At 42.2% G+C, this 144,179-nt stretch overlaps 1 protein-coding gene and 1 pseudogene across 1 annotated transcript; both read right to left on the bottom strand.

The window, feature by feature from the left end:
- Positions 1 to 32,217: 32,217 nt before the first annotated feature.
- On the bottom strand, positions 32,218 to 117,218 carry EVA1A (eva-1 homolog A, regulator of programmed cell death). Its single transcript, NM_001435268.1, has 3 exons — positions 116,963 to 117,218; positions 54,544 to 54,715; positions 32,218 to 33,486 (listed from the first exon to the last, which is right to left on the bottom strand). Exons 2-3 carry the CDS (start codon positions 54,593 to 54,595, stop codon positions 33,116 to 33,118), a joined length of 423 nt encoding a protein of 140 aa, NP_001422197.1. The 5' UTR covers positions 54,596 to 54,715; positions 116,963 to 117,218; the 3' UTR covers positions 32,218 to 33,115.
- Positions 117,219 to 124,880: 7,662 nt separating this feature from the next.
- LOC615002 (glyceraldehyde-3-phosphate dehydrogenase-like) lies at positions 124,881 to 125,931 on the bottom strand (annotated as a pseudogene).
- Between the last annotated feature and the right edge of the window lie 18,248 nt (positions 125,932 to 144,179).

Here is a 144,179-nt window from a genome sequence, read left to right as displayed (position 1 = left end):
CTCATTGTGGTTTTAATTTGCATTTCTCTGATAATAAGTGATGTTGAGCCTCTTTTCATGTATTTGTTAGCCATCTGTATGTCTTCTTTGGAGAAATGTCTATTTAGTCCTTTGGCCCATTTTTTGATTGGGTCATTAATTTTTCTGGAATTGAGCTGCAGGAGTTTCTTGTATATTTTTGAGATTAATTCTTTGTCAGTTGCTTTTTTTGCTATTATTTTTTCCCATTCTGAAGGCTGTCTTTTCACCTTGCTTACAGTTTCCTTCATTGTGCAAAAGCTTTTAAGTTTAATTAGGTCCCATTTGTTTATTTTTTATTTTATTTCCATTACTCTGGGAAGTTGGTCATTGAGGATCCTGCTGCAGTTTATGTCGGAGAGTGTTTTGCCTATGTTTTCCTCTAGGAGTTTTATAGTTTCTGGTCTTACATTTACATCTTTAATCCATTGTGAGTTGATTATACAGTGGAAGTGAGAAATAGATTTAAGGGACTAGATCTGATAGATAGAGTGCCTGATGAACTATGGAATGAGGTTCATGACATTGTACAGGAGACAGGGATCAAGACCATCCCCATGGAAAAGAAATGCAAAAAAGAAAAACAGCTGTCTGGGGAGGCCTTACAAATAGTTGTGAAAAGAAGAGAAGTGAAAAGCAAAGGAGAAAAGGAAAAATATAAGCATCTGAATGCAGAGTTCCAAAGAATAGCAAGGAGAGATAAGAAAGCCTTCCTCAGTGATCAATGCAAAGAAATAGAGGAAAACAACAGAATGGGAAAGACTAGAGATCTCTTCAAGAAAATTAGAGATACCAAGGGAATATTTCATGCAAAGATGGGCTTGATAAAGGACAGAAATGGTATGGACCTAACAGAAGCAGAAGATATTAAGAAGAGGTGGCAAGAATACACGGAAGAACGGCACAAAAAAGATCTTCACGACCCAGATAATCATGATGGTGTGATCACTGACCTAGAGCCAGACATCCTGGAATGTGAAGTCAAGTGAGCCTTAGAAAGCATCACTATGAACAAAGCTAGTGGAGGTGATGGAATTCCAGTTGAGCCATTTCAAATCCTGAAAGATGATGCTGTGAAAGTGCTGCACTCAATATGCCAGCACATTTGGAAAACTCAGCAGTGGCCACAGGACTGGAAAAGGTCAGTTTTCATTCCAATCCCAAAGAAAGGCAATGCCAAAGAATGCTCAAACTACTGCACAATTGCACTCATCTCACACGCTAGTAAAGTAATGCTCAAAATTCTCCAAGCCAGGCTTTAGCAATATGTGAACCGTGAACTTCCAGATGTTCAAGCTGGATTTAGAAAAGGCAGAGGAACCAGAGATCAAATTGCCAACATCCGCTGGATCATGGAAAAAGCAAGAGAGTTCCAGAAAAACATCTATTTCTGCTTTATTGACTATGCCAAAGCCTTTGACTGTGTGCATCACAATAAACTGTGGAAAATTCTGAAAGAGATGGGAATACCAGACCACCTGACCGGCCTCTTGAGAAACCTATATGCAGGTCAGGAAGCAACAGTTAGAACTGGATGTGGAACAACAGATTGGTTCCAAATAGGGAAAGGAGTATGTCAAGGCTGTATATTGTCACCCTGCTTATTTAACTTATATGCAGAGTACATCATGAGAAACTCTGGGCTGGAAGAAGCATAAGCTGGAATTAAGATTGCCGGGAGAAATATCAATAACCTCAGATATGCAGATGACACCACCCTTATGGTAGAAAGTGAAGAGGAACTCAAAAGCCTCTTGATGAAAGTGAAAGTGGAGAGTGAAAAAGTTGGCTTAAAGCTCAACATTCAGAAAACAAAGATCATCATGGCATCTGGTCCCATCACTTCATGGGAAATAGATAGGGAAACAGTGGAAAAATTATTTTGGGGGGGCTCCAAGATGCTTACTCCTTGGAAGGAAAGTTATGACCAACCTAGATAGCATATTAAAAAGCAGAGACATTACTTTGCCAACAAAGGTCAGTCTAGTCAAGGCTATGGTTTTTCTAATGGTCATGTATGGATGTGAGAGTTGGACTGTGAAGAAGGCTGAGCACTGAAGAATTGATGCTTTTGAACTGTGGTGTTGGAGAAGAGTCTTGAGAGTCCCTTGGACTGCAAGGAGATCCAACCAGTCCATTCTGAAGGAGATCAGCCCTGGGATTTCTTTGGAAGGAATGATGCTAAAGCTGAAACTCCAGTACTTTGGCCACCTCATGCGAAGAGTTGACTCATTGGAAAAGACTCTGATGCTAGGAGGGATTGGGGGCAAGAAGAGAAGGGGACGACAGAGGATGAGATGGCTGGATGGCATCACTGACTCGATGGACGTGAGTCTCAGTGAACTCTGGGAGTTGGTGATGGACAGGGAAGCCTGGTGTGCTGCGATTCATGGGGTCGCAAAGAATCGGACACGACTGAGCAACTGAACTGTACTGAACTGATCAGGTATCTGAGAGGAGCCCAGGAATATAAAGGTGCATTTTACACAGTTTTCAAAGCTCATGGTTTGACAATGAGCCTGAAGGTTCTCAGATAGTTGAAAATAACCATCTGACCCCAGGGCAAGAAGCAAGCCACAGCCCTTCCTCCAACCCTCAGCTGTGAGCACATGGACCCAGTGTGAATTTGGCTCCAGGACAGAATAATGTCGTAGGTCAAGTCTAGGTAGACAGTGGCAGTTCTCTTTGAAGCTGGGTGACCTGGGGAAGGTTTTCAGCACCTCTGTGTCTTATCTATACAGTGAGGGCTCTAGTAATAGTGATTCTCTCTCTCTGTAGAACTCAATGTATTAATACACAGGGAGCATGTAGAAATACCCAGTGACCACTCATCATCATCATTACTAACTGGCCACCTAGACTCGGCCACACCCCTTTCAGTCAGGCCCCGCCCCCTACTCATGCTCACATTTTAGCCACGTGACTCTCACCTCTTGCCCAAACCTTCCTTGTTCTAATCTGTGTGTTTCCATTTAAAATGGTTACTTTTATTCTTTTCTTTTTTTTAATATTTATTTTTACTTATTTGACTGTGCCAGGTTAGTTAGGGCATGCGGGATCTGGTTCCCTGACCAGGGATTGAACCCCTGTGTGCTGCAATGGGAGCATGGAATCTTAGCCACTGGACCACCATGAAAAAGAGTGATAATACCTAGCTTTGGTAAAAATGTGAAGAAAGTGGGACTTTCAAACCTTGCTGTTGGGAGCATACCCTGTATGTTGTCTGTCAGAGCTGAGCACCGTACCCTGGGGACCCAGCATCCCACCGGTAAAGGCACAGGTTCTGCAAGGAAGGTACTCTACCCTCTTAGGTTCTGTGACTGGGCCCGAGAATTAAACTGACATGGTCATATTAACAGGACGAAAACCTACAGCTTTATTTAATTTTTTTATGTGTTCATGGAAGCCTTCATAAGAAAAGTGAGAGGGATTTCCTTGATGGTTCAAAAGTTAAGAATTTGCCTGCCAGTGCAGCTGACCCAGGTTTGATCTCTGGTCCGGGAAGATCCCACATGCCTTGGAGCAACTAAGCCCATGCGCCACAGCTACTAAAACCTATGAGCCAAGAGCCCGTGCTCCGCAGCAAGAGAAGCCACCACAATGAGAACCCAAAATGAGAACAATGAAGACCAAGCGAAGCCCAAAAATAAATACAATTTAAAAAAAAAGGAAAAAGGAAAAGTAAGAGCCATAAAAGCAGGTAGGACTGAGCCATCTTTTATCCCTCTATACTCTCTTAAATGAAATTACAAGATGCTTACTCCTTGGAAAAAAAAGCTATGACAAACCTAGACAGCATATTAAAAAGCAGAGATATTACTTTGCCAACAAAGGTCTATCTAGTCAAAGCTATGGTTTTTCCAGTAGTCATGTAAGGATGTGAAAGTTGGACCATAAAGAAAGCTGAGTGTTGAAGAATTACTGCTTTTGAACTGTGGTGTTGGAGACTCTTGAGAATCCCTTGGACTGTAAGGAGATCAAACCAGTCAATTCTAAAGGAAATCAGTCCTGAGTATTCATTGGAAAGATTGATGCTGAGACTGAAGCTCCATTACTTTGGCCACTTATATGAAGAACTGACTCATTAGAAAAGACCCTGATGCTGGGAAAGATTGAAGGTGGGAGAATAAGGGGACGACAGAGGATGAGATTGTTGGATAGCATCACCAGTTTGATGGACATGAATTTGAGGAAGCTCTGGAAGTTGGTGATGGACAGGGAATCATGGCATGCTGCATTCTATGGGGTCGCAAAGAGTCAGACACAACTGAGCAACTGAACTGAACCAAACTGATACTCTCTTAACAAAACAGTAAGTTTGTGAAGCAAAAAGACAGAGGAAAAGATTTAAGCTTCTAGGAGTGGTGGGTTGTGAGACAGGGATCAGGAAATACCTGGGAACCCACTAGGGTAAAGGGTGATTTAGGAATCTCTTTTGTATAGCCTGTTTCAGTGTGGACTCCCGGTTGCTGGTGATAAGGATATTTCTTCCTGGTATAGGGAGGTTGTCCTTCTCATGGGAAATTTTTTGACTTGTTTTCATCTCAAAAGGGGTCAGAGAGACTTTCCCACACTTGTTATTTCTCAAGTGCCTTCAGTTCCAAAGAGTCATTATGTCAAAGTGGTGTTAGTGGGGCATCAGGTCTTCACCCTGCAGTACATTCACCAGAAGACAGGTACAAGATGGCACAGTGATAACGAATTAGGAACAACCTGGGTGCCCCTTGACAGTGGAGTGGAGGACTTCTCTGGTGGTCCAGTGGTTAAGACTTCGCCTTCCAATGTGGCAGGTAGGGAGGGGTGGGTGGGTGGGTTCAATCCCTGGTTGAGGAGCTAAAATCCCACTTGCCTCCAGGCTACAAAATCAAAAAGCATAAAACAGAAGCAATGTTGTAACAAATTCAATAAAGACTTTAAAAGTGGTCCCCACCAGAAAAAAATCTTTAAGAGAGGGGGAGGAAGTCAAGGACTGTGACGATTTTGAAAGATGAAATGCTGCAACTCTGGGGTTCATAGAGGCTGACCTGGAGAGTCACAGCCAGGGCAGCTGAGTGGCCGCAGGGATCCCAATGTGCTCAGTCATGGCCTTGGGGAGGCTTGCACAGCTGTGGTCTGCTTCACTAGGGAGGCATCATCATTCGCTTTGCCATCAGAGGTTCACGAGCTCTTACTCTTCCACACTCTTTCCATCCACTTCAGCCCAGTGTTTCCCAGACCTACCTGTCCTGTGTCTCAGGATCTCTGAGATGCTTGCCAAAAACACGCCCCCAAGGCTGTCTCCTGGAGATGCTGACTGGTTGGTCTGGGAAGTCCAGTATTCTAGGCTTATCTTTTAATCAGACAAGTTTTGCAAACATTTCTGGTACAAAGAACATTCTTTGGAAAAGAATAAACACATTACTGTGTATAGTGAGATGATGTTTTGAAAATACTCCAAAGTACTGTAATAACTTTACAGTTTCCTGTAGGGGAGAAGGGGGATTCTGACAATGTGTCCAGCAGTCAGGTTGCTGCATAAAGTACAGGCTGCCCAGTTAAAGCTGGGTTTCAGATAAGCAGTGAGCAGTATTTTAGTATGGTATGCCTGAGATGCTCTTAGACTGTCTGCTCTGTACTGTTACTTGGCAGATCTGACTGCCCTCCAGAGGGGGTTGAGGACCCCAAGGGGGTTTCCTGGGGTCGATGGCAGAGGGAACAGGTGGGTCGGTGGGGTCGGCGGCTCATGTGATGACAGGAAATTGATGGACTGTTACGACGGTCACAGTGCTGCAAGCGCTTCATGTAATGTAGTGGATTGCCCCTTCCCCTGACCTCGGATGTCCGGTTTATCCCCCTTCACAGATGGGAAACTGGCAGATAGATGTAACTTGTCCCCAGTCTCAACAGTGAGGACCCAGAAAAACAGGGTTGCTCCCAGGCAGTGTGGTCCCTGCCCTTGGACCAGCTGCCCGCCTGGCCACAACCACTCACCACGGAGAGGCCGGCATTCTGGGAAAGGGGCTCTTCACCGTGGTGGGCCCTGCCCTCAGCCCTTTCTTGTACTGCACTAGCACCGTGTGTGCCTGCTGTGTGCTGGCCCAGGACTTGTGGGGTGGGTGGCCCAGGGACTGCTTTGTGGCGCTTATAGTGCTGGGGAGAGGAGGCTGTTTCTAGAAGCTCATCAGAGGTTGGAGTAAGCCCTAAATTCCCCTCAGCCTGGATCTTTCTCAGACCTTTGGCGGCTTTCCTGGGGCCGGCTGCCTTCCCCAGGGCTCCCACTGCATTGTGTCGATTTCTGTCTCACCGTTTGTGCTCAGAGCAGTACTTGGTCCAGGAAGAATGAATCATCGGCCAGCCCCATCACCACCTGCCCTCCTCCCCTGGCAGTCTGAGGACTGAGGAGGGTCCCTGGAACCCACTGAAGACCTCACAGTGGGCATCAGTTCAGGACAGAGACTGGAGGGGGAACTGGGTGTCTCTGGGCGGACCTGGTGCCCAGCAGGAGACTGCCCACCCTGGGTAGATTTCCCACCTTTTCTGGCAACGCAAACATCGTCCTGGTGGTGGTCTTCCCAGCTCCATCTATAGGACACCGGAGTGTCAGACCACAGTGGGCAGCCTGCAGTGGGCCTCTCTGCCTTTATAGGAACTTCTTTACCCGGCCCCCACCCAGGCAGCAAATGGAGGGTGCTGTGCTTATTATCTACACAACACTTAAACATTACTCTTATCGGGATCGTGATGGAGGAAACACAAATCATAGCTGTGAAATGGTTTTTCATGTGTCAGCTCAACAGGCACCTCAGAGGATGCTGAGCTGCTGTTGGTGGAGGTGTGGGAGACAGGGTTTCTCATATGCCTTTGGGAGAGTAACGTGGGACACATTTCTGGAGGGCATTTTGGTAAGATTTATGAAAATTAAACTATACACATCCAGGCTGTGGAGAGAAGGGAACCCTCCTGTGCTCTTGGTGGGAATGTAAATTGGTAAAGCTACTGTGGAGAACTGTGGAGTCCCTTGGACATCAAGGAGATCCAACCAGTCCATTCTAGAGGAAATCAGTCCTGAATATGCATTGGAAGGACTGATGCTGAATCTGAAGCTCCAAAACTTTGGCCACCTGATGCGAAGAACTGACTCACTGGAAAAGACTCTAATGCTGGGAAAGATTGAAGGCGGGAGGAAAAGGGGACAACAGAGGTTGAGATGGTTGGATGGCATCATCGACTCAATGGACATGAGTTTGAGTAAGCTCTGGGAGTTGGTGGTGGACAGGGAGGCCTGGTGTGCACAGTCCATGGGGTTGTAGAGTCGGACACAACTGACTGAAGTGAGTCAGTGACTGTGGAGAACAGGATGGAGCTTCCTTAAAAAGCTAAAAACAGAGCTACCATACGAGCCAACAATCCCACTCCTGGGCATGTGTCTGGAGAAAAATATGGTTTGAAAGGACCTGTGCACCCCAGGGTTCACTGCAGCCAGGACATGGAAGCAACCTAAACAGCTATCACAAAGGAATGAATAAAGAAGGTGTGGTATATATATATTGTGTACACACACACAGACAATGCAATATGATTCAGTCATGAAAAGGACCCAAGAATGTGTGACAAATCCAGAAAGTTGACTCCCAGAAGGGAGGTGAGGAGGCCGCACCCTGTAAATATGTCCATGTGAGGATGTGCTGCCAGGAGCCAGGGACAGGCTGACGAGGTGAGCACGGAGCGGGTGATGCCACACATCAGGGTGTTATAGCAGCCGTGGAACCGCCTCACCTTTGACTTGTTAGAGGACAGAGGACATTTCTTTCTGTTTAAACTGGGATTTCCTGTTTCTCGCAGCCCCGAGCGTCCTAACCTGACACAGCTAATTACTACCAGGCAGTGGTTCTCAGTTACAGCAGCTGAAAGTTACACCCACTTGGTAGCTGTGAAGAAAACAGAAGAAAACAAAATCCCACGGTTTCTGAGTCCCACATCCAGAGATCCTGATTTCATTGGTCTGGAGGGAATTTGAATGCGGGGATGGGGTTAAGAGACTGTGCTAATGTCAGGAAACTGATATGAATGGGGATCCAGAGCCGCCTCACAGCCTTTCAAGCCAAAAGCTGAGCAAAGATGGGGAAAACAGAAGGTGGACTGTGTCTCTTGTCCTGGGCTACTGTCAGGGCTGAGCAGAGCCAGTTTATGTCCCTGTGGGGGCCGTCCACAGAGTGCTGCCATGGAGCGGCCTGGGGCAGCTGTGGACCAAGGATCTGGATAAGATGATCTCATCAGAGGAGCTGGTATATGTGCTCTGCGTGTGCATGTGTGAGATACACATGTGCATGTGTGTGTGTATTGTGCATGTGTGCATGGGGGGATGGGGAGATGGTGTTTGCACTTTATTGGGAACTGGAGAAACACAGACTTTCAGGAAGAAAAACCAGAGGGGACTGAAGGCCTGACCACGGTGTGAGCTTCACCAAGCCTGACCCCGTGTGGCCGGTGTGGGTTGTTTGTACGTGGGGGGAACACTGGGCTCTCCCGTCTTGGGAAAGGGGTGAGCTTGGCTCCTAGACCTGAGAGCCCCTGAAGGCTGAAATTGGGATGTGATGCCTGCAGACACAGCGGGGAGGGTGACACACAAAGGAACCCCAGGGACAGGAAAAGTCAGCATCTCAGAAACACAGCTCTGGGCAGGGGACCCGCGCCTGTGTGACGTGAGGGGGACTGTCACCGTCAGGTGGAGGATGGTTGTTACCATCCTGGGATGTTGACCTGCAGGTCAGGGGCTGGTCCCCGTCGGAAGAGCCTGGGCCAGCTCGTTTCCTCGGCTGACTCTCCTCTAAGGGTGGTGACAAGGACAGACCAGCCTCTCCTCTATTTCCTTAGTTCAGTAAGAAGGAAACAGCTCTTTCTCTTTAAATATCCCTGTCAGTGTGGCCCAGGGAATGGGCTTGCGGAGGACCAAGCCTGACAGGGGACCAGGAAGGAGGCGATTAAGTCATTCAGTTGTTGGGAAGGTCCTAAGTGGGAGTCTGGAAGATGCTGGACAGGATGCTGCCGTGGAGTAATGTAGTCCCCACCCTCCATAGAAAGAGGACTTACTTGGGGAGATTGCAGGAGTGGTTAGAGGTCAAGCTGTGTGACCCTCAGAACAAAGCCCTAGGCTGGGGGAGCTGGGCAGGAGGGCACCTTGCTGAGGAGGCAGGCGAGGGGTGGGTGACAGGTGTGGGCCTGGGCAGGGGAGGGGTGGAGGGAAGACAGGGGCAGACACAGCCTGCAGGGCCACAGGCAGCACTGTGGGTGGGGGCGGCCCAGAGCCAGGGCCACAGGGAGGGTCAGGCTGTGATTCACGAGCCGGCGCCCAGGCAGCCCCTCCCTCGGCTGTGTCATGACTGGGAGTGGCCCAGCCTGACCTGGCAGAGTCGACATCGCTCCTGGAACGTGGGCCTGCTCACCTCTGTGTCCTTGAGCCCTCCAGTCAGTGACCATACTCCAAAAATGCTGGCAGATTAAACAATAAACGCATGGCTTCTGGGGCAGAACTAGGGGCTGGGGTCCCCCTGAGGTGGCCAGGCCACCCCCAGGGCCCTCTGGCTCCTGTCCACTTCTTGACCCCTGGAGGACCAGCTGGGGGCCACACTGGCCGTTTCCCTCTGAGAGGAGACCGCCTCATGTTCTCCTCTGTGACTCCTAGGGAACAAGTACAAGGCCCACGGGGGTTAAATTCAGTAACTCTTTCACGTCCCCCAAGTTTATAGAGACAAAACTATACATACTTTTATTTTATTTTTTGGGAATAAGTAACTATACATACGAATAAAATTGTAAAGTTAAAATCCTGTGAAGAAAGAGAAAAGCGAGTTTTCCTCTGTCTTTGGCCTTTCTTTCTATCTAATTACCTCAGGCAAGCACTGCCAGGCTTCATGGGAATCCTGTGAGAAACAGTCTATGTTTACGGGCTTCTGTGAAAGTGCGTTTTCACACAGGTGGCTCTGCGCTGCGCTCACAGCTACTGTCACCTGCCAGACGTCCGGCAACCTTTTCTGTACCAGTGTACTAGCCCTACCGCTTTCTTGTTAACATCTGAGTATTATTCCACATGCAGAGAGCATGTGATTTATTCTACCAGGTAACCACTGATATGCTCAGCGGTGAAGAATCTGCAGTGCAGGAGACGCAGTAGATGTGGGTTTGATCTCTGGGTCTGGAAGATCCCCTGGAGGAGGAAATTGCAACCCACTCCAGTATTCTTGCCTGGGAAACCCCATAGACAGAGGAGCCTGGTGGGCTGCAGTCCATGGGGTCGCGGAGTTGGACACGACTGAGCGATAGAGGATGAACGATCGCCCAAATCAATGATAAGCCTGTAAGGGCACATGATGTTACAATGAATAGGTTTTTAAAGCAAAGTGTTGTACTTGCAGCAGTAAAACTCTAAGATAACCACCGATGAGAACTCCTGGGTCTTAGGATGTGTGTATTTCAAACTTTGGCAATTACTGCTGAATTGCCTTTGTCGAGGTCACACCAACTTACATGCAGTATGTCTCCCACACCCTCAGGAACCAAGCATGATTTTTAATCTCACCAAGCCCTCATTGTGTGCATAGTGCTCTGCTCAGGCTGTGAGTGGGGGCAGCTGAAAGCCCATGGGCAGCTGTGACGGGCTGGCCAGTGGCAGCAGGACAGCCCCCAAGAAGGAGATTGGCCGCCAACGTGACGGGTCCCAGAGGCTTGTTAGGCTGGGGCCTGGGTGCTAGGTTCTGGGGTGTTTGGAACGGCCATCTGTTCGTGGGAAGGGTCACATCAGGGTCACAAAACAGGGGGAAGGGCTTCCAGGGCCAGGAAGGGCCGGTGCTGGAGGAAGGAGGGAGAGGAGGGGAGGAGCATGGCGACGCTGGAGAGCAGGTCAAGTTTGGAGGAAAAGCCTAAACTATAAGGGACGATTTTGTGTTTTAAAATTTCTGAAAAAATATCACAGAAGAGTAATTTTTTAGAGAGGTTCATGGTTAATTTTGAGAGTTTTGGCACTTCTGTATCTCCCAGCCTCTGGCCTTCACATCTCAGTACTTTGTGTAGATGTTTTACCAGCTATGCTCAGTCCCGTGGTAACCTGGTGTCTGTGTCGGGGCCTGTGCAGTGTTAGGGGGGCAGCCTGTGAGAAGGGTTTGGGGGCCTGAGCTTTCGCTAGAGCAAGTGCAGACCCTTCCCCTCTGACCCTGGATGATAGCGGGGAGGAGGCTGACAGCTCTGCTTCATTGCTAATCCTGAGCCTGTTGGTGTGAACAGGAAAGGGCTTGTATGTGAAATCCACCCTGTAAGTCACATTGCTCATAGGCGTCCAGTGTTTGACAGCAGACAGCTTTTAACCATGGCCTCTGCTCCTCCAGGGACACGCAGCCTGGGTGCAGCTCGGCCCAGACTCTGAAGAGGCTCAGTGCATGCAATGAAGTCACCTGTTTGCAGTGGTGTGGACTCTAGAATGCTGATTTTATTGGGGTTTCAATCCAGAATTGTCATTGTTTATTTTGCTGTGCACACTGCCCCGGCAGGGATTCCTTCAGGTCGATGAGTCCAGCTGACTTCTGAGTGCTTCTTACCTTTTGGCCCCAGAAGCTGTTTAGGGTCTTCTGGTCACTCCTTCCCCTCGATCCTGGAATCTGTCCCTTCTCCAAGGAGCTCTGGTTCCATTTCTTGGAGAATGGTGCCTGTGTCACTAATATTTCTTTTCAGACTCTTTTAGGTGTTGACTAAAACACATAGTCACAGCCTGGAAGTAGAGAATTATTTTATTTGATGGGAATGTTTAGGACTCTGAGCCAGGAGACAGTATCTCAGGAACTCTGAGAAAACTTCTCCAAGGAGGTGGGAGGGGGAGTCAGGTTATATACAAGTTTGCAACAAAGGGAGCAGGTAGTCTGAACATCAAAGTTGTTGTTCTGTTGCTCACTCGTGTCTGACTCCTTGCGACCCCATGGACTGCAGCACACCAGGTTTCCCTGTCCTTCACCAACTTCCAGAGCTTGCTCAAACTCAAGTCCATTGAGTCGGTGATGCCATCCAACCATCTCATCCTCTGTCGTCCCCTTCTCCTCCTGCCTTCAATCTTTCCCAGCATCAGGAAAAGATTTTCCAATAAATTTTCCAATGAATAAGCTCTTCATATCAGGTGGCCAAAGTATGGGAACTTTAGCTTCAGCATCATTCCTTCTAATGAATATTCAGGATTGATTTCCTTTAGGATTGAGTGGTTTGATTTCCTTGCGGTCCAAGGGACTTTTAAGAATCTTCTCCAACTCTCAAAAGCATCTCTCAAAAGCATCAATTCTTCGGCACTCAGCCTCCTTTATGGTCCAACTCTCACCTCCATACAGGACTACTGGGAAAACCATAGCTTTGACTGAATGGACCTTTGTTGTCAAAGTAATGTCTCTGCTTTTAAACATGCTCTCTAGGTTGGTCACAGCTTTTCTCCCAAGGAGCAAGCGTCTTTTAATTTCATGGCTGCACTCACCGTCTGCAGTGATTTTGGAGCCCAAGAAAATAAAATATGTCACTGTTTCCCCATCTATTTGCCATGAAGTGATGGGACTGGATGTTATGGTCTTAGTTTTCTGAATGTTGAGTTTTAAGCCAGCTTTTTCACTCTCCTCTTTCACTTTCATAAAGAGACGCTTTAGTTCTTCTTCGCTTTCTGCCATAAGGGTGGTGTCATCTGCATATCTGAGGTTATTGATATTTCTTCCTGAAATCTTGATTCCAGCTTGTGCTTCATCCAGCCCAGCATTTCCCATGATGTACTCTGCATGTAAGTTAAACAAGCAGGGTGACAATATACAGCCTTGACATTCTCCTTTCCCAATTTGGAACCAGTCTGTTGTTCCATGTCTGGTTCTAACTGTTGCTTCTTGACCTGCATACAGATTCTCAAGAGGCAGGTAAGGTGGTCTGGTATTCCCATCTCTTTAAGAATTTTCCACAATGTGTTTTGATCCACACAGTCAAAGGCTTTAGTGTAGTCAATGAAGCGGAAGTTTTTCTGGAACTCTCTTGCTTTTTCTATGATCCAATGGATGTTGGCAATTTGATCTCTGGTTCCTCTGCCTTTTCTAAATCCAGCTTGAACATCTGGAAGTTCTCGGTTCACAAACTGTTGAAGCCTAGCTTGAGAATTTTGAGCATGACTTTGCTAGTGTGTGAAATGAGTACAATTGTGCAGTAGCTCTTTGGCATTGCCTTTCTTTGGGACTGGAATGAAAACTGACCTTTTCCAGTCCTGCGGCCATTGCTGAGTTTTCCAAATTTGCTGGCATATTGAGTGCAGCACTTTCACAGCATCATCATTTTGGATTTGAAATAGCTCAGCTGGAATTCCATCACCTCCACTAGCTTTGTTCGCAGTGATGCTTCCTAAGGCCCACTTGACTTCACACTCCAGAAGGCATCAAATTAAGGAATTCAGCATTCTACGTATGGCAAGCTGCAAGCCTCTGGGCCCCCTGAATCCGTTCTTTGCACATGCAGCTCAGCAATCTGCGGCTGATCCTGTATCCTTGTCCACCTTGCTACCTGTCCCCCCAGCTGTCCCCCCAGCTGTCCCCCCAGCTCCTCGGCCGTCACCATGGGGGTGGCAGCATCTGTATGATGACAGTTTTGGGAGCCCTCACTCACATTTGGAAGCCAGAAGTCACTGATAGCTATGATGTTTCTTGTTTATTAATACGGCAGTAGATATCTTTCTTTCACATAGGACAAAACAGCAGTAGAACTTGAACTGAAGCTGTTCATCTTGCAGTGCTAGCGCTGGGTCAACAGGCATGGGGGAGGGGCAAGCCGGCAGAAAATCACACGTGGAGAGAGTTTTAACTAGCTGCAGTGTGTTTCAGCACCCACTTCTCCATACAGGAACAGAATCCAGCCACTCTGGACTGCACACCATCGCCTCTTCCCTCTCCTGCATTGGGTTGGGTAAGCTCTAATATTCCTCCCTTCTGAAAGCCCTCTCCCCTCCCCCATCTCTGCTATGTTTGTAAAAGAACGTTCTTGGACTTACAGGGAAATTTGATCCATGTGGGCTGGACGGTCTACACTTCTCTCATAAAACTGCTCTTTTGTAAGAGTTCTTCTACAGCCAAGTATCTCTGGACAACAGAAAAATGTTTTTCCAGGAAAAAACTCCCAAAATTAGTATCGGCACCCTCTCTCCCTTACCTATCATTTCATTCATTGTAACCAGAATTTATAAAATTTCCTGGTCTGTGGCAGGTACATACTGGGGCACAGAGATAAAGGCCATCTGGTCCCCAGCCTCCAGTAGTTAATCCAACAAGGAATGTGCTTATGATGGAAGTCTTCTGGACCCAAGGAGTTTCTAGCACAGGTGACAGAACCTCAGAGTCAGTTGAGGCTAATGACAGCTCAGGGTCCGACAGTGAGTGGGAAATTGAGCCCCTCCAAGGCCCAGCCCCCTCCTGTCGGTCTGCTGCTCCCCATCAGTAGAGCACACGGTGACCACACCCTGGGACACCGCCTGGTTGGGGGGACTTTGCAAGCCCCACCTGGCTCTCCTCCTTTCACACACCTTCCTTCTTCCTGCACACGCAGTGACCTCAGGCTCTGAACAGTGCCTTCATGACAGTTCTTCCCCAGCCCAACCTCGGCTTCTTTTTCTGCCTAACTGCACTGCCTGGGTGGAGCGGGTTCCTCCCCAGGACAGGCCGTGTCTGGTTCTGCAGGTGTCACCATGTTCTGAGCAGTCGTACCTGTCCCTGCTGTGAGGCAGCTTCTTTACAAACAGTAACTGGCTGAGGCCTGCAGTCTGTCCCAGCAGAAATGCAGTGTTTACAGCAGCTCTGCCAGCAGCTCAGCAAATGTGCTGGAAGAAAAACAGACCTACTTACCAGCCACAGTTGATGACTGGGAGAAACTTCCCTTATATAATACCTAACGATGGAGGTTTCTGCCTAAACCTGGGGACCTGGGGAGAGCCACTCCAGGGTGTGTCCTGTGATCTACTGAGGGCAGAGAGCTCAGCTGAGGTGCTCCTTCGGGGGCCGGTTTCCAGGTCTGCTCAGAGCTAGGCCAAAGCAGGAGGGCTCTGTTGACCTCACACTTGGCAAGGGCCTCAGGCAGCGGCCAGTTCGGGTCTGGAGCAGGCCTTGTGCAGCACTCTGCAAACGCTTTGCTGCCAGCCCCAGAGGTGGGACTCGGAGCTTTTTCAACAATCTCTATCTTGGGTCCAGGCTCTGGCTCCTCCTGTCCCTCCCCCTGCCACTGAGGGGTTGGGGGAGGATGGAGGTGGGGACCACAGCAGCCAGCCGGAAAGCCTGTACATTGAAACAGAGCTTTTGTGAGGGCCTTGGGGAATGCAGCCTTGCTTCTGAAACTGAGTCCCCTAAAACCGAGTTTCCTCACTACATCTATGATTAACCTCTCTATCCATATCTTTATTCCCTTTCTTGTCCCCTCTGACCTCCATCCTGTGCTCACTGAACACTAATCAACCAGGGTCAGGTGACTAAGATTGCTGTTATTGATAAGATTGCACACAACAGTCATACTAATGAAAACCGCTACCAGTGTTAAGGTCACACACGCAGGTCATTTCTCCAGTGCAAGGTGAGCTCACAGACCCCTGAACCATGAGCTGCCAGAGACATCCTGACTCCTGAAGCTGTGGTGATGAAATGTCACAGGATTATGATTAATCCGTCTCTTTGTTCCTCTCCCTTAAAACACTCCCAACTCAAAGACCAAGCTGGAGGGGATCTGAGGCTCGTCTCCACTCCCGTGCTCCATGCCAGTAAGTAAATCCTCACTGCAGACTCCTCGCACCCCAGGAACTCTTGCCTACTTAGAAATCCATCGCAGCCTCAAGCATCCTGGAGAGTTCCTGATCAGTATTCAATTTCTGCCTCTCACCACCCAGGGAGAGTGGCCACAGAAAGAAGCCAGCACAATGGCAGAGGATTGCTGCCTCTCCACAAGCATTCAGAACAGCAAACTTATAGGGATGGGGAGAGAGTGTGGGTGCCTAGGGCTGGGGTTCCAGTGAAGGGGTGTGCAATGTCTTCCTGGGCAATAAAAATGTCCTAAAATTGATGATGGGGGGTGTGGATGCACAGCTCTGGGCTGTGAACTACACTCTTTAGAAGGGTGAGTGTAACGACTTGTGAAATACATCTCAACAGAAAAACAAACGTGACAGCAGAACTAAGAGATAAACATGAGAAGCCTAGAGCCTTGTGCTGTGCTTTTCATGGGGAATCCCTGAGTTTGGGGCTCATTTTTGGCTCAGCTGGAGGCTACTGGCCACAGGGGAGAAAAACCTACAACTGTGGAGGGGGTCCCCCGTCTATGCTGGCTCTTTGCCTCTTCTTCTTCCCTAAGTCAGAACTTGGTTTCCTCGGGAGCTGCAGGGGGGCTGCCTGAGGGGTTGTAGCACAGGGGTTCCGTCTGTAGTTCAGGAGACTTGTTGGCTTGGGGCCTCTGTGCGCCACACCCTGCTCTAGGCCTGGGGATGCACCCACTGTCGTCAAAGAGGACAGAAACACAGTGAACAATGATAAAGTAAATCATGTGATGTATTAAGTGTCAGTGCAAGAAAAGAAAAAAGCAGAGCAGGGTAGGCGGTTGGGAGCACAGAGTCGGAGTGCAACTTTAAATTACTGGGTGAGCAGGGAAGACCCCACTGAGAAGGTGTCATCTGAGCAAAGACCACAAGGAGGCAGGAGAGAGCCCTGCAGGGACCTGGGAAGGAGTGGTCCTGCCCAGGCGCGCGGTGGGGCCACAGCTTGCGGAGGCGCCAGGGTATGAAGCGTGTTTTCTTAGCATATCAGCTAATCCCCAGGGGCAGCAAATAGGCAAATCACCCAATCCATAGCTCACCCCAGCCCTTTCTCCAGAGGCTCTCACAGTCCAGGCCGCTGCTCCCCTGGTCTGCTCACCCCGGGGCCAGGAACCAGAAAGCCAGGGGCAGTTTATTTATTCAACCCCCGGTGCCTACACTGTGGAAACCACAGTAAAGGCTTTTGGCAACATTTCCCCACAGAGTGAACCTCCGGACTGGCCCTTGGGCTCCCCCACGTGGCCAAGCGCGCGTGCTTCCTGTCTCTAGGGATGTGTCAATATAGACTCTTCCTTCGTGACAGCCATTCCCGTGTCTCTGAGTCTTACCATGCCTGATTAAAACGAATCCTGGATCCCCCGAAAAGACGGGGTCTTTGGCCGCTCTCCTAAGAGTGATGCCCGCTCCCCGCCCCCCCTCCCCCGGGTGGTCCAGAGCAGAGGAGGATGTGACAGCCACTCTGGTTGCTCAGCTGAGAAGGGATCCAGGGCTGCGTGGTCCTGCTGAGTTCAGTGGTACTGGGGCCAGGGCGGGGCCGTAGAGGTGGTGAGAAATACTGTCAAGATACGGGTGGTTGCAGAGCCTGCCCAATCAGATGTAAGATGTGGAAGGAAAAGGAAGTCCAGGCAACTCCAAGTTTTGCCCTGAGCAAACGAAGGGCGGCGCTGGCCTTGCCTGAGATGAAGCCGGTTTCTGGTGGAGGGTTTGGTAGGAGTTCAGCTCTGGGGTGCCAGCTTAGGGGTGTCAGCTTTCCAAGCAGAGAGGTCAAGTAAGCTGCTAGATATACGAGTTTGGAGCTGGGAGGAAAAACTGAGCTGGACGCACTTGGGAGTGGCCAGCAGGTGGGTGGTATTTCAGGCCACAAGACCTGAGGAGACTGGCAGGGGTGGGCGCGACCCGGGAGACCACTGGAGGGAAGTGCATCAAGAAGCCAGGTGTGACCACCCGTGTCACATGTTTCTGAGAGGAGCTGACCACGAAATTTGGAAAAGGCAGGCTGTTGTTTCTGGTAGGTCGCTGGAAGAGAGGACTGGTAGGAAATGAGAGGACCAGGTGTGGGAGGACTCACCCTCAGATGCACTGAAAACCCAGAGCATGTGTGGCCTCCGAGAGACACATGACCTGGGGCGACAGCGAACCTCTCTGGGACTGGGTGATATCTGCAGAGTCTGAACCTCAGAGGTTGAAGTGGGGGACCAGGGAGGAGGGTGATGGTCTGGAGTGAAGAGCCAAGCAGAAAAACCCACTTGATGTTACAGCCACCGCAGCTGCGGGGAGTTGGGGCTGTGACTCAGCCGCTGGCTCTGGAAACAGGCAGAGGAGTGGTTCTGCCCCCAGGCTCACTTCTTCCAGAGAAAAATGAATGGCTGTAGCGGGTTGAGGCCACGGAGGGAAAATCTGACAATTTCATTGCAGACATTCCTTCCTGATGTGTGATTGTTCTGGATAGAAAGTAGGATAATCGATTAGTCACACTCAGTCAATTCCAGGAACACAGAAGCAGATAAAGAAACCAAGGACAGCCTCTGTCCTTGGGGTGCCTGGCCCATTGCTGGTGATCATGAGGCCCAGGAGCAGAGATAGAGAATTTCCCCCAGCCTGGCTGTGGCCTTGCTCTCCTGGTGGCCCTTCTGCAGGCTCAGCTCTTCCCAGGTATTTGAATCCAAAAGACAGCAAAGCATTTTGTGGAGAACAGGGAGGATCGTCCCATCCTGTGTGCAGTCCCTGTCGGGAGGAGCTTTGGCAGCCTGAGAGCCCCCCTCTTTCCCTCCCACATCAGTGTGGTCCTTCCTTCCACCCCACTCCCGTCCCCTTCTCCTGCTCTTGGCTCCTGTGTTTCCCTTCCTCCTTGACCCTCAGTCTAGCGTGCTCACCACCAAGAAACATGTACTTTCTGAATGAGTGTTCGGATCATAATTCAAAACTCCAAATTGTTATTTTCCTTCAAAAAGTTCACAGTGGTTTTCAGGTTGATATCAGGACTGTCTCCAAGAGGCAGAAAGGAACGCAGAGAAAGCCCCCATCCAACCTGAGACTTCAGTGAGGAATTATGATTGGAGAGGAACAATGGGGAAGGGATGACTGTAGGTGGAGGGAAGAGATCCAACATTTCATGAGCATCTCATGAGCTTCTGAGACCAAGTCTTGTGTGGACACATGGAAACAGCATGCTTACTCAAACTGCTTAGATTCCTTGAACCTCCTCATGAAGGAAGGACTGGGAAGGTGATTATGGTCACTTGACGAATGAAGAATTGTAATCCAAACCCAGGGGTCTTACCCTCAGACTCTGTGTTTGCCACAGAGACAGGCAGAGACAGGACGGCTCAGGAGACCTCCGCCCTCCAGATCCTTCCTCTCAGTCTAAATACTGCTCCCCCTCCCACCCCCAGATACAGACAGCCTCCCCCATCCTTCCTTCTGAAGGAGCAGCATGAAGATTCATTTATTATAGCAACAAATGGCTTTATGATCCTTGCATGAAGATGCTACTGAAAGAAAAGAAAAAGCAGAGTAAGAGAACTGCCCTGGTGGTTCAGTGGTTAAGAATCCACCTTCCAATGCAGGGGATTCAGATTCAATTCCTGGTCTGGGAACTAAGATTCCACATGCCAGGGGGCAACTGTGCCCATGAGTTGCAACTACTGAAGTCCGAGCGCTCAAGAGCCAATGGTCTGCAACAAGAGAAGCATGCACACAGACCCTAGAGAAAGCCCATGTGCTGCAGCAAAGACCTGGTTCAACCAAAATAATAATTTAAAAAGAAAAAGAGTGAGAAGTATTATTTAGTGTGTCCTTAGCAGGCACTTTGCTGCATACAGGTGCCCCTACAGTTCCTGCTAGTGCCTGTGGAAGCCTCTGAATTGAGTGACAATAAGAAAGTCATGGAACTCATTATTATTGAGTTCATAACACAAAATATTAACTGGTGAAGTTCTACAAATTAACTGGTGACGGTCTACAAAGTTCCTCATATCTTTCTCATTGATACATAATGGACATGTGCCATTGTGTTAGTTTCAGGTATGTAGCATAATGACTCACTATTTGTACATATTGCAAAATGGTCATCACAGTGAGCCCTGCCTGCATGGGGTCTGTTTTCTCTCTGTCACTCAGATCAGATAAATTCTTCTGAATGTCAACCTTGAAAGGTTCCTGTAAATTCTTCTGAAAGTCAGCTTCTGTGACTCTATCCTCTCATCTCCCTTGTGCTACTGAGTTCAGCCAGTGAATTTTAGAATTTCACCTATTACATTTTTTTTCAATTCTGTAATTTCCATTTGGTTCCTTTTTTTTTTTTTTTTTTTAATTTTACTTATTTGGCTGTGCCAGGTCCTGGTTGCAGCATGTGGGATCTTCGATCTTCATTGTGGCCTGCGGGATCTAGTTCCCTGACCAGGGATTGATCCAGGCCCCCTGCATTGGGAGCACAGAGTCTTAGCCACTGGACCACCAGGGAAGTTCCCTCCATTTGGTTCTTTTTAAAAAAAAAAAAAAATGTACTTCTATCTCTCTGCTGAGATTTTCTGGTTTTGTTTTGTTTTGTTTTGTTTTCATTTAGAGTGTGTGTGCTGACATGTCCGACTGCAACTGCATGGACTGTAGACATGTTCCTCTGTCCATGGGATTTCCCAGGCAAGAATATTGGAATGAGTTGCCATTTCCTACTCTAGGGGATCTTCCTAACCCAGGGATCAAATCTGCATCTCCTGCATTAACAGGTGGTACCATAGTACCACCTGGGAAGAAACCCCACGGGGCTTATGAATGTTAAGAGCCCATCAGCACCGGTTTTTAAATTGTTGTTATAAGCAGCAACCACAAGGTGGCAGGATTATTTCATGCCGGTCTAGTTCCCAGGGCAAGCAGTTCAGTTCAGTACAGTGGCTCAGTCATGACCGACTCTTTGCAACCCCATGGACTGCAGCACGCCACGCCTCCCTGTCCGTCACCAACTCCCGGAGCCTACCCTAACTCGTGTCCACTGAGTCAGTGATGCCATCCAGCCATCTCATCCTGTCATCTCCTTCTCCTCTCACCTTCAATCTTTCCCAGCATCAGGGTCTTTCCAAATGAGTCAGCTCTTCGCATCAGGTAGCCAAAGTATTGGAGTTTCAGCTTCAACTCAGGACTGATATCCTTTGGGATGGACTGGTTGTATCTCCTTGCAGTCCAAGGGACTCTTAAGAGTCTTCTCCAACATCACAGTTCAAAAGCATCAATTCTTTAGCACTCAGCTTTCTTTATAGTGCAACTCTCACATCCATACATGACTACTGGAAAAACCAAAGCCTTGACTAGACGGACCTTTGTTGGCAGAGTAACGTCTCTGCTTTTTAACATGCTGTCTAGGTTAGTCATAACTTTTCTTCCAAGGAGTAAGCATCTTTTTATTTCATGGCTGCAGTCACCATCTGCAGTGATTTTGGAGGGTCCCCCAAAATGTCTGCCACTGTTTCCACTGTTTCTCCAACTATTTGCCATGAAGTGATTGGAATGGATGCCATGATCATAGTTTTCTGAATGTTAAGCTTTAAGACAACTTTTTCACTCTCTTCTTTCACTTTCATCAAGAAGCTCTTTAGTTCTTCACTTTCTGCCATAAAGGTGGTATCATCTGCATATCTGAGGTTATTGATATTTCTCCCAGCAATCTTGATTCCAGCTTATGCTTCATCCAGCCCAGCGTTTCTCACGATGTACTCTGCATATAAGTTAAATAAGCAGGGTAACAATATACAGCCTTGATGTACTCCTTTTCCTATTTGGAACCAGTCTGTTGTTCCATGTCCAGTTCTAACTGTTGCTTCCTGACCTGCGTACAGATTTCTCAAGAGGCAGGTCAGGTGGTCTGGTATTCCCATCTCTTTCAGAATTTTCCACAGTTTGTTGTGATCCACACAGTCAAAGTCTTTGGCATAGTCAATAAAGCAGAAATAGATGTTCTTCTGGAACTCTCTTGCTTTTTCAATGATCCAGCAGATGTTGGCAATTTGATCTCTGGTTCCTCTGCCTTTTCTAAAACCAGCTTGAATTTCTGGAAGCTCATGGTTCACGTATTGTTGTAGCCTGGTTTGGAGAATTTTGAGCATTACTTTACTAGCATGTGAGATGAATCCAATTGTGTGGTAGTTTGAACATTCTTTGGCATTGCCTTTCTTTGGGATTGGAATGAAAACTGACCTTTTCCAGTCTTTTGGCCACTGATGATTTTTCCAAATTTGCTTATATTGAGTGCAGCACTTTCACAGCATCATCTTTCAGGATTTGAAATAGCTCAACTGGAATTCCATCACCTCCACTAGCTTTGTTCATAGTGATGCTTCCTAAGGCCCACTTGACTTCATATTCCAGGATGTCTGGCTCTAGGTGAGTGATCACACCATCATGATTACCTGGGTCGTGAAGATCTTTTTTGTACAGTTCTGTGTATTCTTGCCACCTCTTCTTAATATCTTCTGCTTCTGTTAGGTCCATACCATTTCTGGCCCTTATTGAGCCCGTCTTTGCATGAAATGTTCCCTTGGAATCTCTAATTTTCTTGAAGAGATCTCTAGTCTTTCCCATTCTATTGTTTTCCTCTATTTCTTTGCACTGATCACTGAGGAAGGCTTTCTTATCTCTCTTCGCTATTCTTTGGAACTCTGCATTCAAATGGATATATCTTTCCTTTTCTCCTTTGCTATTTGCTGCTCTTTTCACAGCTATTTGTAAGGCCTCCTCAGACAGCCATTTTGCTTTTTTGCATTTCTTTTCCTTAGGGATGGTCTTGCTCCCTGTCTCCTGTACAATGTCATGAACCTCCGTCCATAGTTCATCAAACACTTTGTTTATCAGATCTAGCCCCTTAAATCTATTTCTCACTTCCACTGTGTAATTGTTAGGGATTTGATTTAGGTCATACCTGAATGGTCTAGTGGTTTTCCCTATTTTCTTCAATTTAAGTTAGAATTTGGCAATAAGGAGTTCACGATCTGAGATACAGTCAGCTCCCGGTCTTGTTTTTGCTGACTGTATGCAGCTTCTCTGTTTTGGCTGCAAAGAATATAATCAATCTGATTTCGGTGTTGACCACCTGGTGATGTCCATGTGTAGAGTCTTCTCTTGTGTTGTTGGAAGAGGGTGTTTGCTATGACCAGTGCATTCTCTTGGCATAACTCTATTAGCTTTTGCCCTGCTTCATTCTGTTCCAAGGGCAAATTTGCCTGTTACTCCAGGTGTTTCTTGACTTCCTACTTTTGCATTCCAGTCCCCTATAATGAAAAGGACATCTTTTTGGGGTGTTAGTTCTAGAAGGTCTTGTAGGTCTTCATAGAACCGTTCAACTTCAGCTTCTTCAGCACTACTGGTTGGGACATAGACTTGGATTATCATGATATTGGATGGTTTGCCTTGGAAATGAATAGAGATCATTCTGTCATTTTTGAGATTACATCCAAGTACTGCATTTCAGTCTCTTTTGTTGACTGTGATGGCTACTCTATTTCTTCTAAGAGATTCTTGCCCACAGTAGTAGATATAATGGTCATCTGAGTTAAATTCACCCATTCCAGTCCGTTTTAGTTCACTGATGCCTAGAATGTTGATGTTCACTCTTTCCGTCTCCTGTTTGACCACTTCAAATTTGCGTTGATTCATGGACCTAACATTCCAGGTTCCTATGCAATATTGCTCTTTACAGCATCGGTCCCTGCTATTTACCTGGGCCCAAACTATGGTGGAGGTAATGAAGATAATGTTGACCTCCCTGAAAAGATCCCGTGCATGTACTGCTACAGTCTGTGCCCCAACCCTGCAGCAGGCCACCCCTGACCCATGCCTTCGCTGGAGATTCCCGGACACCCACAGGCAAGTCCAGGACAGTCTCCTGTAGGGTCACTGTTCCCTTTTCCTGGGTCCTGGTGCACAAGGTTCTGTTGTGCCCTCCAAGAGTATATTTCCTAGTTTGTGTAAGTTCTGGCAGCTCTATGGTGGGGTTATGGTGACCTCCTCCAAGAGGACTTATGCCGTACCCACACCCAGATTCCCTCTCCCTGCGGCAGACCACTGCCATCCTGTACCTTCACAGGAGATGCTCAAACACAGTTCTGTCTGTGATCACGTGAATTCACCCCTCCTAAAGTCTTGCTGGGGCTTCTCCTTTGCCCTTGGACGTGGGATATCTCCTCACAGCTGCTCCAGTGCCTACCCTCTTACTAGAGTTTCTCTGACCTTGAACGTGGGGTATCTCCACATGGCTGGTCCAGTGAAGAGCAGCCACCACTCCTGACCTTGGATATGGGGTATCTCCTCTCAGCTGCTCATGGCTCTAGCACCACACAGCCTGGAGCTCTTAAATTAAAGAGCTCATTCATTATTAGAGAAATGTAAATCAAAATTACAATGAGTTATCATCTTACACCAGTCAGAATGGCCATAATCAAAAAGTCCACAAACAATAAATGTTGGAGAGGGTTTGGAGAAAAGGGAACCCTCTTACACTGTTGGTGGGAATGCAAACTGGTACAGCCACTACGAAGAACAGTGTGGAGATTCCTTAAAAAACTGGGAATAGAACTGTGATATGGCCCAGCAATCCCATTGCTGGGCATACACCACCAGGAAACCAGAATTGAAAGAGATACATGTATCCCAATGTTCACTGCAGCACTGTTTACAATAGATAGGACCTGGAAGCAACTTAGATGTCCATTGGCAGATAAATGGATAAGAAGTTGTGGTAAATATACACAATGGAATATTACCCAGCTATAAAAAGGAACACATTTGAGTCAGTTCTATTGAGGTGGATGAACCTGAAGCCTATCATGCAGAGCAGAATGAAGGAAGTCAGAAAGAGAAAGACAAATAATGTATATTAACTCTTATATATGGAAATTAGAAAAATGATACTGATGATCCTACATGCAGAGCAGCAAAGGAGACACAGTTGTAAAAAAAAACAGACTTTTGGACTCCGTGGAGGAAGGTGAGGGTGGCATGATTTGAGAGAATAGCATTCAAACATGTACTTTACACATATGTAAAATAGATGACCAGTGCAAGTTCAATTAATGAAGCAGGGCACCCAAAACTGGTGCTCTAGGACAACCCAGAGGGATAGGGAGGGGAGGGAGGGGAGTTCAGAATGGGGCGGACACATGTATACCTGTGGCTGATTCATGTTGATATATGAAAATACCATCACAATATTGTAAAGTGATTATCCTCCAATTAAAATAAATTAGAAGAAGACCCTATGCTAGGAAAGATTGAAGGCAGGAGGAGAAGGGGAGGACAAAGGATGAGGTAGTTGGATGGCATCACTGATTCAATGGACATGAGTTTGAGCAAGCTCCAGGAGACGGTGAAGGACAGGGAAACTTGGCGTCCTGCAGTCCAAAGGGTCGCAGAGAGTCGGACATGACTGAGCAACTGAACAACACAGTAATTCATTAATTGAAAAAAAAAGGGAGATCAACAGTAACACAATAGTGGGGGACTTTAACGCTCCACATGTACTAATGGACAAATCATCTTGCCAGAAAATTAATAAGGATACGTGAGTCATAAATGGTACATAACAGATAGACTTATTTTATATTTATAGGACATTTCATCTGAAAGTAGCAGAATACACCTTCTCAAATGCACACAAAATATCCTGCAGGATAGATCACATTTTGGGTCACAGATCAAGCCTCAGTAGGTTTAAGAAAATTGAAATCATATCAAGCATCTTTTCTGACCACAATGCTATGAGATTAGAAATCAATTACAGAAAAAAAAACCCTGTAAAAACCACAAACATATGGAGGTTAAACAATGTCTTATTAAACAACCAATGGATCATTGAAGAAATCAAAGAGAAAATGAAGAAATACTTAGAGACAAATGACAATGAAAATATGACAATCCAAAATGTATGGGATGTAGCAAATGTAGTTCTAAGAGGGAATTTTATAGCAAAACAATCCTACCTCAAGAAACAAGAAAAATCTCAAATAAACACCCTATCCTTAAACCTAAAGCAACTAGAGAAAGGAGAACAACAACAGAACAACAACAAGTGAAAACCCAAAGTTAGTAGAAGGAAAGAAATCATAAAGATCAGAGCAGAAAAATGAAATGGAGATAAAACAGTCAATATCGATGAAACTAAAAGCTGGTTCTCAAACAGCTTCTATTTCCTTGTTATGACTTCTTAGATATGCTCATCATTTAAAAGTGAATGTTTAATTTCTAAACATATGGGGGTTTTTTTAGTATCTTTGATATTAATTTCTCATTTGAAAGCTTTCTTCTCTGCAATCACCCTCTGTGGTTTTTCAGTCTACTAACTTTATTGAGGCTTTCAATGGGTGAGTCAAAGGTCTCTCTTGGTAAATGTCACATTGTACTTGAAAATATGTAGGTTTATTTTCAAAAGATTTTGATATTGATCTCTAACATAATTCCACAGTGATATCATTTCATGCCAGTCAGAATGGCTGCGATCCAAAAGTCTACAAGCAATAAATGCTGGAGAGGGTGTGGAGAAAAGGGAACCCTCTTTCACTGTTGGTGGGAATGCAAACTAGTACAGGCACTATGGAGAACAGTGTGGAGATTCCTTAAAAAACTGGAAATAGAACTGCCATACGACCCAGCAATCCCACTGCTGGGCATACACAACGAGGAAACCAGAATTGAAAGAGACATGTGTACCCCAATGTTCATTGCAGCACTGTTTATAATAGCCAGGACATGGAAGCAACCTAGATGTCCATCAGCAGATGAATGGATAAGACATATACACAATGGAGTATTACGCAGCCATTAAAAAGAATACAGTTGAATCAGTTCTAATGAGGTGGATGAAACTGGAGCCTATTATACAGAGTGAAGTAAGCCAGAAAGAAAAACACCAATACAGTATACTAACATATATATATAGAATTTAGAAAGATGGCAGTGATAACCCCGTATGCGAGACAGCAAAAGAGACACAGATGTTTAGAACAGTCTTTTGGACTCTGCAGGAGAGGGAGAGGGTGGGATGATTTGGGAGAATGGCATTGAAACTTGTATAATATCATATATGAAACGAATCACCAGTCCAGGTTCGATGCAGGATACAGGATGTTTGGGGCTGGTGCACTGGGATGACCCAGAGGGATGGTATGGGGCGGGAGGTGGGAGGGGGGTTCAGGATGGGGAACACGTGTATACCTGTGGCAGATTCATGTGGATGTATGGCAAAACCAATACAATATTGTAAAGTAATTAAACTCCAATTAAAATAAATAAATTTATATTAAAAGAAAGAGAACAGACTCTATAATTTTAAGAGCTTTAGACTATGAAATTTTTGAACCTGGTCTTATGTCTCTGGATACGTTCTAGTGTCTCCTAGTTCATAGTCTATGGGAACTTGAATAGAATTTGTATCCTACTGCTGTGTGAAAATTGCATAAATCTTAATTATGGTGAATTTGCTCATAGTGCTTTTTAGGTCTACTATATCTTTCTATTTCTCTATTCATTCCATTCATTTTTGAGTGTTTGATATTGAAACTCCAACTAAAAATCTTAATTTATATATTTAAAAATTAATTGTAATATATAGTAGAAATATATGTAACCTTCCATGTTTTCCAAGTCTCCTATAAATGTGTTACCATGTTTTCATGATTTAAAAAGCAAAAAATAAAAAACAATATAAGCTGGTTCTTTTGGAATATATACAAAATTCTTATGTATTTAGCCAGACTCATCAAGAAAAAAGAAAGAAGACTCAAATCAATACAGTTAGGGGCTTGCCTGGAGGTCCAGTGGCTAGGACTCCATGGCCGCATTGCAGGGAGCCTAGGTTTGCTCCTTGGTCAGGGAACTAGATCTCGCATGACGCAACTAAAGATCCTACATGCTGCAATGAAGATCTAAGATCCTGTGTGCCAGAACTAAGACTTGGTGGAGCCAAATACATAAATATTTTTAAAAATATATCAATTAAATTAAACATTGTTTGTTAATTGGCTATAAACCCCAGTACAAATAAAAAGTTTTTAAAAATCAATATAACTAGAAATGAAAATGGAGAAGTTATGATGGCTACCACAGAAATACAAAGGATCATAAGAGATTACTACAAGCAACTATATGCCAATAAAATGGACAACCTAGAAGGAATGGAAAGATTTTTAGAAGAATATAGCCTACAGAAACTGAACTAGGAAGAAATAGAAAATATGAACAGACCAATAACAAGTAGTGAAATTGAAACTCGTATTAAAAAAATCTTCCAACAAACAAAAGCCAGGGGCCAAATGGCTTCATATGTGAAATTCTTTCCAACATTTAGAGAACACCTAATACCTGTCCTTCTCAAACGCTTCAAAAAATTGCAGAGAAAGGAATATTCCCAAGCTCATTCTACCAGGCCACCATCACCCTGAAACCCAAACCAGACAAAGATATCACAAAAGAAGAAAATTATAGACCAATATCACTGATGAACATAGACACAGAAATCCTCAACAAAATACTAGCCTACAGAATTCAACAACACATTAAAAGGATCATACACAATGACCAAATAGGCTTTATCCCAGAAATGCAAGGATTCTTCAATATATACAAATCAATGTGATATATCATATTAAAAAATTGAAGATTAAAAACCATAAGACCATCTTAATAGAGGGAGAGAAATCTTTTGACAAACAACACCCATATGTAAAAACTCTCCAGAAAGTAAGCTTAGAGGAAACCTACTTCAGTGTAATAAAGGCCATATATGACAAACCTGCAGCTAATATCATAGGTGAAAAGCTGAAAAACAATCCCGTTAAAATCAGAAACAGGACAAGGGATGTTCACTCTTGCCACTTTTATTCAACATAGCTTTAAAGTCCTAGAATGGCCATCAGATAAGAAAAAAATTAAGGAATTCAAATTGGAAACAAAGAACTAAAACTGCCACTATTTGCAGATGACACACTGTACATGTTGTTGTTTAGCTGCTAAGTCAAGTCCAGCTATTTTGTGACCTCTTGGACTGTCCAGGCTCCCCTGCCCATGGGAATTCCTAGGCAAGAATACAGGAGTAGTTTGCTGTTTCCTTTGCCAGGAGATCTCCCTGACCCAGGAGTCAAGTCTGTGACTTCTGCTTGGCAGTGAGTTTCTTTTTTTGCCTTTTAAGTTATATTTAATTTGATTTTTAAATTAATTTATTTTAATTGGAGAATAATTACTTTATAATATTTTGATGATTTTTGCCATAAATCAACATGAATCAGCCTTGGGTACACATGTGTCCGCCATCATGAACTCCCCTCCCACATCCCTTCCCACCCCATCCCTCTGGGTTGTCCCATATCACCAGCTTTGAATGCCCTGCTCATGCATCGAACATGCTCTGGTCATCTGTTTTACATATGGTAATATACATGTTTCAATGCTAATCTCTCAAATCATCCCACCCTCGCCTTCTCCCACAGAGTCCAAATTCTTTACCACTGATCCACCAGGGAAGCCCAGTACTATACATAGAAAACCCTAAAGATGCTATCAGAAAACCACTAGGGCTCCTCAATAAATTTGGTAACGTTGCAGGCTATAAAATTAACATACAGAAGTCTCTTGCATTCCTACACACTAACAATGAAAGATCAGAAAGAGAGATTAAGGAAACAATCTTATTTACCATTGCAACAAAAAGAATAAAAATCCTAAGAATAAACCTACCTCAGGAGGCAAAAGACCTGTGATCGGAAAACTATAGGATACTAATGAAAGAAATCAAAGAAGACACAAACAGATGGAGAGAGGTACCATATTCTTGAAGTGGAAGACTCAATATTGTCAAAATGACTATACTACCCAAAGTAATCTACAGGTTCAATGCAATTTTTATCAAATTACCAATGGCAATATTCACAGAATTAGAACAAAAATTTTTACAAATAGTATGGAAACACAAAGGATTCTGAATAGTCAAAGCAATCTTGAGAAAGATAAATGGAGTTTGAAGAATCAGGCTTCCTGAATTTAGCCTATGTGACAAAGCTACAGTCCATCAAGCAATATTGCTACAAGCAATATAATACTTGTACAAAAATAGAAATATAACTCAATGGAACAGGATTGGAAGGCCAGAAAGGAAGCCATGCACCTATGATCCATTAATCTATAACACAGGAGTCAAGACTATATAATAGAGGAAAGACAGTTTCATCAATAAATGATGCTGGTAAAACTGGGCAGATACATGTTAAAAAATGAAATTAGAACACTCTTTAACACCACTCACAAAAATAAACTCAAAACAAATTGAAGACCTAAATGTTAGACCAGATACTACAAAGCTCTTAGAGGAATATATGGACAGAACTCTCTCTGACATAAGTGATAATGGGATCTTTTCCGATCCACCACCTACTGTAATGAAAATAAAATAAAAAGAAAGATAAGTGAATGGGGCCTAATTAAACTTAAAAGCTTTTTCACAGCAAAGGAAATCACAAACAAGATAATAACCCTCAGAATGGGAGAAAATATTTGCAAATGACACAGCCATCTTCTAGGGATTAATCTCCAAAATATACAAACAGCTCATTCAGCTCAATATCAAAACAACAAACCACCCAACCAAAAAATGGTCACAGGACCTACATGGACAAGACCAAAATATTTCTCCAAAGGAAAAAAATACAGATGGTCAACAAACACATGAAAACAGACTCAACATCACTAAATTATTGGCTAATGCAAATCAAAACTGCAATGAGGTATCACCTCACACCAGCTAGAATGGCCATCATCAAAAATTCTACAAACAATAAATGCTGGAAAGGGTATGGAGGAAAGGGAACCATCCCACAGCTATTGATGAAAATGTAAATTGACACAGCCACTGTGGAGAACAGTATGGAGGTTTCTCAAAAAATAAAACATAGAGCTACCATATGACCTAGCAATCCCATTTCTAGGCATATATCCAAAGAAAACCATAATTCAAAAGGATGCATGCATCCTTATGTTCACTGCCGAATGATTTACAATAGCCAGGACATGGAAGCAACCTCAAAGTCCACTGAAAAAGGAATGGAGAAAGAAGATGTAGTACAAATATACAATGGAATATTACTCAGCCATAAAAACGAACAAAACAGTACCATTTGTGGAGATGTGGATGAACCTAGATGAACCTGATGAACTCTGTCATACAGAGTGAAATCAGAAAGAGACAAATGTTGTACAGTATCACTTACATGTGAAAATGGTAGAGATGAACTTATTTGCAAAGTAGAAATAGAGTCACAAATGTAGAGAACAAACTTATGGTTATCAAGAGGGGAAGGGATGGGGTGGGATAAATTGGGAGATTGGGACTGAAATATATACATTACTAATTAGAACTTACTGTATAGCACAGGGAACTCTTACTCAGTGTTCCTGTGGTAACCTAAATGGGAAGGAAATTGAAAAAGAGTAGACATATGTATGACTGATTCATGTTTCAGTACAGCCAGATACTAGCACAACATTGTAAAGCAACTATATTCCAATAAAAATTAATTTATAAAATAAATTTTAAAATGAAAAAAGAGGCAGAGACCAATATAGATGATATTAATATAATGCTCGGGGGAAATGATATGATTCCTGTACTTGTTGGCAAGGGACTGAAACCAGATTCAGAGATGCTTGGTTTAACAAGATTTTGGGCAGTTGCCAGTGAGGTCACTCAAAAAGGTATCCTCAAGCCAGCCACTGAGGGTTTCAAGCAAACTATTGCTCCCTTGGGAAACACGTATTTGTAACTTCTCAGTTCTTAAGGCGGACTTCCAAGCCCGTATCACAGAGTGGGTTGCCAAAGTATCATTAATAGAGAGTCCAGCAGAGAACGTCTCCCAACCAGTCTCTCAGGTATGATGACAAAGCCAATGAACAAGAGAAATCTAGTAGGAAGGCTCTGGAGTATCCAGACAGACTAAGGAGTCTACTGCATGGCAAGAAAAAGGATCTGACAGTCACACAGAACTAACATTATTCCTGTGATTCAGGTTGGAGGATGCTGCATCCTTCTCCGTAACCCATTTCTAAAGGTGGTTCAGCCTTGCCTCCCTTCCTTACCAACTTCCCCTCTCCATACGAGGCCACCCTATTATTTCTAGCCTTTGGTAAGTCTTCTAGTCCTATATCAACTTACCACTCAACTATACTGTAATCATAATAGAAACAGACATAAAATAACAAGCCCCTGGGTGTCATTTCTCCATTCTCTGGTTTCTCTGTTTCTCACAATTCTCCAGTTATTTGAAGGACCTGGCAAAAGACCATACCCACCTATAAAAGGGCTGCTGTTTAAAGTAAGTGTAAACACAGAAACAAAATATGAAACAAAAAAGATTTTATGTAACTTATATTTTTTATTCCAACCTAATTTTGGCTTTATTCTTCACCTCCCATTCCCATTCTCTTACTATAAATCCAAACATGGTTTTTATTTTTTTAACAAAATGTTTAAAGTCATGATTATCTAGAGTCATAACATTTTCTTTTCTCCAAAAGCGGGGAGAAACAGCTTTTGTTCTGGTGCTGCATTTTCAAATGCATACAGCATTAAATGCACGTTAATATATTCCTTAGAAGCTATTTAAAATAAAACCCTTCATCCTTTGAGGTTATTGACATTTTTATAGTTCACTGACATATCTATAATACATTATTCATTTTCATGAGTGAAGTGGTAACTGTAATAAAAAACAGGATTTAGTCCCTGAGGTGCCAGTTTAAATGGAAGAAGTTGCGATTACAATACAAGATTTGAAAATAGGCCTTAAATAATAAGCATGGATCATGCTATCTGGATCAAAATCACCTCCATGGCAGTCATTTAAGTTGCATTTACTAAGTTAAGGTAACCCTGCTCTTCCTAGCCCTCTTGCTATAATAATATTTCCTTTTCTATAGAAATAAAACATAGCAAGGAAGTCTGCAGAAACTTCTGAGATCCTCAGAAATCAAGAGAAACCACAAGTCCCATTCCGCTAATCTCCATCCACATTGCTGGAGAGGGTTTTCAGCACCATTCCAAGATCTAGAAAGGTTGATGAAACGACTTGGTTTTTCTACTTCTCCATGTAGCCAAAAGGGACAGATCTGTCATACGGTCTCGAAAATGACAGTGTCCTGCTTGTCTCTGCCACCGTAACATTAGCAGAACTGCATTCCACTCTTAGTGCCCACTGTCTCTGCGGGGCCCTTTCTGTCCCAGGCAGCTAAACAGTGGGGTGTGGGTTCCTGCTCCTGCCCCTAGTAGTAGCGGTTCAGGCTCCTGGTGCCGGGAACCTCAGGCTGGCCATTCATCCAAATCTCCCTGATGATACGTTCCCGCTCCTCCAGCCGCTGGGCTCGCTCCAGCTCCTCCACTGAGGTGAAGACATTCTTGTTCAAAGTCCTTTCAAAGCGCCGATGTCTCCTGACTGAGATGTCAGATGCTGCATCCAAGCTGCCATCCTCACTGTCGCTGCTGTTGCTGCTGCTTTCTTGGTCCTTCAGAAACTTCTGGGAATGCTGACAGCAGTCTGTGTGGCAAGAGATCCTCATCACCAAGGCAGCTAGGGTGAGGACCAGTCCAATACACACACCAGAGACAAAGTACAGAGCTGCTCCCTCGGGATTTTCTGTTGGAGAAGGAGGAAGAAGAGAACATTTGAAAGATGACAACTATATATTCAGAGAGCAAATATGACTTCAGCACAGGATGGACCCCTCTCACCAGGCCCCAAAGCTTTGATGCCTGCAAACAATGCCTTCTCATGTGACAAATTGCATAATGTATTCAAATACAGTTTTCAACAAATAGTGTGGATAAAGACTGTATGGGATTCTTTCACTATTCTTGCAACTTTAACTTTGAAATTATTTGAAAATGAAAAGTTAAAAAATGAAAAAATATTATTTAGCATCTACTATAAGCAAGTAATTGTGCTTAGATGCCATTTGCTTATATTACACAAATCTTTGCTTCTGAATTTTCTCCTGACACTCCTTGAATTATCTTTTAACCGTAGTTGTAGGCAACTTCAGACATGATCCTTACCTCTCAGTAATCATACTCTTACATAAGACCTTCCCCCCCAGGGCTGGACCTAGTGACTTACTTCTAACAGAAGTGATGGATGACTTGAGATTAGGTAACCTAAGACTGACTTCCAACTCACTCATGCTCTCTCTTTCTCACCCATTTGCTCTGAAGCAGTCAGTTCCCATGCTGTGAGCTGTACTACAGAGAGGCCCACATAGTTAGGAACTAAGGGTGGCCTCTGACTAACAACCTTCAAAGAACTGGACTGCACCAATAGCCACGTACATGAGCTTGGAGGTGTATGAATATGTGTATATGTCTTCTAAATTTTCTTTTGCTTAGCTGTATTTTTTAAGTATTCTATACTTATTAATGTCACACTTGTAATAAGTAATGTTATTTTACTGGAACATAAAATTTTAAAGTGAATCATGTCCTGGTGGATCCTTGAGGTGGCCACAGCCCTGGTCTTGCAGCAATCTTGTGGAACCCCTTCAACAGAGAACCCAGCTAAGCAAATTCCAGATTCCTGACTTATAGAAACTGAGAAAATAAACACTTGTTTTGAGATACAGAGTGTCCCTGAATTACATCATAGTAATTCAAGTTATGCCCCAACCACTGATGCTGAAGAAGCTGAAGTTGGATGGGTCTATGAAGACCTACAAGACTTTCTAGAACTAACACCAAAATAAGATGTGCTTTTCATCATAAGGGATTGGAATGCAAAAGTAGGAAGTCAAGAGATACCTGGAGTTGTTACTCCAAGACAAGTTTGGCCTTGGTATACAAAATGAAGCCAGGCAAAGTCTAACAGAATTTTGCCAAGAGAATGTACTGGTCATAGCAGACACCCTCTTCCAATAACACAAGAGATGACTCTGCACATCTGAACACTCTGAACATCACTAGATGGTCAATACCAAAATCACATTGATTATATTCCTTACAGCAGAAGATGGAGAAGCTTTATACAGCCAGCAAAAACAAGATCAGGAGCTGACTGTGGCTCAGATCATAAACTCCTTATTGCTAAACTCAGGCTTAAATTGAAGACAGCAGGGAAAACAAATAGGCCATCCAAGTATGACCTAAATCAAACTCCCTATGATTATACAGTGAAAGTGACAAATAGATTAAAGGAATTGGATCTGATAGAGGGCCTGAAGAACTATGGACAGAAGTTCATTACATTGTACAGGAGGCAGTGACCAAAATCATCCCAAAGAAAAAGAAATGCAAGAAGGCAAAATGTTTGTCTGAGAAAAGAAGAGAAGTGAAAAGCAAAGAAAGGGAAAGATATATCCATCTGAAAGAAGTTACAAATAATAGCAAGGAGAGATAAGAGCCTTCTTAAGTAAACAATGCACAAAAAATAGAGGAAAACAATAGAATGGGAAAGACTAGAGATCTCTTCAAGAAAATTAGAGACACCGAGGGAACATTTCATGCAAAGGTGGGCACAATAAGGGCAGAAACAGTAAAGACCTAGCAGAAGAAATTAAGAAGTGGCAAGAATATATAGAAGAACTGTACAAGAAAGATCTTAATAACATAGACAACCATGATGGTGTGGTCACTCACCTAGAGCCAGACATCTTGGACTGTGAAGTCAAGTGGACCTTAGGAAGCATTACTATGAACAAAGCTAGTGGAGGTGATGGAATTCCAGCTGAGCTTTTTCAAATCCAAAAAGATGATGCTGTGAAAGTGCTGCACTCAATAAGCCAGCAAATTTGGAAAACTCAGCAGTGACCACAGGACTGGAAAAGGTGAGTTTTCATCCCAATCCCAAAAAAGGGCACAACTGTGTTCATTTCACATGCTAGCAAGGTAATCCTCAAAATCCTTCCTGCTAGGCTTCAACAGTACTTGAACTGAGAGTTTCCAGATGTACAAGCTGGATTTAGAAAAGGCCGAGAAACCAGAGATCAAATTGCCAACATCTGTTGCATCATAGAAAAAGCAAGAGAATTCCAGAAAACACCTACTTTTGCTTCACTGACTATGCTAAAGCCTTTGGCTGTGTGAATCACAACACACTGTGGAAAATTCTGAAAGAGATGGGAATACCAGACCACCTTACCTGCCTCCTGAGAAATCTGTATGCAGATCAAGAAGCAACAGTTAGAACCGGACATGGAACAACGGACTGGTTCCAAATTGGGAAAGGAGTATGTCAAGGCTGTGTATCACCCTACTTATTTAACTTATGTGCAGACTACATCATGTGACATGCTGGGCTTGATAAATCACAGGCTGGAATTGAGATTGCCAGGAGTAATATCCATAACCTCAGATATGCAGATGACACCACACTAATGGCAGAAAGCAAAGAACTCAAGAGCCTTTTAATGAAGGTGAACAAAGAGAGTGAAAAAGCTGGCTTAAAATTCAACATTCAAAAAATGAAGATCATGGCATCTGGTCCCATCACTTCATGGCAAATAGATGGGGAAATAATGGAAATAGTAAGAGACTTTATTTTCTTGGGCTCCAAAATCACTGATGATGGTGATTGCATCCATGAAATTAAGACACTTGCTCCTTGGAAGAAAAGTTCTGACAGATCTAGACAGCGTGTTAAAAAATAGACATCACTTTGCCGACAAAGGTCCGAATAATCAAAGCTATGGTTTTCCAGTAGTCATGTACAGATGTGATAGGTACAGTAGTCATGTATGTCATAAAGATGACCGAGTCTGAAGAATTGGTGGTTTTAAATTGCAGTGCTGGAGAAGACTCTTGAGAGTCCCTTGGACAGCAAGGTGATCAAACCAGTCAATCCTAAAGGATATCAACCCCGAATATTCATTGGAAGGACTGATGGCGAAGCTGAAGCTGAAGCTCCCATACTTTGGCCATCTGATATGAAGAGCTGTCTCATTGGAAATGACCCTGATCCTGGGAAAGATTGAGGGTAGAAGGAGGCGACACAGGATGACATAGTTGAATGGCATCACTGACATTATGATTGCATCATAATGCACCCATTATGACTCAATGGACATAAGTCTGAGCAAGTTCCAGGAGATGGTGAAGGACAGGGAAGCCTAGCATCATGGTGAGGTCCGTGTGTTTGTAAACAGTCAGACAAGACTGAGCGACTGAACAACAGCCTTCTTTATGGTCCAATTCTCACATCCGTACATGACCACTGGAAAAATTATAGCTTTGACTGAAGTGAAGTGAAGTCGCTCAGTCGTGTCTGACTCTGCGACCCCATGGACTATAGCCCACCAGACTCCTCCATCCATGGGATTCTCTAGGCAAGAATACTGGAGTGGGTTGCCATTTCCTTCTCCAGGGGATCTTCCCAACCCAGGGATCAAACCCAGGTCTCCCACATTGCAGGCAGATGCTTTAACCTCTGAGCCACCTAAAGAGGTGGCTTTGACTACTGGCCATCGTAAAGTCTATAAACAATAATTGGTGGAAAGGGTGTGGAAAAAAGGGAAACCTCTCATGCTGTTGGTGGGACTGTAAATTGGACAGCTACTATAGAGAACAGTACAGAGGTTCTTTTAAAAACTAAAAACAGAGCTACCATATGCTATGCTATGCTATGCTAAGTCACTTCAGTCCTGTCCGACTCTGTGCGACCCCATAGATGGCAGCCACCAGGCTCCCCTGTCCCTGGGATTCTCCAGGCAAGAACACTGGAGTGGGTTGCCATTTCCTTCTCCAGTGCACGAAAGTGAAAAGTGAAAGCGAAGTTGCTCAGTCATGTCCGACTCTTAACGACCCCATGGACTGCAGCCTACCAGGCTCCTCCGTCCATGGGATTTTCCAGGCAAGAGTACTGGAGTGGGGTGCCATTGCCTTCTCCGAGAGCTACCATATGAACTAGCTATCCCACTCCTGAGCATATATCGAAGAAAATCATGGTTTGAAAGGATATATGCAACCCAATGTTCATTGCAGCACTGTTTACAATAGCCAAAACATAGAAGCAACTTAATCTCCATTGACAGACGAATGGGTATACATATAGATACACACACACACACAATGGAATATTATTCAGTCATTAAAAAGAATGAAATGTCATTTGCAACAACATGGATGCACCTGGAGATTATCATACTAAGTGAAGTAAGTCATACAGAGACAGGCAAGTATCATACAATATTGTTTATATACAGAACCTCCCAAAATGATACAAATGAGCCTATTTTTATTAGCAGATACAGGGACAATTGAAGAGGACCGTCCCTTGTGGGGCCTCAGTTCTTAAGAACACTAAGAAGAATCTGAGGTCTTATAAGAACACCTCAAGGGAGAGGTGGGCCAAGCCAAGAGAGGCACTGGTGCCAGAATGAGGAGGTACAGGGATTTTCAAGAGAGGGCTTTTACATACTCACTTAGGCATGCGTGGACTGACAAGTTTTTATTCAAGATTTCTCGTTTCTTGAGGTAAAATTGTATTGCTATAAACTTCCCATTTAGAACTGCTTTCTGCTGAATTCCATAAGTTTTGGACCATTGTGTTTTCATTTGTCTCTTAAGTATTTTTTATTTCTTCTTTGATTTCTTCAGTGATCCAATGGTTATTGAGTAGTAATTATTTAGCTGCCACGTGTTGGGGTTTTTTAGAGGTTTTTTTTTTAATATAAATTTATTTATTTTAATTGGAGGTTAATTACTTTACAATATTGTATTGGTTTTGCCATACATCAACATGAATCCGCCACAGGTGTACACGTGTTCCCCATCCTGAACCCTCCTCCCTCCTCCCTCCCCATACCATCCGTCTGGGTCATCCCACTGCACCAGTCATAATTTATTTCTAATCACATAGTGTTGGGATCAGAAAAGATGCTTGATATAACTTTGATTATCTTAAATTTACGATGGCTTGCCTCGCAGCACAGCACGTAGTCAATCATGGACAATGTTCTGTGTGCACCTGAGTAGTCTTCTGCTTTTGGGTAGAATGCTCTATAAACATCAATAAAGTCCAACCTCCTTAAAGTGTCATTTAAGGTCTGTGTTTCCTTATTAATTTTCTGTCCAGATGATCTGTCCATTGATGAAAATAGGGTACTCAAGTCCCACACTATTATTGTGTTACTGTCAATTTCTCCCTTTATGTTTATTAGTATTTGCCTTACATATTGAGGCACTTCTATGTTGGGTGCATATATAATTGTTATATCTTCTTGGATTAGACCCTTGATCATTACGTAGTGTCCTTCTTTGTCTCTTACAATAGTCTTTGTCTTAAAGTCTATTTTGTGTGATATGGTATTGCTACTTCAGCTTTCTTATGAATTCCATTTGCATGGAATACCTTCTCCCACCCCCTTATTTTCAGTCTGTAGATGTCCCTAGGTCTGAGGTGGGCTCTTCTGGATGACATATATATGGTTCTTGTTTCTGTATCCACCTCAGCAAGTCTATGTCTTTTGGTTGGTGCATTTAATCCATTTACTTTTAAGGTAATTATTAATATGTATTATCCTATTCCTATTTTCTTAATTGCTTTGGGTTTATTTTCTATAGGTAGATCTTTTCCTTCTCTGTGTTTCCTGCCTAGAGAAGTTCTTTTAACATTTGTAAAACTGGTTAAGTGGTTCTGAATTCTCTTATCTCTTGCTTGTCTGTAAAGCAACTGGGGTGGGGTTTAGATATCAGCTTGAATCTTTTTCAGCTGGGCCCCCCTCAGTTGCTCATGCCTAACTTCCTACCTAAAAATTTACCAAACAGAAACTGACTCACTGAATTGGAAAAAACTTATGGTTACCAAAGGGGAAAGGTAGAGGAGAGGGATAAACTCAGACCGTGGGACTGAGATACACAAAATACTATATTTTAAATAGATAACCAACAAGGACCAACTGTATAGCATAGGGAAATCTGGTCAATATTCTATAATAACCTAAATGGGAAAGGAATTTCAAAAAGAACAGATATATGTATATTTTCAGCTGAATCACTTTGCTGTACACCTGGAACTAACACAACATTGTAAATATAGTCCAATATAAAATAATTTTTTTAAGGTAAATGCATCTTGACTTATAATATTTTCAACTTGCAGTGGGTAAGTTAAGGAAGATCTGTAATTTACTATGCAACAATAGATAACTTATACAATCATAGATTGAAAGCCAGTGTGGGCATTTTTGAATGACTTCATCAGGTTAATTTGTGGGGAAGTAATTTAAGCTCTTCCTTGGTGAGAGAGAAAAATAAACATTCTGCTGATGAGCAATATAATTGGTGGGTCCAGTGATGATCCCTGTATGATGTGCTCAAAACCCTGTATTTGTGTGTTTTTAAAGAATATAAGTGGGATTATATATTATTTATATTTGCTTTTTAAACTTAAAAATATTTATTAGAAAGGTTTCAACATATGCCAATAGCATTCTTTTTGACTGTTGCATATTTTTCTGTAGTATAGACATCAAAGTTTATTTAACCTTTTGCTTGTTGATAGCATATAAACTGTTTTCAGTTTTTCATTGTTACAATCAATGCTAGAGTCATATCTTTGTGTCCTTGTACACATCTCTTTATGTACATGTAGAATTATTTCTACAGGTTAATTAGTTTAGAAACAGAACTTTGCATCAAAGGGCTTAGGCATTCTGAGGTTTTATACATTTCAAATTTTACCTAAAAATGGTTCTCTCAGTTTGAACACAGCATATTGAACCCATGTGTTTATGATCCCTCCTTCTCTCTGAAATCCCCACTGAAATGACAGTGACATATATAAAATAGATTCAAATTATAGGTATTTTTATGAAGAAAAGAATAGAGAAGAAAATAGAAGACATGAAGAGTCAACGTAAGTGTAGCCAACAAACAGTGTAATATAATGAAAAAGGAGTGACGTCAACATCATGGTAGTGTGAGTCTACTTTTTGTCCCTTCTTTTTAAACAAACACAAACAAGAGCACCTCTGTGGGCACAGAGTGATCTATCAACATAAACCAAAGGACCGGGGAGAAATCTCGCCTACCTGTTCATCTGGTAACAGATAAATCCTTGGTTTGGTTTGCAGAATCAGCAGAGTGAGCAAACCTGCCCCAACAACTCCCAGCCATATCTGGGGAAAACCTGGAGATTTCTGACTTAGGCAAATACTCGCAGATGAGGGAGAATTTGTAAAAGTCCAGCCCTATGGAGGTGATCAGAGCACACCACTGGAGGGAACACACACACACACACGACTCTGAATGTAGCAGAGAGGGAAAAAGGAACTTGATCAGCTCTGCCCCTCCCCCAAGCTGACACAATAAGAGACTGAACTATCTCATGATGACTTCTCCACAGGTGAAAAGGAGATGTAGTGAGTGCACGGCTACCCCAGCTGTACTAGATGCTGCACACAAGAAATCCACTTTTCTCCAGAAACAGTAAGAGTACTGGAAGCAGGGACCTCCATTACTGGGAGGCAGGGGAGAGATCAGGAAAGGCTAAATAAGAACATCAAAAGGTCATGGGTCCTACTGTCTGTGCTCAGAGCTTCAGCAGGAAGTCCACTTAAGAGCCCCTGGGAGGCTCAGCCAAGGATCTCCCCACTAGCGGGTGGTCACCCTCAATGTCCCAAGAACTAAAACCATACCTCCCCTCACTCTAGGGTGGCTTCTGTGGGCAGAGACTGGTAGCAGGAGCAAGTACAGTAAAAGGAGTGCTATGACAAAAACAGACCAGGATCTGTTGGCAAAAGAGAAAACCAAACTTGAGCTATAGCTCTACTTTCTGGAAAAACAAGAGAGGTTTCTAGCAGCTAGCCATGTGAGTTGTAAAAACCACAGAAGACATAAAAGCTTATGAATTCTGCCACATGAGGGAGCAAGAAGTGCAAAGCAGGTGTATAAATACGAGGTCACAGAGAACCCCAGAGAGAACAGGATTAACAAACAGTATATACCCTATCTGAAGGCAACTAGCGAAGATTTGAGGAAGTGTCTGATACAAGAAAGGAAGAATCAAGAAAACACATCACCAAAAGATAATCCATCGATAACTGAGCTCAAAAGCAGAAACAAAATTATAATTGATCCAATAAGGAATTAAACATAGCTGTTTTGAGGAAACTATAGACTACAAGAAACACAGAAGACAATTCAATGAAACCAAGGGGAAAATGCATGCACAAAATGAGAAATTCAGCAAAAAGTTAAAAACCATAAAAAAGAACCAAACAGAAATTCCAGAACTGGAGAATTTGATGATTAAAATAAAAATGCAATAGAGAGAATCTGCAGCAGGGTAGATCAAAGACTAGCAACCAGGAAGATAGTGATTTTGAAATAACCCAATCAGAGGCGAACAGAGAAAAAAGAATGAAAAAGTGGGAAGAAAAGTGTGTGTAATCTATGGGATTCAATCAAATGTACAAATATTTAGCATAATTGGAGTTCCAAAAGGAGAAATGAGGGGCATTAAGTTTACTTAAAGAAACACTAGCTAAGTACTTCACAAACCTAAGGAGAGACATAGATAATCCAAGTTTACGAAATTAATAAGTCATCCTACTATCTCAATGCAAAAGATTACCGAGAACTCATTATCATGAAATTGTCAAAAATCAAAGAAAAAGAGAGAATCCTTAAAAAGCTAGAGGAAAAAAGATAGTAAACTTGCAAACGAACCCTCATTAGGCTATCAGAAGATTCATTGGCAGAAATGCTATATAGGTCAGGAGAGCATAGAATGATATATTCAAATTTTTGAAAGAAAGAAAGCCAGCCAAGAATATTTTATCTGGCAAAGTTATCCTTCAGATATCAAGGAGAAAATATGCTAATTGGTGATGTGCTGTGCTATGCTTAGTCACTCAGTTGTGTCTGACTCTTAGTGACCCCGTGTACTATAGCCTGCCAGGCTCCTCTGTCCATGAGGATTCTCCAGGCAAGAATACTGGAGTGGGTTGCCATGCCCTCTTCCACGGGATCTTCCCAACCCAGGCATCAAACCCAGATCTCCCACATGGCAGGCGGATTCTTTACCATCTGAGCCACGAGGGAAGCCATTGGTGACATGAAAATATATTAAAGTATAAAACACACTGGTAAAGGTAAATGTACTGTAAATGCAGTTTCAGATTTTTGAAAACTAATTCTGTAATAGCATGGTGTGTTAACCACTTAACTACAGTTTAAAGATTAAAGAGTATTAATAACTGTAACACTATAATCTTTTAAAGAATCAGATCAGATCAGATCAGATCAGTCACTCAGTCGTGTCCGACTCCTTGCGACCCCATGAATCGCAGCACGCCAGGCCTCCCTGTCCATCACCAACTCCCGGAGTTCACTGAGACTCACGTCCATCGAGTCAGTGATGCCATCCAGCCATCTCATCCTCTGTCGTCCCCTTCTCCTCTTGCCCTCAATCCCTCCCAGCATCACAGTCCTTTCCAATGAGTCTGTTCAAGAATACACAATATTAAAAAGAGGTAAACCGTGACATCAAAATGTAAAGAGGGGAGTAAAATGGTGGACATTTAATATGTGAACAAAAAGCTTTCAGTCTTTCACCAATTAGTATGTTAGCTTTGGGCCTGTCATATATTGGCTTTATTATACTGAGATGCATGCATGTGTGCTAAGTCGCTTCAGTCATGTCCGACTTTTTGTGAACCTATGGACTGTACTCTGCCAGGTTCCTCTGTCCATGGGATTCTTCAGGCAAGAATACTGGAAAGGGTTGCCATGACCTCCTCCAGGTGATCTTCCTGACCCAGGGATCAAACCCTTGTCTCAGGCATCGCCTGCATTGGCAGGCAGGTTCTTTTAACACTAGAGCCACCCAGGAAGCCCATACTGAGATATGTTCCTTATATACTCAACTTGTTTAGGGTTTATCATTAAGGAAAATTGAATTTTGTAAAATGCTTTTTCTGTATCTATTGAGATAATCAAGGAAAGAAAAGGAGATGAAATCATCATCTTACAGAGATACCTGCAGTCCCATGTTTATGGCAGCATTATTTACAACAACCAAGATACGGAAACAACCTATCAACAGACGAATAGATTAAAAAAATGTGAAATGTATTACAATATTATTCAGCCATTAAAAACAGGAGATTCTGCCATTTATAACATGGATGGACTTCAAAGGCATTATGCTAAATTAAATAAATCAGACAGAGAAAGACAAATAATGTATGATATCAGTAACACGTGGAATCTTAAAAAGTTGAACTCATAAAAGCAGAGTAGAATGCTGGTTACCAGGGGCTGAGGGGTGGGAGAACTATGTATATGTTCAAATGTACCCATTAGCTACTAGTAGATAAATTAGTTCTGGAGACCTAATGTAAGGCATAGTCATTATACACAACAATATTTATTATAGACTTCAAAATTTCTAAGAGACACGATCTTAATTGTTCTCATCACAAAAAAGAAAGATAATAATTATATGACATGAAATAGGTGTTAGCTAATGCTACAAGAGTGATCATGCAGCAACACAGAAATGTATAACTTTATACACTTATAAACCTTAAATCTATACAATATTATATGTCAAATTATATCTCAATTAAAGAAATAAAGGAAGGAAGGAATGAAAGGAAGGTAGAAGGAAGGGAAGGATGGAAGGGAGGGAGGGAGGGAGAAAAGAAAGAAAGGAAAGAAGAGAGGAGGAGGCTGAAATATTAAAAGAGTACTGTTCAGTTGCTAAGTCTCTAACTCTTTGCAACCCCATGGACTGCAGTACACCAGGAACCTCTGTCCTCCACTATCTCCCGGAGTTTGCTCAAATCATGTCCATTGAGTCAGTGATAATCTATAACCATGTCATCCTCTGCCACCCACTTCTCCTTTTGCCCTCAATCTTTCCCAGCATCCGAGTCTTTTCCTATGAGACAGCTCTTCACATCAGGTGCCCAAAGAATTGGAGCTTCAGTTTCAGCATCAGTCTTTCCAATGAATATTCAGGGTTAATTTCCTTTAGGATTGAATGGTTTGATCTCCTCTCAAGAGTCTTCTCCACCACAGTTCAGCACTCAATCTTCTTTATGGTCTAACTCTCATATCCGTACATAACTAGTGGAAAAACCATAGCTTTGACTATACAGACTTTGTCAGCAAAATGATGTCTCTGTTTTTTAATACACTGTCTAGGTTTGTCATAGTTTTCTTCCAAGGAGCAAGTCTTTTAATTTCATGGCTGTGGCACCATCCACAGTGATTTCGGAGCCCAAGAAGATAAAATTGTCACTGCTTCCACTTTTCTCCTTCTATTTGCCATGAAGTGATGGCAACAGAAAAAAAATCCATCAAATCATCATAATCTCACAACCTGAATATAACTACACACTATGAAATACAGTGAAGTGAATTTTCTCCCTTCTTTCTCCTATATATATTTACTTGGTTATTGTCAGTTTATATACAACTTATATATTTTACTCTGGATATACTTTTTGGTTGCTTTTACAATGATTTTTTTTAGAGTAGTTTTACACTCAGAGGAAAATTAAGAGGAAGGTACAGAGATATCCCATATACCTCCCAACCTTACACATGCAATAGCTTCCCCCATTATCAACATGTCCCAGCAGAGTGGTACATTTGCTACATTTGGTACAATTACTATGTTTATTACATGACACTACATAGACACATAATAACCCAAAGGCCAGTGGTTATACCAGGGCTTGCTCTTGGTGGTGAACTATCAGTTTCAAAAAACATATAATGACATGTATCCATCCTACAGAGCATTTTTACTATCCTAAAAATCCTGTGCTCCACCTACTCACCCTTCTCTCCAAGGATATACAGTTTATATAATGTAAATGTCTCTGTATTGCTCCATAGTCTTCTAGTCAATCATACCTAATAATGGCTACATAGTATTCTACCCAGTGAATTCACCACACATTACAAAAACAGTTTCCTACCTTTGAATATTTAGGTTGTTGCCAATTTCTTTTTATGGTAAAAATGATGGAAGGAGAATTTTTGTGCTTAACACTACTCTTTTTTTTGCTTGTTTCACTTACAGCTTTTATAATGGATTCTCAGAATAGAAATCTTCATGTCAAAAGGGTATATAATTTTATACCTCTTAAAATACATTGCTAAGTGAATGTTCAAAAATGGTACATTAATTTGTTTTGCCAACAGCTATGTATGAAATTACCACTTTCACCAAACTCTCCAAGAAGATATATTCCAACTGTTGAAAAATTTTTTTAATTTTTTGTCAGTGAATGGTCACTTTATTTCACAAAAATTTATTGTGAGTCTACAATGCCTTTGACTTAGAGACATAAAGGTTGTTAGCCCTCACCAGATTTCCATATAAAGGGGAATACTAGAAAATAGAAATTACAATACTTTCTTAAATCCCCAAATTTGTGACTATCAATTGAGCAATGGTGGGCTACACTCCCTCATTGCTGAGATCATCTCCCTCAGGCCAATCTCATAGGCACAAGTGATTCAAATTCTGGTTAAATATTACATGGAGAAAAATAATTCCCCAAAACTTATTCATTGAAAAAATTACCATAAGCAAAGTTAAATGACAAATGCTAAACTGGGGACATTCTTTGAAATATGTAACAGAGATGAAGAGCTAATATATAAAGAGTACCTAGAAAAAGCATTAAGAAAAAGACAATCAATGAAGGAAATGAACAAAAAATATTAATAGCTCACAGAAAAGTAAATACAAATAGTTCTTTAAAACATGTGAAAAGATGCTCACTGAAAGCAGGGGTTGGCACACTATGGTTCACAAGCCAAATCTGGCTAGCTAGCTGTTTTGTTACTTGCTCATAGCTATGCCCATTCGTTGACGTTTTGTCTATGTCTGCTGGCATGCTACAACAGACTTGAGAGTTAGAATAGAGACTGCATATGGCCTACAAACCTAAAAATATTTACTACCTGGTTTTTTAAAGAAAAGTTTACTGACCTGTGACCTGGATAAAAAAAATTAAATGACATTTAGATACTATTTTTAATGTAGCAGACTGTCAAAAATCCAACAGCTTGAAAATACTATAACAGGGTCTTCTCACACATCTTATGAACAGTAAATTTGTGAAACTTTTTAAATGGCAATTTGGTAATACTTATCTTAAGCAGTAATTTATTTATACTTGGTCAAGCAATTCTACTTTTGAGAATTTATTCTACAAATCCACTTGATCATGTATGTATGCCATGGTTATTTATTGCAGGTTATTTATCCCATTCAAAAAGATTCAAATCATTCCCACTGGAGGACTGGTTAAACCGATTCATCTATATAATGAAAACAGTATGTAGTTATCTGAAAGAATGAGGACGCTCTCTATATACTGATATTAAATACTTTTATAATATATGTTCAGTGAAAAAAAGTTAAGTACAATACAGTACATAGGATATGCTAACTGTCTATAAAAGTGGGGAGGATGAGACTGTTGAGCTCAGAGTTTCTTACATCTGCACAATGAACACTGGAAAGGTGCAGAGAAGACTGGTAATACATCAAACTTTGGGACTGGAAGGAGGGGCAGCTCTGGAGTAAGACCTCTTACTATATGCCCTTTTATATTATTTGATCATTGAACAATATTCATTCACTAACTTGTTGAATACCTAATAGGTACCAGGCCCTATTCTTGTGCTAAGGATATGGCAGTCAATAAAAGAAACACAAATCTCTGTGCTCCTGGGAACTTACATTCTAGTAAGCTAGTAAGGAGATAGGTAATAAACAAGATAAATAAAATAGGTGGTATGTTCTAACCACCTATTTTGGTGATAAGGAGAAAACAGAAAAACATAAGAAAGAAGATATGATGTATTGAATGTATGCTGGAGGCAAGGAAGTTAACAGAGTGACCAGAATCTCACTAAGAAGTAGTGAGATTCTAAGATTTTTAAGGAAAAAAAAAATCTAAAAATGGAACAGTGAGGCTGGAGAATGTATTATCAATTAAAAACACTGAATTAAAAAAGAGCAACCACTCAGTTTAATTTTTTAAACAATGCTCTTAGAAGTTATTAGTATTAATTATTAATAAGATTATTATTGATGAGATTATATCTTTATTTTAATTTACTGTATTATGATCTCAAAGGGTTGCTTTCAAGTAGTTAAAACAAGAAGCTTTTACTGCTCCAATTCAAGTGCTGAGATAGAGGAAAGTAAATGTGTAGGGAGAACACATGGATGATCCTTAGGTGGATGGGCACCTAGGTCAGAATGGGGAGTGAGGGGAGAAGATGGCTGAGTGAGTTCTAAAGACTAGGAAGGAGTTAGCCAATCCAAGACTGAATGAAAGAATTCTTGGAAAAGGAAATGACTGTGCAAAAGCAAAGAGATGAGCAAAGGGCAGGCAGATGGTTCAGAATAACCCAAGCGAGGTCTTGGTCAGGGAGGACTATAACTAAATAAAAGTATGGAGATGTCAAGGTAAGCATTAAAAGCCCTGGTAAGCCATATAAAAAACTGCAGATTGGAGTACCTCAAACTATCCCTAAATCCCTTCTCCCTTTCTTGTCTCTCTCCTAGCATGTTTTCTAAATCCCAGCATGACTGACATCTTGAGATGGTTATTTCTTTGTCATTGGGGTTGTCTTATGCATTGCAGTATGTTTCTCTACCCACTAGATGCCAGTAACAGTCCCTCTTACCTGTTATTACAATCAAAAATATCTCCAGACATTGTCAGAAATCCCCTTATAGGGCAAAATCACCCCTGATTATGAACCACTGGTCTGGAAGTTGAAAAAGCTAGAATTCTCACTTTTCCAGCCTCCCTTGCAGCTAGAAATCACTACGCAACACAGGTCTAGCCAATGAAAGATGAGAGGTGGTCTACTGGAACTTCCTTCCTTTTTCATTCTTTCAATCCTTACTTCAAAGGTAAAAGCAACAGCAGCAATTATGCAGCCATGAGATGATAAGCATAAAAGAAAAACCATGAGAGTCAGAGAAGCTGGCCCCTACATTTGTGAGCTAATGCTAGCAATCACCTACCTCCAGACTTTTCCCATAGGAGTGGGTTTGATAACTCCTATGCATTTAGGCTACCAAATTGAAGGTTTCTATTTTTGTAGCTGAAAACAATCCTAACTGTTAAAGCATACAAAAGTGTTTGGATTATTTCCTAGATTCTAAAAATTAAAAAGACTTTCATCATCATATCTACATTTTACATTTCACTACAAAACACAGGCAATAGAGGTTGGTAGACCATGGAAAATACCATTATGGCAAATCAGGCAAAAACATGAATGAGCTTAAGTCAACTCAGTGATAGTGGGAATAAAGTAGAAAGGATGCATTTCAGGGACATTGAAAGGTGAAATGGATCTTATAAATGAAATTGTAAATAATTGGATATGGGCAGTGAAGAAGATACATCAAAGGCTAAAACTCATACTTCTGGTGTAGGTGATGTCCTAGATGGAACACAAAATATAAGGAGCATATTTAATTTGTAAATGATGTTACTGACAAGAGATTAATTTCCAAAATATACAAACAGCTCATAAAGCTTAATATTAAAAAAATAAAAAATGGGCAGAAGACCTAAATAAACATTTTTCCAAAGAAGACCTACAGATGGCCAACAAATACATGAAAAGTGCTCCACAGTACTAATTATTAGAGAAAGGCAAATCAAAACTCTAATCAAAACCAGTCAGAATGGCCATCATTAAAAAGCCTGCAAATAATTAATGCTGGAGAGGGTGTGGAGAAAAAGGAACTGTCTTAACACTGTTGATGAGAATGTTATCTGGTGCAGCCACTATGGGAACAGTATAGAGGTTCTTTAAAACACTAAAAATAGAGTTACCATATGATCCTGCAATCCCACTCTTGGGTATATACCTGGAGAAAACTCTAATTTGAAAAGACACATGCACCTCAATGTTCAAAGCAGCACTATTTACAATAGCCAAGACATGAAAGCAACCTAAATGTCCAACAGGTGAATGGATAAAAATATGGTGTGTATACACACACACACCACAATGGACTGTTACTTAGCCATAAAAAAAAAAAATGAAATGATGCCATTTACAGCAACATAGATGGATCTAGAGATTATCACACCAAGTGAGGCAAATTAGAGAAAGATAAGTATCATTATATCACTTATATGTGGAATCTAAAAAATGATAAATAATGAACTTAATTACAAAACATAAATAGACTCACAGACACAGAAAACAAACTTGGAGGGACCTCCCTGGTGTTCCAGTGGCTAAGACTCCACGTTCCCAATGCAGGGGGCCCAGGTTTGATCCCTGGTCGGGGGATTAGATTTCACATGCTACAACTACAGATCTCACACGGTACAATAAAAATTGAAGAGCCCACGCACCACAACTAAGGCCTGGCACAACCAAATAAGGAAATAAAAATAGATACTTTAAAAAACAAACACAGTTACCAAAGGGGAGAGGCAAGAGAAGGATAAAATAGAAGTTTGGAATTAACATATACATACTAATACTACTATATATAAAATAGGTAAACAACGAGGTCCCACTGTATAGCACAGGAAACTATTCTCAATATCTGGTGATAAGCCATAATGGAAAAGGATCTGAAGAAGACTTTATATATATTATATACATATAGTTAAAGAGGATAATATTCCATTCCAGGCCAAGTTGAATTTGAAATGCTTATGGCACATCTAAGTGGTAATGTTCATGACATTTAGATACTTAGATAGAGAAGTCAGAAAAAGAGTAAAGCAGTGGTGTATATATATATATATATATATATATATATATGTCAAATTTTTAAATTCCAATAAAATAACATTACTTACTGCAAAAGTAATATCAATGAAGTATAGAATACTTAATAATACAGCTAAGCAAAAGAGAATTAAAAATACACAGACATATTCATACAATCCCAGCATCCAGATACAGTTTGTAGTAAAAAAAATACATATGTATACAATTCATATACGTATGAATATATACACTTAACAGGATTATACTGCATATGCTGTGTGGTAACAGACTTTGTTCACTTAGTAGCACATCATAAACATCTTTCTATTTAAATTAATATTCGCCTACTTTTATGATTTTTTTTTACTGTTATAAATAGTTCTGAGACAAACTGTCTTCACAGTAAAATTTTGGCCCATAACCGTAATTATTTCACTAGGATAAATTCCTACTTGTGGAATTGCTGGATAAATATTGTTTTAAGGCTTTTGACAGGTGTTCCCAAATCATTTTCTGGAGAGGCTGTGGCAATTCGTAACCTCATTAGCTTATGTACAAACACTCATCTCCCTACACTTTCTCCAAAACTGAAATTATAAACATAATCACTCAAATATTTGACAATTTTATAAAATAAAAATGTCAACCTGTTGCTTTCATTTTGCATTTAATTTCTAAAACCTGAGCTGCTTATGTTTTTCAGCAATTTGTATTTTTTCTTTGGCAAACTGCTGATTCTTATCCTTTGCCCCTTTTCTTTTAAAACATTTATTGATTTGTAAGAGTTCTTTACATATTAACTTTAACCTCTCTTCATTAATGCAACATTTTATTCTTAGTTGCATTTGCCAACTAAGGGTACATTTTGATAAACAGATATTTTAAATTCCTGGAATGGTCAAGGTTTGAAATGGTGAAGAATGGGAAGAATGTGAATGGGAACAAGATGTATCCAAAAGCAAATAGAAAGAATGATGCAATATTAGGCTCAGCAAAGGCTGGATTCCATGAATTTCTAATTGTTTCAATCTTCAAAGTTTTAAGAGTGGTTTCTTGAGTGCAGAGAAAGAAAGGGGAGAAAGGATTCACTTAAGAGTTGGAATTTTCTCTGTTGGTTTAGTCAGAAACGAGACACAGGAATAAGGGAATTATGTGTATTAGCAAGGGTGTTGCTAAAATGATGGATCATATGAATGAGGCAATTGATAAGCTGGGAGAAACTAGGAGAGGTTAGGGGATGCTATATTCACCTTTGAGAAATGAAATATTTCCTGCCATAAAGCACTAAATTCTTTAACTTGGAGTATCTGGTTTTCTTTAATTAACAATCACCTTCTGATGTTAAGACTACCTGCCCCTTGTTGCAAAACTTCTATATAACTTGGCTCCTCCCTTGCTTCCTGGGAGCAGTTCTCTCAGGGTCACTTGAAATGCTGTCTTCCAGGCTTGCAACCCCCCAAATTTCCACTGAATAAAATATTACTCTCAATTTTTATTAATAGGTTGTGAATATTTTTTAAGTCAACACTTTAATATTTTAAATGTTTTAATTCATTTCCTTTATAGTCAGGCAGTCTTCTAGATCATGCTTGGAATTAATTTTTAGCCACCAAATCTACTTACTAGTTCTAATGCATTTTATTTTAGCTACTCTACTTTCCATTTCCTTGCATTCTCTTTTTATCCCAGCCCATACTTAAAAGAAAAATTATTTTCCTGTATCCTAAGCAATATTTAATTCCAGAATATGGAGTGGGAAAGAAAAAGTTTGAAGGAGGAAGAAAAACAGGGCCACGTACCCTTTCACCATAAGATCATAAGACACATGGTAAACCAGGGCATTCAATGAGTTACCACGTTCAATGATCACAATTCAGGGTTATGCTGGCCAAAATGGAAATCTGCCAGGTACTTCCTGTGCTGAGAACAGTTTCAAAGTCCAATAACCTGTTTATTCTCACCAGAGGTATTTTCTTACAACAGCTTATTTGCAAGTGTCATCTGAGACCTTGGAAACTGCAGACCCTCCCTGTCATACCCCACTTCATTTTGGGGTGTTTTGACTTGACTGTAGACTTGAGGAGACCATCATTCAATTGCTTGTGAAAACATGATACCATAGTTTCAAAGATCTCTTTTCCAGTTCCAGTGTCCTTTCTCCCCAGAATAGCCTAGAAGAAAGGGCAGAACTGGGATTCCTTTGATGTGTGGGTACCCAGGTAAGGAGGCTCCTGGAACTAGAACTTCCTTTTGATACTGAGCAGGGTCATGTGGGTCTCCTGGGCACAAAGCCTTTCTATGTCCCCCATTTCTTTGATTACAGAAAATAGCCTTCATTCAGCCTCCATGACCTTTACTGAGTTCCAACGGGTAGATTCTAGCAGTTGTTAATTAGGGAAGGGAGAGAATGCAAGACTGGGGAGAAACATTCAAGAGAAACAAGTTATTCAGCCTTGGGGCACAGTTCTGGTTCCCCATCAACAGATACACACAATATCTTTGAGCTGTTTTTCAGATACTGAAACCCCCTTCCAAGTGGGAGAAATTATCAGTTAATGATAGTATTGCTGACCACAAGTATGTAGACCCAGACTAGTTGGAACCTGAACGTTTATGATGCTGCATCCTACTTACCATCAACCTATAAGAAGAATGCCCATGAGCTGATCATGCCCTCTTTGAACAATTACTATGAACTTTCAATCTTCTCCAAGTGGGAACACATAGTTTTTTGAGGCAGGAATCCACTGTGTCCCTCTTTGCCTGGCAAAGTAATAAAGCTATCCATTTCTACTTCACCTAAAACTCTCTGAGATTCGATTTGGCACCAGTTTGTAGAGAAGCTGAGCTTTTGGCATCACTTTGGGAAGTGAGGAGCTGACTGATGACCTGAGCCTTTGCTGATCTGAGAAGGGAGAACCATGGACTCGATACATGTGAAGATGACATGTGGCATCTTGCCAACCACTAAGGAGCCAGCCAAGCTCCTGAGAAGTCTTCCATTCTAAAATCAGATTGCACGTCATCCAAGATGCTCTCTCAGCAAGAAGCCATGAACTTCCTTTATCCTCAATTCTGGCTCAGATTTGACATTGTAAATAGAAGAGTCAGGTTTTGTATCTGAACTCTGAGGTCATCACATGTCAACCCTGACTAGAGAACTAGAAATTAAAACCAGGCTCTCAAAGGACATCTATTCAGAACCTCAGTCCCTTCCTTTTTATACAATAGAGATATTAAAATAAAGAAAAGTCAACTACCAAAGCTTAAAAAACTCACTCCAGCAGCAGAAAATCAGTTTGGTCTTTGAAACCATTGAGCATTTTCATGCATTTTAAAAATTTTCCAGCTTTATTGAGGTATATTTTCATGTATTTTTAAATGACTCCTTTTATATGTACAGCACCTGTTCTCAGGAAATGATCTTGAGAAAGTCAGCCAGCTTCCTAAAAGAAAACAACCTGGAATCAAGGAAAAGGCAAATACTAGACTCTCTCAGACTCATATTTTTTGTTTCCATGTCTCCCAGAGAGTTATCAAACTTCTCCACATAGCCCCCGAAACACAGACCACACACACACACACACACACACACACATACACACACCCTACACAGGGTTGAGAACCACTGCTGAGAAAAAATCAGGCTGAGGATACTCCATTCTGGCCTTTCATATCAGAGTTAAATGCTTAATGACAGAAGCCAACAGCAGCCCCAGGCTACTTCATTCACTCACTTGAGCCCAAAAGGAAACCAAACATTATATAAAGCTCTTAGAACTCCCATTTGCCAAATTAGAGAAAACTTAACTTTCAAACCAGATTTTCCATTCAAAACTCAGTAACACAGAGCCCTTCTGATAAGTCTGCATACCATTTTTCTCCTGAGTAAAAGGCCAGAGATGGCCACTCAGGAAATGACTCTGCCCAGCCCAAGGCCTCAGACCTGGCCCAGCTGAGACTGGACAACTACCTGAGACAAAGGAATAGGCCGCTAGGATATTGCTGAGCAAAGCCATGTCCATGCACTCGGGGATCACCAGTTCCGTGTTGTGGCAGAAGGGCAGCCTCGATGTGACATCCAGAGAAGGCCTCCTGGAGATGCTTTAGCTGGATCAAGGTGGCCACCCTCCCTCTCTTCTCTTCTGTTTGGGAACACAAAGTGAGTGATGAGAACACATTCTGATTTCCTGAAGCTGTGTTCCAGGTAGCCTGGGCTCAAGAACAAAAGTCAGTTTAATTTCCCAGCCAGGGGGCTGCAAAGACCTGAGGTTTTATTCCCTTTGCTATAACAGCTTCTTGGCTTTCAAAGAAGCAGTAACTGCTTAGGTCGTTTCTTCCTGGCCTTTCTCCTTTCTTTTCCCTGCATGCATGTGTGCTAAATTGCTTCAGTCATGTCCGACTCCTTGCGACCCTATGGACTATAGCCTACCAGGCTCCTCTATTCATGGGATCCTCCAGGCAAGAGTACTGGAGTGGATTGCCATGCCCTCCTCCAGGGGATCTTCCTGACCCAGGGATCGAACCCATGTTTCCTGCATTGGCAGGTGGGTTCTCTTCTGCTAGCACTACCTGAGAAGCCCTTCTCTTCCCCATCTCTTTCCCATTTCCCATTTAAACATTTCTCCCTCATCTTTCTGTGATATGTTTCATTTCATTCTCACTGGTTTGTCTATGAGGTGCAGTCCATTGTCATTTTAGTCACTGCATTTTACCCCCAAGCCACAGCCTGCTCTTCACTTGGCTCTGCTTTTCCCTGTACTGTTGGCACTCAGGTACTTTGATCAGTTTGCCTCATCCCATATATCACCAGATGTGGATTCTTGGAAATGGATCAGAGCTGGCTCTTTTAGAACTGCTAAAGTGGTTCCAGTTCTAAAATGCCCCCAAGAAGTTGGGAGCTCAAGCATGTTCCCTGCCCCTAGCTCCATGACTCCACTGTGATAGTGGTGGGCTAACCAAACACACATGCAGTGCTATGAGCTACCCGTCAAAGGAACTGTATCACTGGGGTTCCAAAGAGGAACTTGGGATCTCAGTATTCAGTGGCTCAGCCTCTGGCTGGGGGGACACATTCTTTCCCCAGCTGCTATCGTTGCTCAGGCCCAGCATCTTCATTACCAGTTGATTCAGTGAAGCCCTGGCAGACAGCTGAGGCTTTCAAGTGGCAAAGATTTTAATGATTCCTATTCAGTGCCACTCTCCAGCTGAAAACAGGAAACTGAGTCACAGGGTATGGAAGGATGTCAGGTTGGGGTAAGTAGTGAAGTGAAGTGAAAGTCACTCAGTCGTGTCTGACTCTTTGCGACCCCATAGACTATACAGTCCATGGAATTCTCCAGGCCAGAATACTGGAGTGGGTAACCTTTCCCTTCTCCAGGGGATCTTCCCAACCCAGGGATTGAACCCAGGTCTCCTGCATTGCAGGCAGATTCTTTACCAGCTGAGCCACAAGGAAAGCCCTGAGGAAAGTAAGAGAAGCAGAAAGCTCCAGTCCTTGCAGAAGAAACAGGTTCTCAGATGGGTCACAGACATTGGTTACCATGGATCACATATAGAGGGCTTGGAGAACCACAGTTCCATAGGTGGGTGGAATGGGTAACAACAGGTAAGGCAACTCTCACTTTGATGAATTCCAATGGGCTTATGGAAGACTAAAGCAAGGAAAGACAGACCAACCCACAGGTAAGACAGAAACCAACATAAGGTCCTTGGAGCAGCCAGAGGCCTAGGGAGAAGCAGGATGAGGAGTGGGAGCTAGGGGGCTCTGAGAGGGGACTAGGTGCTGCTTAGGGGCCCCTGTATCTCTGAGCCCTCATGCCATTTGAGTTCCTAAATGGTGACAACTAGATGATATAGGTGAAGACTTGGAACCACCATACTGAGTTCAGAGACTGAACTCTGAACTGAAGGTCTAAGGACTTCAGGACCTAGGAAGAAAGTGAAGTCAATGAAAAATGGAGTATGTAGTGGGACAAAGCTATTTCAGGTCCATTCCCCCATTTCTATCCCCATCTAAAATTTACTATAGTGCAAATCTCATTTCATTTCTGTGAGTTTTCTAATAGTCTCCTAACTGATGCTTCTGCCAATAACTCTTCCTATTCAACCTAGCACCCACTCTCACCAACAAGATTATCTTTATATATAAAGTACAAATCTGATCATTTCACTCCATAGTCCAACCCTTCAACTAATCCTCATTAAACTTAACAACACATATCTACTTTCACAATATATGACCTCTATTTTAGCTCCTAATTCATCTCCTAATCAAGTCTACACTCTTACACATATACATAGAGATAGAAATATGCCTAATACTTCAAAAATACCCAATTACTTTCAGTTCCCCAAATATACTAAGGTCTTTTACCTTTTCATGCTTTTTGTTATACCCTTCCTTTTGCCTAAAAGCCCCTCCTCCTTTTATCTGTCTGGCTAATGTTTCCTTTAAGAAATAATTCAAAAGTTCTATGATAGTCTCAAAATCATGAAGACTTCCCTTTTTAAGAAATAGAAAAATCCATACTAAAATTCATATGGAATATCAAGCAATCCAAATAACCAAAGCAGTCTTAAATAAACAAAAAAAGCTGGAAGCCTCACCCTTCCTGATTTCAAAACATATTACAAAGCTACAGTAACCCAAACAATATAGTACTTGCATGAAGACAGACATATAGATAAATGGAATAAAATAGAGAGCCAAGAAATAAAACCTTATATATATGGTTCGATTATTTTCAACAAAGGAGCCAAGACCATACAACTTGGAAAGAATAGTCTTGTTGAGAAAACTGGATATCCACGTGTGAAAGAATGAAGTTGAACCCTTACCTTACACCATACTAAAAGAATTTAACTAAAAATGGATAAAAGACCTAAATGGAAGAGTTAAAATTATAAAGCTCCTAGAAGAAAACACAGAGGAAAAGTTCCATGACACAGGATTCAGCAATGATTTCTTGAACTTTATATCAAAAGCACAGGCAACAAAATAAAAGTAGATAAGCCAGACTACATCAAAACTTAAAACTTCTGTGCATCAAAGGATACATTCAACAGAGTGAAAGGGAATCCATGGAATGGGAGAAAATATTTGCAAATCATACATCTGATAAGGGGTTAATATCTAGATTATATACAGAACTCCTACAACTCAATAACAACAAACAATCTGATTTTTAAATGTGCTAAGAGCTTGAATACCCCTTTCTCTAAAGAAGATTTATGAATGACCAATAATCCATGAAAAGATGCTCAACATTACTAAGGAAATGCAAATCAAAACACAGGGAAATACCTCCCCACATTCATTAGGATGGCTACCATTAAAAAAGAACAGAAAGGATCAAGTATTTGAGGGGACTTGAGAGGAACACTTGTACTCTTGGTGGGAAGGTAAAATTGTGGAGGCACTATGGGAGATAGTATGGCAGTGTCTCAAAAAAAAAAATTAAAAATATGATTCAGCAATTCATCTCTGGGTCTACAACCAAAAGAATTGAAAACAGGGACTCAGATATTTGTTTATCATATGAAACACTATTACAGTAGCCTAAAGATAAACCAAAGTGTCTATCCTCAGACAAATGGATAAGTAAAATGTGGTATATGCATACAAAGGAGTATTACTCACAGTCTTCAAAAGGAATGAAATTCGGACACATGCAACAACATGGATGAATCTTGAGGACATTGTGTTAAATGAAATAATCCAGTCACAAAAGAACAAATAAGGTATGATTCCACTTATATGAAGTATTTAGAGTAGTTGAATTCATAGAGACAGAAGGAAGAATGGTGACTGTTAGGGGTGGGGAGAAGGCAGGAATGGGAAATTACTGTTCAATGGGTGCAGAGTACAAAGATTCAATCTTGCAAAATGAAAAGGGTTCTGGACATAGATAGTGATAATGGTTGTACAACAAAGCAAATGTACTTGATGCCATTGAGTTGTGCATTTAAAAATGACTAAAATAGGAAATTTTCACAATTTTTAAATTAATAATAATATAAGCTATTGATGAGGTACACAATAAATTTTAAAGGTTAAATTTTAAAGATTCTTTAGAGAATTCTGTAATCAAATATTGATTTTCAGTTAACAGGAATGGTAATAGAATTATAGTGATAGTAAAATTGAAGTCAAAATACTACATGATATAACTTATATGTGGAATCTAAAAAAATACAAGAAACTAGTGAGTACAACAAAAAAGAAGCAGGCTCACAGACACAGAGAACTAGTGTTTACCAGTGAGGAGAGGGAAGGGGGGAGGAGGAATAAGGAGTAGGGGATTCAGAAGTACAAAGTATTATGTGTAAAATAAGCTGCAAAGATACACTATACAATGCAGAGAATATAGCCAATATTTTATAATAACAAAAAATGCAGTATAATGTTTAAAAATTGTGAATCACTATATTGTACACTTGTAATTTATGGAATATTATACATAAGCAACACTTTGATGTAAAAAGTTGAAGTCAATACAATTCTAATCTGGCTTAACTTTATGTAAAAGCTTTTATTATCTCACTTATAAAAAATTTAATGTAAATAACTATACTCTATCACATTTATAGATTAAGAGGAAAAACATATGTCACTGAATGTAAAAATGTGTTTGTGTAAAAATTAATAAAAATTCATGATTCTTTTTAAAAAAGAACAGTTTAATGAAGCAAAGCTTCAAATGCTCCAGACTCTTTTCTTCTCTGTCAAAGTATCCAAATATTTTTCTAACATTGGACCTATGCTATTGTAATTGGAATTATCAGTTTACTGAAGAGGCATCTTACAAATCCTTATTATCCTGGTACCTAATGAAAGGAGGTTCTCAATAAATTCTAGCTGGTTGAAAAACAAAAAGAGCAATTAGGCATGAGCTTTGTATGCATAAGAGCTTCCCTAGTGGCTCAAACAGTAAATAATCTACCTGCAATGCAGAAGACTTGGGTTTGATATTGGGTCAGGAAGATTCCCTGGAGAAGGGAAGGGTTAGCCACTCCAGTATTCTTGCCTGGAAAATTCCATGGACAGAAGAGTATGGCGGGCTACAGTCCATGGGGTTGTGAAGAGCTGGAAATGACTGAGTGACTAACAACATTCTGCGTGCATGCGTAAGTCTCAGAGAGTATTTCTGAGTAGACTTTAGAGTGAGCCACTTTGAAGACTAAAAGGACAACAGGCTGACTGGTTCAGTCGGGTGGCAAGCAGGGCACTTCCTCAGGACTAGGAGAGGACGCATACAAGATGGAAGCTTGAGGCAAGAGTTCCAACAGGGACAGGAGAAAAGTCTCGCAGTCTTCCAAGGTAGTAGAGCCTATAAGGAGGTACATGAACACGGATACCTCCTCCCCCGAGGGACAGAGCCTTTTTTTTTTATGCATTTCATACCCCAGTCTGCCCCAGGAACAAAATTCAGAAAACAATTGCTGGTCCTCAGACACTGATGAATGATTTGTTCCAATGGGCTTATTTGGTTTTCAGTAATAGGGATATGGCCAGAAAGTCTTAACATACCCAGAGAAATATGTTAAATGTGGTACAACCTTCTCAGTCTTAACCCAAAGTATTGGAAACCTTAGCAACCATAAAGAGTATGTAATGGGGGTGTCAGGGAAAAGGAAGGGGCACACTTTCCTAGAAACCTCTTTTGTGCAAAATCAATGGCCAGCTGTTTTTACATGCCTTTCTGTTTGTGCCTGATTGTCCCATCCCTTTAATGGGAAGAGATTTAATAACCAAGTTAGGGGCTTCTCTGTTTCTTGAGGGCCAATGTAACCACCCTTATCACCAGGTGGTTCTAACAGAAAGTAGAAAGTAACAGATAAAAGCTGAAACTAAAAGAGAAGCCTTAGTAGACCCTATAATGTGGACTATCAAGGTTCTGGGATTGGCTGAAGATATCCAGCCAATGATTATTAAGTAAAAATGGTTTAAGAGTGTCTAAATGTAAGGTACAAATTCCTTAAGCCTAGGGAAGATCCTCAAAAGTGTTTGTAAATAGACTACCAAAATGGGAGGTCACTACACTAATCATGGACTTCCCTGGTGGCTCAGAAGGTAAACAGTCTGCCTGCAATGCAGGAGACACAGGTTCAATCCCTGACTGGGGAAGATCCCCTGGAGAAGGAAATGGCAACCCATTCCAGTATTCTTGCCTGGAGAATTCCATGAACAGAGGAGCCTGGTGGGCTACGGTCCATGGGGTCACAAAGAGTCAGACATGACTGAGTGACTAACACTTTCACTTTCACACTAACCATAGCTAACATTTGGAGGAATTTTAGGGGAAGGCCTTCTCCCTTAAGCTAAATGGTAAAACAAAAACATTGCAGCACAGGCAAATGAGTATGTCAGTCCTTCCATATCACTGGGGTAGCCACCCAAACTTGGAGAAAAACAAAAAAAGAGAGAGAGAGAGAGGGGGAGAAAGAAATAAAAACAAACCATCCTTGTTTTACAAATTTAGCCTTTACAGGACCAGAAGTGTGGCTCCAAAAGTAATCCGAAGCCCATCAATCCTTTTTTACCACTCCCAAAACCTTATTTTTCTCAAAAGGCTTGTAAGTATTAAACAGAGGGGAAACAAAGTCATCCTAGGAGAAATCTGCCTATACCTTCAAAATGTAAATGTTCATATCTGGTATTCAGGGGAACACTTTATCTCTGCCATCTTTTTAAAATGCAAATTTTAGAAATAAGGGTAAAGAAATTGAGAACTACAGTTGTTAAGGATAAGTTAAAATCCTAAGTGTCATTTCAGTAAATATTGGCCCTCTAGCCAAGTAAGCCTGATTTGCTCCATCTGCTAGAAGTTCCAAAGAACAGCAAGGAGAGAGAAGAAAGCCTTCCTCAGTGATCAGTGCAAAGAAATAGAGGGAAACGATAGAATGGGAAAGACTGGAGATCTCTTCAAGAGAACTAGAGATACTAAGGGAACATTTCATGCAAAGATGGGCAAAATAAAGGACAAAAATGGTATGGACATAACAGAAGCAGAAGATATTAAGAAGAGGTGACAAGAATACAAGAGCTATACAAAAAAGATCTTCACGACCCAGATAATCACAATGGTGTGATCACTCACCTAGAGCCAGACATCCTGGAACGCAAAGTCAAGTGGCCTTAGGAAGCACCACTGTGAACAAAGCTAGTGAAGGTGATGGAATTCCAGTTGAGCTACTTCAAATCCTGGAAGATGATGCTGTAAAAGTGCTGCACTCAATATACCAGCAAATTTGGAAAATTCAGCAGTGGCTACAGGACTGGAAAAGGTCAGTTTTCATTCCAATCCCAAAGAAAGGCAATGCCAAAGAATGTTCAAACTACCGCACAATTGCACTCATCTCACACGCTAGCAACATAATGCTCAAAATTCTCCAATCCAGGCTTCAACAGTACATGAATTATGAACTTCCAGAAATTCAAGCTGGATTTAGAAAACACAGAGGAACCAGAGATCAAGTTGCCAACATCCTCTGGATCACTGAAAAAGTGAGAGAGTTCCAGAAAAACATCTACTTCTGCTTTATAGACTATGCCAAAGACTTTGACCATATAGATAACCACAAACTGTGGGAAATTCTTAAAGAGATGGGAATACCAGACCACCTGGCCTGCCTGTTGAGAAATCTGTATGCAGGTCAGGAAGCAACAGTTAGAACCAGACATGGAACAACAGACTGGTTCCAAATTGGGAAAGGAGTATGTCAAGGCTGTATATTGTCACCCTGTTTATTTAACTTATATGCAGAGTACATCATGAGAAATGCTGGGCTGGAAGAAGCACAAGCTGGAATCAAGACTGCCAGGAGAAATATCAATAACCTCAGATATGCAGATAACACCACTCTTATGGCAGAAAGTGAAAAAGAACTAAAGAGCCTCTTGATGAAAGTGAAAGAGGAGAGTGAAAAAGTTGGCTTAAAACTCAACATTCAGAAAACTAAGATCATGGCATCTGGTCCCATCATTTCATGGCAAATAGATGCGGAAACAGTGGGAATGGTTACAGATTTTATTTTGGGGGGCTCCAAAATCACCTTAGATGGTGACTGCAGCCAGGAAATTAAAAGACGCTTGCTCCACAGTTCAAAAGCATCAATTCTTTGGTGCTCAGATTTCTTTATAGTCCAACTCTCACATCCATACATGACTACTGGAAAAACCATAGCCTTGACTAGACAGACCTTTGTTGGTAAAGTAATGTCTCTGCTTTTTAATATGCTGTCTAGGTTCTTCGTAACTTTCCTTCCAAGGAGTAAGCGTCTTTTAGTTTCATGGCTGCAATCACCATCTGCAGTGATTTTGGAGCCCCCAAAAAATAAAGTCAGCCACTGTTTCCCCATCTATTTGCCATGAAGTGATGGGACCAGATGCCATGATCTTAGTTTTCTGAATGTTGATCTTTTGAGCTACTTCAAATTCTAAAAGATAATGCATGACCAACCTAGACAGCATGTTAAAAAGCAGAGATATCACTTTACTAACAAAGGTATGTATAGTCAAAGCTATGGTTTTTTCAGTAGTCATGTATGGATGTGAGATTTGGACTATAAAGAAAGCTGAGCGCTGAAAAATTGATGCTTTTGAACTGTGGTATTGGAAAAGACTCTTGAGAATCCCTTGGACTGCAAGGAGATACAACCAGTCCAACCTAAAGGAAATCAGTCCTGAATATTCTTTGGAAGGACTGATGCTGAAGCTGAAACTCAAACTCTAATACTTTGGCCACTTGATGCGAAGAACTGACTCATTGGAAAAGACCCTGATGCTGGGAAAGATTGAAGGTGGTTGGAGAGGGGGATGACAGAGGATGAGATAGTTGGATGGCATCACCGACTCAATGGACATGAGTTTGAGTAAACTCCCGGAGTTGGTGATGGACAGGGAGGCCTGGCGTGCTGCAGTCCATGGGGTCGCGAAGAGTGGGACACGAATGAGTGATTGAACTGAACTGAGGTTTATCATAGCTGTTCTTCCAAAGAGCAAGTGTGTTTTAACTTCATGGCTACAATCACCATCTGCAGTGATTCTGGGGCCCAAGAGTCTCATTGTTTCCATTGTTTCCCCATCTATTTGCCATGAAGTAATAGGACCAGATATCACGATCTTAGTTTTTTGAATGTTGAGTTTTAAGCCAGCTTCTTCACTCTCCTATTTCACCTTCATCAAGAGACTCTTTAGTTCCTCTTCACTTTCTGCCGTAAGAGTGGAGCCATCTGCATATCTGATTATTAATATTTATCCAGCAATCTTGATTTCAGCTTGTGCTTCAAGCAGCCTGGCATTTTGCATGATATACTCTGCATATAAGTCAAATAAGCAGGGTGACAATATACAGTCTTGATGTACTCCTTTCCCTATTTGGAACCAGTCTGTTGTTGCATGTCTGGTTCTAACTATTGCTTCTTGACCTGCATACAGATTTCTCAGGAGGCAGGTAAGGTGGTCTGGTATTCCCATCTGTTTCAGAATTTTCCACAATTTGTTGTGATCCACATAATCAAAGGCTTTAGCATAGTCAATGAAGCAGAAGTACATGCTTTTCTGGAATTCTCTAGCTTTATCTATGATACAATGGATGTTGGCAATTTGATCTCTGGTTCCTCTGTCTTTTCTAAATCCAGCTTGAACATCTGGAAGTTCTCGGCTCACACACTGCTGAAGCCTGGCTTGGAGAATTTTCAGCATTACTTTGCTACTGTGTGAGACGAGTGAACTGTGCAGTAGTTTGAACATTCTTTGGCACTGCCCTATTTGGGACTGGAATGAAAACTGAACTTTTCCAGTGACTACTGCTGAATTTTCCAAATTTGCTGACATATTGAGTGCAGCACATTAACAGCATCATCCTTTAGGATTTGAAATAGCTAGCTTGAACTCTATCACCTTCACTGGTTTTGTTTGTAGTGTGCTTCCTAAAGCCCACATGACTTCACACTCAAGGATGTCTGGCTCTAGGTGAGTGATCACACCATCGTGATTATCTGGGTCATGAAGATCTTTTTTGTACAGTTCTTCTGTGTATTCTAGCCACCTCCTCTTAATATCTTCTGCTTCTGTTAGTTCCACACAGTTTCTTGCATGAAACATTCCCTTGGTATCTCTAATTTTCTTGAGAAGATCTCTACTCTTTCCCATTCTATTGTTTTCCTCTGTTTCTTTGAATTGTTTACTTAGGAATGCTTTCTAATCTCTCCTGGCTATTCTCTGGAACCCTGCATTCTGATGGGTATATCTTTCCTTTTTCCCTTTGCCTTTTATTTCTCTTCTCAGCTATGAGCCATGTTGTTCAGGGCCACCCAAGATAGTCAGGTCATAATGGAGAGTTCTGACAAAACATGCTAATTGTTAGAGAAATGCAAGTCAAGACTACAATGAGACATCAGCTCATACCATTATCAGAATGACCATCTTCAAAAAATCTAAAAACAATCAATCTGGAGAGAGTGTGGAGAAAAGGTAAACTTCCCACACCATTGGAAGGCATGTAAATTGGTACAGGCACTATGAAGAATAGTAATGAACAATAGAGTTACCATATGATCCAGCAATGCCACCCTTAAGCATATATCTGGAGTAAATCATAATTTGAAAAGATACATGCACCCCAAGGTTTATTGCAGTATTGTTTATAACGGCCAGGACATGGAAGCAACCTAAAAGTCATTCAACAGAGGAATGGATAAAGAAGATGGAGTACATATATACAATGGAATAGTACTCTGCCATAAAAAAGGACAAAATAGTGCCATTTGCAGCAACATGGATGGACTACAGATTGTCATACTGAGTAAAGTAAGTCAGAGAAAGGTATATCATATGATAAAACTTATATGTGGAATATTAAAGAAGATGGCACAAATGAAATATTTATAAAACAGAGATAGAGTCACAGAGGTAGAAAACACACCTATGGTTACCAGGTGGGAAAGGGGTAGGAGAGATAAATTGGGAGACTGGGATCGACGTATGCACACTGCTGCTGCTGCTAAGTCGCTTCAGTCGTGTCAAACTCCGTGCGACCCCATAGACGGCAGCCCACCAGGCTCCACCGTCCCTGGGATTCTCCAGGCAAGAACACTGGAGTGGGCTGCCATTTCCTTCTCTGATGCACACTACTATATTATAAAATAAATAACTTGTAAGGACCTATGGTATAGTACAGGGAACTCTACTCAGTATTCTGTAATGGTCTATATGGGAAAAGAATCTAAAAAAGAGTGGATATATGCATAAATGATTTACTTTGAAACTAACACAGCATTGTAAACCAACTATTTCCCAATAAAAATTTAATCTTAAATAAATAAAAATAGCTATTATCAAAAAAGAAATCCATGCTAAAACACATTAAATTTTTTTTTTATGTATTATTTTTGGCTACACTGGGTCTTCATAGCTGCATGTGGGCTTTCTTTAATTGTGGTGAGTGGGGGCTACTCTCTGTCCTGCTCGCCACAACTAGAGAAGTGTGCAGGCTTCTCACTGCCATGGCTTCTCTTGTTGCAGAAAATGGGCCCTAGAGCACACAGACTTCAGGAGGTGCAGCACATGGGCTTAGTTGCCCTGGGCATCTTCCTGGACCAGGGATCAAACCCATGTCCCCTGCACTGGCAGGCAGACGGAAGTCCCCAGAACACATTTTAATTAAATTTCTGAAAACTAAAACAGAGAAAGAAATCTCAAAAGCAAATTAAGTTATAGCTATCTGATGAAGCACAATATGGAATCAAGATTGCCTGGAGAAATATCAATAACCTCAGATACGCATATGACACCACCCTTATGGCCGAAAGAGAAGAAGAACTAAAGAGCTTCTTGATGAAAGTGAAAGAAGAGAGTGAAAAAGTTGGCTTAAAACTCAGCTTTTGGAAAACTAAGATCATGGCATCCGGTCCCATCACTTCATGGCAAATAGATGGGGAAATAGTAGAAACAGTGGCTGACTTTATTTTGGGGGGCTCCAAAATCACTGCAGATGGTGACTGAAGCCACGAAATTAAAAGATGTTTCTTCCTTGGGAGAAAAGCTATGACCAGCCTAGACAGCATATTAAAAAGCAGAGACATTACTTTGCCAACAAAGGTCCGTCTAGTCAAGGCTTTGGTTTTTCCAGTGGTCATGTATGGATGTGAGAGTTGGACTATAAAGAAAGCTGAATGCCGAAGAATTGATGCTTTTGAACTGTGGTACTGGAGAAGACTCTTGAGAGTCCCTTGGACTGCAAGGAGATCCAACCAGTCCAACCTAAAGGAAATCAGTCCTGAATATTCATTGGAAGGACTGATGCTGAAGCTGAAACTCCAATACTTTGGCCACCTTATGGAAAGAACTGACTCATTGGAAAAGACCCTGATGCTGGGAAAGATTGAAGGCAGGAGGAGAAGCGGATGACAGAGGATGAGATGGTTGGGTGGCATCACCGACTCGATGGACATGAGTTTGAGTAAGCTTCAGGAGTTGGTGATGGACAGGGTGGCCTGGCGTGCTGCAGTCCATGGGGTCATAAAGAGTCGGACATAATTGAGCGACTGTACTGAACTGATCTGTCCTTAGCTATAGATCAGATACAAATTAGAAAGAAGAAACAGAACTGTCTCTATTTGCAGAAGAGATGATGGACTCATTTGAAAAGACCCTGATGCTGGGAAAGATTGAGGGCAGGAGGAGAAGGGGATAACAGAGGATGAGATGGTTGGATGACATCACCAACTCAATAGGCATGGGTTTGGGTGGACTCCGGGAGTTGGTGATGGACAGGGAGGCCTGGCGTGCTGTGGTTCATGGGGTCGCAAAGAGTCGGACACGACTGAGCGAGTGAACTGAACTGAACTGATGGTCTACATAGAGCATACCAAGGAATCTAAAAACACAAAACAAAAAAGTCAACAACAACCACAACAAACCCTTAAAACTAATAAGTGAGTTCAGCAATATCACAGGGAAGATAAACAGATAAAACATACAAAAATCAAGATTATTTCTAAATGCTAGTAATGAGCATGTGGACACTGAAATTAAAAATACAATACCAGTTACAATTGCTCAAAAAATTAAACGCTTAGATATAAATGTAACATAACATGTATAGAACTCTAAAGCTGAAAACTACACAATGCTGTGGAGAGAAATCAGAGATCTAAAAAATGAAAGGAGACCATGGTTGTGGACTGAAAGATTCAATATAGTAAAGATACTAAGTCTCCCCAAAGTGATATACAAGTATTGTTGTTGTTGTTGGGCAGTCGCCCTGTCAGTTCAGTTCAATCGCTCAGTTGTGTCCGACTCTTTGTGACTGCAGCACGCCAGGCCTCTCTGTCCTTCACCATCTCCTGAAGTTTGCCCAAGTTCATGTTCATTGTATCGGTGATGCTGTCCAGCCCTCTCATTCTCTGACACCCTTTTCTCCTTCTGCCCTCAATCTTTCCCAGCATCAGGGGCTTGTCCAATGAGTTGTCTCTCAAAGAGCTTTCCACAGTTTGTCATGATCCATGCAGTCAGAGATGTTTTTCTGAAATTCCCCTGCTTTCTCTATAATCCGGTGAATATTGGCAATTTCATCTCTAGTTCCTCTTCCTTTTCTAAACCCAGCTTGGACATCTGGAATTTCTTGGTTCACATAACGCTGAAGCCTAGCATGCAAGATTCTAAGCACGACCTTACTAGCATGGAAGATGAGTGCAATGTCCGATGGTTAGCACACTCTCTGGTACTACCCTCCTTGGAACTGGGATGAGGATCAACCTTTTCCAGTCCTGTGGCCACTGCTGGGTCTTCCAGATTTGCTGACATACTGAATGCAAAACCTTGATGGCATCATCCTTTAGGGATTTGAATAGTTCTGCTGGACTTTCATCACATCCACTAGCTTTATTAACAGCAGTGCTTCTTAAGGCCCACTTGACTTTGCACTCCAGAATGTCTGGCTCTGGGTGACTAACCACACTGTCATAGTAATCCAGTTCATTAAGATTTTTTCTATACAGTTCTTCTGTGTATATAGTCCCCTTCAAGGATCACTGCCTTGTCGTGGTGAAGGGGCTTACACAACTCAATGAAGCTATGAGCCATGCCATGCAGGGCCACCCAAGACAGGTCACAGCAGAGAATTCTGACAAAACATGACCCACTGGAGGAGGGAATGGCAAACCACCCCAGTATACTTGCTGTGAGAGCTGCATAAAAGGCCAAAAAGATATAAGTATAATGAATTCTTATTAAAACCCCAGCCAAAAACAGACAGACAAGAAAACCAGCAAGACTTTTGGTAGATATAAATAAGATTTTGCTGAAATTTATATAAAAATGCAATGGAACTAGAATGGTTAAAACACGTTTGAAAAAGAATTAAGTGGGAGGAATAAGTCTACCTATATCAAAACTTACTAGTATACAGCTACATTAATCACGACTGTGTGTTACTTATGAAAGACAGAAACATGAAGCAGTGGAGCAGAATAAATAACCCAGAAATAGACCCACGTAAATACGCCCAACTGATTTTTGACAAAGGTGCTTTGCAGTTCAATGGAGGAAAGAGCTTTTACAACAAATGGTGCTGGAGAAACTGGACAGCCTAAGGCAAAAAAGTGAACCCTGACCCAAGCCTCATATATTCATAAAAGTTTACTCAGAGTGAATCACAGACCAAATACAAACCATAAAACTACAAAACTTTTAGAAAAAAAAAAAGAAAATCTTCAGAATCTAGCATTAGGTAAAGAATTCTCAGACTTGACACCAAAACCACAATGCATAACAGGGAAAATTGATAATCTGGATTTCATCAAAATTAAAAACATTCTTTCTGTTAAGAGGATAAAGAGACAAGTAGAGAGTGGGGGAAGTGTGCGAGTCATACATCTGTCAAAGGGACTACTGTCTAGACTATATAAAGAACCTTCAAAATGCAACAATTAAAAACAGCAAACAATCCATTTAGAACAGGGATAAAGTCATGAAGAGACATTTCACCAAAAAAGATACTGAAATAGCAAATAAGCACATGAAAAGATATGCAACATCATTAGTCACTAGGAAGATGAAATTAAAGCAATGAGATACCACTACATATCTATCAAAACAGCAAAACTAAAAAATAGAGACAAAACCAATTGCTGACAAAGATATGGAGAAATTAGATCAGTGATACATTGCTAGTGAGGATGTAAAATTAGACAGCCACTCTAGAAAACAGTTCCTTAGTTCCTCAAAAAACTATCACATAACCAAGCAATTGCACTATTCCTGGGCATTTATTCTAAGTAAGGGAAGACTTACATTCACACAAAAACCCACACAGATATTTAAAGCAGTTTTATTTGTAATATCCAAAAACTGAAAACAACTCAAATTGTCTTCAAGGGGTAACTGTTCTGTGGTATATTCATGCCATGGAATACTACCTCGTAAGAAAAAAGGAACAGACTTTCAATAAATGCAACAACCTGGATAAATCTCTAAAAAATTATGTTGAGTTAAAAGCTCAATCCAAGAAGATTTCAGGACTTCCCTAGTGGTCCAGTGGTTAAGAATCCATTTGCCAATGCAGGGGACACAAGTTCAATCCCTGGTCCAGAAAGATTCCACACGCTGTGGGGCAACTAAGCCTGTGCACCACAACCACTGAGCCCACGGGCTGCAGCTCCTGAAGCGCACGCACCCCAGAGCCTGTGTTTCTCAGCAGGAAGCCCGCACACCACATCAAAGCACAGCCGTCGCTCGCCACAACTAGAGAAAACCTGCACACAGCAACGAAGACCCACAGCAGCCAAAAGTAAGTAAATAAATATTTTTAAAAAGTGAATCTAAAAAAAAGTGTGCAAAAAGGTTGCATATTGTATGACTTTATGTAATAGTCTTTTTTTTTAATGCCAAAACTATAGAAATGGTGAGTAAATTAGTGGTTTTAGGGATTAAAGAGGGGTTAGGGTCAGAAGGGAAGCGAGTATGGCAATAAAAGGGCCACAGAGGGATTCTTGGGAAATTCAAAATTTTTTTTCATAAGGAACAGTTGAAGAGATATAGAACATTTCATCTGGGGAAATCTTGGAGAAGGAGGTTATGAGAGTTTTCTTTTTCCAGAAGATGAAGGGATTTATTCAGAAAAAAATTAGATTCCATTTGTGTGGCAGCAGTAAGCAGAACACAGATGTACATAGGGGAAAGGGCACAAGCTTCAGGACTGATCAAGCATGAGTTTAAACCAGAGTTCTGTTTCCTATATTTAAGACTGAGCAAATCAGTTAACCTCTGTGATCCTCTGTTTCCTGATCCTTAAAATGAGGCTAATGATTCCTGCTTCAATCCGTCAATCCCCTTCTAACCAGAGAAACTGCTTCAAGTATTTACAACAAAAGAAATTTATTTCAGAGAACTGGTTGCATTTGATAAAGATATAAATACAGGTTGAAGGTGTCAGAGAAGCTGAGATTTGAAGACTGCTATAATAGATGAAAAAGTCAAGAATTTAACAATCTTTTCAGATTGGTTTGAACTTTAAAAAGAGGAAAATAGTTGGAGTAAGACTGTACAAAGTGGGCCAGAGATAAACCAGAGATTAGCAACAATACGCAGGAGCCAACTGAAGGGACACTGGGAGAAGGCTGTGTTTTCCAGGAGCCAGGGTCACCAGGAAGAATCTGGAACCATGGAGCACTGAAATAGTGGAAGATGGAACCATGGAGATGCAGCCACTACTGGAGGAGACACCTGAGGAAAAGAGGAAGGAAGGAAATGCTCCAGCTTCCTCCTTTCCTCACCCTCCAACCATTCATTCACTGGTGACTCTACTGACCAAACCTAGCAGGAAATCAGAGCACCCTTAAGCCTGAGAAAGGCAGCCTCCAGTTTAGTCCATCCTATGTAGGGCAGAGTATGGATCAGAAAGCCAGAAGGCCCAGGTTTGGCACATTCATACTCACAGGGCGTTTTTGAGGATGCAAAGCATGGTAAGATGCCTGGCACATAGTAGATACTCAACAAATGGTAATTCTAACTTTTATACACCAATGCTATATGATGGGCATTTAGAATCGCATTTTCTCCATCACTTTATATCTGAGTATATAGAAACACAAGTTAGGATATTTGGCTCATGCTACATGGATTCTGCCAAGAACGCTTTTTTTTTTTTCCCCAAAATGAGCTACACATCTAAGAAATGTTGAGGTGGGCGGGGTCGGGGGGGCGGGGAGTCCTATCCTAAAGCTTCATTGTACAAAGCAAATGTTGAATTTCCACTGTTTCTGGTTTCAGCCTATCCAGAGGAAGAGTTTCAGTGAAATACTAATTTCAGAAAAAGCCACACTAGGGTAAAATTGCATAGTAACTCAAGCAGCATGTGCAAAATTTATTTGGTGTTGGCCAGGAATGGTTTTAATTATGTGAAGTCTTCACTAGGAGAAGAAAGTGATTGAAGATGTTTGACTAAGTCAATCACAAAGGCTCTGGATACTCCCGGATTCCTCCCCAGTTTCAGTTTATTTCTGAAGTCCCCAAACCATAAAGGAAGTATCCATGGAATTGAATGATGACGCTGTCCGAACCAAGGGGCAACCAGCAGCAAAAACAACCAATATGGGAAATATCAAGCACCAGCAATCCAAATACCTCCACTATGGCATGAAGGTCAGGTGTCCAGTCGTGTGGGAGGTCAACCAGAGTACAACAGAGGGAAGAGTGAGGATCTACAGGAATGTTCAAAACTTGGGAGGCAGGATGCAAGATGCTTTCATAAGGGCCCAGATAGGTACAGGATGCAGAGTGTGCCATGCACATGTTGCACACCTCACATTTCCTGGAAGTCACTGGTGAGCTGTGGTACTGGGCTTGAAGTAGCACCTGGAAGTGGGAAGAGAACCAGGGCCCATCCCTAAGGATGATGCAGGCACTGAGGATTTGATCTTGTAGACAGAAGAGTGGAGTCATCTCTAGTGCCAGAGCTAAGTCACTTTTAGTTTTGTCCGACTCTTTGCAGCCCCATGGACTGTAGGCCACCAGACTCCTCTGTCCATGGGATTCTCCAGGCATGATACTACAGTGGGTTCCCATGCCCTCCTCCAGGGGATCTTCCTGACCCAGGGATTGAAACTGCGTCTCTTATGTCTCCTGCATTGCCAGGTGAGTTCTTTACCACTAGCACCACCTGGGAAGCCCGAGTCAACTCTAAGGGGCTTAAAAATGGTCAGAATCCAGGAAGCTATCTTTAAAGACTAGCTTTCAGCCTCTGGATTCTGTCCATGTGTATTAGGACCTTAGCACTAGTCTGGGAGCAGGGGTGTCTGTCCCAGGAGGGCATATAGGAGTGAGAACACAAGAAAAGGGACAAGAATTTGAAAGGCAAACAAACAAAAACCAGTCCTATGAAGCACGTGGGTTAGAGGTGGTCTAACCTGCAAGGTTCTTAGGATCAGCCCTAGGCTGGCCTGTTAGGTTCGTGCTAAGTCCCTTCAGTTGTGTCTGACTCTTTGACTGATGCCCAAATATATGTGCCCAGGAGGTCAGGGCATCCTCTTAAATATTTACTGCCCCAAGTAAGACAGGCCTGGGCATACAAGTTGGGGTTGATTCTAGCTTGGAGAGCCAGGCAGGGAGCCAGACCACCTTAACTTGAAAGGGGAATCTAAAGGACTGAGGATGGATGAGGCGGGATGGGAGTCTCCACTTGGATTCCTTGAGATCTCCCCAGCCCAGTGTGTCCTCAGTTCATTCTCCCACTAAACTACTTCCTATTTTCTCCACAGTTTTCACAATATCCTGACCCTCCCAATCACTCATACTCACACTTGGAAGTCATCTTGGGCCCTTCCTCTCCCTTGCCCTGTAAATTCTACCTCATATCCCCTCTTTGGTCCCCATTGCCAATCACCTAACTTAGGAGTTCCCTTTTCTTCTTCTCCTACCCCAAGATCATATACTGGTGTCAGACTGAGCATTCAGAAAGTGTTCTAATAATGCCACTCCTCTGTTCTAAAATCACCACCTACAGAGTAAAATTCAAGTGTTAGCCTGTAAATCAAGGCCCTTCATAGGTTCTTCCCAACCTAGCTTTCCAACACAGCCAAAGTCCCAGCAAATGGAATCATGTTCTTCTTCATATACTTCCCACTCAGTTCTACCTCTGGGCTTTGCTCTGCTGAATGCTCTTCTCTATGTTAATGCACTTCTGAGTCCTATCCACCCTTCAAGATCCATGTCACATCATCTCCTGTAAGAACGTTCTTTGATTCTCATCATACATAATGGCTCCCTCTCTTACAGCCCTGTAGCCCTCTGTGACAATGTTTTGCATGTGGTAAAAGTATGTGTTTCCTATATTTTTGCATTAGGCTATATAAGTTCTTTGAAATTAGGGGTCTTACACCATATTCTCCTTCATGAAGGAAACGTAGGGAAACCCAAGAACATTGAATTTGGTCAGCTTGTAAGACATGTAAAGAGGTTTGGAGGAATAATAACGTAAAGGAATTCTGGAGTCATATTGTGATAATGAAGTGATAATTAAAAGCATTTGAGGGTCATCAGCTGAAGTATGAAAACAGATGAGGTAACCCTGACAAAGAATACCAAAGGTAAAGGAAAGAGCTCATGGCTGAAGCCTAGTGAAAACTAGCCTGCCAAGTGTCAGATAGAGAAAGAAGAAACTTCATGGAGATGGCAGGAAGTAGTCAAACAGAATTACAACATTTGCACCACACTGGGCATGAAAAGAATTTCAGTCCTGATGGTCAGCCAACCAACATGTGCTTGAATAATTCTGACTAAATCCTGTGTGATTTTCTCTTTATGGTTGCAAGCAAGGCAGAACATGATGACAGACTTGTGGATCTTTAATCCAGGCCATTAAAAAAGGCAATCCACTTGCCACTTTATTCTTAACCTGTATTCCTCAAGCAAAGGCTTCATCTGCCACCAGTAGGGCTTCCCAAGTCCTGTATACCTGGAGCATCTGTAGATGTAGAGAACTCACAAATATAATGCCCCACCAAGGAACACACAAATGGGAACAAGGAACACACAAATGGGAACAAGAAACATTACCAGTCATGATTCTTTTCCATTTTGGCTTCCCAAGTCCCAAGCTGACTTCTAAGTCCATGATAATTATTAAAACCAGAGCATAAGCACAGGGACACTGAGGAAGTCAGAAAGAAAGTGAAAGTTGCTCAGTCATGTCCAACTCCTTGCAACCCCATGGACTATACAGTCCATGGAATTCTCCAGGCCAGAATACTGGAGTGGGTAGCCTTCCCCTTCTCCAGGGGATCTTCCAAACCCAAGGATTGAACCAGGGTCTCCCACATTGCAGGCAGATTCTTTACCAGCTGAGCCACAAGGGAAGCGCAGAGAAGACAAGAAGTCAGAAGAGTGGAGCAAAAACAAGGTGGAGTCTGGAAACCCACGGTAGCCCTCCAGGGAGCTGGAGAAAAGGGAAATTCTAGGTAGGGGTGTGCCAGCCTTCCTTGGCAAGAGCTGTGTGGATTCTTGAGAAGGTAGACAGCTTCCACCTGAGACCTTCCAGGGGGAACTAGTCCACAGATACACAGGACCTGCTCTGGGCCAATTCAATTCAATGCAATGCAGACAAACTGCTGAACATCCAGAAGGTGAAAAGCCATGAGCTGGGCAGACATTTATCTGATGCCAACAAGTCAGTTCTACAGCTTCCTAGAAGCCACCATTGTCTTACATCATACTCCAATACACTGGAGTTCAACCTATTTGCTTCAGGGTCCTACAAATGTTTGACTCAAATTATGTGTTTTAAAATATTTTTTAAACCATAAACATATATATTCAGTGTGTGTGATATGCCAAATGTGAACAAGCACAGAATAAAGGAAAATCATGAGTATGTTTGAACATATTAAGGGTAGCTTGTGCTCAGTCATGTTCAACTCTTTGCCACCCCAAAGACTGTAGCCTGCCAGACTACTCTGTCCATGGGATTTTTTACAGGTAAGAATACTGGAGTGGGTTGCCATTTCTTCCTCCAGGGGATCTTCCTGACCCAGGGATTGAACCCGTGTCTCCTGAATCTCCTGCTTGGCAGGTAGATTCTTTACCACTGAGCCATCAGGTAATGTATTAGAAACGTCATTAATTAGGAAAGCTATAGTTCTGAAAATGTCTTTAGTGATTCAGATCCATGTAAGTCTTCTCTTTGTAAAACTGGATAAGTAAGCCCACCACCACCACTTTGGCTCAAGTATGCCATGGCTCGGTTACATGCCAGACAAGACTCTGGGATATCCATTGAGTGCATGCTCACATAAAGAGGTAACAGTAAACTGTATGGTAATAAGTGACCACAACGCCTATTGCACTGTGGTATTATTGGTACCTTTAATGTTTGTTTTATTCTTAAAGTGCTTGGAAGGCTTTTATAAATCCAAATAAGACCAACTCAGCAATGCAGGCCAAAATGTCAGTGATGAAAATGACAACTGAAGTTTGGACTCAACATGCCAAATTAAATATTTTTTGCTGTGTTTAAGGCTTTGTGCTGTGCTGTGCTTAGTCACTCAGTTGTGTCCGATTCTTTACAACCCCATGGACTGCAGTCAATCAGTCTCCTCTGTCCATGGGGATTCTCCAGGCAAGAATACTGGAGTGGGTTGCCATGCCGTCCTCCAGGGGATCTTTGCAACCCAGGGATGGAACCCAGGTCTTCCGCATTGTAGGTGGATTCCTTACCACCTGAGCCACAGGGAAGCCCAGTAAGGACTTTGAGTGATTACTAAATAGAAACAAGCACTGAAGTCACAATACTCTTAATAATATAATTAACATATCATAATGGCACAATATGTTTTGAGGAAGTATTTTCTGGGAAAGGAAGATAAAAATTGGTTGAAGAATCTGTTTCTTACTTTCAATTAAATCCCTTATAATTAAAGAATGCAAACAGTTGTTACATAGTATTAATTAGTCAACATTAAAACCACATTTTCCTATATTCTTCAAGTTTCTGGATCATTTTAATCAAAATAACCTGAATCTGCAAGGTATCCTGTTTAAAAGTGCTATCACTTTGAATGTCTGGCGGCCATAATTTGCTTAAGGCTGTACAGCCAATACAAAACACAGAGAAGTATTAATAGTGAGGAGACTCCAAGGCTACACTGTCATCACAACATTTCAATTTATATTTTTATATTCATCAAACAGTCTCATTGTTTTCAAATACACCACACAATTTTTGTTTCTTCTCTTTAACTCACTGATATTCCATTTAAGATTTCATTTGAAGAGTATTAATGCTAAAAAAATTTAAAAATCACTGTGTTATTCAATACATAGGAGAAATCCAATATATTAAACAGGAAGAAGTTAAAGAAGCAGGCCCTTTTATTAGAAAGGTAGAAACTAGATAAGAGTTAATGTGCTTCAAACATAGCCCCACCTATAAACATGGGACTCAAAAAAAATACTTGTTGAAATAATCAAAGTAGCAGAAATGGTATGTCCCTTCCTTCCGGAATTGCAAGAGAGGGAAACTTTAGAAATGGAGAAACAAAGATGCCTATGGAAGAAGTTTTGCTTTTCCTATGAGAGCCATCTTTCTGCGGGCAAGTAAGTTGAACATTGTTCATAGGTGATGGAATTCCAGCTGAGCTTTTTCAAATCTTAAAAGATGATGCTGTGCAAGTTCTGCACTCAATATGCCAGCAAATTTGGAAAACTCAGCAGTGGTCACAGGACTGGAAAAGGTTGGTTTTCATTCCAATTTCAAAGAATGTTCAAACTACCTCACAATTGCACTCATCTCACACCCTAGTAAAGTAATGCTCAATATTCTCCAATCCAGGTTTCAACAGTACGTGAACCACGAACTTTCAGATGTTCAAACTGGTTTTAAAAAAGGCAGAGGAACCAGAGATCCAACTGCCAACATCCGTTGGAACATTGAAAAAACAAGAGAGTTCCAGAAAAACATCTATTTCTGCTTTATTGACTATGCCAAAGCCTTTGACCATATAGATAACCACAAACTGTGGAAAATTCTTAAAGAGATGGGAATACCAGACCACCTGACCTGCCTCTTGAGAAATCTGTATGTAGGTCAGGAAGCAACAGTTAGAACTGGACATGGAACAACAGACTGGTTCCAAATAAGGAAAAGACTACGTCAAGGCTGTATATTGTCACCCTGCTTATTTAACTTATATGCAGAGTATATCATGAGAAATGCTAGGCTGGGTGAAGCACAAGCTGGAATTAAGATTGCCAGGAAAAATTTCAATAACCTTAGATATGCAGATAACACCACCTTTATGGCAGAAAGTGAAGAAGAACTAAAGAGCCTTTTGATGAAAGTTAAAGAGGAGAGTGAAAAAGTTGGCTTAAAGCTCAACAATCAGAAAACTAAGATCATGGCATCTGGTCTCATCACTTCATGGCAAATAGATGGGGAAACAGTGAGAGACTTTATTTGGGGGGGGGGGTGGGGTCCAAAATCACTGCAGATGGTGACTGCTGCCAAGAAATTCAGACGCTTACTCTTTGGAAGAAAAGTTATCACCAACCTAGACAGCATATTAAAAAGCAGAGATGTTACTTTGCTAACAAAGGTCCATCTAGTCAAGGCTATGGTTTTTCCAGTAGTCATGTATGGATGTGAGCAGGACTATAAAGAAAGCTGAGCACTGAAGAATTGATGCTTTTGAACTGTGGTGTTGTCTTGAGAAGACTCTTGGACTGCAAGGAGATACAACCAGTCCATCCTAAAGGATATCAGTCCTGAATATTCACTGGAAGGACTGATGTTGAAGCTGAAACTCCAATACTTTGGCCACTTGATGCGAAGAACTGACTCATTAGAAAAGACCCTGATGTTGGGAAAGATTGAAGGTGGGAGGAGAAGGGGACGACAAAGGATGAGATGGTTGGATGGCATCACCGACTCAATGGACATGAGTTTGAATAAACTCCCAGAGTTGGTGATGGACAGGGAGGCCTAGCGTACTGCAGTCCATGGCGTCGCTAAGAGTTGGACATGACTGAATGACTGAACTGAATTGAAGTTGGACTTTTCTTTGTGTGAAGCAGGACAGAGAGATGGTGATCAATGGGTAGCCAAATGTATCCACAGGTGATTAGGACCAGCATAGCTGAGGGATCAGCCTAACGGAAAGAATGCCATGTGCTACTTGCTCTGGGCATGTAGAAAAAAAGTGGTGACTAGACATGATTCTGCATAGCAGAATGCAGCCTGGAAAGCAGAAGTGTAGCATAGTCTAGGAATCATTCATTCATTCATTTACTGATAAAGCACCTATTAACATGGGCATGATACTTGTACTTGAGTTATGAAGAGAAACAAATTTTGGTCAGTGTCTCTTTGGAGGAAAGGAGTACTGTTTCCAAAGGAAGCGAAGACAGCATGGTAGAGGGGCACTTAGCATAGTACCTGAAATGCAACAGGAACTCAGTGCTTACTGTTACATGAACACTTACTGTTAAATGAATGAGCAAAGTTTAAAGTAAGGAGAGGCTGGAAGGACAAAGGCAGTGAGTGTGGCCTAAAGAACACAGATGAAGATACCTTAGGGTAGAGCTACTCAATCACCTTGGTATGAGGAAGGAGTTCTGAACTCTCCTTGAGAGAGGGTTGTGTTATAGGTTGAATTGTGTCCCTCAAAAAAGATACGAAGTCTCAAAAGGTAACCTTATTTGGAAACAGGATCTTTACAGATTTAAGCAAGTTAAAACGAGGTCTTTCGAGTGGGTCCTTCCATATGACTGGTGTCCTTATATAAAGGGGAAGTTTGGATGCAGACATGTACAGAAGGAAGACAGTGTGAAGAGACACAGGGAGGGAACAAATGTGCCCAAGGCTACCAGAAGCAGGTAGAAACCTGGCACAGATACTTCCCTAGGACCTTCAGAGGGAGCATGGCCCTGCTGATATTTTTTTTGGCCTCCCCACCTGTGAGACAATACATTTCTGTTGTTACAGGCCATCTAGTTGGTGGTGCTTTGTTATGGCGGCCCTATGAAACTAACACAGGCTGGAAGTCAAAACATCAAAACCTGTGGCAGGCACTGGTGTCCATCTCCAAGATGCAGTCCTCCTTACCCCTTACTGGAAGACCTCTACTTTGTCCATCCTCCCTGGCCCAAGGTATGGGACATGGAATTGATTCACTTCAATCACAGAGATCTCTTTGCCATTCCACATACCATGTGACCCAACTCTGTCCAAGAGGCCTCACTAAAAGGACTGCTGTATCCCAGGTGGGCTAGCGGTAAAGAACCCACCTGCCCATGCAGGAGACTTATGAGACGCAGGGAAGATCCCCTGGAGAAGGAAATGGCAACCCACTCCAGTATTCTTGCCTGGAGAATCCCATGGATAGAGCAGCCTGGTGGGCTACAGTCCATGGGGTCTCACAGAGTCAGACACAAGAGAAGCGACTTAGCACAGCAGCACAGTACAGCATCCATGATATAATTAAATTGGTTTTGGATATTTCTCTGTCTCTGAAGGCCTGTTTGAAATACTCAATGCAGAGACTGTCTCTTACTGAACCTGGACAAGGCACTAAAGTAATAATCAGTGGGGTTACTAGATAACCTGAGGGAGAAGGGTAACTGAATTGATTTCCTTGACCATAATGGTCGTTTGTCCTGTCAGAAGCTAATCTGGACCTCCAGGGTGTTAAGTTAACAAGTTTTCTCTTATTAGATATTATTACCCAAATATAACAAACACCCCCTGGGTGATTAGGCAATGGATAAGACAATGTTCTAATCTAGACACTTAAATTCAGGAATTTCCTAATCCACAACCTAATACCACACTTTTCCCAAATTGTAACATGTGAAAATCATCAGGTTAGAACCTCAAGTTGAGGTCTGAGTTTTGTTGCATGTCCTTTGTCAAACACATAAGAATAATCTCACACCTAACTGTTTTTTCAGCTAAAACAGTCCTTGCTATGACAGAGGCTAACTGAGAACCCTGAAGGGCTAGATGGGTCTTAGCAGGGACAGAGAGGGGACAGTTGCATAGGCTTATGGAACAGGGCTCCATGCCACACTATGAGAGGTGGGGAGAAGACTCTACATTTTAAGAATGTCACAGGCTTTGATACCAGATCTGGTCCAATCTCAGCTCCACCATTTACCAGCTACTTGACTTTGGGCAAATGGTTTAGCATTTCCAAATCTCAGTTTGAAAAACAGGAAATAAAACAATATTTTAAAGAATTCTGCATAATAATCTATATAATACACCCAGCAGAGTATCTTGTGATCAAGAGGTGACTTCCCCAGGATGTACACATGATTCTGAGTCACAAATACAGAATGTCTACAGTTTTGTTTTTTCTGTACTGGAAGAATCAGTCCGCTGAGCATTAAAGAAAGAGCTAGACATTTTTTCCATGAAATTGGTGATGTAGTCCTGTCATTTTGACTTTTGAGCATGTCACAAGCCATTTCTCTTCAAGGTCCCTCCTTCTTAGTTCCCCTGAATTAAAGCAGTGGAGCCTAAGTGGCCTCACTGCCTCCATTCTCTCCCCATGGTCCAATCCAATCTTGAGTGAGCCCCTAGAATTGTCATTGTAGAATAGCGATTGGTAAGTTCACAGGTAAGTCAAGTCCACTGGCTGTTTGTATCAATAAAGTTTTATTCGAACAGAGTCATGCTCATTTGCTTATGTATCATCTATTACAACTTCCACACTGTAGTGGCAGAGCTGAGTAGCTGCAACAGGAACAGCATGGCTTGCAAAGCTTAAAATATTTACTATCTGGTTCTTTAAGAAAGCTTGCAGTACCTTGGTAATTTGTTCTAGAACACTCCCCCTTGGTAACTCATCATTCCCTGCAGTGACTTGTCTACAAGATAAAGTCTAAGCTGTGTTAGTTGGCCCTAACCAGTCTATCCTGTCTCATCTCTCACCATTCCCCTACTTGCAGCCTAAACTTCTTGCAGAATAAGGCTCCCCAAAACACACCAGAATCTCTTCCCCTAGAACAACACTACACCCTTTCCACATAAACAACAACAACAACAACAACAAACACTTCTATTTGTACTTCAGTATACTTCTTGAATATCCTCTCTTTTATGAAGCCTTCTAGAATTGCTGCCTCAGCCCTATCCAAGGGGCAGGCACTCCTTCCTTGGAAATAATATCCCACCAATAACTGACATGTCATATTCAGTGTATATCGCTTCATGGATCACAGCCTTGTCATGGAGAAGGCGCTTGCATAACTCAATGAAGCTATGAGCCATGCCATGCAGGGCCACCCAAGATGGACTGGTCATAGTGGAGAGTTGGGACAAAATGCAGTCCACTGGAGGAGGAAATGGCAAACGACTTCAGTATTATTGCAGCGAGAAGCCATGAACAGTATGAAAAGACAAAAAGATATGACACCAGAAGATGAGCCCCCCAGGTTGGAAGGTGTCCAGTATGCTACTGGGGATGACTAAAGGGCAATTGCTAATAGTTCCAGAAAAAATGAAGTGACTGGGCCAAAGTGGAAACGATGCTCAGCTGTGGATATGTCTGGTAGTGAAAGTAAAGTCTGACGCTGTAAAGAACAACATTGCATAGGAATCTGGAATGTTAGGCCCATGAATCTAGATTGGATGTGGTCATACAGGAGATGGTAAGAGTGAACATCAACATCTTAAGAATCAGTAAACTATAATGGATGGGAATGGGCAAATTTAATTCAGATGACCATTATTATCTACTACTGTGGGGAAGAAGCCCTCAGAAGAAATGGAGTAGCCCTCCTAGTCAACAAAAGAGTCTGAAATGCAGTACTTGGGTGCAATCTCAAAAACAACAGAATGATTTCTGTTCATTTCCAAGGCAAACCATTCAACATCATGGTAATCCAAGTCTATGCCCCAACTGCTAATGCTGAAGAAGTTGAAGTTGAATAGTTCTGTGAAGACCTACAAGACCTACTAGAACTAACACCAAAAAATGGTATCCTTTTCATTGTAGGGGACTGGGATGCAAAAGTAAGGAAGTCAAGATATACCTGGAATAACAGGCAATTTTGGCCTTGGAATACAAAATGAAGGGGAAAGGTTAACAGAGTTTTGTCAAGAGAACACACTGGTCACAGTAAGCACCCTTTTCAAACAGCACAAGAGATGACTCTATATATTGACATTACCAAATGATCAATACTGAAAACAGACTGATTATATTTTTTGCAGCTGAAAATGAAGAAGCACTATACAGTCAGCAAAAACACAGCCATCTGACTGTGGCTCAGATCATCAGCTCCTTATTGCTAAATTCAGGCTTAAATTGAAGAAAGTAGGGAAAACCACTAGGCCATTCAAGTCTGATTTACAGCATAAATCTCTTATGATTACACATAGGTGACAAATAGATTCAAAGGATTAGATCTGGTAGACAGAGTGCTTGAAGAACTATAGACAGAGGTTCATAACACTGTACAGGAGGCAGTGATCAAAACTATCCCAAAGACAAAGAAATGCAGGAAGGTAAATTTGTCGTCTGAGGAGGCTTTACAAATAGCTGAAGAAAGAAGAGAAGTAAAAAGCAAGGGAGAAAGGAAAAGATACACTCAACTGAACACAGAGTTCTGGAGAACAGGGAAAGACAAGAAGGCCTTCTTTAAAGAACAATGCAAAGAAGTAGAGGAAAACAATAGAATGGGGAAGACTAGAAATCTCTTAAAGAAAATGGAGCCATCAAAGGAAAATTTCATGCACAATGGACATGACAAAGGATAGAAACAGTAAGGACCTAACAGAAGCAGAAGCGATTAAGAGGAGGTGGCAAGAATACACAGAAGAACTATATAAAAAAGTCTTAATAACCCAGATAACCAGATGGTAAGGTCATTCACCTAGAGCCAAACATCCTGGAGTGGAAGTCAAGTGGGCCCAGGAAGTGTTACTACAGACAAAGCTAGTGGAGGTGATGGAATTCCAGCTGAGCTATTTCAAATTTTAAAAGATGATGCTGTTAAAGTCCTGTACTCAACATGTTAGCAAAATTGGAAAATTCAGCAGTGGTCACAGGACTTGAAAAGGTCAGTTTTTATTCCAATCCCAAAGAAGAGCAATGCCAAAAAATGTTCAAATTACTGTACACGTGTTCTCATTTTACATGCTAGTAAGGTTATGCTCAATATCCGTCAAGCTAGGCTTCACCAGTATGTGAATCAAGAACTTCCAGATAGATAAGATGGCTTTAGAAAAGGCAGAGGAAACAGAGATCAAATTGCCAGTCTTCTTTTGATCATAGAAAAAGCAAGGGAGTTCCAGAAAAACATCTACTTCTGCTCATTGATTTTGCTAAAGCCTTTGACTGTGTGGATCACAACAAACTGGAAAATTCTTAAAGAGATGGAAATACCAGACCACCTTACCTATCTCCTGAGAAACCTGTATGTGGGTCAAGAAGCAACAGTTAGAACTGGACATGAAACAATGGACTGGTTCAAAATTGGGAAAGGAGTAAGACAAGGCTGTATATTGTCACCCTGCTTATTTAACTTAGATGCAGAGTACATCATGCAAAATGTCAGGCTGGATGTATCACAAACTGGAATCAAGACTGCCGGGAGAAATATCAACAACCTCAGGTATGCAGATGATACCACTTTAATGGCAGAATTTGAATGGCACCCCACTCCAGTACTCTTGCCTGGAAAATCCATGGACAGAGGAGCCTGGTGGGCTGCAGTCCATGGGGTCGCGAAGAGTCGGACACGACTGAGCAACTTCACTTTCACTTTTCACTTTCATGCATTGGAGAAGGAAATGGCAACCCACTCCAGTGTTCTTGCCTGGAGAATCCCAGGGACGGGGGAGCCTGGTGGGCTGCTGTCTATGGGGTCGCACAGAGTCGGACACGACTGAAGCAACTTAGCGGCAAAGAGGAGACTGAGAAGCTGGCTTGAAACTCAACATGAAAAAAACTAAGATCATCTTCATCGGGTCTCATCACCTCATGGCAAATAGAAGGGGAAAAAGTAGAAGGAGTGACAGATTTTATTTTCTTGGGCTCCAAAATCACTGTGGATGGTGACTGCAACCATGAAATTAACAGACACTTGCTCCTTGGAAGAAAAGCTATGACAAACTTAGCATATTAAAAAGCAGAGTTATCACTTTGCCAACAAAGGTCTGTATAGTCAAAACTATGGGTGTTTTTTCAGTAGTCATGTACAGATATGAGCTTTGTACCAATAAGAAGGCTGAGTGCCAAAGAATTGATGCTTTCAAATTGTGTTGCTGGAGAAAACTCTTGAGAGTCCCTTGGACTGCATGGAGATCAAACTGGTCAGTTCTAAAGGAAATCAACCCTGAATATTCATGGAAGGACTAAAGTGAAGCTCCAATACTTTGGCCACCCAATGCAAAGAGCCAACTCATTGGAAAAGACCATGATGCTAGGAAAGATTGAAGGCAAACGGAGAAGAGGGGGGCAGAGGATGAAATGGTCAGATAGCATCATTGACTCAATGAACATGAATGTGGGCAAACTCTGGGAGATAGTAAAGGACAGGGGATCCTGGCATGCTGCAGTCCATGGGGTCGCAGAGACAGACCCACCTTACCAACTGAACACCAACAAATACAGTAGATAAGAGTCTACATAGCTGTCTTCCTCACTAGACATCCCCAAGCTAAACTGTCTTTTCTCTTTCCCTCCTGGAACACCCTCTTCTTTTCTAACATAGAACTTACTATAATATATAATCATGAATTTCTTTGTGTATTTATTTCTTTAATGTCTGTCCCCTAATCACAATGAGCTCCAAGAAGACAGGAACTAAGACTGCTGGATTCACCATCACGTTACCATCACATATCCTGTAGCCAGCCAAATAATAGTTGTACAGTTTGTTGAATGAATGAATGACTGAATGAATGATAAAAGAAAATGGAGATTTTACTAATGAAACAAATACCAATGAAATAATCTAAAGAATCAAAACTGTTACTTTCTGACTACACCAGATACTGACCCTCAGATTCTTCTGGCATTCAGATAGTCCAAAAGTTTGAATAGGCATAAGTATCGTTTTGATGGGGGTGTTTGGAATACATAGCCCTTTTTATGAGTTCAAATTCAGACCTCATGAAACTGGAATAAAGGTATAGTTTTATGTCACTGAGTCTACATTTTCACTGAACCATACAGTATCCCAACCATGACTTCCTGGAAAAAGACATCCTCTACTCCTTTTCTACTAAGGAAAGGTGGGCAAAACTACTGCAACTTCTTCTCTCTGTCCCTAAGGAGGGTATCCTATCTGTGCATCACACCCTCATCCAGCTAAAGTCACCACACTCCATACAGATGAGAGGCCTGGGTGGGAAGGGTTGGGGGAGACTGCCAGCCTGGAATGATCCTTCCCTGACTCCAACAGAGGAAATCTTTAAGCTCAGAGTGTGACTCTTGAAAGCTGTATTGTTCATTCTTCCTAAGACCTGAAGCTCAAGATCAAGCAAATAATCCAGCTTAGTTGCTGCTTAGTGTAGGGAAAAAAAAATATCCCAAGGCCATTTCCTGTGTGGCCTTTTTGATTTTGGACAGTGTCTCTTTGAGAGACAGCCCCATCCACAAAGGCTTTCTGTGGAGGTGTGTGCATTTCACTGAGATGTTTCCAAGGAGAGCAAAGACACCTTTTCAACCAAGGCAAATTAATGAAGCTGGCAGTCAAACTCTATTTCTAGTCTGCAGCCTCAGGGATGTCAGTTCCATGAATGAAGGCAAAGCTGAATTTCTTGTTTAAATCAAGCTTTCAGCCCTCTGTGGCATCTACCTCTGGTCAAGCAATAAAAGAATTCTATGTATTAAAACATGGAGATTGTCCTTGGATCTAGATAAACACTTCTTAGAGTTTGCTGGAACTGTCCTTTAAGCCTGGATACAGAGCATTCACAAGGAACTATCAGTCTTTCCCATTATTAAGAAGCTAAATGGGAGTAGCTTTCAAGATGGCTAAGGAGTAAGACTAGGAGATCACCTTTCTCCCCATAAACCCACCAAAAATACATCTGCATGTGGAACAACTTCAACAAAACACCTGAACGCTGGCAGAAGATCCAAGACTTCCAAAAACACAAGCTTATCTCCACAGAATGGGGTAGGGTAAAAGATAGAAGGGGAAAAAAATAAAAGGATTTAGGGCAGAAACCTGCATCTCAAGGAGGGAGCTGTGAAGGAGGAAAAGTTTCCACACACTTGGAAACCCCTTCACAGGCAGGGACAGGGTGGGGAGCTTCGGAACCTCAAAGCCGGAGGCAGCAATAGGTGCTTGGAAGGCTAAATGGAGAGAGTTCACTACAGAGATCATTGTCAACCAGCACTTGTAGGCTGAGAGGCTGTTTGCATACTTGCTGTGGCAAATGGGGGCTGGGTGCTAAGGTTCAGGCTTTGGGGGTCAGACTCCAGGTAAAGGACTTGGGTTGACTGCTGTGAAGATACTCTGAGGGAGCTAGTATGACACAGCTGAGGGAGTCCAGGGAAAAGCCTGGGCCTGCCAGAGACACAAAAGATCACTGCTGTGGAGACCCTCTAACTCCACACACTCACAGACCACAGGACTCTGCCTTTGCTACTGCCATAGGTGGGACAAGATGCAGCTGTGGACTGTGACCCCAGAGGTAGATACGCTGGCCAGCACCACCAAAGCTGGCATGAGTGCCAAAGGCAAGGGACAAAACATCACTGCTGTCCCGACCCCAGAGGCAGCAGCTGCCACCAGACTATGAACAGGCACCGGTCACTACCCACACCTTCCTGGGAGCCTATGCAGCTGGACTCTGCCAAGGGACACACAACCCAGGGCCAATTCCTTTAGGAGAGCACATGAACCACCTCAGACTACAGCAACTTTCCTCAGGCCTCAGCTGCAGAAGGCACGCCTCACAAACCCCAACTGTATCTGCTGTACCCCTCCATCTCCTTAGCCTGACTGAGCAAGTGAGCCCTAATAAGCCGATACTTTTGCCCCCTCCTGCCTGGGTGGAACAGACACCAGAGGGAGACCTACAAGCAGAGGCAGGGCCAAAACCAAAGCTGAGCACTAGGCACTGTGTGACCTGAGAAGAGGAAGGGAATGAATTGCTGCAGCTGCAGGTGCAACAGGTTGTTGTTGTTCAGTTGCTCAGTTGCGTCCAACTCTTTGCGACCCCATGGACTGCTGCACGCCAGGCTTCCCTGTCTTTCACCATCTCCTGGAGCTTGCTCAAACTCATGTTCATTGAGCTTGTTATACCATCCAATCATCTTGTCCTCTGTTGTCCCCTTCTCCTCCTGCCTTCAATCTTTCCCAGTGTCAGATTTTTTTCTAAGAGTCAACTCTTTGCATCAGATAGCCAAAGTACTAGAGCTTCAGCTTCAGCCTCAGTCCTTCCAATGAATATTCAGAACTGATTTCCTTTAGGATGGACTGGTTGGATCTCCTTGAAGTCTAATAGACTCCCAAGAGTCATCTCCAACACCATAGCTCAAAAGCATCAATTCTTCAGCCTTCTTTATGGTCCAACTCTCACATCCATACATGACTACTGGAAAAACCTTAGCTTTGACTATATGGACCTTTGTCAGCAAACCAATGTCTCTGCTTTTAATATGCTGTCTAGATTTGTCATACCTTTTCTTCCAAGGAGCAAGAATCTTTTAATTTCATGGTCGCAGACACCAGGTTAAATCCCCACAATAGGGTTGAGACTGCTTTGGGGACAACTGTGGACTTTGGAAGCAAGTACAAGCTGGAGGACAAATCTGGGTCTGAGCTGACCCCAGAATGCCCACAGAAGGTCCAGACACCTTCCTAGAAATATTGGAGGACTTCCTGAGGAGGCAGATTGGCTGGTGATCACTGTGTGGTGAGGACAACAGAGTACACAGGAGGATATTCTTATTCTTCCTCCTCCTCCTCTCTCTCAACATATATATGTATGTATATATATATATATATATATATATATATATATATCTTTTTTCTTGTTCATGTTTTCCTATTTTTACAGTACTCTGTAGATATATAGGATTTTTTCCCATGTTTTCTATTTTGTATTTTTGCTAGTTTTTATGGGGGCAGGAGGAGAAGGGCATGACAGAGGATGAGATGGCTGGATGGCATCACTGACTGGATGGACGTGAGTCTGAGTGAACTCCGGGAGTTGGTGATGGATAGGGAGGCCTGGCATGCTGCGATTCATGGGGTCGCAAAGAATCGGACACGACTGAGTGACTGAACTGAACTGATATTTGTTTTAATTATGGGTTTTTTAATTGGCTTCACTGCTCTCTTCTCTTTTGGTTCTTATTTTTCTTTTTTTTTTTGTTCTCTTTTTTTATCTCTTCCCTTTGTGAGTGTGTGAGCTTCTTCGGACGTTTTTGTCTGTGGAGTATTGCTATTACCATTTGTCTTAGGATTTTATCTGTCCATCTATTTTTTGTTTGTACATTTGTTTGACTTGCTTTTTTTCTCCTTCCTTCTCTTCTGTGTTGTATGCCTTGTGGAGTCCAGAGCTACAGCAAAGAGCTGGGCCTCAACTGAAGGCCCAGTTCTGAAGTAGGAGAACTGAGTTCAGGACTCTGGACCAGAGAACTCCCGAGCCCATAGACCATCAACTGGTGAGAGTTCTCCAAAAGGCCTCCAACTCAACACTAAGACTGCTGCTGCTGCTGCTAAGTCACTTCAGTTGTGTCCGACTCTGTGCGACCCCATAGACGGCAGCCCACCAGGCTCCCCTGTCCCTGGGATTCTCCAGGCAAGAAAACTTGAGTGGGTTGCCATTTCCTTCTCCAATGCGTGAAAGTGAAAAGTGAAAGTGAAGTCGCTCAGTCATGTCTGACTCTTAGCGACCCCATGGACTGCAGCCTACCAGGCTCCTCCGCCCATGGGATTTTCCAGGCAAGAGTCCTGGAGTGGGGTGCCATTAAGGCCAGCAAGCTCCAGTGTGGAAGAGTCAGGCCAAAACATCAGCAAAACAAGAACACCAACACTACTCACTAGCAGACAGGCTGGTATGGCTATACTAGCGCATAGACACTCCAAAACACATCACTGGATAATACAGAACTGCCATTCAGAGAGACAAAATCCAGTTCTGTCCACCAGAACAAAAGCACCAGTCCCCCCAACCAGAAAACCATCATGAGGCACAGGTCCAGCCCCACCCACAGTGGGCAGACTCCATAAATAAGAGGAACTATGACCTATCATCCTGTAGAAAGGAAATCCCAAGCACAGCAAATTAAAAACAATGGAAAAACACAAAAAATGTGCAGCAGATGAAGGAACATGGTAAAAACCTAAAAGACCAAACAAATGAAGAGGAAATAAGCAGTCTGCATGAAAAAGAATTCAGGGTATAGTAAAGATAATCTAAAATCATGGAAATAAAAACAGATTAATAGATTAATTAATAATTAATCTGGAGGCACAGATTAATAGAATGGAGGCATGGATTGAAAAGATACAAGAAATGTGTAACAAGGCCCTAGAAGAATTAGAGAACAGACAATCAGCAATGAACAATGAAACAAAAAATATACTAGAGGCAACCAATAACAGAATAACTGGGGCAAAAAGAATGAATAAGCAAGCTGGAAGATAGAATGGTGGAAGTAACTGAAACAGCAGAATAAAGAACCAAGAATAAGAAAAGATGAGAACAGTTTCAGAGACATCTAGGGAAACATAAGGCACACAAACATTCAAATTATAGGTGTCCCTAAAGAAGAAGAGAAAAATAAAGGGTGCGATAAACTATTTGAGAAGATTATAGTAAAAAACTTCCCTAACATGGGGAACGGAGAAGGCAATGGCAACCCACTCCAGTATTCTTGCCTAGAAAATCCTAGGGACAGAGGAGCCTGGTAGGCTGCAGTCCATGGGGTCGCTAAGAGTCCGACACGACTGAGCGACTTCACTTTCACTATTCATTTTCATGCACTGGAGAAGGAAATGGCAACCCACTCCAGTGTTCTTGCCTGGAGAATCTCAGGGACGGGGGAGCCTGGTGGACTGCCGTCTATGGGGTCACACAGAGTCGGACATGACTGAAGCGACTTAGTAGTAGTAGTAACATGGGGAAGGAAATAACCACCCAAGTCCAGGAAGCCCAGAGAGTCCCAAACAGGATAAATACAAGGAGAAACATGTCAAGACACTTATTATACAAACTAACAAAAGTAAATACAAAGAAATAATATTAAAAGAAACAAGGGAAAATTTTAAAAATAACATACAATGGAATCCCCATAAGGCTATCAGTTGATCTTTCAACAAAAACTCTGCAGGCCAGAAGAGAGTGGCAAGATATACTTAAAGTGATGAAAGGGAAAAACCTACAACCAAAAGTCTTTACTCAGCAAAGACTTTGCTTTGTCAGATTCGGTGGAGAAATCAAAAACTTTACAGATAAGTAAAAGTTCGAAGAATTCAGCACCAATAAGCCAACTGTACAACAAATGCCAAAGGAATTTCTCTAGACAGGAAACACAAGAAAAAAAAAAACGACCTACAAAAACACACTCACCAATAAAGTAAATGGTAAATGGATCATACATATCAGTAATTACCTTAAATGGAAATGGATTAAATGCTCCAACAAAAGACAGAGAACTGAATGGATTAAAAAAACAAGACCCCAATGTTGTTCATTATGAGAGATCCACTTCAGACCTAGGGACACATACAGACTTAAAGTGAGGGGCTGGAAAAAATTATTCCATGCAAATGGAAATCAAAAGAAAGTGAGAGTAGTAATACTGGTCATAAAAAAATAAAAGTAAAATAAAGACCATTGCAAGAGACAAAGAAGGACACTACATAATGATCAAGGGATCATTCCATGAAGAAGACATAACAATTTTAAATATATATGCACACAACATAGGATCGCCTCAAGACATAGGGCAAATGTTAACAGCTATTAAAGGGGAAATTGACAGCAGCATAATAATAGTGGGGACTTTACCACCCAACTAACACAAATGGACAGATCTTCCAGACAGAAAATTAATAAGGAAGCACAAGCTTTAAATGACATATTGGACCAGATGACCTAATTGGTATCTACAGGACATTTATCCAAAAAGACTAGACTTCACTATTTTGTCAAGTGCACATGGACAATTCATCAGAATAGATCACATCCTTGGTCACAAATCAAGCCTTCATTATTTTTAAAACTTGAAATTGTATCAAACATTTTTTCTGACCACAATGCTACAGGATTAGATATTAAAACAGGGGAAATAAATGTTAAAAAAATATATAGAAGGTGGTAAATACACTTCTGAATAACAAAGAAGTCATTGAAGAAATCAAAAAGGAATTTAAAAATATCTAGAAATAAATGACAATGAAAACATGACAACTCAAAACCTAAGAGATACAGTAAAACAAGTGCTAGGATGGAAGGTTACAGCAATACAAGCCTACGTCGAGAAACATCAATTACACAACCTAACCTTACACCTAAAGCAACTAGAATAAGAAGAACAAAAAAACTCCAAAAGTTAGTAGAAGAAGTAAAAAAAGATCAGAACAGAAATAAATGAAAAAGAAATGAAGACAATAGCAAAGATAAATAAAACTAAAAGCTAAATAAAACTAAAACTATGATAAACAAAATTGACAAAACATTAGCCAGACTTATCAAGAAAAAAAGGGAGAAGACTCAAATCAATAAAATTAAATATGAAAAAGGAGAAGTTACGACAACACAGAAATATAATGGATTATAACAGATATTGTGAAAAACTATATGCCAACAAAATGGACAACCTCAAAGAAATGGGCAAAATCTTAGAAAAAGCATAACCTTCCAAAGCTGAACTAAAAGCTAAAAAATAAAAAATATGAATAGAACAATCACAAGCATAGATATCAAAACTTCAATCAAAAATCTTTCAACAAACAAAAGCCGAGGGCCAGATGGCTTTACAGGTGAATTCTACCAAAAGTTTAGAGCTAACACCTATACTGCTCAAATGCTTACAGAAAATTACAGAGGAAGGAAAGCTCCTGAACTCATTCTATCGGGCCACCAACACCCTAATACCAAAACCAGACAAAAATATCACACAAAAAAAGAAAATCACAGGTCAAAATCATGGATGAACCCAGATGCATTAAAAAATCCTCAACAAAATTCAGCAAACAGAATCCAACAACACATTAAGAGGATCATACACCATGATCAAGTGGGGTTTATCCCAGGGATGCAAGGTTTCTTCAATATATACAAATCAGTCACTGTGACACATCGTATTAACAAATTGAAGATAAAAACTATATGATCAACTCAATAGATGCAGAGAAAGTTTTTGACAATATTCAACACCCATTTATGATTTAAAAAAAAAAAAAAAACCTCTCCAGAAAGTAGGTACAGAATGACCCTACCTCAACATAATAAAGGCTCTATACAATCCACAGAAAACATTATTCTCAATAGTGAAAAACTGAATGCATTTCTGCTAAGATCAGGAACAAGACAAAGGTGCCCATACTTGCCACTCTTAGTCAACATAGTTTTGGAAGCCTTAGCCACAGCAATCAGAGAAGAAAAAGAAATAAAAGGAATCTAGATTAGAAAGGAAGATGTAAAACTCTCACTTTTTGCAGATGATATGAGACTATACATAGATACCATAAGGTGCCACCAGAAATTATTAGAGCTAATCAATGAATATAGTAAGGTTGCAGGATATAAAGTTAATACACAGAAATCCTTTGCATTTCTATATACTAGCAATGAAAAATCAGAAAGAGAAATTAATCAAACAATTGCATTGACCATTGCAACGAAAAGAATGAAATATTTAGGAATAAACCTACCTAAAGGGACAAACGGAGAAGGCAATGGCACCCCACTCCAGTACTCTTGCCTGGCAAATCCCATGGACAGAGGAGCCTGGTAGGCTACAGTCCATGGGGTCGCTAGGAGTTGGACACGACTGAGCGACTTCACTTTCACTTTTCACTTTCATGCATTGGAGAAGGAAATGGCAACCCACTCCAGTGTTCTTGCCTGGAGAATCCCAGGGATGGGGAAGCCCAGTGGGCTGCCGTCTCTGGAGTCGCACGGAGTCGGACACGACTGAAGCAACTTAGCAGCAGCAGCAAAGGGACAAAAGACCTGTATGCACAAAACTATCAGACACTGTCAAAGTGACACGTCTTTGTGTCAAAGATGACACAAACAGATGAGGAGATATACCATGTTCTTGGATTAGAAGAATCAATATTTTGAAAATGACTACACTACCCAAAGCAACGTACAAATTCAGTGCAATCCCTCTCAAACTACCAATGGTATTCTTCACAGCCCTAGAACAAAAAAATTTCATAATCTATATGGAAACCAAAAGACTGAATAGCTAAAGTAATCTTGAGAAAGAAAAATGGAGATGGAGGAATAAACCTTCCTGACTTCAGACTATACTACAAAGTTACAGTCACCAAGACAGCACAGTACTGGCACAAAAACAGAAATGTAGACAAAAGGAACAAGATAAAAAGCCCAGATATAAACCCATACACCTTGTCTTTGACAAAGGAGGCAAAAATATACAACGGAGAAAAGAAAGCCTCTTCAATAAGTGGTGTTGGGAAAACTGGACATGTAAAAGAATGGGACTAGAACACCCCCTAACACTATACACAAAAATTAATTCAAGATAGATTAAAGACTTAAATATAAGGCCAGGAACAATAAAGCTCTTAGAGGAAAACATAAGTAGCACACTCCTTGAATAAATCACAGCAAGATCCTCTATGACTCACCTTCAAGAATAGAAATAAAAATAAACAAGTGGAACCTAATTAAGTTTAAAAGCTTTTGCATAGCAAAAGAAAACTGTAAAAAAGGTGAAAAGACAGCCCTCAGATTGGGAGAAAATAATAGCAAAGGAAAAAATGACAAAGGATTAATTCCCCCAAAATACAAGCTGATGCTGCTCAATACCAGAAAAACAAACAACTCAATCAAAGAGTGAGCAGAAGACTGATACAGACATTCCACCAAAGAAGACATACAGATGGCTAATAAACACATGAAAAGATGCTCAATATCACACATGATCAAAGAATTGCAAATAAAAAACACAGTAAGGTGTCATCTCACATCAGTCAGAATGCTATGCTATGCTATGCTAAGCCACTTTAGTCGTGTCCGACGCTGTGCGACCCCATAGATGGCAGCCCACCAGGCTCCCCCATCCCTGGGATTCTCCAGGAAAGAACACTGGAGTGGGTTGCCATTTCCTTCTCCAATGCATGAAAGTGAAAAGTGAAAGTGAAGTCACTCAGTCATGTCCGACTCTTCGTGACCCCATGGATTGCAGCCTAACAGGCTCCTCCATCCATGGGATTTTCCAGGCAAGAGTACTGGAGTGGGGTGCCATTGCCTTCTCCGTCAGTCAGAATGGTCATCATCAAAAAATCTACAAACAATAAACACTTGAAAGGGTGTGGATAAAATGGAATTCTCTTGCATTGTTGGTGGGAATGTAAAGTGATTCAGCAATTATGGAGAACAGTATGGAGATTCCTTTAAAAACTAGGAACAAAACTACCATATGATCCAACAATCCCACTACTTGGGTTCATACCATGAGGAAACCATAATGAAAAAGACATACATACCTCAATGTTCATTGCAGCACTATTTACAATAGTGAAGACATGGAAGCAACCTAGATGTCCATGGATATGAATGGACATTCATTAAATGAATGGATAAAGAAGTTGTGGTACATATAGACAATGGAATATTACTCAGCAATAAAAAGGAATGCATTTCAGTCAGTTCTAATCAGGTGGATGAACATACAGCCTATTATATAGAGTTGTCAGAAAGAAAAATAAATATTGTACATTAATGCATATATATGTAACCAGAAAGATGGTACTGATGAACTTATTTGTAGGGCAGCAATAGAGACGCAGACATAAAGAACAGACTTGTGGACACAGTAGGGAAAGGAGAGAGTGGAACAAATCAAGAGTAGCATTGAAGCATAAACATTAACATATGTAAAATAGACTTGTTCAGTCATTAAGTCATGTGCTACTCTTTGCAACCCTATGAACTGCAGCACATCAGGCTTCCCTGTCCATCACCAACTCCCAGACCTTGCTCAAACTCATGTCCATCTAGTCAGTGATGCCATCCAACCATCTCATCCTCTGTCCCACCCTTCTCCTTCTGCCCTCAGTCTTTCCCAATATCAGAGTACCCTGCAATAGTCAGCTCTTTGCATCAGGTGCTCAAGCATCATGCATCATTCTTATTCAGCATCATCCCTGCCAATGAATATTCAGGGTTGATTTCCATTGGTTTGATCTGGTTTGATTTCCTTGTTGTTCAAGGGACTCTCAAGTGTTCTCTCCAGCACATAATTCAAAAGCATCAATTATTAGACACTCAGCCTACTTTACAGTCCAACTCTCACATCTGTACATGACCATGTGAAAAACCATAGCTTTGACTATATAGACCTCTATTGACTGTGATGTCTCTGCTTTTTAATACGTTGTCTATGTTTGTCATAGCTTTTCTTCCAAGAAGCAAGCATCTTTTTAATTTCATGGCTGCAGTCACCATTTACAGTGATTTTGGAGCCCAAGAGAATAAAATAGGTCACTGTTTCCACTTGTTTCCCATCTATTTGTCATGAAGTGATGGGGCCATATGTCATGATCTTGGTTTTTTGAATGCTGAGGTTTAAGCCACATTTTTCACTCTCCTCTTTCACCTTAATCAAGAGCTCTTTAGTTCCCCTTGGCTTTCTGACATTAGAGTGGTATCATCTTCATATCTGAGGCTGTTGGTATTTCTCCTGGCAATCTTGATGATAGCTTGTGATTCATTCAGACCAGCATTTCGCATGGTGTACTCTGCATATAAGTTAAAGAAGCAGGGTGACAATCTACAGCCTTGACATACTCCTTTCCCAATTTAGAACCAATCCATTGTTACCTGTCCGGTTCTGACTGTTGCTTTTGACCTGCATACAGGGTTCTCAAGAAACAGCTAAGGTGGTCTGGCATTCCCATCTCTTTAACAATTTTCCACAGTTTGTTGTGATCCACACAGTCAAAAGCATTCTTATAGTCAATGAAGCAGAAGTAGATTTTTTTGGAATTCCCTTGCTTTTCCTATGATTCTGCAGATGTTAGCAATTTGACCTCTGGCTCCTCTGCTTTTCTAAATCCAGCTTGTGTGTTTTGAGATCTTGATTCAGACACTGCTGAAGCCTAGCTTGAAGGATTTTGAACATAATTTTGCTAGCATGTGAAATGAGAGCAATTGTAAGGTAGTTACATTACAACATTCTTTGGCACTGCCTTTCTTTGGTATTGGAATGAAAGCCTACCTTTTCCAGTATTGTGGCCATTGCTGAGTTTTCCAAATTCTCTGGCATATTGAGTGCAGCACTTTCATGGCATCATCTTTTAGAATTTGAAATAGCTCCGCTGGAATTCTATCACCTCCACTGGCTTTGTTCTGGGAATTTTCTGCATGACTCAGGGAACTCAAACTTGGTGCTCTATGACAATGCAGAGAGATGGAGTGAGGTGGGAGGGAGGTTCAAGAGGGAGGGGATACATATACACCTATGGCTGATTCATGTTGATGTATGGTAGAAACCAACAAAATATTGTAAAGCAGTTTTCTTCCAATTAAAAATAAACTTTTTTAAAAAGAGAAAAAATAAGAAACAAGGAAACTATCAAATAATCAACCTAACCTTACATCTATAGCAACCAGAAAAAAATGAAACAAAAAACTCCAGGGTTAGTACAAGGAAATACTCATAAAATCAGAGCAGAAATAAATGGAAAAAAAAAAAAAGAAAGGACAATAGCAAAGATCAATAAAACTAAAAGCTGGTTCTTTCAGAAGATAAACAAAATTGACAAACCATTAGCCAGATTCATCAAGAAAAAAGAAAAAAATTTTTTAATTTCAAAGAAATTAAACCTTCCTGTTCAAGCTGGTGGAATAGAAGGATGTGTACTCATCTCCTCCTGAGACACCAACAAAATTACAACTAGCTGTTGAACAACCATAGACAGGAGGAGGCTGGAACCCACCAAAAAAATGTACTCCACATCCAAAGAGAAAGAAGAAGCTGCAGCATGACAGTAGGAGGGGGCACAATCACGATCAAATCAAATCCAAAACCTGCCAGTGGGTGAACCACAAACTGGAGAATAAGAATACCAAAGAAATTTCCCCACTGTTGTGAAGGTTCTAAACCCCATGCCTGGGGATCCAACAAAGGGACTAGGAATCCCGAGGAAATCTGACCTCGAAGACTAGCGGGATTTGATTACAGGACTCCACAGGACTGGGGCTTCCCTAATAGCTCAGTTGGTAAAGAATCTGCCTGCAACGCAGGAGACCCTGGTTCAATTCCTGGGTCAGGAAGATCCCTTGGAGAAGGGAAAGGCTACCCACTCCAGTATTCTGGCCTGGAGAATTCCATGGACTGTATAGCCCATGGGGTTGCAAAAAGTTGGACACAACTGAGCAACTTTCACTTTCACTTTTCACAGGAATAGGGGAAACAGAGACTCCCGTCTTGGAGGGTACCAACCAAATCTTGCACACACCAAGACCCAGAGGAAAAGAGCAGTGACCCCCACAGTCTGCTGAACCAAAGCTAGTGTTGGAGGGCCTCTTGTGGAGGTGTGGGTTGGCAGGGGCTCACCACCAGGATAGGGGCATGGAAACAGCAAGACTTGAAGGTCCCCTTTGACATAAACCCTTTTGAACATCACCATTAACCCTACCATAGACCCCAGGGCTGGGTCACCTCAGACCAAAAAACTACCAGGGGGGGTGAACACCCTACCCATCACAGATAATTGAACTAAAACTTTACTGAGCAAGGCCCTGCCCACCAGAGCAAGACTCAGTTTTTCCCTTCGCCAGTTCCTCCCATCAGGAAGCTTACACAAGCCTCTTAGCCTCCTCCATCAGAGAGCAGACATAGGAAGCAAAAAGAAACAGTCTCACAGCAGCTAAAACAAAAATCATATTATAGAAAGTTAATCACAATGAAAAAGGAGAAAGTTATATCCCAGATAAAGGGACAAGATAAAACCCCAGAAAAGCAACTAAATGAATTGGAAACAGGCAACATTCCAGAAAAAGAATTCAGAATAATGATAGTGATATTGATCCAGGATCTTGGAAAAAAGAATGGAGGCAAAGATTGAGAAGATACAAGAAATGTTTACCAAACACCTAGAAAACCTAAAGAACAAACAAACAGAGATGAACAATATACTACAAGGAATCAATAGTAGAATAACTGATGCAGAAGAACACATAAGTGACCTGGAGGACAGAATGGTGCAAATCACAGCCACAGAACAGAATACAGAAAAAAAAGAATGAAAAGAAATGAAGACAGCCTGAGAGACCTCTGGGACAAAATTAAGTATGCCAACATTCGCACTATAGGGGTCCCAGAAGGAGAAGAGAGAGAGATAGGACCTGCAAAAACATTTGAAGATATAATAGCTGAAAAATTCCCTACCATGGGAAAGGAAATAGTCAACAAAGTCCAGGAAGCACAGAATCCCAGGCAGAATAAACCATAGGAGGAACACACTGAGACTTACATTAATCAAACGGACAAAAATTAAAGATAAAGAAAAAATACTGAAAGCAACAAGGGAAAAATGACAAATGACATACAAGGGAACTCCCATCAGATAATCAGCTGATTTCTCAACAGAAACTCCACAAGCCAGAAGGGAATGGCATGATATATTTAAAGTAATGAAAAGTAAGAACCTACAACCAAGAATACTCTACCCAAGACTCTCATTCAGATTTGATGGAGAAATCAAAAGCTTTTCAGACAAGCAAAAGTTAAGCAAATTCAGCACCACCAAACCAGCTTTACAACAAATGCTGAAGAAACTTCTCTAGGCAGGAAACACAAGAGAAGGGAAAGACCTACAGAAAAACCCAAAACAATTAAGAAAATGGTAATAGGATCACATATTGATAATTATCTTAAATGTAAATGGATTAAATGCACCAATCAAAAGACAAAGACTGGCTGGGCAAATGAAAACATGTGCATGTATGTACACCCACTTCCCACATCATTCTGATTGACCCCTCAAATTGCATGTAATTATTTAATATTGTTAAGTTAATCATGTTTCCATTGCAGCTTGCAATTGTAATTATCTTATTTTTTGTCCAGCTATTGATTGTGAATATACACATATACAAATCTAGAAAAATAGTACTGAAGAACCTATTTACAGACAAGTAATGGAGACACAATCACAGAAAACTAACCAATCTAATCACATGGACCACAGCCTTGTCTAACTCAATGAAACTAAGCCATGCCTTATAGGGCCACCCAAGATGGACAGGTCTTGGTGGAGAGTTCTGACAAAATGCGGTCCACTGGAGAAGGGAATGGCAAGCCACTTCAGTATTCTTGCCTTGAGAAACCCATAAACAGTATGAAAAGGCAAAAAGATATGACACTGAAAGATGAACTCCCCAGGTCAGTAGGTGCCCAATATGCTACTGGAGATCAGTGGAGAAATAACTCCAGAAAGAATGAAGAGATGGAGCCAAAGCAAAAACAACACCCAGCTGTGGATGTGACTGGTGATAGAAGTAAGGTCTGATGCTGTAAAGAGCAATATTGCATAGGAACCTGGAATGTCAGGTCCATGAATCAAGGCAAACTGGAAGTGGTCAAACAGGAGATGGCAGGAGTGAACGTCAACATTTTAGGAATCAGTGAACTAAAATGGACTGGAATGGGTGAATTTAACTCAGATGACAATTATATCTACTACTACGGGCAGGAATCCCTCAGAAGAAATGGAGTAGCCATCATGGTCAACAAAAGAGTCCAAAATGCAGTACTTGGATGCAATCTCAAAAACGACAGAATGATCTCTGTTCATTTCCAAGGCAAACCATCCAATATCACAATAATCCAAGCCTATGCCCCGACCAGTAATGCTGAAGAAGCTGAAATTGAACGGTTCTATGAAGACCTACAAGACCTTTTAGAACAAACACGCAAAAAAGATGTCCTTTACATTATAGGGGACTGGAATGCAAAAGTAGGAAATCAAGAAACACCTGGAGTAACAGGTAAATTTGGCCTTGGCGTACAGAATGAAGCAGGGCAAACGCTAATAGAGTTATGCCAAGAGAATGCACTGGTCCTAGCAAACACCTTCTTCCAACAACGCATGAGAAGACTCTACACATGGACATCACTAGATGGCCAACACAAAATTCAGATTGATTATATTCTTTGCAGCCAAAGATGGAGAAGCTCCATACAGTCAGCAAAAACAAGACTGGGAACTGACTGGCTCAGGTCATGAACTCCGTATTGGAAAATTCAGACTTAAATTGAAGAAAGTAGGGAAAATCACTAGACCATTCAGGTATGATGTAAATCAAACCCCTTATGATTATACAGTGGAAGTGAGAAATAGATTTAAGGGACTAGATCTGATAGACTAGATCTGATAGAGTGCCTGATGAACTATGGATGGAGGTTCATGACATTGTACAGAAGACAGGGAGCAAGACCATCCCCAAGAAAAAGAAATGCAAAAAAGCAAAATGGCTGTCTGAGGAGGCCTTACAAATAGCTGTGAAAAGAAGACAAATGAAAAGCAAAGGAGAAAAGGAAAGATACACTCATTGAATGCAGAGTTCCAAAGAATATCAAGGAGAAATAAGAAAGCCTTCCCCAGTGATCAGTGAAAAGAAATACAGGAAAACAAAAGAATCAGATCAGTCGCTCAGTCATATCCGACTCTTTGCGGCCCCATGAATCACAGCACTCCAGGCCTCCCTGTCCATCACCAACTCCCGGAGTTCACTGAGACTCACATCCATTGAGTCAGTGATGCCATCCAGCCATCTCATCCGCTGTCGTCCCCTTCTCCTCCTGCCCCCAATCCCTCCCAGCATCAGAGTCTTTTCCAGTGAGTCAACTCTTCGCATGAGGTGGCCAAAGTACTGGAGTTTCAGCTTTAGCATCATTCCCTCCAAAGAAATCCCAGGGCTGATCTCCTTCAGAATGGACTGGCTGGATCTCCTTGCAGTCCAAGGGACTCTCAAGAGTCTTCTCCAACACCACACTTCAAAAGCATCAATTCTTCGGTGCTCAGCCTTCTTCACAGTCCAACTCTCACATCCATATATGACCACAGGAAAAACCATAGCCTTGACTAGACGAACCTTTGTTGGCAAAGTAATGTCTCTGCTTTTCAATATGCTATCTAGGTTGGTCATAACTTTCCTTCCAAGGAGTAAGTGTCTTTTAATTTCATGGCTGCAGTCACCATCTGCAGTGATTTTGGAGCTCAGAAAAATAAAGTCTGATACTGTTTCCCCATCTATTTCCCATGAAGTGATGGGACCGGATGCCATGATCTTCGTTTTCTGTATGTTGAGCTTTAAGCCAACTTTTTCACTCTCCACTTTCACTTTCATCAAGAGGCTTTTGAGTTCCTCTTTACTTTCTGCCATAAGGGTGGTGTTATCTGCATATCTGAGGTTATTGATATTTCTCCTGGCAATCTTGATTCCAGCTTGTGTTTCTTCCAGTCCAGCGTTTCTCATGATGTACTCTGCATATAAGTTAAATAAACAGGGTGAAAATATACAGCCTTGATGTACTCCTTTTCCTATTTGGAACCAGTCTGTTGTCCCATGTCCAGTTCTAACTGTTGCTTTCTGACCTGCATACAAATTTCTCAAGAGGCAGATCAGGTGGTCTGGTATTCCCATCTCTTTCAGAATTTTCCACAGTTTATTGTGATGCACACAGTCAAAGGCTTTGGCATAGTCAATAAAGCAGAAATAGATGTTTTTCTGGAACTCTCTTGCTTTTGCCATGATCCAGCAGATGTTGGCAATTTGATCTCTGGTTCCTCTGCCTTTTCTAAAACCAGCTTGAACATCTGGAAGTTCCTGGTTCACGTATTGCTGAAGCCTGGCTTGGAGAATTTTGAGCATTACTTTACTAGCGTGTGAGATGAGTGCAATGGTGCAGTAGTTTGAGCATTCTTTGGCATTGCCTTTCTTTGGGATTGGAATGAAAACTGACCTTTTCCAGTCCTGTGGCCACTGCTGAATGGGAAAGACTAACGATCTCTTTGAGAAAATTAGAGATACCAAGGGAACATTTCATGCAAAGATGGGCTCGATAAAGGACAGAAATGGTAATGACCTAACAGAAGCAGAAGATATTAAGAAGAGGTGGCAAGAATACACAGAAGAACTGTACAAAAAAGATCTTCATGACCCAGATAATCACGATGGTGTGATCACTCACCTAGAGCCAGACATCCTGGAATGTGAAGTCAAGTGGGCCTTAGAAAGCATCACTATGAACAAAGCTAGTGAAGGTGATGGAATTCCAGTTGAGCTATTTCAAATCCTAAAAGATGATGCTGTGAAAGTGCTGTACTCAATATGCCAACAAATTTGGAAAACTCATCAGTGGCCAAAGGACTGGAAAAAGTCAGTTTTCATTCCAATCCCAAAGAAAGGCAATGCCAAAGAATGCTCAAACTACCACACAATTGCACTCATCTCACTCATTACTAAAGTAATGCTCAAAATTCTCCAAGCCAGGTTTCAGCAATACATGAACCGTGAAATTCCAGATGTTCTAGCTGGTTTTAGAAAAGGCAGAGGAACCAGAGATCAATTGCCAACATCCGGTGGATCATGGCAAAAGCAAGAGAGTTCCAGAAAAACATCTATTTCTGCTTTATTGACTATGTCAAAGCCTTTGCCTGTGTGGTCACAACAAAATGTGGAAAATTCTGAAAGAGATGGGAATATTAGATCACCTGACCTGCCTCTTGAGAAATCTGTATGCAGGTCAGGAAGCAACAGTTAGAACTGGACATGGAACAACAGACTAGTTCCAAATAGGAAAAGGAGTATGTCAAGGCTGTATATTGTCACCCTGTTTATTTAATTTATATTCAGAGTACATCATGAGAAACGCTGGGCTGGATGAAGCACAAGCTGGAATCAAGATTGCCAGGAGAAGTATCAATAACCTCAGATATGCAGATTTATGCATATCTTATGGCAGAAAGTGAAGAAGAACTAAAGAGCATCTTGATGAAAGTGAAAGAGAAGAGTGAAAAAGTTGGCTTAAAGCTCAACATTCAGAAAATGAAGATCATGGCATCTGGTTCCATCACTTCATGGGAAATAGATGGGGAAACAGTAGAAACAGTGTCAGACTTTATTTTTCTGGGCTCCAAAATCACTGCAGATGGTGACTGCAGCCATGAAATTAAAAGACGCTTACTCCTTGGAAGGAAAGTTATGACCAACCTAGACAGTATATTAAAAAGCAGAGACATTACTCTGCCAACAAAGGTCCGTCTAGTCAAGGCTTTGGTTTTTCCAGTAGTCATGTAGGGATGTGAGAGTTGGACTATAAAGAGAGCTGAACACTTAAGAATTGATGCTTTTGAACTGTGGTGTTGGAGAAGACTCTTGAAAGTCCCTTGGACAGCAAGGAGATCCATCCTAAAGGATATGAGTCCTGAGTATTCATTGGAAGGATTGATATTGAAGCTGAAACTCCAATACTTTGGCCACCTGATGTGAAGAGCTGACTCATTAGGAAAGACCCTGATGCTGGGAAAGATTGAAGGCAGGAGGAGAAGGGGATGACAGAGGATGAGATGGTTGGATGGCATCACTGACTCCATGGAGATGAGTTTGAGTAAACTCTGGGAGTTGGTGATGGACAGGGAGGGCTGGCGTGCTGTGGTCTATGGGGGTCCTGAAGATTCGGACATGACTGAGCGACTGGACTGAACTGAATGGAGACACAGACATAGAGAATGGTCTGGTGATCACAGTAGGGGAAGGAAAGCGTAGGACAAATTGAGAGAGTAGCTATCATATGCAAAATAGAGGCTGGCCAGGTGGTTCAGTGGTAAAGAATCCACCGGCTAATACAGAAGTCATGAGAGATGCATGTTCGATCTCTGAGTCAGGAAGATCCCCTGGAGGAGGAAATGGCAACCCACTCCAGTTTTTGCCTGGAAAATTCAATGGAAAGAGGCGTCTGGTAGCCAAGTCTCTGGGATCACAAAGAGTCAGACCCCACTGAGTGACTATGCACAACACATGCAAAAAACACAAGTACCAGGAAGCTGGTGTATAACAGATGGAGCCCAGCCCAGTACTCTGTGACCTGCATTGATAGGTGAATTCTTTGCCACTGAGCCACCTGGGAAGTCCTTAACTCTCCCTAAAATGCTTCAAGTTCAGTTTGTCTGAAATTGAGCTCATCATCTTTTTCTGCAAATGCTCCTCCTCTATAACTCTCCTAATGAATGGCCCCACTGTCCTTACTCTTGCTGCTCAAGTTAAAATCCCAGTCATCCCAGACTCTTGCCCCCACCCTCAAACTCCACAGCATGGATGAGTCAGCAAATTGTGTCAACTTTATTGCCAAAATATGTCCTGAGTTGAGCCCAATTCTCCGCTCCTATTACTAGGGTCTTAGAAACTCATTTTATTTTCCACCTGGATTAATAACAATAATATTAAAAACTAATATTCACCACCATTTTCACATGCCAAATGTTGATCGATTACTGTAGCAGACACTTTACATACTTCATCATCCATAGTCTTGAGAGCCATCTATCCTTGATGTCTCCATCCCTGTTTTCAGATGAGAAAAACAGAAGCTCAGAGGCACTTAATAATAGCCTAAGTTACACAAAGATTTGAGACTGGTATGTAGACTGAGGTCTGTCTGACTCCAAACCCTGGGCCTTTTCTACTCTCTAAACTGCAGTGGTGCCCTACCTGGTCTTCCTGCCACGTGTCTTATTCCTTTCCAATATCTACTGACTGAGGGGTCTGTTTTTACAATGAAACTCTGATCTAGTCTCTCCTGTGTGAAATCCTACAGTAGTTCCCCAGTGTCTTCAGAATAAAATTCCAATTCTGTAACAAGGCTTTCCTGGTGTGCCACTTCGCCCATTTAGAGACCTGCCTCCCTCCCTCCAGCCACACCTATCTCTCTTTTGTTCCTAGAGCACACCATGCCTGCTCATTTAGTCATGCTGTATTTCGCTCTGATTCCTCTGCCAGTGATGCCCTTCTGTAAGCCTAGACGCCTCCCCTTCAGCCTCTTAGATGCTCTTGGACCCAGCTGCTGTCCAAGTTGAGTTTAGCTGGTCCTCCTCTGGATGCCCAAAGTGCTAGTGATTACCTCTAGCACTGAATTTTTGAGTGGTTGCAGCAGTCATTGATTGAACACCTACCAAAATGCAAGGACTCAGGGTGGGCTCTAGTGATTTAGGAATCAGTAAGACATGTTTCAGGCTTCCTCAGTGGTGCAGTGGTAAAGAATTTGCCTGCCAACGCAGAAGATGCAGGTCTGATCCCTGGGTTGGGAAGATCCCCTGAAGAAGGAAATGGAAACCCACTCTAGTATTCTTGCCTGGGAAATCCCATGGACAGAGGAGCCTGGTGGGCTGCATTCCATAGGGATGTAAAGAGTCAGACATGACTTAGCAATTCAGCATGCACAAGCACACATGTCTTGCTTTCAGAGATTTACTTTAATGAGAGAGATGCATAGCATAGTAATACTACAAGACAGTAATGTAGTCATGCTACTATGATACAGGATAGTAATGTAATAATGTAACGCTACATTGGGGCTTCCCACATGGTGCTAGTGGTAAAGAATCCAGCTGCCAGTGCAGGAGATGCAAGAGACACAGTTTCAATTCCTGGGTTGAGAAAATCCCCTGGAGTAAGAAATGGCACTCCACTCCAGTATTCTTGCCTGGAAAATTCCATGGGCAAAGAAGCCTGGCGGGCAGGAAGAACATCTTGTCCATGTCTACAACCCCAGGGCCTGGAACGATGTCTGGGACGTGAGGGTGTCTGTAAACGCTGGCGTGCAGCATGTGTGCTCAGTTGGGTCCAACTCTTGTGACCCCGTGGACTGTAGCCTGTCAGACTCCTCTGTCCATGGGATTCTTCAGGCAAGAATACTGGAGTAGGTTGCCACTTCCTTCTCCAGGGAATCTTCCCAACCCACGGGACTGAACTCGAGTTGGCAGGCAGGTTCTTTACCACTGAGCCACCTGGGAAACCCAAACACTGACAGTTTGAGCTAAGCAGACAAACCAAGGCCACCAAGCTATCTCTGTGAGCATACACGGCTATCTACAGGCACGCTCTTCACTTTCATGAGTGTCTTTTCCAGACTCTAATATGTCCAAGTCATTGTTTTCCGTATTTTCATGAGGTCCTCAAAGTGTACTCCAGCAGGGAAGGAAACTAACATCAAAGGTTGCTCAGCCTAGTGGAACACAGGATAGGCACTTAAGGAAAACAGTGCCTGTGTCTTCCAACAAGAGGCCCTTACAGCCCTTTATCATGGGCTGCTGTGGCCTGTCTTGCCAATATGAGCAAGCAAAAAGACAAGTCAGCCTTATTTGTGATTTGTGTAGGTCCTTAGGGCAAGGCAAGTTTTGGCAGCCCTTTTGATCAAGGGTCCCTGTGTAGAAACAAGGCCCCCTGAAGTCATTTTCCTCCTACTATTAACCATCCAAGTGACACAGGCAGGAGGGAACAGGGCAAAGTGGAAAGGCTTAAACTGCAGCAGGATTTTTTTTTTTTTTAAAGAAAGCTTTCTTTTATTCAAAACTCTATGGTTACTTGTCTACAGAGCAGCATTTCCACCTCCTCTCACCTTGGAGAAAAAAGTGCAAGATGCCTAGGTGATGAAAGTGGAGGTAAGAGGTAGAAAAAAGAGGCACTGATCCCCAGAGCAAAGAGCGTCTAACTGCTTCTAGGTTCTCACAAGTCAAGGCCTCAGATATCAGGCAAGGGAGAGGGAAAGGGGGAAGAACGTAGAGGAAAGGGCTACTCCCACCCAGACAACAAGAACCCACACACCTGTACTTTCTTTTTTGAAAATTAGGTTTTCGAATTGGCTTTGATGATAATATGACCATCCTGACACTGTCTGGAGCAATGGTGAAGGGCTCAGAGTCCAGGGGCCTGGATCCAATGCCAGATCTGCCTTTTAGCTAAGGGTGGGATTCTGATTCCTCCTCTAATATTGGCCTCAGAGGATAGTTACAAGGATCAACACAATGAAGGGATATAAACCCTTTAACACGGGTTCTGGCACCAACTCCCAGGTGCTTGTATTGCAACTGACCACTAGGAACCGCCTATGGGACCACTTTCCATGGAGGAAGAATGTTCCACAAAGAGACTTCCTTTCCCTTGGCCTCCATTCCCTGACCCCTGGCTAGACTGAGTCTTCCTCTGCATCTGTATTTTCTCTGTTGCAGAACTACTCCATGTGCTGTGCTGGTTTTCCTGTCTATCTCCCCATTCAGGGCATGAACATACTGAGGTTGAAGATGTGACTTTCATGCTAGTGCATTCGTTTATTGTTTATCACTCACTAAGTATCTCTTAGTGAGTATCACTTGCCCTCTGCAATGGCCCGCACTCTATCTGTGGAGTGTACTTCTCTCTGATTCCAAATAAATCCACTTCTTACTTATCACTTTGTCTCTCACTGAATTCTTTCTGTGATGGTACTATGGGTTTTGGCTGGGTTTGAGCCCCAGCACATGGGTTTGTCAGGCGAGTGTATGCTCCTTGGTTCTGTCTCATCACAACAAAGATTTGGAGCGGCGGACATTAAAACCCTTGATTTCTCAAGAGGCAGGAGCGGTGGCTGTGCTGGCGCAGGAGGGCCTAGAGGAGCTATTTCACGTTCAAGGTCAGAAGGGGCAGCAGTTAGGAGATACCCCTCGTCCAAGGTAGGTAGCATCGGCTGCACTTTGCTGGAGCAGCCATGAAGAGATACCCCACACAAAGGTAAGAGAAACCCAAGTAAGACGGTAGGTGTTGCAAGAGGGCATCAGAGAGCAAACACACTGAAACCATACTCACAGAAAACTAGTCAATCTAATCACACTAGGACAACAGCCTTGTCTTACTCAATGAAACTAAGCCATGCCTGTGGGGCAACCCAAGATGGGCGGGTCATGGTGGAGAGATCTGACAAAATGTGGTCCACTGGAGAAGGGAATGGCAAACCACTTCAGGATTCTTGCCTTGAGAACCCCATGAACAGTACGAAAAGGCAAAATGATAGGATACTGAAAGAGAAACTCCCCAGGTCAGTAGGTGCCCAATATGTTACTGGAGATCAGTGGAGAAATAACTCCAGAAAGAATGAAGGGATGGAGCCAAAGCAAAAACAACACCCAGCTGTGGATGTGACTGGTGATAGAAGCAAGGTCCGATGCTGTAAAGAGCAATATTGCATAGGAACCTGGAATGTCAGGTCCATGAATCAAGGCAAATTGGAAGTGGTCAAACAAGAGATGGCAAGAGTGAATGTCGACATTCTAGGAATCAGGGAACTCAAATGGACTGGAATGGGTGAATTTAACTCAGATGACCATTATATCTACTACTGCAGGCAGGAATCCGTCAGAAGAAATGGAGTGGCCATCATGGTCAACAAAAGAGTCCAAAATTCAGTATTTGGATGCAATCTCAAAAACGACAGAATGATCTCTGTTCGTTTCCAGGGCAAACAATTCAATATCACAGTAATCCAAGTCTATGCCCCAACCAGTAACGCTGAAGAAGCTGAAGTTGAACGGTTCTATGAAGACCTACAAGACCTTTTAGAACTACCACCCAAAAAAGATGTCCTTTTCATTATAGGGGACTGGAATGCAAAAGTAGGAGGTCGGGAGGCACCTGGAGTGACAGGCAAATTTGGCCTTGGAATACGGAATGAAGCAGGGCAAAGACTAATAGAGTTTTGCCAAGAAAATGCACTGGTCATAACAAACACCCTTTTCCAGCAACACAAGAGAAGACTCTATATATGGACATCACCAGATGGTCAACACCGAAATCAGATTGATTATATTCTTTGCAGCCAAAGATGGAGAAGCTCTATACAGTCAGCAAAAACAAGACCAGGAGCTGACTGTGGCTCAGACCATGAACTCCTTATTGCCAAATTCAGACTTAAATTGAAGAAAGTAGGGAAAACCACTAGACCATTCAGGTATGACCTAAATCAAATCCCTTATGATTATACAGTGGAAGTGAGAAATAGATGTAAGGGCCTAGATCGGATAGATAGAGTGCCTGATGAACTATGGAATGAGGTCCGTGACATTGTACAGGAGACAGGGATCAAGACCATTCCCATGGAAAAGAAATGCAAAAAAGCAAAATGGCTGTCTGGGGAGGCCTTACAAATAGCTGTGAAAAGAAGAGAAGCGAAAAGCAAAGGAGAAAAGGAAAGATATAAGCATCTGAATGCAGAGTTCCAAAGAATAGCAAGAAGAGATAAGAAAGCCTTCTTCAGCGATCAATGCAGAGGAAAACAATAGAATGGGAAAGACTAGAGATATCTTCAAGAAAATTAGAGATACCAAAGGAACATTTCATGCAAAGATGGGCTCAATAAAGGACAGAAATAGTATGGACCTAACAGAAGCAGAAGATATTAAGAAGAGATGGCAAGAATACACAGAAGAACTGTACAAAAAAGATCTTCACGACCCAGATAATCACAATGGTGTGATCACTCACCTAGAGCCAGACATCCTGGAATGTGAAGTCAAGTGGGCCTTAGAAAGCATCACTATGAGTAAAGCTAGTGGAGGTGATGGAATTCCAGTTGAACTATTTCAAATCCTGAAAGATGATGCTGTGAAAGTGCTGCACTCAATATGCCAGCAAATTTGGAAAACTCAGCAGTGGCCACAGGACTGGAAAAGATCAGTTTTCATTCCAATCCCAAAGAAAGGCAATGCCAAAGAATGCTCAAACTACTGCACCATTGCACTCATCTCACACGCTAGTAAAGTAATGCTCAAAATTCTCCAAGCCAGGCTTCAGCAATACGTGAACCGTGAACTTCCTGATGTTCAAGCTGGTTTTAGAAAAGGCAGAGGAACCAGAGATCAAATTGCCAACATCCGCTGGCTCATGGAAAAAGCAAGAAAGTTCCAGAAAAACATCTATTTCTGCTTTATTGACTATGCCAAAGCCTTTGACTGTGTGCATCACAATAAACTGTGGAAAATTCTGAAAGAGATGGGAATACCAGACCACCTGATCTGCCTCTTGAGAAATTTGTATGCAGGTCAGGAAGCAACAGTTAGAACTGGACATGCAACAACAGACTGGTTCCAAATAGGAAAAGGAGTACGTCAAGGCAGTATATTGTCACCCTGCTTGTTTAACTTATATGCAGAGTACATCATGGGAAATGCTGGGCTGGAAGAAGCACAAGCTGGAATCAAGATTGCTGGGAGAAATATCAATGACTTCAGATATGCAGAGGACACCACCCTTATGGCAGAAAGTGAAGAGGAACTCAAAAGCCTCTTGATGAAAGTGAAAGTGGAGAATGAAAAAGTTGGCTTAAAGTTCAACATTCAGAAAACGAAGATCATGGCATCCGGTCCCATCACTTCATGGGAAATAGATGGGGAAACAGTGGAAACAGTGTCAGACTTTATTTTGGGGGGCTCCAAAATCACTACAGATGGTGACTGCAGCCATGAAATTAAAAGACGCTTACTCCTTGGAAGGAAAGTTATGACCAACCTAGATAGCATATTGAAAAGAAGAGACATTACTTTGCCAACAAAGGTTCGTCTAGTCAAGGCTATGGTTTTTTCTGTGGTCATGTATGGATGTGAGAGTTGGACTGTGAAGAAGGCTGATTGCCGAAGAATTGATGCTTTTGAACTGTGGTGTTGGAGAAGACTCTTGAGAGTCCCTTGGACTGCGAGAAGATCCAACCAGTCTGTTCTGAAGGAGATCAGCCCTGGGATTTCTTTGGAAGGAATGATGCTAAAGCTGAAGCTCCAGTACTTTGGCCACCTCATGCGAAGAGTTGAATCATTGGAAAAGACTCTGATGCTGGGAGGGATTGGGGGCAGGAGGAGAAGGGGATGACAGAGGATGAGATGGCTGGATGGCATCACTGACTCGATGGACATGAGTCTCAGTGAACTCTGGGAGTTGGTGATGGACAGGGAGGCCTGGCGTGCTGGGATTCATGGGGTCACAAAGAGTGGGACATGACTGAGCGACTGATCTGATCTGATCTGAAGTATCTCTTACATGCTGTGGGGAAAGGCGTGTCACTAAGTGGTAAATAAACTAGTGAAATCTGGGAATGACCTATAGAAGCACTTATATCAGTTGTCCAATCAGCAAACATATGCACCTAGCCCCTGAGGTGTGTTTTGACAAAACATTTTTGGATCAAAGAAAAGGACTGCAACTGTGAACATGATTCCCAGCAAATGTATCAGCCATGACAGTGATCTGCTAGGTCACATGCTGGATTTTATAAAAAACAGACCTGATAGAGAGTGCCCTAGCTCTTTCTCTTGTCTCTCTCTCTCTTGCTTTCTTCCTCCCTAAGTCCAGAGAAACTTAGCAATTACTTTTCAATTCAGACAGACTTTTGGCTTCTCTAAAGGTAATGTTCAAAAGTCCAGACTCAGGAAGAGGCATCTGCACAGTTTATTAGCCAGGGCTTTGAAGGAAAAAACAAACAAACAAAGAAACAAACCTACAACCACTGAGCACAACCTTGTGACTCTGGTTTCTTTGCTTACTGGACACACTGTCCCTCCCCCTGGACTCTGGTTCCACTCCCATAAACAGAAGGGAGAGCCACCATTCAAAGAGCTCAGCTTACCTGAGCCCACTCCACTATCTCCCAACATACAGAAACAGATTCCTGGACTGCTGGAAAGTCAGAGCCATCTCCCAGACCCATCTCTTGTCCTCCAGTCACCACATACCTGTGCATCTGTCAGGCCCTTCTTTAGCTATGTACCAGGTACATACAGCTTTCTACCTGTCACGCTCATGATTACCAGTCCCCACAAACCCAGCAAGCTCCTACTTGAGAGGTAGAAGAGGTTAAGAGGTACTACCTAAGACGGCAGCCAAGCTTGACATCAGAGGCCTGGAAACATAGTGCTGGGCCTGACATTCCCCTCCTGGGCTAGTTAATCTTCTAGATAAATGCCTCAGTGAAAATACAAGTGATGCTCCCAAAATCTTGAGCCTTTTACTCCAGTCATTAGCCCTTGAGGGAAATGTTTTTCAGATCAGTCATCTGGTGACCCAGGAAAGGGGATAATGCCAGAGGCATTACCACCAAAGGCAGTAAGAGTCCGGTCTGAAGTGCTACAAGGAATCTGAGTGGTCTGTAACACATCGATGGACAGGGAAGTTCTCACCCTGCTCCATCCTCAAAAGCAGCCTTACTAGAGTATTTCTGTGACCTCCTAACAAAACCTCAAAGCCTTGCACATACCAGGCAACCTCACTCCACTAAAGTCTGAGGGACAACCTGCCAAAACAAGCAAACTCAGGGAGACCACAACTGTCTGCGTCACCTGTGAAAGAAGCCAGAGTGCACAAATGTGCAGGTATCTGTGTAAGACAGTCTGGCCTATACAGCAGGTGGCCAATGGACCAGCAAGGAAGGGGTACAACTTTCAGCTTTCAAGGCAGGGCTACATTCAGGGAAAAGGATCTCAAGTTAACAAAGTGATCAGCTGTAACCTAGTATGCAGGGTCACACATAACTCATATAAGTGGTCAGTGATAGGTTCCAAATGTGGTTCTCAAAAACTCTGTGCAAGTCATTCAATTATCTTAACAAGTTTTATCTTTACTATATAACACTTGGAGAAAAAGCATACTCTGAATCACAAGTATAGGCAGGAGATCCACCTAGTGCCATTCATCCGTTCATCCCATATTCACTGATTGATTTAACACAATACTGATGTGCTATACACAATGCAAAACACAAAATGCTTAGAAGCTGGAGTCAGGTAGCTCCTAACTCGTCCTCGGCACCTCTCACCTCCAGCAAGTGTGCTGATTCCATGGGGCCGTACTCAAAGAGTGAATGCTGTTCTGACCCTGACCTGGCTCACAAAAGGCTCCATTTAGCAAGTTCATTGGTGCTGACCTAGAACTGTGACAGGAGACTGACCCCAATGTCTTGTCCCTCTGAGACTGGGTTAGGGGCAAGATGGAGAGGAAAGGAATAGGAATTGTAAGAAGAAAGGCACAGTCTTAGATCACAAGGTGGAGCAGTTGAAAAACCCAATAGACTTTGGCTGTTATCAACGTACACAACAAATCCAGCTCATGTTTATATAGCACGTACTATATGTGGTTTAAGCCCTTTACCAGAATGTGTTTTACAATCCAGATGTCTTGTGAATCCTGGCCTACATTAGCTGTGTGACTTTGGGCAAACTGCTTAGCTTCCCGGGACACCATTTCTTTGCCTGGAAAATAGGGTAATACTAGTTGGACACGACTGAGCGACTTCACTTTCACTTTTCACTTTCATGCGTTGGAGAAGGAAATGGCAACCCACTCCAGTGTTCTTGCCTGGAGAATCCCAGGGACGGGGGAGCCTGGTGGGCTGCCGTCTATGGGGTCGCACAGAGTCGGACATGACTGAAGCGACTTAGCAGCAGTAGTAGCAGCAGTACTAACTTAATAGGGTCCTCATAAAAATTAAATTAGTAAAAATATAAAATACTAAAATTGAACCCTGTCCTGGCACTCAGTGCTAATATGAACAATTATTATCCCACTAGTTAATAACACTCATCTGCAGAGAAGGCAGACTATTTCTTCTTGTTAATAAGGTTTTGAGAGACTGAGTCAATGTCTGAAGCTCACAAAGTGGCAGAACTAGAATTTGAATGCAGGCAGCCTAATTCCAAAGCTTGCAAGTTTAACCACCAGCATGAGGACAGAACTGTGCTAGGTTCCAGGTAGACCAGTCAGGGGATGAACAAGAGATCCCTATAAAGCACAGTAAACTCTACAAGAGAGATAGATTAAAAGAAAAAATGGGAGATGATGGCTGGGGATGGGGTAGCAGGGAGGGATAAAACCAAACCACCTGTAGGGGCTGAATTTTGCTTCACCCACCACAGGACTTGAGATCTGGTCCCAAAGAATAATGAGGAATTTGCCAGCCATGGAGAAAGATGGATGTTCCAAAAAGTCAAGACCTAGAATACCAAAAGAATAGGAAGTTGGGTGGAATAGAAAGTGCATACAGGAAGTGTCATGAGATGAATTTGGGAAGGTAAATTGAGGCCAATGTGAACAGGCATGTAGGCCAATGTCTGAGGTTAGATTTTATTCTGTGAGACAGTGAATCTCAAATTTTAATATGCACAGGATCTACCTCGGTGCTCGTAAAACACGTGCAGATTCTCATCTCTTCTGTCATCTGGGGATGGAAGGACACTAACACTTCCATGTTAAGAGCCAAAAATGTTTCCAGACATTGCCAGATACCATTTGGGAGACAAAACCGAAACCCTGGTTGACAGTCTCTGTTTTAAATCCTCCCATCCCTACTTTTCAGACACAGAAAACTGCAGAAAGGCCCCATGCAGGATTTAAATGCTAGTGGTCCCACTCTAGGGTTTAGGTTAGGCAACAAGCCGAACAGTCTTTTGGGGAGAGAGACTCAAGTCATTCTTCTGGGGAAGAATTACATATTTGATGACAGACTGGATGACAGGCAGAAGATACAAGAGTGAGGTTTCAAGTTGAAACTTCAGTGCTTTCCACTGAATTGTGAGGATAGTAGGTACTAAATAAATCATTTGGATTTGAATAGAATCAAGATGTATTTGCTCAAAAAGTAAAAAGCCTGGTCCCATGTAGTATGACCCAGGGATAGGTGTTGGTATTCTGCTCAAACTGGATAGAGGAACTCTTTCTAGGGCAGGATGTGGGGATGCTTGGTACAAACCTGCTGATTCCCAAATCCTGACTGGATCCCTTCCCATCTGCATAGCCTTGGCAGCATTACTCACCCTCTGTGCATCTCACTTTGCCCTTTTGTAAAATAGGGATAGGAGTCCCTACTCAGAGGCTTGATGTGAGAACTCAGGTAGTTAATAAGAGCAAAATGGCAAGCTAACACAAAATGGTTTCCTCCCCTCTCCTTCCAAATCAGCCTCCTTACCTCCACCCTCACATATTCAGTGAATCCCATATTCAGTGCTCATCCCCACCCCCACACCCTAATCCTTGGGAAACCCAGTCAGAACTGCAAGAAGCTGACTACACTTCTCTCCGTGAGCAGAGCATCCCCTCTAAGGATTTTGGGACCACCAACTACCTTTTCACCCCCCCCCATCCACCTTGATTTCAGGGGCCACCAAAAGCATGCAGCAGACTGAGTTCCTGGAAAGGAGTTTGGTAAATGTCAGATATGCAGATGACACCTCCCTTATGGCAGAAAGCGAAGAGGAACTAAAGAGCCTCTTGATGAGGGTGACAGAGGAGAGTGAAAAGGCTGGCTTAAAACATTCATAAAATAAAGCTATGGTTTTTCCAGTAGTCATGTATGAATGTGAGAGTTGGACCATAAAGAAGGCTGAGCATGGAAGAAATTATGTTTTTGAACTGTGATGTTGGAGAAGGCTCTTTTGCACTGCAAGGAGATCAAACCAGTCAATCCTAAAGGAAATCAACCCAGAATATTCATTGGAAGAACTGAGGCTGAAGCTCCAATACTTTGGCCACCTAATGGGAAGAGCCAACTCATTGGAAAAGACCCTGATGCTGGGAAACATTGAAGGCAGGAGGAGAAGGGGACAACAGAGAACGAGATGGTCGGATGGCATCACTGACTTAGTGGACATGAGTTTGAGCTCTGGGAGATGGTGAAGGTCAGGGACAGGGAAGCCTGGCGTGCTGCAGTCCCCGGGGTCGCAAAGAGTCGGACAAGACTGAGCCACTGAACAACAAAACCATATCAACTAGAGCCAAGGAAATTTCGGACAGGGCTGCATCTGGCAGGTCCGAGGTCAAAGCCAGTCACTGTCGCCGCCTGGGAACTAAGCCCCTGGTCCCGGAGGCGGAGGAGAGAGGCGCAGAGATTAGGCAAGAACTCGCTCTCCGAAGCCAGGCTGCATAGGCAAGGAGCGGAGAGTTCTTGGATCCAGAAAAAGAAGCAGGGATGCGGGGTAGGAAGCACCAGCAAAGTGAGAAGAGAGAGAAAACAAGCTCCCGTAAGCAAAGTTCCTTGGGGGTACCCAGGCTACAACACCTGGGCAGGGGGTCAGGAACAAAGCAGCCCTCTCAGGTCAGAAGTGCTCTACGTGTTTCCGAAGCAGGGGTGTTCAGGGCACGCCACGGCCCTCTGGGGATGCCAGGCGCCCCTACACCCTGAGCGCGCTCAACCGCAACGCTTACCTTCGCCCGAGCAGCCAACGCGCACTTCCGGGGTCCTGGCTCCGGGTGCTGGGGGCGGAGCCGGGGACCAGGAGCCGATCACTAAGAGGAGGACGCAACAAAGCTGTGGCCAAGGTTTGGGCTGGCACTGGCGATTCGGAAAGAAACCCCAGTGGAGACCTGTGGGCACGGGGTCCCGGCCTGGGCGATCACGGGCGGCGGTGGTAACCCCAGCAGACGCAGGAGGACCACGATTCTGTGGGAGGAAAAGGTTGTCTCATTTCCTTCAGTCTGCCCCCTCCACTCCACCCACTTTGCTCTGGACCTGCCCTCCCTTCCCCTCCCCTTCCCCAAACCAGCTACCCGTAAGGGCGCTGGAAAGACCTGAAACCTAAATGGCTGCGGCTCGCGGCGCCTCCCCCCGCAGCAAGTTAGTTCAAGCTTCGAAACTCTTGCCTACTGCGCGCACTTCTAACAGTCCCCAGGGCCCTGAAAGGTTCTCCGTGGGCTGTCCCCACCCTGCCCCAGAGTTCTTCCCTTTTCCCCTGCTAGGAGTAAAGAAAAAGAAAGTGAAGTTCACTCAGTCGTGTCCGACTGTTTGCGACCCCATGAACTATACAGTCCATTGAACTCTTCAGGTCAGAATCCTGGAGTGGGTGACCTATCCCTTCCCCAGGGGATCTTCCTGACATAGGAATCCAACCGGAGTCTCCTGCATTGCAGGCAGATTCTTTACCAACTGAGCTATGAGGGGCGCCGTTGCTGGGACCAGCCCAGATTTAAAAGCTGACCTCCAAGCTGCTTGCAGCATCCCATCCTCTCCTTCCTGTCCTCTCTCTTGCTTTGAGCTTTTTTTTTTTTTTTTTTGCGGGTGGGAGGGAGGGTTCCTTTTTCTGATCTCAGTTCCCTTTGATATCCAACCTGTGCCCCCGGCCGTGGAAGCCCAGAATCTGAATCACTGAACCACCAGGGACATACCTGAGCCCCTAATTACGCTACTTCCCGCCCCCCCCCCCCCGCAATGATGACGTTTAAACCCTAATGCATAATCTCGAAAGAATTCATTTTGATGAGGAGAGTATTTGATATCTTTGTTTGGTTTTGCTCATTCAAATTTGGGATTTTCTTTCTTAAATTCAAGGACTGTTTTATTTAAGAGCCTGATAAGTGCTAAGCTGGGCTCTAGGAACTTAGAAAAGAACCAGTAGGGCATGTTGTTCCTGGACAATTGTAATATGTGTCTAGTGCAGATAGAGTCCCAGGGTTTCTGTGGTCTCTTACAAGATAGGTCAAGTACCGGAAGAGCTTTCTACAGAGTAAAAAAGGCATACACAGAGCTAAGAAGGAATGGAAAACTCCCATCAGAAGGTGGTCTATCAGAGAACACAGCCAGGATGGGGAGTGACGGTAGATGAATGTGAAAGAGAATGGTGACCAGTCTACCAAGAAAGAATTAAGAACTTGTCAACTACAGATTGGCACTTGCCACGGGTGCTTGAGCTTCCCAGGTGGCACTAGTGCTAAAGAATCCACCTACCAATGCAGAAGACTCAGGAGATGCAGGTTCAATTCCTGGGTTGGGAAGATCCCCTGGAGAAGAAAATGGCAACCTACTCCAGTATTTTTGCCTGGATAATCCCATGGACAGAGGAGCCTGGTGGACTACAGTCTTTGGGGGTCACAAAGAGTTAGACATGACTGACTAAGCACACACACACAAACACACATACATGAGTGCTTGCCATTTGCCTCTACAAGGATTAAGTCATTTGTTGCTGCTGACTTTCAACATCCCCTGAAGGAGTTCAGGGTGAGGAGCAGAAATGAGGCAATCTGTGCCCCAGGAAAACTGACAGGAAAGGTTTTCAGATAGTTAGATATTCTCAGGAGCTGATTTTTATGAGCCCAGTTCTTGCATCTCCTCCTATCTAGAACACTAAAATCCTTCATGGTGACACTGTTCCTCAGGACTAGAGAAGGCTTCACAAGACTAATAGAAACCTTCTGGAAAAATAATGTGTTTCATTGACATATTCCCTGTTCACAAAAAAATCATATATACTGACCTTTCCCCCTCTGCCTCTTTGGAGCAGTTTCTCAGAGCTATGTGAGGTGCTGTCTCCTGGCTGCAGTCCTCCTTTTACTGAAGATAAAACTTGCAACTCTCACATTGTGCCTTTAAGTTGACAAGCTATAGAGAACAGTGGGCTGGCATTGACAAGAACTAGTGACCAAGAGCTGATAGGGTACAGATGAGTGCGTGAAGTAAAGAGGCAATTTCCAGGCCTCTGGCTGGACAAACTGGTGACCAGTGGATGACCAGAATCCAGAGCACCTTCTGGGGATATGATTTCAAGTGTGATCTGGGGACTGGCATTATTAACATGAACTGAGAGTTTGTTGCAAATGGGAACTTTGTAGCCCCATTTGACCTACTGAATCAGAATCTGAGTTTTAACAAGATCCCAGATAATTCAAATGTGCATTAGAATTTCAGAAGCACTGATCTCTAGACCACTGACTGTGTATAAGAGTGACTGGATATTAGACTGTGGAGCTTTTTAATTAGAAGCACCTGGAGAGCTTTAAAAACCAATATGAGGCCCCCAGACCCCTGCTCCTACAAATGTTTATTTAGTTGGTCTGTGTTGGAGCTCCAAAATCAGTGTTTTAAAAATGCTTTTCAGATGATCTAATACAGTCAGAGTTAAAAAGCACTGTTCTAGACATTCAAATGCTACTTCATTTAACCTTGAAGGGCACCTCTTCAGAAAGAAAAGAACACCTATGTGTAAATGACAATGTAAAGACCAATTATCTCACCCTTGTACAGAGGCAACCGGTCTGCTGGAAAGGGCCCTTGTTTCCTAAACTAATCAGGGAATCAGATTCTAGCCTCAGATGGCCTCTGAAGTACTGTTCCAAACTTGGGGCCTCAGGCCTCTCAGGCTTCAGTTTCTTATCTGTAAAACACACAGATGACTAACTCTAGATTTCATACCTTGGCTTGAAAGGTGCCATGATCAGAGCTCTTTCTAACTTGCTAGCTTTATCAGCAGGCAAATGGGAAAGTGATGTTCAGAGCTGGGTTTTCCTGATAAAACACTCTGTGTGCAACTGCCATTCATAAGCACCAGAGATCAGAAAATTATGTGCTGAACAAGGGCAACACACATAAGTGATGCTCAGTAAATGTGTACTAAATGTATAAATAAATACATGAATAAATAAATATCATTCATAATGGTGGCATAGACTTTCCATGAATTGGCCCTAACCCAGAGCATATTCACTTGCTTCCTAATCTAGAGGAAGGACTCTGGAATCTGGAAGCCCTTTGACCCATAAACCTAGCTTAGGATTTAAAACTGTTTCCTGGTGGCTCAGCAGTAAAGAATCCACTGGCCAATGCAGGAGATGCGGATTCAGTCCCTGGGTGGGGAAGATCCCCTGGAGAAAGAAGAGGCAACCCACTCCAATATTCTTGCCTGGGAAGTCCCATGGAAAGAGGAGCCTTGTGAACTACAGTCCATGGGGTCGCAAAGAGTCAGACACAACTTAGCAACTAAAAAACAACAAAAATAAAACCTTTGTTGAATGCTTAGTACACACCAGGCATTGAGCTAAATGCTCTGCTTAGGATAACCTCATTTTGTTATAAGGAAGAAGATACTGTTGAACTTCTACAGCACAATTAGTTTCAGGAATCATAGATATAAAGGGATGAGGGCAGCCCCTAGGGCAGCATCCAGGGCAGCCCCTGCCTCTGGTTGTGCAACTGGGCATATATGGCCAGAGAGCCCTCTTGGGGGTCTTAGGGGTCACTCTCCAAAGAGCATGCTTCCATAGAGACCAACCTGAGGGAAGGGGTTTGGAGTGACTGCTCCAGGGCCCCATAGGAACTGATGCTCCCAGAAGCTATCTCAAGAGATCTCTGGACTGTATGGTTAAGCCTTGGAAAGGGACTCTTCAAAGCTTGCACCTGTTTGAACTTACTGTCTTGCTTACTTACCAAAGCCAAACCCTGCCACAGTTCTTTTCACATATATTTTTCCTAACCCTTACAGCATCCTGACATGTTAAGTACTCTTGTTTTCATGTTTTATAAGTGAGAAAACTGAGATGTCATTAAATGAAGATTTGTTTGTCCCTGCAATCCAAGTTTCTCAAGTGGTACACTTGACCACCATCATTGTTCACATTGATCACCACCCTTTTACCCCCACACCACCATTTTGATAGAAAGAAGAGTTCTTATTTCAGATCCCATTCACTTGTCACAGTTATACTTCATCAAAACTCTCTGTCCCCCTTTTTCCCATAAGTAAAATAAGTTGTCCTTGATTGCCTGTCTACCAAGACACTATGCATGGCTTGGGGCTTCCTCTGTGGCTCAGCAGTTAAGAATCCACCTACAATGCAGGAGACATAACAGGTACAGGTTCAATCCCTGGGTCAGGAAGATCTCCTAGAGGAGGGCATGGCAACCCACTCCAGTATTCTTGCCTGGAGAATCCCATGGACAGAGGAGCCTGGTAGGTTACAGTCCATAGGGTCGCAAGGAGTCAGACATGACTGAAGCGACTTAGCAAGCAAGCAAGCAATGCATGGCTTGATCCTCCATAACCTGAGATGAGGAGAGAGAAACTACAGACTATGATGAGAAACCAAACATATTGGGGAGATTTATCCCAAGATGAGAGGGTTCAGTACATCATTAATAGCACAACTATCATAAAAGAGGGAATCTTCTATTTTCCATGTCTGTGCATGCGTGGTTAGTTACTTCAGATGTGTCCAACTCTTTGTGACCCCATGGACTGTAGCTGATCAGGCTCCTCTGTCCATGGGATTCTCCAGGCAAGAATACTGGAGTGGGTTGTCATGCCCTCCTCCAGCGGATCTTCCCAATCCAGGGATCGAACCTGTGTCTCTTATGTCTCCTGCAATGGCAGGTGGGTTCTTTACCACTAGTGCCATCTGGCATTCTGTACAATTTAAGACTTTAGACTGAACGTGAGGAGGGGCTATTAAGTCCCTATCCTAGACCATGGCAGATACTCAGTGGCTATCTTATGAAGCTACTCCCCTGGTTATAGGACTGCTGGACTGGCATTAAGGCTGAGTTAAACAGGAACACAATCTGGGGTTGAGAGCCATAGGATGAGCCAGGTAGGAGCAGAAGCAGGAGGGAGTCCATACGCACAGACATGGCCTGTGGCTCCAGTTATAGGCAGGGGTGGGGAAGTAGAAGAGGAAAAGTGTTCATCCTGGGAAACCAGAATCTGAAGTAACTACTTCATGCATGGGTCCAGGCCCAGAGCTGTGAACTAAACTCTTATTGTAAGCACTCTTGCTGATGTGAGTGTCAAAAGCTTGGGCCTCCCTGCAGAGTATGCTAGGCTCCCAAGGTGCTGTTGGTAAGAGCAGGACTCCACCATCCTGCACACTGGTGTCCTGGTTAGCAGCAGGACATCTTGACTCATGGAAGAGGTCCAGTCCCATGGGCATCCCGGTGGTGCTAGTGGTAAAGAACACGCCTGCCAATGCAGGAGACGTAAGAAATGATGGTTCAAAGACAATCTCTTTAACAAGTGGTGCTGGGAAAACTAGTCAACCACTTGTAAGAATGAAACTAGAACACTTTCTAACACCATACACAAAGATAAACTCAAAATGGATTAAAGATCTAAACATGAGACCAGAAACTATAAAACTCCTAGAGGAGAACATAGGCAAAACACTCTCCGACATACATCACAGCAGGATCCTCTATGACCCACCTCCCAAAATATTGGAAATAAAAGCAAAAATAAACAAATGGGACCTAATTAAACTTAAAAGCTTCTACACAACAAAGGAAACTATAAGCAAGGTGAAAAGACAGCCTTCAGAATGGGAGAAAATAATAGCAAATGAAGCAACTTACAAATAATTAATCTCAAAAATATACAAGCAACTCCTACAGCTCAATTCCAGAAAAATAAACGACCCAAGCAAAAAATGGGCCAAAGAACTAAACAGACATTTCTCCAAAGAAGACATCCAGATGGCTAATAAACACATGGAAAGATGCTCAACATCACTCATCATCAGAGAAATGCAAATCAAAACCACAATGAGGTACCATCTCACGCCAGTCAGAATGGCTGCATTCCAAAAGTCTACAAGCAATAAATGCTGAAGAGGGTGTGGAGAAAAGGGAACCCACTTACACTGTTGGTGGGAATGCAAACTAGTACAGCCACTATGGAGAACAGTGTGGAGATTCCTTAAAAAACTGGAAATAGAACTGCCATATGACCCAGCAATCCCACTGCTGGGCATACACACCGAGGAAACCAGAACTGAAAGAGACACGTGTACCCCAATGTTCATCACAGCACTGTTTATAATAGCCAGGACATGGAAGCAACCTAGATGTCCATCAGCAGATAAATGGATAAGAAAGCAGTGGTACATATACACAATGGAGTATTACTCAGCCATTAAACAGAATACATTTGAATCAGTTCTAATGAGGTGGATGAAACTGGAACCTATTATACAGAGTGAAGTAAGCCAGAAAGAAAAACACCAATACAGTATAATAACGCATATATATAGAATTTAGAAAGATGGTAACCATAACCCTGTATGCGAGACAGCAAAAGAGACACAGATGTATAGAACAGTCTTTTGGACTCTGTGGGAGAGGGAGAGGGTGGGACGATATGGGAGAATGGCTTTGAAACATGTATATTATCATATGTGAAATAAATCACCAGTCCAGGTTCAATGCATGATACAGGGTGCCTGGGGCTGGTGCCCTGGGATGACCCAGAGGGATGGAATGGGGAGGGAGGAGGGAGGAGGGTTCAGAATGGGGAACACATGTACACCCATGGCGGATTCATGTCAATGTATGGCAAAACCAATACAATATTGTAAAGTAATTAGCCTCCAATTAAAAAAAAAAAGAAATGAGGGTTCAATACCTGAGTTGGGAAGATCCTCAGGAGAAAGAAATGGCAACGCACTCCAGTATTCTTGCCTAGAGAATCCCATGAATAGAGGAGCCTGGCAGGCTATAGTCCATAGAGTTGCAAAGAGTCAGATATGACTGAAGTGACTTAACACAGTCCTCAGAGCCCCCCTTTTTTTAACGCAAAAGAGAAATGGTAGTTTTAACCCTCGGTCAGTGGAGGCTGTAACATTTCTTCAGCAACACTAATGTCATGATGCTAGGATTTAGTAGGAGATTCCAAGTCCACATCATTGTGGAGCCCTGTCAATCAACTTAAACAAGGACCCCAGACACATTTTTGCTGCTTCCACTTCCCAAACTCTCATCTGTGTTTGCATGACTGCAATTTGATGATTTTACACAAAGCTAATTGTGGTGAACCTTTACTGATTCTGGTTTTTGCCTCAAACAAAAATATGACCTCAAACTTTGGTTATTTCCATTTTACTGATGAGGAAATTAAGGCACAGCACTCAAAGGGGGACAATGAAACTAAGGTGAGACCTTCGGGCCCCTATGATTTTACCCCCAAATGATGTAGGTAAGATACTGCACTATGCTTGCAGTGAAATAGGTCCAAACATGTCCTCACTCAAAGTCATCTGGCCTCTGTAGCCTATTTACCAATGTGGTTCAATTTATCTGGCATTTCCTGGAGACTACCTGCCTTCACAAAGAATTTTCCTAGACACCAGAGGCATGTTATACTCACTCTTAACCTGGAGAATATTTTATTATTTACTTATTTTGGGGGGGTATAGGTACTTTTATTGATGGTACAGGACAAGGCTGGGCTCCCTAAGCCCCTCCCCTTCCTCAGGGCCTTGGGGATGGAAACCGTGTGGAGGTCGGGAGATTCTTAGTGTGGTGGAGGATCAAGGTGGGGCAAGGACTCCCCAGCAGCTGAGGAACTCTCTCTTCCTCTCGTGCTCCTGCTGGGTCTGGGGGCCCGGGGACCTTACTCCTTGGAGGCCATGTGGACCATGAGGTCCACCACCCTGTTGCTGTAGTCAAATTCATTGTGTTACCAGGAAATGAGCTTGACAAAGTGGTCGTTGAGGACAATGCCAGCCCTAGCATCGAAGGTAGAAGAGTGAGTGTCGCTGTTGAAGTTGCAGGTGACAACCTGGTCCTCAGTGTAGCCTAGAATGCCGTTGAGGGGGGCCCTCTGACGCCTGCTTCACCACCTTCTTGATCTCATACTTGGCAGGTTTCTCCAGGCGGCAGGTCAGATCCACAACTGACACGTTGCGGGTGGAGACACAGAAGGCCATGCCAGTGAGCTTCCCATTGAGCTCAGGGATGACCTTGCCAACAGCCTTGCCAGTGCCAGCAGAAGCAGGGATGATGTTCTGGGCCGCCCCTCGGCTATCACGCCACAGCTTCCCAGGGAGGGCATCCACAGTCTTCTGGGTGCCAGTGATGGCATGGACAGTGGTCATGAGTCCCTCCATGATGCCGAAGTGGTCATGGATGACCTTAGCCAGGCGGGCCAAGCAGTTGATGGTGCAGGAGGCATTGCTGACAATCTTGAGGGTGTTATTATACTTCCCGTGGTTCACGCCCATCACAAACTTGGGAGCATTGGCAGAAGGTGCAGAGATGATGACCCTCTTGGCACCACCCTTCAAGTGAGCCCCAGCCTTCTCCATGGTAGTGAAGACCCCAGTGGACTCCACCATGTACTCAGCACCAGCATCACCCCACTTGATGTTGGCAGGATCTCACTACTGAAAGATGGTGATGGCCTTTCTGTTGATGACGAGCTTCCCGTTTTCCGCCTTGACTGTGCTGTGGAACTTGCCGTGGGTGGAATCATACTGGAACATGTAGACCATGTAGTGAAGGTCAATGAAGGGGTCATTGATGGTGATGATGTCCACATTGCCAGAATTAAAAGCAGCCCTGGTGACCGGGTGCCCGATGCGGCCGAATCCATTCATTTCGACCTTCACCATCTTGTCTCAGGGATGAGGCTGGCACAGCACGGAAGTTGTGGCTATCTGTTGAATGGGCAGGAGCAGAGAGCTGAAGAATATTTTAAAATTTCAAGCTGGGCTCCAAACCAATTGAATCAGAATCTCTAGGGGTGGAGCCCATTTTTTTAACCTCTGCAGGTAATTAAAATGTACAGTCAGGATTAAGAAGCCCTTCTTTAGGAAAGGCAGAGACAAAGCCTAGATCCTAGCAGATGCAGCAAACAGTAAGGTGCTCTGTTTAGTAATGATGATCACCAGCAGCCATCAAGAAAAGGAAAATATAAAAATCTCTCTCTTGACTGAGGCATATTAAGATAACACCAAACTAACAAAAATCCCTGGACTTATCTCAGTCTTGAGCAGGTGAGGTCATCAACACATGCTGAAGAGTAGGAAATCTTGTTCTGTCCTAAGAAAGTACAAATGATTGAAATCAGAATTCTTGTCCTTTCTCTTATGACACTGCTATTTACAAGAATCACTCATACATCAAGCACTTATAATTTCAGAAGTAGTAAATGATCTCTAAGAGTCAGAGCAAGACAGTAACAGAAACACGTAAAGGAAAGACAAAACTTTTGTTGTTCATGACTTTTGTTGTTCAGTCACTCAATCCTGTCCAACTCTTTGAAACCCCATGGACTGCTACACACCAGACTTCCCTGTTTTTCACCATCTCTCGGAGCTTGGTCAAACTCATGTCCATTGCATCAGTGATGCCATCCAACCATCTCGTCCCCTGTCATCCTCATTACCTTATGAGAGGCTAATGGATGTGCAGACAGACATCAATGTCTGTCAGTGGGGATTTTATACGACAGCAGTCACCATTAATGATGTCACATTAGGAAAATCAGGAAGCTGAGAATTTTTTAAAATGTTCTACCCCATTGTCTTTTCATATTTATTAATCTTAACAAAAGTAAGATTGTTTAAATAATCTTGTTTAATATTGAACAGTGTTTAAAATATTATTTAAAATATTACAGGATGCAAGACAATTTCTTTCTCTTTGTTTCTTGCTTCCTTTTTTTCTTATTTTTTTAAAAATCCACCTTTTCACTTTTACCTTTACATTCCCTGGAAAACTAATAAAATTTCTGTTAAGGCCCATGGATAGTCATTAACCAGGTGACATTTAAATTCAGCTCATAACTTCCCACTGAAACGATGCTAGTCATATGATAGATATTTAGGTTGGTGCAAAAATAATTGTGGTTTTGCATTATTGAAATTTGCTGTTTGATATTGGGTTACATTCTTAAATAAATGTGGTTATATATCATTTTAATGTGCATTTCTCATTTTATGTTTTTTTGCTAGTGACTTATTACTTGCTTATTACTTATTACTTGCTGTTTATTTTACATTTATTTTAGATTAGGGAAATTATGTTAGACAAAAAAGCAAATTTGAGAGATTTTCTTACTTGAGTTCAAAATGGATCTTAAAGAAGCAGAGACAACTTGCAATATCAACGATATATTTGGCCCAGGAACTGCTAACAAACATACACTGTAGCAGTGGTTCAAGAAATTTTCAAAGGAGACAAGAGCCTTGAAGATAAGGAACATAGTGGCTGGCCATCGGAAGTTGACAATGAAGATTATTGAAGGTGATCCTCTTATGAGAAGTTCCCAAAGAACTCAATGTTGGCACTTCTGTGGTTGTTCAGCATTTGAAGCAAATTGGAAAGGTGAAAAATCTCAATAAGTGGGTACTTTATGAGCTGACTGAAAATTTTATTTTTTTTTCCAACTACAATTTTATTTTATTTTTAAACTTTACAAAATTGTATTAGTTTTGCCAAATATCAAAATGAATCCGCCACAGGTATACATGTGTTCCCCATCCTGAAACCTCCTCCCTCCTCCCTCCCCATACCATCCCTCTGGGAAGTGTCATCTTCTCTTATTCTTTCTATGCAATGAGGACGAATCATTTCTCCATCAGATTATGACGTGCGATGAAAAGGGGATTTTATACGACAGCTGGTGACAACCAGCTCAGTGGTTGGACTGAGAAGAAGCTCCAAAGCACTTCCCAAAGCCAAACTTGCACCAAAAAAAGGCCACGGTCACTGTTTGGTGGTCTGCTGCCCGTTTGATCTACTACAGATTTCTGAATCCCAGCAAAACCATAACATCTGAGAAGTTTGCTCAGCAAATTGATGCGGTGCACTGAAAACTGCAATGCCTGCAGCCAACATGAGTCAACAGAGGGGCCCGATTCTTCTCATGACAACGCCCGGCCGCATGGCACACAACCAGCGCTTCAAAAGTTGAATGAATTAGGCTACAACGTTTTGCTTCATCCGGTATATTCACCTGACCTCTCACCAACCAACTACCAGTTCTTCAACATCTTGACACCTTTTTGCAAAGAAAACTTCCACAACCAACAGCATGCAGAAAATGCTTTCCAAGAGTTCATCAAATCCCAAGGTATGGATTTTTATGCTACAGGAATAAACTTATTTCCTATTGGCAAAAATGTGGTGATTGTAATAGTTCCTATTTTGTTTAATGAAGATGTATTTGAGCCTAGTTATAATGATTTAAAATTCATGGTCTGAAACAGCAATTATTTTATCACCAACCTTAATAGTATTTGTTGCTAATACCTCTTAGACACCAAAGGTTGAAGAATGCAGCACCAAACACTTACAGCCAGACCTTTCATCAACTTTTTCACCTTTGATCACCAAATAAGTCAATATTGACAGTTAGGCCCTCCCTAGTTTCCAGAGACAGATAACCAAATTAATGGTCCCTGGTCTTTTCTTCATTTTCAGAAAGTGAAGTTTTACCTATACCGAGAAATATAAGGGGATGCTGGATGCACTAGTCAAAAAAATTTCATAAAACTGAAAAGCAGAGAGAACTTAAGCCACACAGCTAAGCGCCAATCCCTGCAACTGGCCTCTCAGTGTTCTAATTATTTCCTCCATCTTTCTTAAAATGTTATGCACTTAAAATAGATGAAATAATGAGGAACAAGCAGCCACTAAGGATGTCTTTATTCTATTGCAAAGTGGAAGCTTATCTCTCATTGAGTTATTTCCCCATGGGCCCAGTCAGAAGAGTAGAAATCTAAGTTCTCTTGGCTCAACCACCATATCTTGCTTGAGGTAACAGAGCAGAAATCAAAATATTTCTCTAGCCAGTTTATGCTGCTCAATACAATATTACTTCTGATTACTGGTGGGTTTTAAATCAAAACATATTCACCAGTGAAACTATAAATATAGCTGAGTATAAATTTTGCTTCTCTTTTATTCTATTTTTCATGGAGCAATTCTCATCCTTTGGCTGGGACCTTTACTTTTTCCATCTAAGCTAACAGGCTAAATAAGCATGAACAATTTTAATAAATCATTCATACAAAACACTCTCTTTCTAATGAACAAGAAATCACTGTGCAACTGAGAGGTTTTAATTATAAGAAATGAGACAATGGAAACAGGAAACATGCCTAGTAAAATTTCTAATAGTTGTGCTTTAAGAAAGTGCGAGTTATACCTCTATCCACAACATATATGACCCTAAATGTTTATAAGATAAATGTCTTTCTTATATTGAAAATGTCATCAACATTTCAATTTTGAGATATTCTGCTACACTTAATTTTAGTCCCACAATCTGTTTTAAAAAATGCACTTCATATGTAGCAAACTACTGAAAGTCACTTTTAGAGGAATAAGAAACAGTAGAGTTCAAAATAAGGTATAAAAGTTTAATTGCAGTAGCTCAACATAATAATATAACTGAACTAAACTCTAAGCTCTATATCAGTACTGCTTTACAAGACAGTCTGCAACTCTTCCAAATTCCTCAAAGACTTGCATCCTGCAACTCTGTGAGAGGTGTGAAATTGAGAAATTGAGTGATTTGGTCTGAAAAATAAATAGGCAAACCCAGAACATATGACAGAACATACCAAATTATTCATTTCTTTGAAGAGTGTGCACTAACCAGAACAGATGGTTGAGGTGACCCTAAACTTCTCAAAACCCTACAGTGCATTCATTAATCAGTTCTCTGATTCATAAATTTTATAGTAGCAAGTTCTGGAACATGGTGTCCTTATGGACAGGTGTGCCAAATCTAATCAAACCAAATGGATAGCACTCTGTTCATTTCCCCAGTGCCCAAACTGGAGTGATTTCCATTTCTAAATTGATGTCTGCATCTAGCAAACAGCCTCCTATCATGTGAACAGAGCTAATGGAGTTGGGGATCTACTTTAGGTTGAAAAGAGTCTAAGATTATGGTCCAAACAGAAGAAGAGATAGTAAATGAAAAACAGATTCATTTGCCTCAACACAAGATCCATACTTGGAACCCTTTAAATTAGCGTGTAATCTCTACCCTCTTGGGCATATGGGAAGTTTGGTTGGTCAGCGGAATCTTCTTCATGCTTTAAGCCCATGCTTGTCAGACCTTGCTTTCTAATACTTTTTTCCTTTTCTTATCTTTGATCCTCTCATTGCCTCCTTCCTAAATCTTGAACATGCCTGAGTCCTCCTCATCAATTGAAACACATAAATTACCCACTTATGTATATTTTTCCATATCTTTATTTCTTCTCCAAATTTCTCAGACAAATGGGTGTATTTACTATCACTTTCTCAAACTCCATTCAGTCATCAGCTCACTGTTGCCTGTTTTCTGGCCCCAACATACCACTGGAATTGCCCTCATTAAAGTCAATAATAGCCCCCAAATTTCAAAATCCATTGGTTGTCCCTGAGCTTATGTTGGTACCTCTCTGCAGTATTGTCCACAGTTGGCCATTTTCTTCTTCCCAAACTATACTCCTTCACTTCTGCACTTTCCCATCTCTTAGATTCCTTCCTACCTTTGTGGTCATACCTCCTTTGTGACCTTCCTTAACTGGCTTTGATTCATGATAAATACATCTGTTCATGTTACCAAAATCCTTTGGGGGTTGTCCACCTCATACAGAATAAGGTCTAGACTTCCTAGCATGGAATTCAAAGCTTTTCAGGGTCAGCCCCTACGCAGCCTGTAACAACCTGCAATGCTTCAGCTACATGAACCTCTTTGTGCTGCATGTGTGCTCGGTCGCTTCAGGTGTGTCTGACTCTTTGTGACCCCATGGATTGTAGCCTACCAGGCTCCTCTGTCCATGGGGATTCTCCAGGCAAGAATACTGGAGTGGTTCACCATGCCCTCCTCTAGGGCATCTTCCCAACCCAGGGGTTGAACCCATGCCTCCTGAGTCTCCTACATTGGCAGGCATGTTCTTTACCACTAGTACCACCTGGGAACCCAGGTGAATCTCTTTACCATCTCCCAAATATGTCATGCTATTTCACACTTCTATACCTTTGTAAAAAATGTCCTTTATTCCACCCCCATCCTCCACTGAGGAATTCCAACTCATCTTTTGAGACTCAGGAAAAAGGTGGGGAATTCTGGAAAGGCTTCCCTGCCCTCAAATAGAGGGAGCACTCCCTCTTGGATCCCTGGCATCTGTGATGTCTTCACTGTGAACTCTACAATTTGTTTCCTCACCTGTGAGGGCAATAAGTGCTTGTTCATCTCTTTGTATCCAGAGTTTGCACAGTGCCTAGCACCTAGTAGGTGCTACCACATGAGTGAGATGCAAGAGCCATCACACTTCTTTTATTTCTCTAAAGTGAATTTAATTCACTTTGAGCTCTTTACTCCCTCCAGAGGGAATTTAATCTCAGTCATTATTAGATTCTTCCCAAGGTCAGGGGTAGGTCCCTGATGATTTGTACCATACAGAGTATGTAAGGAGGGCCCTCCTGTCTACATTCATTACTATATCCAAGCTTATTTTCTAAATCTATATGTAACTTCTGAGGCCCGTGGTTCTCAAGGCCACAGCCTGTAATATTTGCTTATTGTTACTCTATCTCTTTCCCCTCCTGCCCTTCAGCAGTCCTTGCGATGGGTGCTGTAGGAGAGCAGGATCCAGGCATTTACATTTCATGAACACACTCAGAAATCTTGTTCTCTCTTTCCTTTTCGGGGAATTCCTTTACCTCCAGTCTGGATGTGTATGCTCAGAAACCCAAAATTGCTCTCCCAAAGAAAGATATTTCCACTTAGCAGCCCTCCTCACTTAGCCTAAACTTCCTCATTCCTTCCCTGAGGATGGAGCCCTAAAATCTCTGGGATCTTCTCATCTACGGCACAGGGATACCGCCCCCATGGTTGAGTTAATTAAAGCTGCTGACTTGGATTGCTGACATGGGCATTTGCAGCAGCTGCGTTAACCCACTTTCTCTCTTGGTTGATTTTAATCTCTTTAAATTTTGCCCAGCCAGTGAGAAAACTGAAAGCATAATTGAGAGGGTGTGGGAGATAGAAGTTGCAGGTCACAGCTGAGTGGTATCTCAATCCTCTGGGACTAAGCAAATTCATGCATAATCCTTTCAGGAAAACAAGTATTACTGGAGAGGAGAAAGCTGCCAATGTAACTGTGTTCCAAGAATAAACAGTGTTTATTTTTCTTGATTTTTTTCCCTCAGTGTTTGCTTTTCTCTCTTTGATCCCCCTGAAGCCCTCTGGAAATGCCTACCCAGCAATTTTTCTCCCCTCTGAGGCTGGAGAGAAGGAGCCACAAGCACTCTCTTGAGATTCTTCAAATGGAGACATAAATAGGGGCTCCCCAGCAATGCTGGAGTCATGAGGCCTGAGGAAGACTAGAAGTCAAACATATTAGTGACTTCACTACAGATGTGCCCCAGTGTTTCCAAAAGTGCTGTCACGAGGCCCAGAAGCTGTTTAAAAGGGAGCAATAATGGAAAGGGTCTATGACCAAGTCCACTGAGAGTCATGGGAGTTTGAAAACAAAAAGAAAAAGCAGATCTCAAGTGGGTTAATGTTTAGCTTTAGCACTAGTAAATGTCTGCAGGCAGATAAGCTGACTAGAGTATGCCCTCACCATAAGTTCATGGTTCAAATGCTCTAGAAACCACAGTCCCTAGTTACGTAATTTCCCCCTATTTTTCCATACACCTTCATTTCAAGGGAGTTGTAGGCAGGATGATACCAGTGAAAGATAAAGACCTTGGCCTCAAACAGATTTACATTCAGTTCTGTTTTTTCCACTTGCCAGTTGTGAAATAAAATGAATTAAGTACTGATTTCCTTGTCAGAGGGGAATAAAAATGGTCATTTTATAGAATGGCCATCAAGAACATATGAAATGATATGTATAAACATAGCATTGTGCTTGGCTCTGTGTTTAACAAACATCAAGTCCCTCCCACCATTGCCTCCCCACAATGTGTGTTAGTCACTCAGTCGTGTCCAACTCTTTGTGACCTCATAGTCTGTAGCCCACCAGGCTCCTCTGTCCATGGATACTGGAGTGGGTTGCCATGCCATTCTGCAGGGGATCTTCCCAACCAAGGGAATGAACCCAGGTTTCTTGCATTGGCAGGTGAATTCTTACCATCTGAGCCACCAGAGAAGGTCCCACAATATAGCACTCAAATTAGAAAATACTTACTAAACACTGATCAATGCTGAAAGCCATCACATATAAATCCATTCAATGAGAAGTAAGTGAAAGTTGTTCAATCATGTCTGACTTTTTGCGACCCCATGGACTATAGAGTCCATGGAATTCTCCAGGCCAGAACACTGGAATGGGTAGCCATTCCCTTCTCCAGAGGATCTTCCCAATCCAGGGATCGAACCCAGGTCTCCCACATTGCAGGTGGATTCTTTACCACCTGAGCCACAGGGGAAGCCCATTCAATGAGACACTACATATAAAATGAGTACTCAGATCTGGAAAGTATCAAGTAACAGGTAAATGTACACTCAGCATTCCCTATCCACAGGTTCTACATCTGTGGATTCAACTAACTACAGGTTGAAAATACTATTAAAAAAATTCAGAAAGTTCAAAAAAACAAAACTTGAATTTGCTGCACATTCCAGCAACCATTTACTTAGCATTTTTATTGTATTAGGTATTATAGGCAATCTAGAGATAAAGTCGGAGAAGGCGATGGCACCCCACTCTAGTACTCTTGCCTGGAAAATCCCATGGATGGAGGAGCCTGGTAGGCTGCAGTCCATGGGGTCACTAAGAGTTGGACACGACTGAGCGACTTCACTTTCACTTTTCACTTTCCACTTTCATGCATTGGAGAAGGAAATGGCAACCCACTCCAGTGTTCTTGCCTGGAAAATCCCAGGGGTGGGGGAGCCTGGTGGGCTGACGTCTATGGGGTCGCACAGAGTCAGACATGACTGAAGTGACTTAGCAGTAGCAGAGATAAAGTACACAGGAGACTATGCAATGATCACATGCAAATACTACACCTTTTTATACAAGGGACATATATCTGAATATTTTGATATCTGTGAGGTGTCCTGAAACCAATCACTGGCAGATATCAATGGATGACTGTATTGTCATGAAACTTCACAGGAGACACTGATCAATGGCCAATTCTGACTGTCTAGAATACCCCAGAGGGTAGAGGTATCTGAGGGCAAAATTTACAAAGAGGGATAGGTTTGCTCTAGACAGAGAGGTGAGAAAGAACCAGACATATTTTGGAAATGCTAATAGACTTACTTTGCTTCATAGGATCTTCTTGAGTGATTTGGGAGATATTTGAAATGGAAATTGGGGAAAGTGGTGGCTTAAAAGTGATGGCAAATTCTTTGTCAATTACCCTATCTAGAGGTAGATTTTTCTACTCCTAATTTTGAGTCTGGACTGGTACTGTGCCTGATTAACAAATAGAACGTAGCAGAAATAATGCCATGCCAGTTCTGGGCCTAGCTTTTAAGAGAATAAGTAACTTTTACTTTCTGCTTCATGGATCACAGCATTGTCATGTAAAGGGACTTGTGTAACTCAATGAAGCTATGAGCCATGCCATGCAAGGCCACCCAAAACAATGGGTCATAGTGGAGAGTTCTGACAAAATGTGGTCTACTGAAGGAGGGAATGGCAAACCACTCCGTTATTCTTGCCCTGAGAATCCCATGAACAGTATGAAAAGGCAAAAAGATATGACACCAGAAGATGAGCCCCTCAGGTTGGAAGGTGTCCAATATGCCACTGGGGAAGACTGGAGGGCAGTTACTAATAGCTCCACAAAGAATGAAGTGACTAGGCCAAAGTGGAAATGATACACAATTGTGAATGTGTCTGGGGATAAAAGTGAAGTCCAATGCTAAAGAACAATATTGCATAGGAATCTGACATCTTAGATCCATGAATCAGGATAAATTGGACCTGGTCAAGCAGGAGATGGTAAGAGTGAATATCAACATCTTAGGAATCAGTAAACTAAAATGGACGGGAATGGGAGAATTTAATTCAGGTGACCATTATATTTACTATGGCAAGAATCCCTTAGAAGAAATGGAGTAGCTCTTGTAGTCAACAAAAGGGTCTGAAATGCAGTACTTGGGTGCAATCTCAAAAACGACTGAATAATATTGGTTCGTTTCCAAGGCAAACCATTCAATACCACAGTAATCCAAGTCTATGCCTCAACCACTGATGCTGAAGAAGCCAAAGTTGAACAGTTCCACAAAGACCTATAAGACCCTCCAGAACTAACAACAAAAAAAGATATCCTTTTCATCATAGGGGATTGGAATGCCAAAGTAGGAAGTCAAGAGATACCTGGAGTAACAAGCAAATTTGGCCTTGAGTACAAAATGAAGCAGGGCAAAGGCTAACAGAGTTTTGTCAAGAGCAAACACCCTTTTCCACTAACACAAGAGATGATTCTACACATGATCATCATCATATGGTAATACAGAAACCAGACTGATTATAGTCTTTGCAGACAAAGATGGAGAAGCTCTCTACAGTCAGCAAAAGTGAGACTTGGAGCTGACTATTGCTCATGTCATCAGCTCCTTATTGCCAAATTCAGGCTTAAATCGAAGAAAGCAGGGAAGACCACTAGGTCATTCAGGTCTGTCCTAAATCAAATCTCTTATGATTATACAGTGGAGGTGACAAACAGATTCAAGGAATTAGATCTGATAGACAGAGTGCCCGAAGAACTGTAGACAGAAGTTCTAACATTGCACAGGAGGCAGAGACTAAAACCATCCCAAAGAAAAAGAAATGCAAGAAGGTAAAGTGGTTGTCTGAGGAGGATTTACAAATAGCTGAGGAAAGAAGAGAAGTAAAATGTGAGGGAAAAAGTGAAAGATATATCCAACTGAATGCAGAGATCCAGAGAACAGCAAGGAGAAATAAGGCCTTCTTCAATGAACAATGCAAAGAAGTAGAGGAAAACAATAGAATAGGAAAGACAGAGATCTCTCTTCAGGAAAATTAGAGCTATCAAGGTAACATTTCATGCAATGATGGACACAATAAAGGCTAGAAATGGTAAGGCTCTAACAGAAGCAGAAGAGATTAAGAAGCAGAAGAGATTAAGAAGAGGTTGCAAGAATACACAGAAGAACCATACAGAAAAGGTCTTAATGACCCAGATAACCATGATGGTGTGGTCATTCATTTAGTGAGTGGAGTGTGAAATCAAGCAGGCAATAAGAAACATAACTAAAACAAAGCTAGTGGAGGTAATGGAATTCCAGGTGAGCTATTTCAACTCCTGAAAGATGATGCTGTTAAAGTACTGTACTCAATATACCAGCAAATTTGAAAAACTCAGCAGCAGCCTCAGCAATGGAAAAGGTCAGTTTTCATTCCAATCCCAAATACGGGCAGTGCCAAAGAATTTTCAAACTATTGTACAATTGTGTTCATTTCTCATGCCAGTAAGGTTATGCTCAAAATTCTCCAAGCCAGACTTCAACAGTATGTGAATCCAGAATTTCCAGATGTACAAGATGGATTTTGAAAAGGTAGAGGAACCAGAGATCAAATTGCCAGCATCTTGGCTCATAGAGAAAGCGAGGGAATTCAAGAAAAATGTCCATGTCTGCATCATTGACTACGTGAAAGCCTTTAATTCTATGAATCACAACAAAGTGTGGAAAATTCTTAAAGAGATGAGGATACCAGACCACCTTACCTGTCTTCTGAGAAACCTGTATGTGGGTCAAAGAACAGTTAGAACCATATATAGAACAACTGACAGGTTCAAAACTGGGAAAAGAGTATGTCAAGACTGTATACTGTCACCCTGCTTATATAACTTATATGCAGAGTACATCATGCGAAATTCTGGGCTGGATGAAACTGGAATAAAGACTGCAGAAGAAATATCAACTGCCTCAGATATGCAGATGATACCACTCTAATGGTAGAAAGTGAAGAAGAACTAAAGAGCCTCTTGATGAGGGTGAAAGAGGAGAGAGAAAAAGGTAATTTAAAACATTCATAAAACTAAGACCATGGCATCTGGTCCCATCACTTCATGGCAAATGGAGAAAAAGTAGAAGCAGTGACAATTTTATATCTTGGGCTCCAAAATCACTGCAGACAGTGACTGTAGCCATGCAATTAAAAGAAGTCTGCTCCTTGGAAGGAAGTGAAGTGAAAGTCGCTCAGTCATGTGACTCTTTGGGACCCCATGGACTATATAGTCCATGGAGTTCTCCAGACCTGAATGCTGGAGTGGGTAGCCTTTTCATTCTCCAAAGGATCTTCCCAACCCAGGGATCGAACACAGGTCTCCCGCATTGCAGGTGGATTCTTTACAAGCTGAGCCACAATGTAAGTCCTCTTGGAAGGAAAGCGATAACAAACATAGAGAGCATATTATAAGCAGAGACATCACTTTGCTGACCAGGATCCGTATAGTCAAACTGCAGTTTTTCCAGTAGTCATATATGGATGTTAAAGTTGGACCATAAAGAAAGCTGAGTACTAAAGAATTGATGCTTTTGAACTCTGGTATTGGAGAAGATTCTTGTGAGTCCCTTGGACTGCAAGGAGATCAAACCAGTCAATCCTAAAGGAAATCAGTCCTGAAAATTCATTGGAGGGACTGATGCTGACCACCTGATGCAAAGAGTTGACTCATTGGAAAAGATCCCAATGCTGGGAAATTTGAAGGCAAAAAGAGAAGAGGGTGGCAGAAGATGTGATGGTTAGATAGCATTAGCGACTCAGTGACATGAATTTGAGCAAACTCTGGGTGATAGTGGAGGACAGAGGTGCCTGGCATGCCTTGGGGTCACCAATAGTCAGACATGACTTAGTGACTGAACAACAACAAATCTTAATTGGTGGTTCCCAAAGTTGACTGATCATCAGAATCACTTGGGGAAGCTTTAAAAAATAGAAATGTCACACATTTAAGGATTATGATTCAATATATGACTGGGATGAGCCTCAATAATCTGTATACTTAAGCCCCAGACCCCAGGGATTCTTATGATCCTTAGGTTTGGTGACTTTTGCTGAAGACCTGCACTCATTCAGCAGTCCTCATACAGGGTAATAAACCAGTTTTTCCAGCTTCACAGACCACTGAGACTGGTGAGTGGGCTGCATGACCCAAAGGGAGACCCAAAGCATTAGTGCACTAGAGTGAAATAAACACTGGTTGAGGGTCAGAACACCTTATTCTGATTATCTATTGCTGCACAGCAAACCATTCCAAAACTCAATGCCTTAAAATAGCACTTAATTTGCTTATAAATTGGCATTTGGGGAAGGGCTTCACAGAAATGGCTGTTCTTGTTCCATGAGTTTTCAGCAGAAGGCACTTGACTCGAGCTAGAGGCTACATTTCCAAATTAGCCACAACATCCTCATTGTCATCAAGGACTGTTGACTTCAGGGACCTCAATTCCTCTTTATATGTTTCTCTATGGGGCTATTTAGGCTTCTTTACAGCATGGCATTTGTATTTGAAGAATCCATGTTCACATAGCAGGAAGTGGAAGCTGCTAGTCTCTTAAGGCCTCGGTCCAGAAACTGGCACAGTGTCACTTAGGCAGCTTTCTATCAGCTAGGCAGTCATAGAGACTCTCTAGATTCGTGGGGAGGAACATAGTTCTCACTCACAGTAGGAAAAGTGTCAAAGAATTTGTAGCCATCTTAAATCTGCCATGGGGCTTCCTCGGTGGTGCCAGTGGTAAAGAAGTCACCTCCACAGTCCTTTCTCTGCATTTTGAACCTCAGGTTTCTCACCTGTGAAATCGAAGAGTCAAATTGGATTATCTTTGGGGGCCCTGTCAATCCCCAGAGGCTATGAATCACTGCTTCTAATGCTTAATTCACTAATTGACAAAAGGAGCTCAGACTGTGAGTCCATGCCCTTTGTAGGCCTGTACAGCTGAACTCAGCCCAAAAGACATGTAGAGCTTACAAGGCAGTTATGACTCTTGGCACCTAGGCTCCTTTGCATTTCTTATTTTATTTTATTTTTTTAACTTTACAATATTGTATTGGTTTTGCCATATACCAAAAGGAATCCACCACAGGTATACATGTGTTCCCCATCCTGAACCCTCCTCCCTCCTCCCTCCACATACCATCCCTCTGGGTCGTCCCAGTGCACCAGCCCCAAGAATCCAGTATTGTGCATCAAACCTGGACTTGTGACTCATTTCATATATGATATTATACATGTTTCAATGCCATTCTCCCAAATCAATCCACCCTCTCCCTCTCCCACAGAGTCCAAAAGACTGTTCTATACATCTGTGTCTCTTTTGCTGTCTCGTATACAGGGTTATTGTTACCATCTTTCTAAATTCCATATATATGCGTTAGTATACTGTATTGGTGTTTTTCTTTCTGGCTTACTTCACTCTGTATAATAGGCTCCAGTTTCATCCACCTCATTAGAACTGATTCAAATGTATCCTTTTTAATGGCTGAGTAATACTCCATTGTGTATATGTACCACTGCTTTCTTGTCCATTCATCTGCTGATGGAAATCTAGGTTGCTTCCATGTCCTGGCTATTATAAACAGTGCTGCGATGAACATTGGGGTACACGTGTCTCTTTCAATTCTGGTTTCCTCAGTGTGTATGCCCAGCAGTGGGATTGCTGGGTCATATGGCAGTTCTATTTCCAGTTTTTTAAGGAATCTCCACACTGTTCTCCATAGTAGCTGTACTAGTTTGCATTCCCACCAACAGTGTAAGAGGGTTCCCATTTCTCCACACCCTCTCCAGCATTTATTGCTTGTAGACTTTTGGATCGCAGCCATTCTGACTGGCGTGAAATGGTACCTCATAGTGGTTTTGATTTGCATTTCTCTGATGATGAGTGATGTTGAGCATCTTTTCATGTGTTTGTTAGCCATCTGGATGTCTTCTTTGGAGAAATGTCTATTTAGTTCTTTGGCCCATTTTTTGATTGGGTCACTTATTTTTCTGCAATTGAGCTGTAGGAGTTGCTTGTATATCTTTGAGATTAGTTGTTTGTCAGTTGCTTCATTTGCTATTATTTTCTCCCATTCTGAAGGCTGTCTTTTCACCTTGCTTATAGTTTCCTTTGTTGTGCAGAAGCTTTTAACTTTAATTAGGTCCCATTTATTTTTGTTTTTATTTCCAATATTCTTGGAGGTGAGTCATAGAGGATCCTGCTGTGATGTATGTCGGAGAGTGTTTTGCCCATGTTCTCCTCTAGGAGTTTTATAGTTTCTGGTCTTACGTTTAGATCTTTAATACATTTTGAGTTTATTTTTGTGTATGGTGTTAGAAAATGTTCTAGTTTCATTCTTTTACAAGTGGTTGACCAGTTTTCCCAGCACCACTTGTTAAAGAGATTGTCTTTAATCCATTGTATATTCTTGCTTCCTTTGTCAAAGATAAGGTGTCCATATGTGCATGGATTTATCTCTGAGCTTTCTATTTTGTTCCATTGATCTATATTTCTGTCTTTGTGCCCGTACCATATTGTCTTGATGACTGTGGCTTTGTAGTAGAGCCTGAAGTCAGGCAGGTTGATTCCTCCAGTTCCATTTTTCTTTCTCAAGATTGCTTTGGCTATTCGAGGTTTTTTTGTATTTCCATACAAATTGTGAAATTATTTGTTCTAGCTCTGTGAAGAATACCGTTGGTAGCTTGATAGGGATTGCATTGAATCTATAAATTGCTTTGGGTAGTATACTCATTTTCACTATATTGATTCTTCCAATCCATGAACATGGTATATTTCTCCATCTATTAGTGTCCTCTTTGATTTCTTTCACCAGTGTTTTATAGTTTTCTATAAATAGGTCTTTAGTTTCTTTAGGTAGATATATTCCTAAGTATTTTATTCTTTTTGTTGCAATGGTGAATGGAATTGTTTCCTTAATTTCTCTTTCTGTTTTCTCATTATTAGTGTATAGGAATGCAAGGGATTTCTGTGTGTTGATTTTATATCCTGCAACTTTACTATATTCATTGATTAGTTCTAGTAATTTTCTGGTGGAGTCTTTAGGGTTTTCTATGTTCTTTGCATTTCTTATTAAATTCACCGCTATTTTTCTCCCCAAAGCCAAAGTTGTATTCTAATTCCTAGAATTTGACAGGAGCCTCCCTGAAGGCTTCCTAACTGTCCACATCATTCTTGCCACATCTCTTGGGCTAAACTTGCTATGAGTATACAAGAAATATCAATAAGAGATTGATAAAACTTATGTGTATGATGAAGGGCTTCAAGAATGGGATGATATTTCCAGAGAGTCTGGATTCAGACATGCCTACCACCACATTCTAGGTGTGAGAACTTGAATAAAGTGACTTCATCATTTTAAATTTCATTTTTGTTTTCAAATGGTGATATAATAACACCTGCACTTGGTTTCTTTGAATGATCACCAAGAAAGCAACCAGCTCAGCCCACTTTATTTGTGAAACAACAAAATAAAAGCTTACTTTTCTTCAAACAAACAAACAAAAAAGCACCTACTCCACTACCCCATAGAGTGTTGCAAGTGTTACTTGAGACAATACATATAAAGCACATAGTGCAGAGCCTGATCTATAGCAGGCACTCAATAAATACTAGTCATTATTTTTATTGTCAAAATGCAATGGTTTTCAGAGTAGAGAAAATGAATCTTGCTGGAGCAAGGAAGATTTGGCTCAGAACTGCCAACCCGCAGTTAGCCTGAGCACTGTTAAATGGCCTCCCCAGAAAGGAAAAGAAGAGTGCTACAAGCATCTCACTCAGTATGGAGGTGGGAATTCCACTTTAGCTGAACACTGCTGGGGCCGCCATTTACTGATCCCAGTGTTGACAGTCATCTCACATCCTGGGCCGCCCAGAGCCTGGAGGTATTTCTTGAGTGTCTCAAGTATCTCCCATGAGCCTACCAGGTGCTAGCTATAGCAATGAACAGTCAAGGACTCTGCCCTAACAGAAAGCACATACTACCACATTTGAAAGGAACGCTTTTCAAATGCCTTTGGCTGAGTTATTCTGGTCCTCTCTGACCTTCAGTCCTACTTTCTAGAATCGGCAACTTTCTCTGATAACTGAAATCTGGCTTTGCAGCCAAGTGACTTAGCAGCAGTAGCAGCAGCAGGAATAGAGGCTCATGATTGAAAGGGAAAGGCTAGATACACCCTGACAATCCTTTTATGGCCATATGGGAATATTTTCGTGATACAGTAAAGTGTAATTCCTCAGTTTTATTATAAAACGTTCAGCTTATTTCTGAAGGAATGCAAAACACAAACAAGCTGCCCTTGTTTATTTTACCAATGCTGTACTATGGTGCTGAGTTTAGCAAGGCAGTTGACCTGAAAACATCACCACTGACACTTTTGGAAGGTGGCTGCAGGGCTCAAATGCTTCCTAAATAAGAGAGAAAAGCTATGTCAAGCAGGGGGAAGAGATCAAGCATGAAAGAGCCAGGCTACAGGAAATAGTCCAGTGCTCCGGTGGGTGACAATTAGCAAAGGATGGACACATGCCTGCCCTGTCACAGCCATATCCACAGGAGTCCCTGACGATGTCCATCCTGTGGCCCCTCTCATTCATGTCTTGCATGGGATCCTCTGGCCCTTGCAGCTCCATAACCTTCCCCAGGATTCCCTTTCCCAGCCCACTTATGTATTTGCTGTGATCACTCCTGTAGTCAGTTTGCTGGTGTGCGTGCTTAGTTGCTCAGTTATGTCCAACTCTTTGTGACTGTATGGACTGTATCCCACCAGGCTTCGCTGTCCATGTAATTCTCCAGGCAAGAATACTGGAGTGGGTTGCCATGCCCTCCTCCAGGGGGTCTTCCCAACCCAGGGATCGCACTCAGGTCTCCCACACTGTGGGCAGAGTCCTTACCATCTGAACCACCAGATTCTAATTAAAGATATGCAACCCAGGCCTCTGCCCTAAACCCTCTATCTAGAGGCCTCCTGGATACTGCCACCAAAAGTCCCACCACCCTTTAAACTCAGTGTAATGGGTTGAATGTCATCTCCCCCAAATATATATTGAAATCCTAACTCCCCACATCTCTCTATGTGACCTTATTTGGAAATAGGGTCTTTGCAGGTATAATCAAGTTAATACGAGGCTGGTAGAGTGGATCCTAATCAGTATGGCCAGTCTTTATAATAAAAGAAAAGTGCTGTATGGAAATAGAGACACACAGGGAGAAGTTCATGGATGGCAGAGGCAGAGACTGGAGCTCAAAGCCCAGTAACAGTGAAGATTGAGAGAAACCACCAGGAAGCTAGGAAGAGGCAAGAAAAGAAAAATTCTCCGCTACAGCCTTCAGAGGGAGCATGGCCTTGCTGACATCTTGATTTTGGCCTTCCAGCCTCCAGAACTGTAAGAAAATAAATTCCTATTGATTTGAGCCATGCAGTTTTTAGAACTTAAGCCCTAGGAAATGAATACCCTCCATGCGGGGCAGACTGAATTTTTTTTCCACCTTTCTTACATTTGCATCTACTCTGATGTTTCTTATTGTAATATTTCTGAAGTTGCCAAACTAGAAATTTGAGGCATCATTTGGACTTTTAGCTACTCTAGCCCATCAAGCACTTGACCTCCTTAGTACTTCACCAATCCTCCCTATTTGAAGCCTAGTCTCGGCTATGCTTCAGCCCAGATTACTTCTCTAGTAGAAGGTTGTAGTGGGCTTCTCTCATAGCTCAGTTGGTAAAGAATCTGCCTGCAATGCAGGAGGCCTCGGTTAAATTCCTAGGTTGAAAAATCCACTGGAGAAGGGATAGGCTACCCACTCCAGTATTCTTGGGCTTCCCTTGTGGTTCAGCTGGTAAAGAATCCACCTGCAATGTGGGAGGCCTGGGTTTGATCCCTGGGTTGGGAAGATCCCCTGGGGAAGGGAAAGGCTATCCACTCCAGTATAGTCCATGGGGTCTCACAGAGTT

The sequence above is a fragment of the Bos taurus genome, chromosome 11, assembly GCF_002263795.3.
Source record: "Bos taurus isolate L1 Dominette 01449 registration number 42190680 breed Hereford chromosome 11, ARS-UCD2.0, whole genome shotgun sequence".
NCBI lineage: Eukaryota > Metazoa > Chordata > Mammalia > Artiodactyla > Bovidae > Bos > Bos taurus.
The sequence above is the reverse complement of the archived record's forward strand: the minus strand, read 5'-3'. Positions and strand labels throughout refer to the sequence as shown.

Bases quoted from the DNA above. Each gene is read 5' to 3' on its own strand.
- EVA1A (NM_001435268.1), bottom strand. From the start codon at position 54,595: ATGGACATGGCTTTGCTCAGCAATATCCTAGCGGCCTATTCCTTTGTC. The intron at 33,487-54,543 runs GTAGTTGTCCAG...CTTCTCCAACAG, and splicing joins GGCCTATTCCTTTGTCTCAG to AAAATCCCGAGGGAGCAGCT.